This window comes from Topomyia yanbarensis, chromosome 3 (assembly GCF_030247195.1).
Source record: "Topomyia yanbarensis strain Yona2022 chromosome 3, ASM3024719v1, whole genome shotgun sequence".
NCBI lineage: Eukaryota > Metazoa > Arthropoda > Insecta > Diptera > Culicidae > Topomyia > Topomyia yanbarensis.
Window position 1 is genome coordinate 338613171 of NC_080672.1, and position 121360 is coordinate 338734530.

A 121360-nucleotide genomic window follows, 5' to 3' on the forward strand; every position below is an offset into this window, starting at 1 on the left:
TACAGCCATGGGGTTCATTGCAAGGGTATTTCGACTATCAACGTACAAAACAGAAAACCAGAAAAAGCTAACGGTACGAGAATACTTGCGCAATAACAATTATCCCAGCACCCTGGTAAATGGACTGATCAATCGATTTGTCAACCAAAATCCCAGCACAGTAAATGATCGCCCTCCCGAGAGCGAACAAAAGGTATATCGATCGCTCCACCACCTAGATGCTCTCACACCCGCCCTTGCCAGGATCGTTCAGAGGAATCACAAAAATGTAAGGTTAGGTTTCAAATGTACGAAAACCAATGCAATTTTGTTTTCCAAGCTGAAAGATCCCACTCCTCTTCTTTCAAAACGCAATATAATCTACCGTATACCCTGTACAGAATGTGACAGTTCCTACATAGGTTTAACTACACAACAACTCAAACAGCGCCTGCCTGGCCACCGATCGCTCATAAAACGGTACAATGAATTCAAATCGTCAAGCAGCGAGCGAGAGACAAGCAATGTAGACGAGTTTAAAAAAGATGGGTGGGTAATGTCTGCGACATAACCGGAGAGATGTAGAATACATAAGGAACACGTTCTTCAAATATGTTGATACTCATTGGAATTTTCGGACAAAAGGTGATTTGGGCGAGGAATATTTCAAATTATTCTTTACAAAAATGATGGTGGTCCTGAAAAGGACCGGTTTTGTTGGCGTTGTTGGCCTTGGTGAGGGAGATGGCTAACGATGAAATTAATTGTTAGCATGAGGAAGTCGCGTAGTACTGGCCAATGGAAGAACAGATAATAATTGATTCCTGAAAATCAATTTTTCTTTATTCATGTAAATTATACATACTTACAAATCTAACAGAAGATTCCTGATCATATTTCTGAATCATTAGTGCGAACATTGTGTAATTTGGTTAAGTAGGGTGAAGTGCCTATTTTCGCCATACTAAGCAAGGTGCCTCACTAATTCGTTAATGTCTCGCCCTACAATCAATGGAATACGTAAAAATTGACATCAACAGCTTTGCTTCGTTGTTAAGAACCAATATAATAACACAAATGCACTGAAAACAGTGAAATTCTCGTGTTTGAGCGCAACGAAAACTCGAATCGAGTGCCCCTATTGTTGCGCTACCATTTGACTCAATGCGTTGAACAAAGATGGCAGACACTTCTCTAACCAACGGCTTCAAATGGGTAGGGTGATAATAGAAACATGGCGCAAATGGGCTCATCACCCTACAATGAAAGTTACAAACTTTCCAAACTCGACCTTCTGTTCATTCAGAAATATTGAAATGGGGTGTCGTGGTCACAATAAAAAAAGATGGGTGGGTAATGTCTGTCACATAACCGGAGCGTCGTGATTTCAATTCGAGACGTTAATTTAAATCTAATAATATTCAACAGAATCACGTTTGAATGGGAAATTTTCAAATAATTCTCTATGGTAATAATGGTGGTTCTGAAAAGAACCTTTGGTATCGGCGTTGGTGTTGATGGTGATGCGCTGGATCGTTGGATATTTTTGGCATGATAGTTACGTGCCTGGCGAACTGTTTTGTAGCCTCGAACAAAACGACAAGACTGGCTTCTTCGGGTACCATTACGGCTGAACTTTATAAGCTTAGCTCGACTTTGAAATCCTGCACAATCTCACGAATCAGACACTGGTAGGGCCATTTTGTTTGCTACTAGCACGGAGCTGCACAAAAAATCATTTAATGCAGTTAGTTCACGGGGGCTGCCAAAAAGCTTGAATAGAAGCATGCGACTTCAACGTTTCTCTTAAACACATAAACACATAAACACATTCGTTTTGGTAATACTGATAATAACAGTAGAAAGGAATGGAAAAGCAGTGCACGAAACGAGCGAGAGGATAATTTAAATTTTTGTTCCGTGTGCAAGCTACTTCTTTCCACCCAACGTATTATGTTGCTTGTTGAAAATTTGCTACACACCTTAAAATAAAAGTTTCAGTTTAACTCTCACTAGAACACAATTGATTGGTCCTGAAAAGAACCGTTGCTTTTATTGTAATTTACGCCCACTCCCACAAACCGACCAAGTAGGCATCAGTGGCTTCATTACGGCTGAGTTTTGTAAGCGTAGCTCGACTTTGAAGTAATACACAACCTTACGAACCAGACGCTGGAATGTTAGCCAGCGGATTAATTGCTCCGTTGCCCTTTAGTTGGGGCGAAATACTAGCATGGCGACAGTTCCTGATCGGTAGTTGGTTGCGATGGGCCACCAGTAGCTGGGGCACTTTTGCGGACCGTCATCATCGCCAACTGCTTTCCTCCGGTGGACTGGCTGCTTGCTAGTGCTTGAACGAATACGAATGATGAGAAAAACCGACCGACCAATATTCATATATGAAAACACGAGAAAGCACTACTATCGCTCTCCCGCTCGTTTTCGTGCCATTCCTGTGCCTTTCCTTTCCGTTCGGCTACCAATACTAGCATAACCAAAACGAATATTCTGTCTTTCCATCGCCTTCAATCTAGTGGCCAGTGCTAGCAAACTTGCATGTTCAGTTTTTCAATAACAACATTCCAACAATATTTTCAAAGAATGTTGCAGATTTGAAAAGAAGGAAGGAGAAGATTTTCACAAATTTAAATTCTTTTGTTTTATTTGTTAGCGCTGATAAAGGCTATTTAGTTTGCTACTAGCAAGGAGCTGCACAAACAAATCGATTTATGCAGTTAATCAACGGAGGCTGCCAAAAAGTTCGAATAAAAGCATGCGACTAGTGTACTTTGCATGTTCTATATTTTATCAATACTAGAGAGGATCAATAAAATAATTCAAATTGTTATAGCGACATGCAATTGTGGCAACACTGGCCATGAGATGGTGGGGGAACACGCACATTCGTTTTAGTTATGATGGTAGTAGCAGCAGAAAGGAATGGAAAAGCAGTGCACGAAAACGAGCGAGAGAAGATAATTTAAATTCTCTTTCTTTCTTTCCACACATCGTATTTCTTATATTGCTTTCTGAAAATTATTTGTTATACACCATAAAATGTAAATTTCAGTTTAACTCTTATTAGAACACAATTAATTGGTCCTGTAAAGAACCGTTTATTGTTTTATTGCGGGAGCATAATTCAGACGCACTCCCCGCGGACACGGTGAGCTAGAAAGCACTATTTTGCATTCTCGAACAAACCGACCAAGTAGGCATCGTTGGCTTCTCGGGGCATCATTACGACTGAGCTTTGTAAGCGTAGCTCGACTTTGCAGTCCTGCACAATCTCACGACCCAGACGCTGGAACGATAGCCTACTCTGTTGCCCTTTAGTTGGGGCGAAATTCTTGCAGGGCGACAGTTCCGATGAGTCACCAGTAGCTGGGGCACTTTTTCCGTCCGTCGCTATTGCCAACTGCTTTCCTTCGGTGGACTGGCTGCTTGCTAGTGCTTGAACGAATACGAATGATGAGAAAAACCGAACGACCAATATTCATATACGAGAAAGCACTACTATCGCTCTCTCGCTCGTTTTCGTGCCATTCCTGCGCCTTTCCTTTCCGTTCGGCTACCAATACTAGCATAACCAAAACGAATATTCTGTCTTTCCATCGCCTTCAATCTAGTGGCCAATGCTAGCAAACTTGCATGTTCAGTTTTTCAATAACAACATTCAAACAATATTTTCAAAGAATGTTGCAGATTTGAAAAGAAGGAAGGAAAAGATTTTCACAAATTTAAATTCTTTCGTGTTATTTGTTAGCGCTGATAAAGGCTATTTAGTTTGCTACTAGCAAGGAGCTGCACAAACAAATCGATTTATGCAGTTAATCAACGGAGGCTGCCAAAAAGTTCGAATAAAAGCATGCGACTAGTGTACTTTGCACGTTCTATATTTTATCAATACTAGAGAGGATCAATAAAATAATTCAAATTGTAATAGCGACATGCAATTGTGGCAACACTGGTCATGAGATGGTGGGGGAACACGCACATTCGTTTTAGTTATGATGGTAGTAGCAGCAGAAAGGAATGGAAAAGCAGTGCACGAAAACGAGCGAGAGGATAATTTAAATTCTCTTTCTTTCTTTCCACACATCGTATTTCTTATATTGCTTTCTGAAAATTATTTGTTATACACCATAAAATGTAAATTTCAGTTTAACTCTTATTAGAACACAATTAATTGGTCCTGTAAAGAACCGTTTATTGTTTTATTGCGGGAGCATAATTCAGACGCACTCCCCGCGGACACGGTGAGCTAGAAAGCACTATTTTGCATTCTCGAACAAACCGACCAAGTAGGCATCGTTGGCTTCTCGGGGCATCATTACGACTGAGCTTTGTAAGCGTAGCTCGACTTTGCAGTCCTGCACAATCTCACGACCCAGACGCTGGAACGATAGCCTACTCTGTTGCCCTTTAGTTGGGGCGAAATTCTTGCAGGGCGACAGTTCCTGATCGGGTTGCGATGAGTCACCAGTAGCTGGGGCACTTTTTCCGCCGTCGTCATCGCCGACTGCTTTTCTTCGGTGGACTGGCTGCTTGCTAGTGCTTGAACGAATACGAATGATGAGAAAAACCGACCGACAGATATTTATATAATCGCGCTAATATGCACTACTATCGCTTTCTCGCTCGTTCTCGTGCCGTGCATGAGCCTTTCCTTTCCGTCCGGCTTCTAATGGCCTAACCAAAGGAATATGCCGTCTTTCCCCCACCAAGTGCTCTCGTCAAGCAACCCAATGCGAATAACCATACGAACAAACATGTAATGGACCTATATATAAACTTTTCATTATTTTATGTTCGGTTGGTCTACCATAACGACGGCTCTGTGCGGGATGGGCTGAAAATTTTCACTTTTCCGAGTCGTTTTCGAAAGATTTTTCAAAACACTTTTTTTTTTGTTATTAGTACATGTTATACATACTTCAAATTTTAATACAGCATAGAGGAACATATTTGCAACAAATTGGTCTAAAAATCAAATCATTCTGTTAAGTATGATAAAAGTTATTAACGTTCAAAATCTGACGCGGCGCCGCAGCCGATATTTTGAAACGGGACCCCTATATTGAAACCTTAAATGTATTCTACATTAAAAGACAGCGCTAATGGTTCATGCCATTGATAATGAGCACAGCTTTGATCTATCAAAAACAACAATTTTAGACCATGACAACCGATTACAAGCTTTACAGATTTTGGAAATGTGCCACATTTTTAGTGATGTTTCAACAATTAATTTCAGAACCGACACTAATAATTTGAATGCAGCATACTCTGGGGTGCTACACTCTCTCTCTCATTAAGCATAAACTTCGCTCACACTTTTCTGCCCGTTTCCTATACGTCAAATTATTGCTGTTTCCACTTCCATCTGTTCCATACCTCGATACTGTTTACAACACACACTTTTGCTTTTTAAAACGTTTCATTGCTCAGTCTGCTAGTGATGTGTGCGGGGACCGTCTGTGTAAGTTGCCACAATTAAAACGAATTTGCAATTCAAATCAAATTCAAACTTAATTTTGACATTACAGTGTAGATCAGTGCGTTGTTTTTTCCGTCTAAATGTTCAAACCAACTTGACTAAGATAATATTGTTCGTGTTGTAAGTAATCTGTGTGTTTGCAAATTGAATGTTGTATGTAATTATTGTTCAAATTGTAGTTTTGCCCAGAAGATGAAGACATTGACCTTCGAAACGTTGGTAATAGACGCAATAAAATATTATTGTAAGAAATCCGTGACCAAACGCCATCTCTCATTACTTTATACTACGTTCACACTACGAGTTAAAACGTGTTTTAACGCTATCTTGATGACGTTTTTCTTGTTGCCAATTATTAAAACATATTTTAGCTCTGTAGTGTGAACACAGTATTAAGGTCATTCGCCTCTTCGGGTTAGAAAAATCTCTTTTGGAAAATTTCTAACCCTATGTGCGGGGTCGGGATTTGAACCCAGGTGCGCAGCGTACAAGGCAATCGATTTACCAACTACGCTACGTCCACCCCCAATGCGATGATTTATACTATGTTCACACTACAGAGTTAAAACATGTTATAATAATTCGTACCGTAAACCGGGGTGACTTTGATCATCGGGGTGACTTTGATCACTCGAAACTTTTTTCGTAGATTGCTTATTAAACCAGAATAGTCTACCGAATCATTTTAGTTTGAAATGATTTTTACTCTAAACTTATGAAATACTGGTTTGTTATACTTTTTGAGTATTTTGTTCGGTTTTTGGGTACAATAACTACAAAAAACCGAAATTTGACTTTACCTTATTTTTACGAAGCTTCATAAAGTATCTATCTATCTATCTATCTATCTATCTATATATATATATATATATATATATATATATATATATATATATATATATATATATATATATATATATATATATATATATATATATATATATATATATATATATATATATATATATATATATATATATATATATATATATATATATATATATATATATATATATATATATATATATATATATATATATATATATATATATATATATATAACCGCTTAACCGATTACCGTAAGAATTTGTACATAGTAGGCGTTTGTTATGGAGCGTGTTTATGTGCTATTGGTTGGGGATTATCTGCCCGACAGATGGCGCTTCGGAACAAATTGTGTTTTACTCCTATTTCGTTAAAAGTCGCAGCAGCGCGCGACGGGTTGACACTAGTTTTTTATAAAAAAATAAATCTCAGATTTGAGCAAGAGTAATAAATTACAAGCGAGATTTTATTTTCCTTTAGAGTGGGATGTACCAAATTTAGTTTTAAGAGTTTGTTTATTTTAAATACATTTTTTGTGAAACTAGTTGGCAATTATTTTTAAAAAATTTAAACTAAAAATCGCAAATTTTTTTATTGTTCAATATTCCAACGTGTTAAAATGGATGAAACATTTTGTACATTGATAAAGCACTGAAATAAAATAATTTTAGCAGTTTTAAAGGTTTTCAGAATCTTTTATTCTAGTTGGACACAAATTATACGAATTTTGGTTACTCGAATTTTACAGTACATTGAATACTTTGTATAATACCAATTAACATCTATTTAACAATGAGTATCTATCCAGAATTAGTTTAGGCAAACATTTGAATGAAAAGCATTGACATCAATAACTTAATGTGGGTGAACATGCAGGTTATCAAAGTCACCTCGAAACACGAAAACGGACTTCAATTTGAAATAGTTTTTGAAAAAAATAGCTGTAAGCGGACAATTTTAGGTAAAACCATCCAATCTTGTTCTCCTTACATCAGTACATGGTTTAAAAATATTAAACTTGAAAAAAATGTGTTGCGTCTAAAAATACGCAATGATTACTTCGAAAAGTGATCAATGTCACCCCGGTTTACGGTAACAAGAAAAATGTCATCAAGATAGCGTTAAAACACGTTTTAACTCGTAATGTGTTCTAAATGTTGTTTATTTGATTTTGTTATTGTTTTTCACATATTGCTTTTTCTGTTGTCACACATACTAATGAAAAAAATTTAGAACAGTGTTCTATTGGTGTTTCAAATAGGGATCTTTAATTTGGAAAAATTGTGCCAGTTTTTCATATGTATTGGTAGCGGGTGTCCTTACGAGTACACTCATATCATTCTTAAACCTTAATTATTCTTTTATGATTTTTAAATTTAAAAAAACCAAATTAAACTCAAACAGCAAACTGACAGTTGTCCTACTAAATGACGTATCTGCAAATATCTCGTTCGCCTCATTGTTAACCGGGACAGCACCCCACACAGCATGATCTGGTACTTTGTCAATCCGCTAGCAACCTGCCATCCCAAGTTTCATCTGCAAACTATGGTAGATCTGATAAGGCAACCTATAGGGTCGTGCAAGTCGCATGGGTTTGGATGTGTTATTGTCCTAAAAGGAAACAAACTAAAAAATGTTTTTTTCAATAGTTTCGGGCCAAAAAATTGAAAAAGGACTGAGATATTAACTCACGGTACTAATCTGCATCAGAATATGCCTTAACCCGCACACCCCTAAAGATCCCTATTGTGGGAGATTTAAAACAGAATAGTCGAGCTGTTTTAAATCTGATCCAAAAAAGTGCTCGAAAAATAGTTAAGGGGTTACATACCTTTTTACTTTTCAAAAAACCGATTTTTTATTACTTCATCTGAAAGTACAACTCCTTGAAAATGTTTTCCCAAATTTTTATAGAGATCCGAGAAATAGATCGAAAGTTACAGCGCTTCCAAGCGCGCTCCGTCTACCAAGAGCGTGGTAACTTGAAATTTTAAGCTCAATTATCTTGAAATGTCCGTGATCACGATTGCCGTAAAACCACTCAACCGATTTACTTCAATTTACTTTTTTTTCGAATGATCGTGATTCATTTTTCTCATACCTTAACGATTTCTTTTTTTAAGCATAAATTTTTGTTTTATAGATGATAATTATTAAATACAATTTTTAGCACATATGACTGTGGCCCCAAATGGTTACTTGGGATGAGAACAAACTTACCCCCAGTGACCTTACACGCACACGCAGTTTCCCTTTTAAAACTTTCAATGTGAGAACTTCTCGCGAGGAATGGCTGTCTGGCTGGATGGAGTGACAACTTGAAGAATATGTAGTTTGTTATACTGACGGGTCTTTGTTGGAGGGCCGAGCCGGTGCTGGATTGTATTATCGTGAAATGAGATTAAACAAGTCTCGTTCGTTTGGTAGATACTGTACTGTTATCCAAGCAGAAATCTTCAAGATTATGTGAGGCGCACAATCGGCACGGTTGGTACGGTATATATCATTCCAACTACTCTCACCTACTTTTACTCATTTTTGACAAGGTACGGTTTTTGTTAGAAACGCGTCAAATCTACTCATTTGTAAAAAACCGTACCTTGTCAAAAATGAGTAAAAGTAGGTGAGGCTATTCGGAATGATGTAGTACCGATGTTGGATGGAGATGACCTACTTCGATCATACATCATATTGGACTATCAAACAAATTTGACTCATTTTTGAGTAAAAGCGTTTTAATTGCAATGAGTAGCTGAGGATAAGCGTGCAGGCCGGTCTTTGATTTGAGCGGTGACTCAGATGATTTTCTTAACATGATTAAAAGGAAAACTTTTATTTTGATTATTATTTTTGATTAATTTAAAAGTTTTACTTTTAATCTAATAGTAGGCGTTGGTTGTTTCTTGCTAAGAACGGAACACGCTTCACACTTAAATTTTTTGCCGAAGTCAGCAAAACAAAATGCCGAGAATCGAACAGCCGACTGTTCAGCAACAGTCTCGGTAAATGAAAACTCACTTATAAATAACTGAAATCTCGGTAATTTGATTTTACTCAGAACTGTCAAACTTTGCTGAAGGCTCAGTGCAATTTTAACTGATATTTACGGTAAATCTAAAAGGAAAATGTTTACCGAACATTCGGCTATTGATTGTTTTTCTATAAAATCTTTCGACTTTCGGAATTTAAACAATAACATCGTGCACTTTTTATTTCCACTGTTAATTATTTTTTATTAAAAACTTGCAAATATTTGAAATAGGCCTCTATCAAATCATCGCCAACATCGACGTTGAACTGAGACCACGATATGAAGCACTTTCCGCCACTCTCGGGTCTCTCTCCTCCTTTAATGACGGGGTTATGCTACCTTTGCAACCGTCAGTTTCCCGGGATGTCTAAAAATTAAGAAAGTATTGATATGTTTACTTACGCGATAACTGGAGTATGCGACTCTTTACCGACTCCCCCTCGATTTTCAAATACTGTATAACACAGTACATCTTTGAAACGTTGAAACGAAAAAAAAAATATGGCGGATCCTAATGATATTGATGTTCAGAATGACAACCAGTATTCCGTTTTACGGCAGTGAGGCATGCTGACCTCGGTTCTTGACAAAATTGCTGTTGCTCTCGGTAGTTTTAGTTTCCGAATTCTCGTTAAAACACTTTAGATAACGATCGTTCAGTAAAGTCAAATAACGATTTTCGGAAATGTTCAGAAAATTCTGAAATGTCAGCTATTTTTGGTATTACCGATATATTTGAGCAAAATTATTTGCCGAATTAGGAAGATGCAGTTTTAGTGTGTTCAGTAATTCAGCGTCTTTAAATAGAATGTAAACATTTACTTGGGGTCCAGAATTTATTTTCCTTTATTTATTTGCTGCTAATTTTCTGAATTTTGTTTTGTCTATTATGCCGTTTTTGTCTGAGTCGAAACTGAATCAACCCAGCTATCAAAGTGTATGAAATAGTGATGGGCTGGGCATTTCGAAAAATAAAATCGATTTTCCTACATCGATTTTTTAATTCGAAAAAGTCGATGTTGTCAAACATCGAGCCGGGAAAAATGAATTTTTCCAGATAAAAGCACAATAAAAGATCGATTTTTCGAGGTAAAAAGATCGATTGTGGAAAAAATCGTGTTTTTTTTCAATGGAAATTTTGAAAGAAAAATCGATTTTAATGAATCAATAAAATCGATGTTGCCAAACATCGAACTTCAAGCCGAAAAAATCGATTTTGAAAAAATCGCATCGATCATTCCTATAGCATGAAATGACAGCGGTTGAGTTTGCAACCTGACTCAGTTTTAGCATTTAGCAAAAACGACATTTATATAGCAACTATAATTAAAACCGATTTCATCCTTGTTATAATTGGTTGTGAAAACGTCAGTTCTGTTTTCTTTCTGTATCTGATTTATCAAGCCCCTCGACAACGCGTCGCGTCAAGCGCACGTCATTCATTTACGGTGTCGCTTTTATTTTCCCGCTCATACGTGATGTACTCTGAAAGGTGTCCACATTTATCTATGAGAAAGTGCGATGCCCTGCCCTGATTTGTTAATGTAAATATGGTTTTTGCGGACCCGACTGCAATATTTATTTTCACTGGTTTTATTTGTGTTCATTGGTTTATTGATAATATGTCCTGTGGGTAGGTCGTCTTGATCAACATTCATCAAGCAACGTCTAATATATTCAAAAACACCAAATATGTCTCCACCTTTCTATTACTACCGTCTTACCAAATGACAGCTTTCTCGCACACCACTTCTCACGATGCATGTTTTACATTATAGTGCAAAGTTTCCACTGCAGGTACGCATTTATCATTCATTCTGTGTAGTGGTGAAGGTCACAGGATTGAAATTTCAACAGGAAAACTGTCAAAAATGGCTTACATAGTATGAGTGAAGCAAACATTGAAACATACCCATTTACAGTGAAATATCTTGCACCTCTGTCGCCACTCGGGTGTCAAAGTAGTGTCCGTTTGAATGCGAGAAGTGTATGAAGGTTCTCGCATACAGTCGCAACGAACTGCGAAAAAAGAGGCAACCATTTTTCTCCATCGATATCGAGACGAGATTTTGTAGATTCCCCGTCGCGAGTGACACCTGGAAACGTTGTGTTCGATCGGAAAAAAGTGTCTGGGCGTGAAGTTTTTCCCGATCAGTTGGATATAACTAGGATTTTGAATAGGATTCGTGAATTCTTTCCGCGTTTGGGCCGGACGCGAATGGTGCGCGTTCCTCTGGCCAGCAGAAAGTAGCAATCGCACCATCAGGAGAAAACGAGCAGTGTAGTGTTTCTTTTTATCGCATTCCGAGTGGTCGTTTTTGAGTGATTACGCTGCTGGCTGTTTTTATTGGTTGAAGTAAGGATAAACAGTCGAGATCCAGGATTTTACTTCTTCCAATAGGCACCGTAACACGAAACGCTTGGCATTCGGATAAAATCGGGTTGCAAGGAAAATAACGTAAGGTTTGACAGGTTACTACCTCCACAATCTATTACGCTTCACATTCGAGGAACACAAGTCCGGAAGCAAAGGAATTTTTTCGCGGCTGCTGACTCGGCGAGCTGCTGGCCTTTGATTTTGACGTTTCGCTGCGGAAATGCCTTCTGGATCGAAACAGGCCTCGAATAAAAATTTACAACCAAGGAAACGGATATTGGTTGTGTGTCTGTGAAATCGAACCAACACGCCAAAACGAAAAAATCATCAAATTGAAGACTTCATTTCGTTTTGTTCTAATCGACTTCCGGATTAGAAAATCGCCACGGTGTTACGAACGGGAGAAATCAAAATCGCGCTTCTTCCATCCTAACGAGCTTTGAAGAAAACCTATTCCGGACAAATGGGTATTGGTTGCACGGGGAAGTGAAGTAGTAGTGCACCTCTAGGCTTTGGCTTTCTTGTGGAAAGAAGGCAGAGATCAGTGGATTGAAGGTGTAATTAAAAATCGAACTCAGGCAAGCGGAAGCGAGAGAGCAAGAAAATAATCTATGCTCACATACCCTTACAACAGAAGTAGCACGAGCAAAACGAAGATACCAGCAGCTCCCATGGAGCCAGCTAGCATGAAGGGATGGTCATAGAATTGGCGCTAATGTTTTTACTCGTGTTCGTAGATCAAATTTTACTTTCCTTTCAAGATTGTGTTGTGAATAAGATGTGGAGACGTTATGTGTCCGCAGAGCAATGTTGCCAGTGTTAATTCAAGTATTGTTACTCAATTTGAGGGCTGTATATAATTAAAATTCCTGACAGCTCATTCACAACAACAGATGCAAAGTTAAACCAAAGGAGTTTGGTTTGCTTTTTAAGTAGGAATTGAAAGGCTTATACTCGACAAACATAATATCATAATAACTTGGATTCCCAGTCAAAATGAATTTTGACATTCAATCTGTCACCATGCATGTTAAACAATCCTATCTCAGATTTTAATATTGTCATCAACATTCTGAGTTCAGTTGAAAATTATACTGCTAATATGAATTTGCTGGAAGTAAATTTAATGACAACTGCATTTTAAATTCAAATTTTTACTATTCCGTCAAGTCGCTATTCCCCTCACCACAACCAACACATTTTTGTGATTTTCAACATAATATCTTGGCAACATTGCTCCGCGGTTTGTTTTGTTCCGTCATGATGGAGTGAGCTCTAAAATAGGCAAGTTTGATGTGTTTGCAGTATCATCGCATATCCAACTTCTGCACCACCATTGTCAGCAGGAAGCTGGTCTTCGAGTACTCTGCACAACAGCGGGAAGCAGAATCATAACTCCGTTAGGAATCAAAGGGCATGTTTTCCACTTTCATTGGACTAATTGGTAAGTGGTTTAGTGTATTTTTTATATCATTCACTCAGACTGATCCTAAATTTTGACGACACTCTTGGTTTCTCTAACATTACGAATGCATGTAAATACATTTAATCAATCGACTAAACGGTGGATTTTCGTCCGTTTAAAAACTACCTCGTTATCCTTCTACCGAACATTGGGACAGTATTATGCTCATTTTATCCGATAGGCGAACTTTCGCAATTTAAGCAGTTTTCGTTTTGTTTGCGCGCTCTTTTCATCCCACTCTTGCCATAACACGTTTCTCTTTGTCACCCTCTACAACGATGGAAGTGACTAATACGGCTCACCGTTTTTTATCGCGATCCGTTTCGATGGAAGCGTTTTTAGAGGATGAAGGCATCATACGATTGTAGTATGTATTAGTATAGCAGAAAACTCCTCTTTAATTTATAATCTACGAACGATGCAAAATGTTTAAAATAAAATAAAAATTAGATGCCAATTAACCTAAATAAAAAGAAGTAATTACTAATATGTTACTAGATCAGTTATGCGTACTACTAATGCCGTGAGCTGCGATCAACACAACGCGGTTCTAATTCAATCTTCCCACAGAAATATTTTTGAATACTGATCAGAATATAGAATACTTCTCTGATTTTTGCAATCGAATTATTAATTCACTATCAATAGTAAATCCTCAAGACTGTCAATCCAATCCGCATCGTACAAGATGGTTATAAGTTATTTCCGTTCGCCTTGTTTGTAAAAAACAGCTTAATTTTTTATTATGTTTTTCATTATTTCCATTTGGTTCTTCCACTCCTGAACATCTATCGAAAATCCCGTAAGCAGGACAATCAGACCAATCATCCTCATCCGGACAAGAACGAAGCGACCTCCTCACAGACCCTTTCGGGATTGTATCAAGACTTGCTTCGGGGAATTGATTTTTGCTATCAAGACATCACCAACCGTTGACAGCTACAACCACCAGAACAACTCATTGATATCTACACTCTGTACCTGTACATTCTGAGTGCCGAGGAAGGAGGAACTGATCAGAGAACTTATTCATGAATTTTATAGATATCCAATCATGGTGGGAGGTGCCCTGCATTGCACACTTCTGTTCGCTGTTTAGTAGCTCCTTCCAGCTGCCGGATTTCGACATCGAGGTAAGTAAAATCTAGCAGATTTCAATATTTATTAGAACACCGCTACAGTACATTTCAAATAGACCTATCTAACAGTGAGACTCGATGTTTACTTTCTCCCTTTCTTCCGTTACTTATTCGGTCATCTTTACATTTATTCGTAAACTCATTTTATAGTATCTAGCATACCCAAAATTCATGCGATTTGTACTGAAAAATAATAGTAAAAGTTTTGAAATGACGCTGTGATAATGAGAAGAGAAAATACACAACGATGTCTCATTGTTAGATACGTCTATTTAAAAAAATGCTTAATGTTTAGTGGAGTGGAGAACGAAAATATGAAGATTTTTTTGCATAAATTACAACTTAAGAACGATACACTCGATAAATCAAGCTTCCGTCACCAGTACGGAACGTCAAGATTAGTTGCATGCAGTTAAATGGAAGCGTTCACACACAATATCAACGGCACGGAACGTTTTGGCGCATTAAACATATCCTGACGGAGCGGTAACGTTCCGTTGAAGTTGACGGAAGCTGATGTATCGTCTGAATCGTCCTTTATTGGTCCATTTAAGCTATTGTATCTCTACGTTTGAGAACATTTGACTGATCAGAACCATTCATATTTAAGAAAATCCAACGCCATTCAACAGTACTTGACTTCTCCAAAATCTGCCCAATTCGAAAAACCACGAATTGGTTAATCTTCGATGATTGAAATTGATCCATCTTGTTTTCAAATTGAATGATCCGTCCTGTTTTCAAATCGGTCCGCTTGATTCTCTTTACAAGAGATACAGTGTGAGTTGAGAGACCTGCTACGCTCCTAATTTTGCAGCCTTGAGCAGTCACGAACACCATTGCGAGAGGTGCAGTCTTCGCCTTACCGATCTTTAAAGCGCATTGAATTTGTTCAGCTACCAAGGCGCGTAAATATGCCACAAACACAAATACGGCCAAGCTGACATCTATACTGCGCAAAATTGCAAGACAGTCCCATGTGGATCAAAGTATATCAGCTCAATTGACACGTTCCACATGTGGATAGGGAATCCCATAGAAGGTGAGACAAATATGGGATTATAGACAGTATACGAATATATGAAACAGTATATACTTGACTTCAGTTGACGACTGTTTCGGAAACCAACACTCGTATTGCTGCCATGTAAGCATTAGAATCGTTGATTTACTCCAGTCAGCATGTTTTTATTTCGCGTAAAACTACTGCCTGAAATATCCTGGAAGATTTTTCCAGTGATCTTTGAGGCACTTTCCGTAGATTTTGAGTCTAACTTACGAGAATCTGCAATTTTGGAAGAATGTGAATTTAAAATTCTATACTTAGTTACGTTTCGGATTCGCCTCATCAGAAACCGACACTAATTTATTGTCGAAATAGATTGGCGCCGGCTTGACGCAAATCCCTTAAAACTAAAACACACTTTGTGTTTCAATCGAACGACTGATCAAACGTGATGTCCCGTTCGAGCAGAAGCTCTGTTTATGCCGATGAGACACAGTGAAACCGAAACTTGTCTTGGCTTAGCAGGCCTATGCGAAAGCACTATGCTATATTTCACCCTAAGGAGGAAAATTTGGTAAAAACCAAAATTTCTCACTAGGGTGAAAATTTGTTGGTAAAAACCAGTCTTTGTACAGGAGGGCACAAATCCTTATTTCATACTTAGTGGCGTTTCGGCTTCGCCTCATCAGAAACCGACACCAACTTATTGTCGGAATAGATTAGCGCCGGCTTGACGCAAATCCCTTAAAACTAAAACGCACTTTGTGTTTCAATCGAACTACCAAATTTTCCTCCTTAGGGTGAAATATAGCATAGTGTTAAAATTCTAGCCAAACATGTCAAATGGTCCTAACCGAAAATGACAGTTTCTCTTTGTTTACTTTCTATTTCGCTAATAACTTGGCCGTTTCGAAATCAGAGTTTTTCGATATATCCTGAAACAATATTGAAAAGTTTTATGATGACCCCGTAATAATCGAAAACTTGAGCTTGTGCGACCACCCCTTGCTGCTACTCCGTTATCGATCTGGACTAGCTGAAGTTGCAAGGGAATCACTAGATAATTATGCTTGGGAGTAGCGAAACATCTTTCAATGTGTAACGCCTGGTAATCCTGAAGTGTTTATTGTTCAATACCGGCGGCGGCCATGCCCGAACATAGATCGCGTAAGGAAAGGGAAGGAATTGTTAGTCCGATACTTGCTTTTGCTAGAGGCCGTATATACTCCACAAGGATCACAAGGAGGGGGGTATATTTGTAAGTAAGTATAGAAGTTGGATTCTACTTCTTCTTTACCGACGCCAGAGAGGTGACTCCTGATATCGATCCATCAAAACTCATGGCCTGGGGACCAACGGCTTTGCTTCCCTTCCAAAGGAAGACGTGACCACAGATTTTAACCTCAGAAAAATCTCAACGACCTCGGCAGGAATTGAACCCAGGCCAACTGGAATGAGTGGCGGTCACGCTTACCACTCAACCAACGGCGCCGTCGATGACCCCGTAATAATCGAGAGAGAAAGTAAACAAAGAGAGGCTCTCATTCGCACTTAGGACCATTTGACATGTTTGTCGAAAGTTGTAATTTTTTATTCTAATTGCTATAGCGTTTCTCTATCATGGAATTTTTAACTTTCTCGTGTTAATAATGAACAAAGAGCTGAATTGGTGCTTTGGGGCGTTTTCCAACAACTTCATTTAATGCTTTTCGGTTTAGGAAACAGTTATTTTGTCTTTGGAACATGAATCAATTTTTTTCCCTGCTTAGTAAGGGGAATGGGCGCGTTGTGTCAGGTTGGTCGAGGCACAATTCGATTGTGAGTCAGTGAATGCATGACGCACAAAAGAGCCTGAGCCGATTGCAATTACTGTCAGGGATCAATCGAAGACTTAGAAATGGAAACATGTACGTCATTAAAATCGGTTTAGTTTGTATAGCTATATTTCGCCAACTGCTTTGGGTCACTAAACTATAATATAATATAATTAAACGCAGTGTATGTATCACAAAATATGACTAACCATGTTCCTGTTTCATGTCCGTTGAACCATTCTGAGTGGCCAAAATAAACTTATTTATTCATAACACTCACCTTTTTCCTTTCTGTATCGTTTTAGTTGTTTAATGATGTGCAAAAACTCATGCATGGGACTTTTTTTTCTCAATTTGTTTATTTGATAAGGCACGTATGCGTTAGCTTAAAGGTGCCATTTTTTCATTGTTTTACATTTTGAATTTCTTAAAACTAGGGGGATACACATTTCAATATTATTTTGTTTTATATAATAAAACTAAAAAAAAAACTACAGCTAACTTATACATATAAAAGAGGGTATAATATAATATTCGTAAGATTTGGGGGACGGGTCATTTGTGTGTTCTTTGTATAGTAATTCACTTTATGATTTTTAGAAGGGAGATTGTAGAAAAAATAATTATTAACTAAGCGGAACATTTTACAAGCTTATTAACTAGAGATAACTAGAAAGAGTGGTTCAAGATTAAGGGGAATTAATTAGGACTATTTTAAAGTAGTGGTACTGTTGCGCATTTCCTAACGAGATTAAATATTGTTCAACTAAAACTAGAAGATAGGGGGGCACATAAATTTTGGGAAGATATTCAAGGGGAGAAGGGGGTGAAGTCATACATCTGTGTATCAGAGACATGGGAGGGTGGGTGGACAAGGCTGAAGGGGGGGGGGGGGTTGAGATATAAACTTTCAGCTTCCGGCATCAGGAATTAACGGCCAGGATTACAGATTCGAATGGATTGATCAACTAACACTAGAAGATAGGGGGGCACATAAGTTTTGGGAAGATATTCAAGGGGAGAAGGGGGTGAAGACATACATCTGTGTATCAGAGACATGGGAGAGAGGGTGGACAAGACTGAACGGGGGGGGGATATAAACTTCAGTTTCCGGCATCAGGAATCAACGGCCAGGATTACAGATTCGAACTGATGTATCAAGTATTGGGACGCCGGGCGGTTTTCCTCGAGCCGGCAGGGGTTCCTCCAGACGATTTCGTAGTACGGCTCAGATACGGATCGGGAACACACTTCTGGGAATGATAAGAGAAAAGATAGGGGCATTTAAATTTGGATATTGATGGTTTTGAGGAACGTGTATATAAGGGACATGTAGAGAATATCGCGGCTTGCTAGTACATCTCGAACCGGGACATTGGGTGATCTTCCTCGGGCCCGAAGGGAATCGAATAGTTGAGATCTGGCAGAACAGTACTCGGCGCATGCCCAGACAACATGTTCGATTTCGTGATAACCGTTGCCACAAGCGCAGATACCGCTATCCACGAGCCCAATACGCCGGAGATGTGCGTCCAGCGTATAGTGATTGGACATGAGCCGAGACATCACGCGAATGAAATCCCGACCCACATCCATCCCCCTGAACCAAGGTTTCGTCGATACCTTAGGGATTATCGAATGTAGCCACCTTCCCAGTTCACCATTGCTCCATGATGTTTGCCAACTTTCGAGGGTTCTCTGATGAGTAATACTGAAAAATTCGCTGAAGCTAATTGGTCTTTCATATATGTCACCTTGCAAAGCGCCCGCCTTAGCTAAAGAGTCCGCTTCTTCATTACCTGGAATGGAGCAATGCGAGGGAACCCAAACTAAGGTAATCTTGTACGATCTTGCAGACAAAGCACGCAGGCGCTCCCAGATTTTCCCCAGAAAATATGGAATGTGCTTTCTAGGTTTCATTGAACGGAGAGCCTCGATTGAGCTGAGGCTATCCGAGACAATAAAGTAATGATCGGTGGGCAAAGTATCAATGATCCCAAGGGTATACTGAATAGCAGCAAGTTCTGCGACGTAAACTGAAGCAGGATCATTGAGTTTGAATGAGGCGGTGAGGTTTTGATTGAATATACCGAAGCCAGTAGAGCCGTCGAGGCTTGACCCGTCGGTGTAAAACATCTTGTTGCAGTCGACTTCTCGAAATTTACTATGAAAGATGCTTGGGATCACTTGCGGGCGTATGTGATCCGGGATTCCACGAATCTCGTCTTTCATGGATGTGTCAAAGAAAACAGTTGAATCAGAAGCATGAAAGAGATTGACACGGTTGGGATAGTAGGAAGAAGGATTGATATTTTGTGCCATGTAATCGAAGTACAAGGACATAAATCGGGTTTGAGAATTGAGCTCGATAAGCCTTTCGAAATTTGCAATTACTAACGGGTTCAAGATATCGCATCGAATGAGCAATCGATAGGAGAGTTCCCAAAATCGATTTTTCAGCGGAAGGACGCCCGCCAGCACTTCTAAACTCATCGTATGTGTCGAGTGCATACAACCCAAAGCAATACGCAAACAACAATATTGGATTCGCTCTAGTTTGATGAAATGTATGTTCGCAGCGGAGCGGAAACAAAAACTCCCGTACTCCATCACCGACAATATTGTTGTTTGGTACAGCCTGATCAGGTCTCCTGGGTGGGCACCCCACCATGTTCCGGTTATTGTACGGAGAAAGTTGATCCTTTGCTGGCACTTCTGTTTCAGATACCTAATGTGACATCCCCAGGTTCCTTTAGAGTCGAACCAGACCCCGAGATATTTGAAAGTTGAAACCTGAGCAATAGTTTGATCCATTAATTGAAGCTGTAGTTGCGCTGGTTCACGCTTCCTTGAAAATACGACTAGCTCAGTTTTCTCCGTGGAGAACTCGATACCTAGCTGGAGGGCCCAAGCAGACAAATTGTCCAAGGTATCTTGCAATGGTCCTTGCAGATCGACGGCTTTGGGACCTGTAATAGAGACCACACCGTCATCTGCAAGCTGCCTTAGCGTGCAGGAATTGACAAGACATTCGTCAATGTCATTCACGTAAAAGTTATAGAGAAGGGGGCTTAGACATGAGCCCTGGGGAAGACCCATGTAGCTAATTCGTGATGTCGATAAATCACCATGCGAAAAATGCATATGTTTTTCAGACAGCAAGTTTAGCAAAAAGTTGTTTAGAGTCGGTGAAAGACCATGCTGGTGCAGCTTCTCAGAAAGAATTTTGATAGAAACTGAGTCAAAAGCCCCCTGTATATCTAGGAAAACTGATGCCATCTGCTCTTTGCTAGCATAAGCCATTTGAATTTCTGTTGAGAGCAACGCAAGACAATCGTTCGTCCCTTTGCCTTTGCGGAAACCAAATTGTGTATCTGACAGTAAGCCATTTGCTTCAACCCAATTATCGAGGCGAAACAAGATCATTTTCTCGAACAACTTTCGGATACAGGACAGCATCGCAATCGGTCGATACGAGTTGTGGTCGGAGGCTGGTTTTCCTGGTTTTTGAATGGCAATGACCTTCACTTGCCTCCAGTCATGAGGGACAATATTACCCTCAAGAAACTTATTAAATAAATTCAACAAGCGTCTCTTGGCAGAGTCTGGCAGATTCTTTAACAAGTTAAATTTGATTCTGTCTGGCCCTGGGGCTTTATTGTTACATGATAAGAGAGCAAGTGAGAACTCCACCATCGAAAACGGTGTTTCGTTCGCGTTATTGTGAGGGGACGCGGCGCGGTAGATCTTCTGTGCCGGGGCGGAATCCGGACAAACCTTCTTGGCAAAATCGAATATCCAACGGTTTGAATATTCCACGCTCTCATTGGTACTGTTTCGGTTTCGTAAGCGCCGGGCCGTACTCCAAAGAGTGCTCATCGATGTTTCTCTCGTTAGTCCGTCGACGAACCGGCGCCAGTAGCTACGTTTTTTGGCTTTTATCAAACTCTTCATGCGCGTTTCCGCCATCGCGTACTGTCGGTAGCTAGCTGGCAGCCCGTCGTCCCGGAAGGTCTTATACGCAGCGGCCTTCTCCGCGTACACGTCTGAGCACTCTTTGTCCCACCATGGATTGGGAGGACGCCCGCGTGAATTCGCGTCTGGTACGCGTTTAGTCTGAGCTTGAATCGCGGTATCGAGAATCAAGCCAGCCAGGAACCCGTACTCTTCCTCCGGAGGAAGCTCTTGAGTGCACTCGATTTTGTCGGATATCGCGGACGCGTAGCTCTTCCAATCAATATTTCGTGTGAGGTCATACGAAACATTGATTGTATTCGGTGGCCCTGAACCGTTAGCAATATTAATTACGATTGGCAGATGGTCGCTGCCGTGGGGATCAGAGACTACCTTCCACATGCAATCTAACCGCAGCGATGTCGAGCAGAGGGACAGATCTAAGGCGCTCGGTCGCGCTGGAGGGGCAGGAATCCGTGTCATTTCACCCGTATTCAAAATAGTCATATTGAAGTTGTCGCAAAGCTCATGGAGTAGGGTAGATCGATTATCGTCATGAAGGCAACCCCATGCCGTGCCGTGGGAGTTGAAGTCACCTAAAACTAGCCTCGGTGCGGGGAGGAGTTCCGCAATATCGCAAAGCCGTCGGTGGCTAACTGAGGCTCTAGGGGGGATGTAGGTGGAAGCAATGCAAAGTTCTTTGCCTTTAAGTTCTGGTTTGGCAAGCGACAACTTCAATGCCTGGTGTCGAGGGGAGGTCGATCCGATTGAAAGAATAGCACTTTTTGATCCCCAAAAGTACTCCTCCGTAAGAGTCTTCTCGATCCAAGCGAATAATATTAAAATCGTGGAAGTGTAGGGTTATTTCTGAAGTGAGCCATGTCTCGCATAGGGCAAATGCATCGCATTTCAAATTATTTAGTAAGATTTTAAACGAATCGATTTTCGGGATAATGCTTCTGCAATTCCACTGTAGAACAGTGATTAAATCCTTGACCTCGTTCGATGAATTAGCCATCGAAGGATACAATCGCTGAAAGGAGGGGCCATTTCGCAGTGAACTGCATCAAGAATGTTTTTACTGCGGGGAGAAAGCTTATCAAGATACTTTTAAGGGGGTCAGAAATGTTTAACGCTGTAAGAATACGGTCCACAATGTCAGAGAAATTTATTAAGCCAGCACTGTTTTCTTTCTCTGGCTGAGATATGGGAACACTTGGGGTTTTTGATGTTCCTGGAAGTGCTGGGAACTCCTTTTCTGAGCTCAGGTTACTGAGACCGGGAGCGACTTGCTTCGGTTTTGCACCAGTACTTCCTTGAGTGGTTATTTTAGGGGGACCATGAAGAGACACCTTCTGGCCTTTACGACGAAGCTTGGAAGAGGAAATGTTCTTCCTTTTTCTACTACTTCTAGGCACAGCAGAAGATGTTCCCTCCTGGGGTTCATCACAGTCGCCTTCGTCAGTAGACAAGTTGGTAAAGATGTTCGTAGAGACAGGTGGCGTAGCTATCTTAAGCATTTCTGCAAAAGATCGCTTAGAGCGTCCCTGAAGGGAACGCTTAAGATTTTCCTCGCGCTGTTTGTACGCGGGGCATGAAGGGAGATCATGTGGGTTTCCCCCACAGTAGAGGCACTTTTCGACATCTCTACCACAGGAATCATCCGCATGATTCCCACCGCATTTCCCACAGCGGGCTTTATTGCTACAATGGGAGGCTGTGTGTCCCAATTGTTTGCAATTAGTACAGTTCATGACCCGCGGCACAAAGAGGCGAACAGGTAGACGAACCTTGTCAAAAAGGAGGTAATTAGGCAGGGCAGAGCCGGCGAAGGTCACCCGATAAGAGTCTGAGTTGACGTATGTTTTCTTCCCGTCAGCTGCGACTGATGCTGAATGCAAACGTTTGCATTCCAGTATCTTCACTGGCTTAAGCATGGGGTCTTTGAAACAGCCAGTCCCATATTTTAGCAGGTCCTCGCAATTCAGACTCGAATCGGAAACGACCCCACTGACTTCAACCCTGCTAGCTGGAATATACACCCTGTATTCCCTCGTAAAGGGCTCGTATCCAGCAATATCGTTTGCCTGAGTTGAACTGTTAACCACCACCCGAAGCTTATCAGGCCGAATTTTCGATATTTCTGTCACGGCCGAATACCGATCCGTCAGAACTCGAGAAATCTGCAACAGATTCAAACACTTTTTTTCTTTGGTCCGAAAGAAGATCACAAATGGCCCGGTGGCCGAGCTCGGATATACCTTGAGCCGGGGAGCCGATTTTATTTCGACGTCCATCTCACCTTGAGATGAACCGCCGTCAGGGGAAGTCATTTTTGCACGGGCCTATTGCCCAGTGCACGTTATTAAGACAACCAAGAAGGGGAAACGAAAACTAATACTTAGCTTGTGTATGTAACGGTATCCAGACGGCTTACTAGAAGAACACTGTTTCACTTCACTGACCGGCTAACGGTACTCAGAAACAGAAACACAAAAGAAGGGAAAAAATACTGAAACCTCAACTAGGCGCAGAGTGTGTAAATAACCTTGAACGCGGATTAACACTATTTGTCGCTATAGAGTGTACGGACCGATGACAAAAGACTTCTATCTCGACTGAGTGCTCGATAACGAATGACATGCATAGGACTATCAAGAGTGAACAAAAAGATGATAGCTCTCAGTATATCGCTGATCGAGAATCTATAACCATATGCACACATAGCACTGGCACCTCAAGCAACATTCGATTCCACAATGCTGAGAAATAAGTTCTCAAAATATTTAATATTTACTGCTTGCTAATGTCGCACAATTCAACGCACCCACCGGAAGGATAAGTATGAAAGATCTGCTGATATCTCTTTTATCCTGGGAGATTCGGAAACAATGAATGAAACTAAGAAATACATATATGCACACATGAATATAAGTAAAAACAAAGGAAAAGAAATATACAACTGCACTAACGCCGGAGACTCCTGAAGGCACTGAAATAAACAAAAAGGGTACAAAGGATAAGAACACGGAATAACCCATGAAATCGTGGACACATAATGAGCTCACTAACAGAATGGAAAAAAGTACTAAGAAAGAAGAAAGAGCGAAGGAAAAGTACCAACTGACCCATGACAGGCAGAGAACGCCGACATAACCGGGGATTAAGGTAATACCAAATGTCCTAATCCACTCGTACCTTACAAAGAAAGAAGGTGAAATCTAAAATAGCATCTATACTCTCAAAAGAACAACGAATGATGAAAAATAGGCTAAATATTAGCGCAAAGGTAAATTATGGAAACGGAAAGGTAAGAATGCATAACAACAAATGATAATAATAATGATATCAAGTAATACCAAATGACATTCTTTATATTGAAAAAAGTGTTTAAATGGCGCCCATGCTCTAATTCGTCCTAGTTTAAAATTTAGGTTGAGGGGATCCCGGCTGACCAAGATATCAAGAATATGGACACTTGGTCGGTTAGCTCTGACTCCTAAGAAATCTTCTGACCAAGCAACATGCTCGATATCCTGGTAACCTTTGCCATACACGCATAATTCACTGTCAGTGATCTCAATATGAAAGAGATGTCCATAGTACAGGATCCGGCACTCGAAGTGTAACCAGTTGACCAATTTTTACCTCAAAGTGCACAATGTGTAAAAATAGTCAAATATGCAGAAATAATTCACATCAGCTCAATATGACCTACCTTTTACCTTAACTTTGGCCTTAAGACGGTCAAAAAATGAATCGCAAGCTACCCGAACTTGACTTGCCGGCATTTTGGTCCACTCACTGACAATGGTTTTCTTCAGCGTCTCGAGACTGATGTATTTTTTTACTTCGAACCTTGCTCTCCAAAATGGCCTAGAGAGAATAATGCGTTGGATTCGCATCAGGCAAATTTCAGAGCCATTATGTGGTCGAAATAAAGCTCGGAACGTTGGTTTTTAGCCATTCCTGGTTCACTCGTGCTTTGTGAGACGGTACCTAGTCTTGTTGAAACGTCCATGGTTTGCGACCGAAATGTTTGTCGGCCCACGGTTTCAAAGCAGCCTCCAAAACACTTTCCCGATAATATGTCGCATTTACTTCGACGCCAGGCTAGATGAAAGCGATTGGAGAGTGCTCATCTGCGGATACAGCTACTCAAACCATTATTTGTGACGAGTGCTGCCTCCTGGTGGCCAGCCAAATACTAAAATTCTCAAGTCAAGTAAAGCGTTTTGAAAGTTTAAGAATTGTTCAATTTGAAAAATGTTTTCGTCATAAAACACGATGTTCGGAATTTGATTGCTATCAACCAAGCAAAGCAACTTCTTCGCTCAACTCTAACTTGTTTGCTTATTCGATGTGGATCATGGGTCTTTTGGAACTTGTAAGGTTTGACCATGAGTGCGTCGGATGCCATGGTCGGTTATTTTGAATTCGTTAGCCATTTGATTGGCACCTCGTGAATTTCGCTCATTTCACTTGGCTAACGTGCTCTGAAGGGATATCCCAATTATACTGTATTCTTTCCACGTTGATAATATGAATGTTTGCGGCAGAACTGAAACAGTGGCTCCCATGCTGCCTATAGTCACAAGTAAGTCCCTATTTAGATAGTGAATCCCATAGAATATAAGGCTGACTTGCGATTTAGGGTAGCATACTCAGTTACGGAGAATATAGTTATTTGAAACAAATTTTGTATCTCTGGTAAACACCCTACTAAAATCAAATTTATGTGCGAATAAAACTAATTCCTTGTTGGCATTTAGTCTATGTGTTCACGTCAAATGCATTTAGAGTCGAACTACCCTTCAGGTACTTAAATGCGAAACTTCAGCGATCATTCTAACCACAATTTTCCCTTTTGGGAATTAATGTTGCATCGTGCCACGCGTTTGGTTCCCTAGCCAAAAGACAAGAGTTCGTTGTCGCTTCCTCGTTAGCAAATAAGAGCTTCTGTATTTGCTTCCCGGGACATCATTCGGGACAAGCCAGTTGCTTCAGGCATTCACATGTGTCGTGTGGACTGTTTGGATTTATTTGTGTGTAACTAGTTCTTATTTGGGTACCAGTTTAGGCACATAGTCCAACTAGACACCCAGTTAATGCTAGTTACTGGCGAGATGAATTCGAAACACAAATATCAAAAACTTAATCACTATTAGAAGCTGAAGCTCAACTTCAGCAGACTACGCTTTATTGAAAACCAACTCAATTTTCTTCTCGGGTCAGTCAGGCAGTCAGACCGCAAAAATATTCAAAGATACCTTACATCGTGTTTTTTCAAATTTGTAGCTCTGTGGCAGAAAACACGCCATAATTCGCCATTTGTATTAGTGTACATGAGTTGGCAAGATATGAATCAATGCCATTCAGGTAGAAAGCTTGGAAGAAGCTTAAACAAGAGCTTTGTGGAAGCAACAAATTATACGAATTGTGATCGAAAGCTGGTTATCCCTGTTTATAAATAACAATCAATGTTACTTGTCTCCAGTCCCGTGGATCTATGCTCTTCTGTAGAAACCAGTAAATTCAATTATGCTGGATCAGCTAGATTCTTCAAAAAATTAAGATTGATTCTGTCTGACCCAAGGGTATTATTTTTCACTCTAGCGCACCTGGGAATTGGTCGTTGAATGTGAGTAAATTGTGTAGTGTTCTGGCGACACGTCACGCACAATGTTCTGCATAGAAACGGAATACTGGTAAACCTTTCTTGCAAAGCCCAATTTCGTTTGTTAGAAAAAAACAAGTTCGAAACCATCTGAACCAACGTCATACAGGTTCACAACTGAACAGAACTTTAGTTGTTGTCTTCTCCGGCAAACTAATTACATGTAAGCCTTGCGATATCAGCATGTTTGTATGCATCAACTAGTCGGTAATCTATTTCCTTCAATGACTATGCCTCATATCCGTACAGAGCAACAGGGAGTACCAGCGACATGCATGGAGAAAGTTTTGTGCGTATCCGTAGGCCACGGGTCTTCAGTTGAATACGCAAATTGTAGAAAATATCATTTACAGCCGCAATCTACTTTTTATTTCACGTCTATCTTCGTTATTACGTGTCGACAACTACCGCCTCCATTTCTATCTCGGAACCAACACCGTACTGGCAGCCTGGTTTTCTGTCAACTATAATTTACTTTATTTGTCAGAGTTTATGCTCAGCTCGATATTGGCTGCCTCTATTTTGAAGGTCACAAAAACCTCTTCCACTGCTCTACGATCCACTCCAATGGTGTTCAAGTCACTCGGAAGCCAAGAATCGTACGAGATCTTCTAATGATCGTACCGCTCCTTTGCACAGCAGTTCTTGACATCGCACTTTCAAGCACTCTCTTGAACAACAAATCAGGAAATGCATCAATCTTCTTCAATTCATCTATCAAACGAGTTGGATGTCCCTTTGGCTTCTGTAGCTTATTTTTAACCCAACCTATTCAGTTTGTCGGGGAGCCATGCATTACCTGGCACCACAACTCATTTTATAGCAGTGAATCGTGCACTGCCTTGAAATCCATAAACAGATGATGTGCTCTCACATTGTATTCCCAAAATACAGGATTGGCCTGTTAAAAAGCAATTATTGAAATCGAGAGCCATTACTTCGTTGTATTGGTTCATACTCGAGTAAAAAGTGCAATATTGAAATTCTGGAATGAAAATCGGAGTCTAATCAGCATAGATAATTCAATATAGATATTCCTACTCAAATGTATTAATCGATTCCGGTTCGGTTGTATTTGGGGTCCATTTAAGCAAAACATGCATAGTTGTCTATTTGATGTCAGAGTTAGGGAATACCATGAAAATTTTTGAATATTCTGTAGATTTTACGAGTTAATCCGTAGAAAGGAGAAATCCGTAGTTCTACGGGAAAGATTTGTCATATAACCTCATCACCGTCTGCAGCAGGTCTCTCTTAATAAGCCTCTCCCGTTACCGCAACAAATTTGTCGGCGTACGCTCCGAACAGTGGTCTCCATTGTAAATTCTCGCACGCAGCTTTTGCAAAATTTTCTCCTAATTTGACATCCAACCACGCATTGCAAATCTGCTTCTTTTGCTCTACTAATCGCTTGGTCACTGTCCCCGTCGTCCTCGTAATGTTTACGTATTATTGTATATAGGGTTCTGAATTGCAATCGACATACTAGCTAGTTTAGGATTTTTAACGAATTGTGCAAAAACGCTGAACTAGCGGACTCATTAAGTATTTGGCATATTTGTCTTCCATTCTCACGAGCATCTGGCAAAACATTTCTTTCGCGTTTGCAGTCATCTTTCCTTCTCGATGTCTATTTAGAACTGACTTCAGGGTTACAAGCTGGTCATTGGTACCTTAATCAGTATCGTGTTCTAGTTTACGCCATCAACTTTCGCTGCGGCGTTTAATTTGCTCTGGCTTTCTAGCGTTTTGTGTCCAACTAAAAAACACCATTAACAGGCCGACAAGTGTACCCAAGGGTACCCGTTCATGAAAGGCATTTTTCAAACGATTTGGACATTTTTGGATGATTGTATGCTATTCCCTCGAAAATCATTCCCCAGAAAGCCAATCCTCAGCATTGCACTCCCCAGTATATCGTCCACCAGAATATACTATTCCCCAGAAAGTAATTTCCCAGAATGTACCATTCCCCAGAATTCCATACTCTAGAATGCACCATTTCCCAGAAAGTCATTCCCCGGAAAAGTTTAACTTTTTTATTGATTTGATCTTTTCAATTGTACTACTCCTTCCCACTTCCATCGAACGATATTCTTCGCTTTCAATTCGGTCACGTTTGAAATGATTTGCATTGTGTTGAAACCGGAATTTAGGACATTATTCATTCCGAATTAAAATAAAGAATTTTATGACTTTCCCTAAAAATCATTCCACAGAAACTAATACACCGAAGTGTTTTCCCCAGAAAAAAACTATTCTCCAGAAAACCATATCCAAAATGAACCAATGCTCAGAAGTTCCACAGATGTAACCATATTCCAGACATTTTTTGAAGTGAAAAAAATCTTGATGAAAATCAAAAATATTTTTCAGAATGTTAGCCATATTGCTCCCCTCAAAGAGTGCACTGCTACCAGCATTAGACAACAGCAATATTTTTACATTTGTTTTTTAATAATATAAATATACATATAGGACAAATCGCGAAATTCGGTACAGGTGTGTTTTTGAGAGCCATTTGGCACCAACCATAGAAAGCGATTGCTCCCTTCCTAGGATCCAAAGAAAGCGGCCACTACTTGCAAACAAGCCAGGTATACACTCGCATAGCTGATTTACTCGAAGATAGGAAATGCTTCCTTCTTTCAAACATGAACAGTTCTTTAAATCTTTATGCCAAATAACTCTTGCACGCAAACTTTTGATCCTTTCGCCTGCCCGATAGTTTCAAACAGAGTTGTTGATTCCTTCTTTCGAGCTTTCTTTGAATCTATATTAAAATCGAAATGGATGCACATTTTCACAAACGGTTTGGTGTGTTTTTAGAGTATTCATCCTTCTTTTGAATTGGAATGTTTCGTACGTAAAAGTACGATCCACCCGAGTGCTCGGTTTACTCAAACCTATAATGTCTTATGTCAAACGATATTATGCCAAATGCCTTTGTGTAATCTTGTTCAGAAGCTTAACAATTTTTAAAGCGTTATGTTGCACTGTTAGTACTGATTATTTTTCATTTCAATACATTTTCTAAAAGAGTTTCTCTTCCCTTCCTTTGAGTTTCATTTTTTGGAACATTTGTTTTGATACACTTATGAAGTTACGCTATGTTTATTTAAAGTCTTTTGAGATAGTGACTACGATCGTAGTTTCTTATTTGATGCGTTTGATTGGTTGTATTCATATGACGGCTATATCAAAGATACTTTCCTGGTTGACGGTCCCGGCTACAAAGAAAATTCTGGCAGATAATTTATACAGAGCTCCATGACAGTAGACCCAACAGAAACGGTTGGTGTTCCGGTTGAAACCATTGGCCACTCTTTTTTGTTATCGTTTCGGCTTCCGGTTCTCGGCTTCTCCCCAATCCAGACCTTTTGCCTATAACCAACATTGCTGAAACACTTAGGCCCAAGAACATTTTTTTATCAGTCTATCCCCCTTATACTTGCGCATATATCAGTGGTGCCATAATCGCAAATGCGATAACAGTCCCAATTAAAAATATATTCAATTCAAAATGACCGCTAACGTTGGCGAGGAATTGTTGATTATGTCTGTTACTCTATGGTATAAGTATTGTACCAATGCCAAAGAGATCTTAAATGCTCTAAAAACCCACCAAACCTTTCATGTGCATTCATTTCGATTTTGATATAGATTTTAGGAAAGCTCGAAAAAAGAAATCAAGACCTATGTTTGAATAAACCGGGCAGACGAAAAGATCACTAGCTTGTTTGCAAAAGTTATTTGGCATACAATTTAAAAGAACTGCTCATGTTTGAAAGAAGGAATCAATTCCTATGTTCGAGTAAACCGATAATACAAGTGGTTAACGGCTTTGCTTGAGAGAGGTCACCGTTTTCGACGGTACATCCTCCGCAACTTTACACCTATGGCATCATCACAAAAAAATGAATAAAAACATGAACTTTTGTGGGGCATGAGGTATTCTGGGGAATGGGGCATTCTGGATAATGGCTTTCATAGGGAATGGTACAGTCCGGGAAATGTTTTTCTGGGGAATGATACATTCTGGGATATGGAATTCTGGGGAATGGCTTTCTGGAGAATGGCTTTCGGTGGAATGGTATACAACCTTTTTGGAGGTTTTGTATTGAGAAATTCATCCAGATTTTTTTTATAATCTGTAACAATCAACCGGATCTTGTTCCCGGTAAGCTGGATTTCCGGAGGGGTGTTCCAGTACTAGAATATGATTCGGATGTTTTAAAACTAGCACCATTAAAAGGCTTCAAAATTCTTGAAATTGTTTCAGACGATTGTTATTTATCGTTATAGGACTATATGGTCGGTGTTAAATCAGAACCAACTAAGCAGCAAAATCTCAAAAAGCGAGATAATGATGATAATGGATAAAGAATTTCTTCAGCTACATTCAACTTTTGCAAGATTTGGAAATTGTTACCATAAGCAAGAAACACATCATAAATTAATTTTAAATGATAACGCAAAAAATGCAGCCGTGTGTTAACTATGTGTTTCGTCTGCGAATAGAACTTTCTACGGTTTGCGCAATCAGTTGAAATGCCGTAACCACGCTCACGCACACAACTTGTTAACTGCATAACGCTGATACTCCCAGTTTCTTTCGGCCATGAGGCAACAGTGTGGGACAAATATGCGTATAACGGCCGTATAGGGAATCCCGTAAAACTTGGGACAGTTATGCGCATAGCGGCGGTAAAAATCAGATCTTTTAGAAATATTTGGTATCTCCGGTATCACCTTTCAAGATTCCAAATTTCGGGTTCCATTGACTCTAGATCAGTGGTTTTCGTTCTAAAATGACTTATGTATTGATTACCATTGACAGTTAGCACATGCCTTTGTTTTTCCGTTAAAATTTTCTTCATTTCAAATCGAGCATTTCAAGATTTTTTTCATTCGATTATTATACTTCTTGGATTAACATCACAACTCACCCATTTCAGGATCTCGAGGAAGCCCTGCTGACCGATGCCGACGTCGAGAGTGAGGTCGATTTGAAAATCTACAACGCACGTCTGCTATCGGACCTCATAGTTGCATTACTCAAGGGTTGCGACGCACTCAGCCAGATCGTAGAGCACATCAGTCCGAGTAACTATCAGATGTTCCTGAGACGATTGTTCCGTCAAAAATGTCAGGTAATATTGTCACCGATTTCTGTGTGGTATTTTATTTTAATCTTTTGTATAACTTTCTCACTAGGAATATAATATCGACAACCCATTCAACACCGACACCGACTTCGAGAAACTTCCTCTGCGTACCAAGATCTTAATTTTGAAATATCTGTGCGACTTTCGCTTGGATTCCGCTGACGTTTATAACAGTTTTGCAAATCTACAAGCGGACAGTTTGCGTGTCGAACCACTTGGGTATATTTAGACAACGATCAAAAGTTAGTTCATATTTAAATTAGATTCTATTCAACAGCTACGATAGCAAAGGATCTGCTTATTGGTACTTCTTCGGCACTCGGCTCTACCGGGAGGACTACGAAACCCCATCAGGCAAGGGTAACAAGTCGTCCAAGCGATCAGTTTGGCAAGTCATTTGCTTCACCGAGGAGGACTGGAGAAATCTAGCTGGCAAGTTCCAAAACTCTAAGAACGAGAACGTTATTGCCCTTCATCAACAGTTGGAGGAGAATTTTTTGCCAAACATTCCGAAAATCTTCCGCGATAAGGAGCGTGAACGCAGAAACAAGTACGTATTTAAACAGAGTCGGTTGTCGCATTTCTAACGCAATTTATTCCATTGCAGGCTTCTGGAGCGTCGAACATCCTCTCGCATAAAGCTCTGCGAGGAACGTCGTCTGGCTGATCTATATCGTCAGCAAGAGATCGAACAGCAACAAACACAAAAAGCTCTTCGCAAGAAAAAACGCGCGCCGGAGGTAGACGTTAGTGTTACCCAGACAAAACCAGCGAGCCTTCCCGAAGAAAGAGCCAAACGTGCCGAACGACGGTTAGCAGCCAGAGATATTAAGCTATTCTAAGCAAGCAAGCAAGCAAACAAGAAAAAAACGCAAGAGAAGAGCAAATAGACAACACAAAGTAGCAAAATATCAACCGGCAATCAATCGTACAACATCCAGCTCTCCGTAGATCTCTCTGTGTATCTTTCGTTAAGCACCAAAGCAATGCAAAATTTGACTTTCCAAAGCAAATACCAAGTCTAGTTTGTCGGAGAGCTACTATGTGATTGATAAGATGTTATTTTGTTTCTTCTTCTATTGTTAATTGCTGTATGTATGCATGATGTTTAAAATCATCATTTCATTATTATTCTTTTAATTCTAAAATTCTGTTTTATGTCCATAATCATTCATTTCATTCTCATTTCGCTTTTTATTGGTAGTTCACATGAGAATGGCTTTATCGTGAAAGTTTGTTGCACAGTACCTACTAACATCTGCTTTCTCTCTGTTTGTATATTTGTTGTACGACACATTTCAGGTCACGTTCGAACTCGGTCACAAGTATAGTATCAACCTACGCAAGCTCGCCAGAACCTCTCACCAGTGATCTTATTTTTCAGCCAAAAGAGAGAGAATCCCTAATCCCAAATACTACTTTTAGTAAGCATTCAAGCACCAAACATACAACCTTTCCAGCTTCCCCTTCCTCTGAGTTAGGTTCCGAACAGACTACAAGCGCGGACATTCTAGTGGTATCGGAAGACTCTAAACGTGACCCAGAAGATTACGACGATAACGACGGCGAAGACGAAACAAGTACATGTGTAGTCGTTGAATCGTTGAACAATAATAATTGTACCGAAGTTGGTTCGTGCATTAGTGTTGCTAGTAGTGATACATCCAGCAGTGGTGTGAGTAGCCGGAAGCGGGGTAAATCTCCATCGTCGCCTCTGAGGGAAGAATTACCATCATCCCCGCCAACACCGGTGCCGTTCGCTTCAACGAAGCAACAAAAACAGAAAGAAACATCCAAACGAGCAAACAAATCGCTGAGTGCCGAGATTGAACGACTTCTCCAGTACAATCGCAACATGGCTCCCACTACTACCAAGTTACCCGGACGACAGACAAACAATTCGCTTTCGTCGGTCACAGGACCGGTGATTCTGCCGTTCGCCGATACACCACCGAAAACATCTAGCAGCAGTTCGACCAGCAAGAGCGGTGATTCAAATGCCGGCGGGGCTGGTACAGTGAAAGGGGCTGGCCGAAAGAAGAAGAACAAAGCCTCGCAAGTGTGAGTTTTTATTGGCGTTATCCTTGAAGTAGTTTTTTTATTGTTTTTTTTTTTTTGCATCTACTGTATTTTACTAAAATATTACCCTCGAATCGAATGAATTGTTTCCGGTAATAAAACATAATTCTCCATTGTAAATGCTCATCGTCATTCGTGCAGTACACACCTCACACCTATGTAGTCGTTCTTAACCCGTTTATAATCTAGACTGATATTTCTTTTAAAACCAAAAAATACAACAGATTGCTTATCATGTAGATGAAGTTGGCATTAAGGTTCAAGTTACCTTTTTTAAGCATGTGTTAGAATTGAACGCTTGGTAGTGTGCGTAGGAAAAATTGTGTTCAGCTTTGCCACCGGATTATCCATTTAAACCTTTTTAAAACTCTAAAATAAGAATATCATTCGATTTATTAGATCGTCACGATTCAATTCATGCAAAATACCTGCTGGAAAAACCATCGGCTTAGCTAAATGGTGCTTTTGAAAAAGTGGCTGTGGTTTTTTCATTGCGCAGTTGTGTTGCGTGCCCCAGCTCGGTGTGGTAGTGTGATAAAAAATCACAGCCACTTTTTCAAAAGCACCATCCAGCTAAGCCGATGGTTTTTCCAGCAGGTATTTTGCATGAATTGAATCGTGATGATCTAATAAATCGACTGATATTCTTCTTTTAGAGTTTTGAAAAGGTTTAAATGGATAATCTGGTGGCAAAGCTGAACACAATTTTTCTTACGCACACTACCAAGCCTTGAGGTAACTTGAGCCTTAAATAACGCTCTAATTTCAATCGACTATTTGGAAAAAAGATTTAGCTTCAAACCTGTATCTACAAATTAAATTGGAAATCTGATTTAATCGATTTTATGAAATATGTATTTGGTATCTAGTTGTAACAATATCTGTCATGTTGTAAACGTTTCTTCCTATCGTATATGGCGCCCTATTCTCACAGTTACGTCACCTAGTGACTAGAAGAAAATGTTCTTCTAGTCACTAGGTGACGTCGCTGTGAGAATAGGGCCCATGAAGATCAGTACCATTTTTCACTCCATACTCGTAGTATAAAATGTAGCTTAAAAATTCGATAACTATTGTTCGACCATATCTGTGCAGACATAAGTTTGCTACGATTTATTCGAACGTATGGTCTATGTTGAGCCAAGGAGTACTGAGCGCCGTTTTAACATACATGATCAAAGACACTATCGTCTTCAATATAGTATTAGCAACACGCAAATCTTTTTAGTTTTGAGAGCTTTACTACTTATTGGAAGCAAGTAACATAACCTTCATTGTTCATAACTAATCCAAAAATTGAATTTAGTATGAAAAATATTATGGCGCTCAGATCAATATGGATCAACACAGCCCGAGCAAAGCCGAACATCAAAATTACAACAAGTAGAATTCATATTTTGATAAAAATAAATGAAATCTTATAGAGCTATCACTTTTAGATTTTTTAAATATAACATCAAATTTTGATCTCAATTTGCTATCCTTGTTTTTAAGAAGAATTTTCTATGTTTATATTTCTTTGGTAAAACATCACAGTGAATACATATTTCGTTATAAAAAAAAATTCAATTTCTCGATGAGCTATAAATTTACTCTCACTGATAGCAGAATTAGTTTTCTGTTTGAAGTTATAGGACAATTTTTCTGCTCTCCATTTTGATCTTTTAACCGTCAAAACGACAACAACCTGAGTAGTCATTTGCCGAACATCACAACATCAAGTTTAGTTTTCAATTTGTTGTCAGACTCTGCTCGGTAGATCATATATAAGATAGAATAATAGTGTCTTTTCCCCCAACCTAACCTCAAATTCATGGCTTAATCATCTGGTCACATCTAAACCTGTAGTTGATATATATAGTACTCATTAGTCCGTTTTTCTTTTTCCCGCTGCCTCAATAAACACACTTTTGTACGTATTGTACTCGCGTGTGGGAACGCACATGTGTTGTGCACCTTAACACCAATCTGCACGGTTGTTTGTGTACATTAACCAACCCAACTACCTGTTAAAAAACCACCTCGGACCTGTCAACCTATGGATATCATTAATCCCAACTTGCACACCCATACTGTATAAAAAATCATCGCACCACACCTCCTTCATCGGTTCACCGGACGATCATACCGAATCGAAAACATATGGGACAACGGTGTTTCGGTATTTTCCAAACCAATACGCCACAGTTTCACCACATATTCCTCCACTCTGATTTCGTCGTTTAGTTTTACCGAAACCGAGGAGGTTCTCCAGATCGGTATGCATAAAGTGCTCGAGTACATCAAGAACCACGACGATGCGTGGCCGTTCATGGATCCGGTGGAAGAGGACATTGCCCCGCGGTATTACTCCATTATCAGGCGGTAGGTTATGATCGGTTGATGCCATAAAATATGTGATTTATTGGTTTCGTTACAGACCGATGGATTTGCAGAAGATGGAGGAGAAACTGGACAATGGGGAGTATTTGTCGTTTGCTGACTTTCGCAACGACTTCAGACTGATCGTGAACAACTGTCGACTGTACAATGGACAGGCGAATGGTAAGTACAGCGTCGGAATGAATGGAGAGCAGTAGTATTTGTGTGATAAATGTGTATGTATTTCTAATTAGGTGATAGAGTTATTCAGCGGGTTGCCACATTGATTATTTGGCATACTGTCTAACAAATTGAAATACTGATATTTAAACAACACGAAAGTTTGGATTGCGTGTCCCAGTTGATTGATTTAGTTAACGAAATTGATCAAATTAAAAATCGCAACTGTAACAGCAGTACCAAAACTAACGAAACTATAATGACGAAACTGCATTTATACACTGTTGATGTGTCAATTGCTTCTTCGTTATGATTTCGAACGTACATTTTTCAATATTATTACCAAATAATGATACAAAAAATTGTTGGCACGTACATTCTAAAGCTCGGAATTCGATTATGTCAGTTTATTTTAGATACGTTGTTTTCAAAAATCTTGCCTGAATTGTTCACGCTTCTATTACTTGAGTTTAGAGATTTGAGGTTTTGGAAGCATTTGTTATGATCGACAAACTGCTTCTTTTGGCTGAAGCGGATGTAGGGTGATCCTAATTGTCCGCATGTGAAAACCAAAGTAATTAAAATTTTTGGTGCTCGCATTAGCAGCATAATTCAACAGCAGCCGTTCAATGTAGATTTATAACAATTCCAATATGATGCTAGAACACTAATGAAGCGATCCTAGACATAGATCATTGCTGGACATTTCAACGCAGGGCATCGTTTATGGCATTCAACAGAGCAAACGGGGTTGGTAATGTGCTGGCAGACCTGCTACAGTCATCGAACTTTTTTGTACACGCACCGGGCTCTGGTATACCTTCAGTTTTGATCTAGTATTGCGCATGTTGCATCCCGTAGCTCATCAAGAGCTCTCATCGTAACATTTTTTAATCACGTTTTAACTTGAATTCGTGGCGAATATCGATATGCAAAACACAGACATCTATTGCTATGATAAACACGAAATCGACTTGAAACTGGGTCCACCATGGGAGTTGACAAACGACACTAAAGCAGAGAAACCGTTGACGCCGGAATAAACAAAATAACATAAGTGCTACTTGAAGCGGAAGACAGGTCAGTCAGTCAGTTATTATATTATACCCGCATTATAAACAATAGCAAAAAAAAAACGATTTTTCGAAACCGGCGGCACTATTTTTTTTTTTGCGCGGTCATTTTTCAACCGATTTAAAAATTTTGGATGTTTTGGAAGGAAGAAGAAATGACCTTTCCAACGATATGCTATGTTATGTTCTTGTGTTAAAAGTACTATGCAGTTTTGGGACAACAATCCGAAAATTACCATTATTTTGCAATTTTGTCATCAAAAATATGAAAATTGCTTAACATTTTTTCTAGAAAGCCTCTTTGTTTAAATAAAAATTTGAGGAGAGCATTTAATTCCTTATCCAACGATCTATTTATGATCAAAATCGGTTGAAAATGGCAGAATTGCTATTTTTTCCAAATTAGATACTTGCTCGCATTAACTTTTAAGGGGACGGTCTCATATGAAATTTTCAAAAAAAACGATTTTTTTGCTCGAATACGTATACATTCAACATTATGTGTATGAACTTTGAACATGAAATTGGATAATATAACGGAAGATATAATTATAGCATCTTATAGTGCGAGACAATACCTCACTAACCCCTTAAGAGTTCATGCGAGCAGGTTTCTAATTTGGAAAAAATTAAGAACTCAGATATTTTTCGACCGATTTTGATCAAAAATAAATTACTGGATGCGGAATTAAATGCTCTCCAGAAATTTCTATTAACACAAAGACTTTTCCTAGTAAAAATGTTAACCAATTTATATATTTTTAATTAAAATATAACAAAATATTGGTTACTTTCATATTGTGGTCAAAAAACAGCATAATACTTTTAACAAAAGAACATAACATAGCATACCGTTGGAAAGGAAATTTCTTCTTCTTTCCTAAACTCCCAAAAACCAGGACCTATAAATCTTCAGAAGATATATTTAAAACGATAGGACCTACAACTTTCTGGAAGGCACCATATTTCTATCTAGCTGTATTATAAAAACAGAGCTGCACTAGCAACTGAATTCCGTCCTAGTATGATACAACCAAATAAAGCGCTAGCTACCATACAGCAACTTTTTCGATGACACCACAACTCTGTAACGAAAGATAATAATTAATACTACGTTTTTGGCTTTCTCAATAGAAAGGTATTGCAATTGCTCTGAAAACCGACTTTTCAACGGAGGGTCGAGTGACATATACCATTTGATTCAGTTCGTCGAGTTCGGCAAATATCTGTGCATGTGTATGTATGTGTTTTTTTAGAGGGCGGTAAAAAAATTTCAGGAAAACCCTGAGACCTGAGGGAAAATGTACAAAAACCCCAATGTCTCAGGGAACGGGTTTGGGCTGCCATCACCCGACCCGCTAAAAACCACTGCTCTTGCCCAGAACCTGATTCCTCCCCGGCACTACCTTACGGCATTACTTCGGGGAGGGGTTTTTATGTGCATAGCACACACTCTAATTCAACTACTTACTAGTTCGTTTCTTCCGCAGGGTTACAGTCCCACTCCTCGACACACCACCAATTCTCCACCATCCACACAGACTCGCAATTTCTGCATGGCAGTCGAAAAGCTGGCTGTGAGTCGAGACTTATTGCTCCTCCCCTACGAAGACAATCTGGGCGGCAAACTTCAGACTTTCTAATTCACCGAGCCCTTCGGCTCCCTTGTGCCAGTTAGCACCGCAACTCCCTTCTCGCACCATTCAGCGCCGCTTACTCGTTGAGCACCAGATTTGTTCGCGAACTACTCGGTCTAGTCCCCGACGATGGACCTAGCCTACTCCTACAGAGAATTCCCCGGCGAGAGAAGTTCTCCCGAAACCGAGCCAACCAACCAGGTGTCGAGGTCAGTTCGGCGATTCCGGTGGAGCAGGGCGTCCGGTTCGCTGATGCCCCAACGACCTGCGACTGGTGGTATCTCGTCGCGGTGTACTCAGTCTAGTCCCCGGCGGTGAATCTAGCTTACGCCGACGAAGAGTTCCCCGGCGAAGGAAGCTCCCCCGATACCGATTCTTCTTTTGTTTTAGCACCACAATTTCTTGAGCCCTTTGGCTTCCTCTCGTTCTGTTTCGCTCTACTTTCCCGATGAGCCATTCAGCTCCCGCCCTCACTTGTTTGCAAACTACTCAGTCTAGTCCCCAACAATGGATCTAGCCTATTCTCCTGCAACCGAGCGGTAGATTTCTCCTGATTCCGATGTTCGTTTTTGTGAGCCATTTAGCTCACCGCGTCGTCCCGATTTACTCGATCGAGTCCCCGGCGGTGGATCTAGCCTACTCAACGGGCCATACAGTAGGTGCTGAGGTCTGTCCGGCGATTCCGGTTGGAGCGTAACTTCCAGTTCACCAGCGCCCCAACGACCCACTGCTAGCTCTGCGACGCGGTCTACTCGGTCTAATCCCCGGCGGTGGATCTAGCCTACTCACGAGCTACCCGGTAGGATGTCGAGATCGGTTCAACGATTCCGGTGAAGCTTGACGTCCGGTTCACAGGCGCCCCGACAACCCAACTCGGTGCTATGTCACGTGCTACTCAACTGGTCCCCGGCGGTGGACCTAGTCTACACAGTTGGAGAGTTCCCCAGCGGCGGAATTTCTCTCGAAACCCGATTTGTGGCTTCTAGTTGGTCTCTTCGCCACTTCCTCTGCAGCTCGGAGAGTATGCTCGAGACCACTCTGTTGAAAGCGTCCCAGGTATGTTCGTCACGGCACATCTCTTCGACGATATACCAGGTATACCCCTACGGACTTCTTCGAACATAGAGCATTCGAAGACCACGTGTTCCGGTGTCTCCTGCACAGTCGCATACTTCGGGCAAAGGGGTGACGAAGCATGCCCGGACAAAAACTGCGTCAAATGGAAGTGCACCTCTCCATGCTTCCTATGTACCCAGGTCGACACATTTGGGATGAGTCGGTGGGTCCACTTTCCTTTCTCCGCGTTGTCCCACTCCTGATGCCATTTAGCCAACGAGTCCGCTCGGACCAGTCTCCTAGCGTTACGTGCATTTCTCCGCTGATAGCATTCCACGTCCTCCGCCAGGGTAATGCAGATAGGGATCATCCCGGCGATAACGAATACTGCCTCCGACGATATTGTTCTGTAGGCACTCGCGACTCGTACGGCCATCAGCCGGAATGTCCTGTTTAGCTTTTCACGGTTGGTTTCCAGGCAGGAACCCCATATCGGAGTATCGATGACGAAAAAGTAGATAGCAGACGTCTCGTGCTGCTTCTCGGGCCGCCGACGTTTGGCATGATTCTCACTATTACGTTCGTTGCTTTCGCCGACTTCTCACAGGCGTAATCAACGTGGTTGTTGAAGCTTAACCGGTCGTCAATTATAACTCCCAATTGCTTCAATGCACGCTTCGATGCAATCACGTGCCCTCCGACGTCGATCTGCATCCGTTGAACCGATTTGCAGTTACTGACCAACAACTCCTTCGTCTTGTGGTGAGCTATTTGCAGCTTGACCCCGTTCATCCAGCTCTCAATCGCATCTATTGTCTCCGTCACCAACACCTCCACTTCTTCAAGTGTCTCACTCATCACCGTTAGTGAAACGTCGTCCGCGAAACCCACGATTTTCACTTTCCTAGGCAGCTGCAGCGTTAAGGCCCCATCGTACATCCCGTTCCAAAGGGTTGGACCGAGAATGGAGCCCTGAAGAACGCCCGCTGTGACACGCAATGACTTCTGCCCTTCGCTCGTCTCGTACAGCAGCACTCTGCTCTGAAAGTAGCTCTTCAGGATCTGGCATAGATAGTCGGGAACCCTCATTCTATGCAGCGATGGCTTCCCAGCTGGCACTGTTGAACGCGTTCTTCACATCCATCGTGACCACAGCGCAGTATCGATCTCCTCTTCGCCTCTGTTTAGATGACTTCTCAGCACTCTCGAGCACTATCCGAATTGCATCCACTGTTGATGCTGCTTTGCGGAAACCGAACTGCATCTTGGACAGTCCGCGCTCACCTTCCGTGAATTTCGTCAACCTTTTAAGAATGATCCTTTCCAGGAGTTTTCCTAGTGTATCCAGCAGGCATATGGGCCTGTACGAGGTCGGATCGCCAGGTGGCTTCCCTGGATTTGGCAGCAACACCAGCTTCTGGACCTTCCACATTTCGGGGAAGTTGCCTTCATATAGGCACTTCTGCAGCACTATCCTGAACATGTCCGGATATGCCAGCATCGCAGCTTTCAGTACCACGTTTGGTATTCCATCCGGACCAGGGGCTTTCTTTGATATGAGGCGCTTCGATGCTTCTGCTAACTCGTCGTTAGTTACTTGCCGATCCGTGTTTGTTCCTTCTTCTTCGCCGTACGGTGTCGGTGGCCATATAGTTCGATCGTGCTTCGGGTAAAGACCTCGACGATTATCTTCAACTTGCTCGGACACATTTCGGCTGGCGTCGTCGGACCCTTCGTTTTCGCCATCACGACTCGGTATGCGTCACCCCAGGGATTGGCGTCTACTTCTCGGAATAGCTTCTTGTGGCACTCTGACTTGCTAAGTCTGATCTCCCGTTTTAAAGCGGCCCTATCTTCCCGAAACGTTGCCTTACGCTCTTCTCTATCTGGTTCCGACCTTGCTCTTTGAGCCCGTCTTCTGGCTCTGAGACAAGCAGCGCGTAACGTACTAAGCGTCTCGTTCCACCAGTAAGCTGGACGTTTTCGCGGCATTGTGGCGTCACAAGCCGCCACATCCTTCTTGTTAGGTCAGCTGCATCCACGTTCTCGGTCCCGCCGTTCGGCCGAAGTGCCTCAACAAAGAGGTCTTTGTTGAAGGCTTTCATCTTCCACTTTCGTTCGCCGGTCACCCTTCTCTGTACTGCCGCGGGGTTCCGTTGACCGATACGGTAGCGAATCGCCTATGCGTATACGTTTCGCATACTCTTCAATCCATGTTCGCCGTCAATGAGGGACTACAGAATGTGACGTCGATGATAGACTCCCTCACGTCTCTCTGAAATGTGCTAACAGAACCTTCATTGCACAATCGTACGTCTAACTTCGCTAAAGCTTCCTGCAGGATACACCCTCTTGTGTTGGTTACCCTACTGCCCCAGTCCACAACCCAGGCGTTGAAGTCACCACCAATGACTACCGGCTTCCGATCGATCAACTGCTCGGTTAACTGCTCCAGCATTATGCTGAACTGCTCTACTGTCCACCATGGAGGAGCGTAGCAGCTACATACGAAGATGCCGTTGATTTTGGCTATCACGAAATCCTCATATGAACGTTGTACCACTTCTTCGTTGGGGAATCTACCCATCACTTGTATCACAGCGGTTCCTGATCTATCCGCAACTCAGTTACCGTTATTAGGGGGGACTTGATAAGGCTCTGCGATCAAAGCGCCATCGCACATAGTTTCTGTCGTAGACTGCCACAACAGTTGCTGTGCGGTATCACAGTGATTCAGGTTTAGCTGGGTCATCTCCATCAGTCGCCTTCTTGTAGGCTGGGCATTTAAAGCCACCCGTCTGATGGTCGTTTCCGGCTCTCAGTAGGCATCTCGATCATCCAACTGTAACTTTACCTACCTCCAGTGCCTTGTCTGCAGCGGTTACCGGTAAACGAATCATCGCTGTCTGCGTTCCTCCGTATCCCTTTCTTAACTGGATCATTGTGTGCACCTCGCCCAGTTTGCACTGCTGCTTTATTGCTCCTCTCAGCTCGTCTTCCGTCGTTATTTCATCAAGGTCCTGGCACACAATTACCATCTCCGAGCTTAAGGCTTTAACTTCTGCCTTTCCACCCATTGATTTAGTTATAGTCTCCTGCAAGGCAGAGCTACTAGTCGTAGTATTCTTCTTCAGCTCGAGGAGCATCTCATTTTTTTGAGTACGCTTGACTCTTAACACGTTTTCCCCCAAATCTTTCAGCTCCGCGTCCTCTCTGACCTTTTTGAGCAGTGCTGCGTACGTAGTTTCGTCATTTGCTTTGACGAGCACGGATTCTCCTTTAGGCGCCTTCTGACGAGCCGAGGGTTCTGATTTCCTCTTCTGCTCCCCTTTTCGCTCCTCCTTCTTCTTTTTCTGTTTCCCGTGTTTCTCGAGCGTCTGCCTCTTTGACTCGCCTGGTCTTTCGTCTCCTGGCGAGGATCTTGTCCTCTTTGGAGTTATGGGAACTGACGTGTTCTCAACTCCAATCTGCCTCTCCTTACCCTGTTTCGGAGGGGCTAGGGGGATAGTGGCCTTAGCCGACGCCAATGCTCGCTCAGCTGAATCCGCCCTCTGCGTTGCCGTATCATACTCTTTCACGGCAGACAGTAGCGCATTCCGGATTTTAATGACCATCTCCTTAATGTCTTTATCGACATTGTTTCTCGTGTCCACGAACTTGTGGAGCTCCTCCACCAAGTGCTTCGCTGCCACTACTTTTGGCGTTTGTGGGGTGTAGCTCATTCCGCTCTGCTCTGGCTGTTTTTGCTGCTGCTGTTGCTGTTGCTTCGGCTTCCCCTCCTCCTGCTCTTGCTGAATGACTTCAGCTTCCATTGGTGGTGGTGACCATACCAACCCACCTCTGGCAAATGGATTCACCGTGCCTGCTCCGTTTATATTGCTTGCTTGTTGTTTCTCCATTTTATTGGGTCCCAACTCAGGGCCGCTATCTCCACTCGCTGCACATAGTCGCCTCTCGCGATCCCATGATTATCTATGCTGGCAAAAAGCAGCAGTGAGGTCATGCAAGGGTTGACACTATGCTTAATGGGGAGTAGTGTTCAGAGGCGGATCAGCGTAAATCGGGAATGCTTCAACCGAACCTAGTACCACCAACTAAATGATGCCGAGTTTCGAATGTGCCCGGAGACCTGCCAGGGTTTTGTTGGGACGGAGGCAGCCATGCTGTTAGCTCACTCGCCATTTCAAGTCGGTGTCATCCTTCCTTACTCAGGGAGTAGAACAGCACGCCTGTCAGCTCAAAGTCGCCATCCTATTCGTGATCCGTGTCCTGTCCGTTGACGTTCGCCATGGCCAGTATGCCATAATCAGGATGTTACTGGCGTCGATCCTGATGTGCCGATTGGCACTCCGGTTGGGCTAGAGCGCATTTATTGCTAAGATCTTAGATTATTGGAATCTTAGGATCTTAGCAGAAGCGGCACAGACTCGCTTCGTCGGAGCTGCTTTCGGAGTTATGGCTTTTTTTAGAGGTTTAGAAGAGCCCAATCCTAGCCCCACCATATCCTAGCAAAACTCCCCAACTCGCAGTAGGGCCGTAGGGAGGGGGTTCGTTAGGCCCCTACACTCCTGTCCTTCCTGTCCCTGGTGCCCCCCCCCGTGTATGTATGTGTGTGTATGTATGTGCGTCTGTGTGTGTATGTAACCAAAAATGTTACTCTTTTTTCTCAGAGATGGCTAAACCGATTTTGACAAACTTAGTCTCAAATGAAAGGTACAACGTTCCCATAGAATGCTGTTGAATTTCTAACGGATCAGACTTCCGGTTCCGGAATTACAGGGTGATGAGTACGATCACGCTGAAAATGTTGATTTCAATAAATTCTGCAATGAATGTAGAAAGGTGAAAATTTTTCCAAAATGTGACCACAACTACTTCGATTTGTAGTATTAGGCCACTAACAGATATTCAAAGTCTTTTTGGCCACCGACGGCCAACCAAACTTTTGTTGACTACATTGAACACTATTGACGGTTCCAGAAGTGCCCGGGAAAAGCGGTTATCTTTCAAAATTAACGAGCTCACATCAGTTTTCCAGAAATGGTTGGGCCAATTTTCACACTTAGTCCCAAATGATAGCTATAATATCCCCACAGATGGCTATAAAATTTCGTACGGATCGCTTACATGGTTCCGGAAATATAGACTAAACCGTCCGGTCACATATGAAATTCCCATAAAGGCCGGAACTCAAATTTTTTTTTCGAATGGGGGACCCCATGAAATTTCAGAAATCGAATTCTTATTTTTGATGCCAAACATCTTTGAAATGCATGAAACGTCTCGAAATTTTTTTTTTATAAATATCGACTTTTTGGGACTTGGCCGATTTCGCTACTTTTTTCAATTCAATATTACCGTGGCTATTTTTTCTTTTGCAAAATTTTAGAACTCGAAGGATTTATTTTCTTGTATATAGTTGTCAAGACGTGTATAACAAAATTATAATGTATACATTTGAAAGCTTTTAATAAATTTAAGCAACTGAAAAATTCTCATGTTCATGATTGAGAAAGGCACAATTGCACCGCTAGGTGGATTAAAACAGGTTTTTTTTCATTTTCCGACCACAATGAACCGTTTTTTTCTTGATCCAATTATCTCGGTCAACTTCCTATGTAGAAACATGACACTTTCACTAGAATTATCGAAACAATGCGCTCAACAATATATGTACATTCGTGCACGAAAAATAATAAATAGAAAATAGTCATACATAGCAAGTATGCGAGCGACACTCACCTTCAGGAACGACTGTTTGGGCCGAAACGCCAACGTACAACGCAATCCAACTAATATTATTATAATATTGAGTTCAACTATAAGTGATCTACAACATAACCTTTACAGATGGCGAATCGATAGACTACTTTTTCTTAAGTCCTCGGAAAATTAACAAGAAAACTCTAATTTCGATAAGACACACCGCGGGGTTATCCTCTTTTGAACGCCAGCTAGTACTGGGTTTACTACCATGGTCAACTTTAACTGCTCATAGGAAAAAAAATCTAAACATTTTTTTTTAAATTTCTCATATGACAGTACACGTGGATTAGTTAGAACTGTTAAAAATGCTAAAAGGTAATTTGGGAAAAAAAATTGGCTGTCCCCTTTTGGACGCCAGCCACTCAATTCATACACATACTTAGTGACTAGACCGGACCACATAAAAATAAAAACGCTATGAGATGTACGTTTTATATGGGCCATGACATAATCATTGGTATTCCAACATGGAAAGTTATATGATAATTTGGTCCCTCGCCTTTCAACCAAGTTTCGCATCTTAAAAGCACAATAGTTTGTAACCCTCTAACTCTTCAGTAAATTGAATCAGCTCATTTATGAAGTCCTGTTGGTTCTAGAAATACGACTAATCCATACGAAAAGATCTTCTTAACAAATTATGTCTCTCACTTTTCACAGAATACACCGAAATGGTCAACAACCTGCAGTTGGCGTTCGAGAAGGCAACTAAAAAGTACTTCGACTCAAACTCGTCCGATGAGGAGCTAACGTTGGAGTATCCCATCTTCAAGGAGAAACCGTTTGCCAGCGGCGGCATTGGCACTGGAAAAAGCTGCAATGAATCAACCAGTAGCAGTGCCGGTGCGAGTAATATCAATAACAACAACAACAATAACAGCCACAACAAATCCTCGAAGGAAAACAAAAGTGGCAATAGTAAGAAGAGTGGCAGTAGTAGTAAGACCGGTAGCAGTGGTAGTGGCACTGTAAAGGACAGTAAAAGTGGTACGGCGGAGCAGACAAAGAATGCCGCTAGCGGCAGTAGCAAGATAGAAGGGAAGCATAAGGATACCAAGAAAATGAAAACTGAGGTCAGTGAAGATAGTTTTAAGAAAAAGCAGAGTGGTGGGGACGGGAGCAGTGCAAAGAAGGGGAAAGTCGATGTACAGTCAGAGTCAAAACTCTATCCAGAAGATTCGAATTCAAAAGGATTGAAACGAAAGCGCAAGGAGAAAGATAAAGTGTTCAAAGGAAAAGCAAAAAGAATCAAAACATTTGAAAATGATAATAAGTGTGAAGACGAAAGTGAATACGATGAAGATGAAGAGGACAAAATAGATGTGAAAAGTGTGAAAGAAAATCGGGAACGGTATCGGACTCCGGATCGGAATGAAGAGAATAAAAAATCTACCACTAAATTAAAGCGCAAGGAAGAAAAGGCGAAGGATAAATGTAGGACAAAAAAGTCTAAAAAAATTGAAAAGAAAGATAATAGAGGGGAAACAGAAAAAAGAGGTAGAAAGAAGTCGCGGTCTCGTTCGCGATCGTCGACGAGATCAAGAACTTTGTCTCCGGTTTCTAGACCACTAAGTTTGTCTCCTAAACCGCTGGTGAAACCTAAGAACGAAGATAAACGGGAAGATATGGTGTCAGTGAAACCAAAACATGGCAAAAAAGCACGAAAGAAAGAACACTTTTCGGAACGGGATGCTGGGAAAACTAGCAAAAAACCTGCGAAGTATCCAGACACATCGTTCAGCTCTGTTTCGCCTTCTCCTGTGAAAAGAAAAGGAAGAAGTAAAGCACAGGAACTAAAGCAAGAGATTTTAAGCGATTGTGTCGATGTGGAGAATGAAAAAGACGAAGATAAAGCACCAGATTTAAGGAAGTTGACAGATATTGACGATACCAGAATACCAGAGAAAAAAAGCGGCTACGCTTCGGAGGATACTGCAAACGAGCACCTAACTGAAGAAGATATTAAAAAAGAAAAACGAAGCAAGAAAAACATACAAAAAACTGAAAAATTAAAAGATAAAATCAAGAGTGAAGAGAAACCGAAAAAGAATAAACTGAAGGGAAAAAATAAAAAATCCAAAACCAACAAAGTTGAAACACCCATGTTGGTTACCTCCTGTAACGAAGACGAAGTAAAACAGCCAGTGATAGAAGTTAAGAACAAGAAGTCAACAGAGAAGGAAATCATAAGTGCCTCTAAGAAACAACCGAAAGATTTTTCCAAGTACACAACACTTCCCAGGGATAGAAGTTCGTCTAGGAGTTTCTCACGATCTCCCAGTCCACTGCCTTCAATTAGGGATGACTACTCTTCATTCTCAGACCATTCTATGGACTTTGACGATGTCAACGATACCTCTATGCAAACAAAGCAGCTTCTCGCTCGACCGATTACGCCCGATATCAAGGACAAATATGATCTCATTAAACAACGACGTCGAAATCAAGCGCTGGTAACCCTGCCAGTCCCAACAACTCCGCCAGTTGTCGAAAAACCAGTAAAACAAAAACATAGAGTTCACGAAACCAACCGAAAGAAACCAAAATCGATTCAACTTCATGATACTAGTCCAAGTGCCTCACCGGTTGCTCTCAAAGAAACGGTAAAGCCAGATGATGAAGAAATCACCTATTCTAAAGAGACAGCCAAGAGCAACAGAAAACGAGATCGCTCTAGTGAATTCCGCACAGAATCTCCAGTTTCGGAACCACCTCCCAAATGGGTTACACCAGAGCAGCCATCTCCTGTTGATAAGCAGCGTCCTTCGTATAAAGTTGAGAAAACGGAGAAGCAGAAAGAAGTCGAAAAGAAGGTGGACCCCAGTGACGAGTACGATTTTGTGGATGACTCTCCTCCGCCGGAAGTTACGACGCCAAAAGTAACCACACCCATTGCTTCGCCTGTCGAAAAGGGATCCAAACCTTTGAAGAACAAATGCGATAACAGCAAAAAAACTAATCAAAAATCAAACAAGGCAAATCCTGTCACCTCGTCGCGACCTAGTGCTGGAGTGGCGAACAAACAACCGAAAGCGTCCGGAGCCAACATGGAAGCACTGGAGTTGGAAACCGAGCAAACATTGAAAGATATCAACAAATGGCTGGAAAATACTCCACGATTCTCGGAATATAGTTCGGCCAGCAATTCTCCATCTCGGTATATAATGGATGAACTAGATGCAGTAACGGCTAAAATTGATGCTGCCGATTTCCGAAAACCAATTACATTGTCGCAACTTCCCGAAGAAGCCGATAAGCCAATTATTCCTTCTCCCCAGTCGGTAGCTCCGCCACCTCTAACTGTGCTTCCTACACCAGCGGCTTCAATGGTTATGTCCCCAAAGCGTGTCACTCCGCCTATTCTTCCTGTTGCGAAGGATTCGATAAAACCCAGACAACCGAAGGAAAACTTAACTGATGTCAATCCATTGAAGGAAGCTACCAACAACATGAGTGCCCCTTCAATTAGACCACTACAACCGCAACCTACACCGTTGTCAACGTTACCCCAATTTCATCCGCCAATTCCGCCGCCTGTAGAGAGACCTCCACTGGGTCCTCCTCCGATTATTCCCCCGCACTCCCAGAAGAAAGAACCCAAAGAAACAAAACGAAAAAGTTTAAAAGAAAAGTTGAGCCAGTTGGGATCACGTAAGCGAGAAACGGTCCAACATCGGACAACCATCGATCGTCTGCAGCCGGGAAAATCCAAAGGCAATCTAATCAGCTCAATTCAGAATCTCAATAAACCGGAGGAGCTGTTCCCATTAGGCGGAGGTGGTGTCGCTGGTAGTGTGAGTAGTGGCCTTGGAGGGTCTAAACTAAAAGAGGTTAAAAATTCTTTGATTGTAAAAACGGACGAATCCAAGCCGAAGCTTAGTTTGGGTACAGTACTGAACACAGCTGAAGGTTTCGGTCTGGGGCAGCAGCATGAGTTTGCCGATGAAAAGAAGGAGAATGTTAGCGAAAGTGACGGAAAAGGAGATGAAAAGGTACTTGAATCATTGAATGTTTCGAATGATGATATTGGTCCGGTAGACAAACTGTTGATTCACGAGGACTTGAAGGCGGCTAAGGCGGAATTAACTAAAACGGAACCAGGAAAGGTGGTAGAATCTCCAGAAAAGGTAATTAAAGCGGCGACTAAATCGGATAAACCGTCGGCGACACCAAATTTGAGTGCTTGGTTCAAAGCCTTTGGTGGGGCTCCGAAGAAACCTAAAAAGGCGGAAGAAGGCGAGGAATCTGCAAACAAAAGTTCGTCTAATGATGGTGTCAAGGGAGTCGATAATACATCCCCCTCGGATGTCCCGATTGTACCTAGTCTGGAAAGCCCTTGCTATCCTTCACTGTCTGCTCCGAGACAAAGGAAAGCTAGTACTGGGAGTACTGTCTCAGAGAGATCTTCGTACAGTCAGGATCCTGATAGTCCTCGAATAGGAATCGATGAGAGGATAGGCGTTTATCCGGCTCCTTATCCGAGCCCGATGGGAGCGTCACCCGTCATGACATCTCCGAAATTGGACGAAACACAGAAGAGTCCGTACCCAATGAACGGAGCGATCAAGGTAGGCTTCTATCAGGACACTACGACCAAAAGCAGCCCGGAGAAAAGCTGTAGTCCAAGAGATTTACCGTCACCATATCCACAATACTCTCAACATTTGTACACTGCTAATTCCGGCATAAGTGGTAATAATTTGTACGGAAATTATTCGTATGGGACGAACAGTGCTGCTACTAACAACCCTGCAGACAGCTTCAAAAACTATGACCAATACAAACAGCCAGCTTCTCAAGAATCGGACTATAATTCATCGATGAGCCCTAGTACAAATCCCAACTCACCGTACCACAATCAACAATCTTCGCCCTACCAACAGCAACCCAACTCGCCCTATCAGCAACAACAAAATCAAAACTACAATCAACCCATTCCATCACCGGCCTCTTCGGGACCACTATCTCCGTACAGTAACACTTCACTAGCACCTCAATCGTCAGTACAACAAAGCCCGGCCCAATCCGTTAGTGGCCATTCGCCTTTCAACCCATCGCCGACGTCGCCTTATCAAACACCTCAACATCAATCTCAAAATCAACAGCCACAGTCGCAGAAACCAACCCAAACGCAGCAGCAACCATCGCAACATTCATCGAAGCCAAATACTCCGATTCACCAAAGCCCCAACTCACCGTTCTCTCAATCGAATCACAGTTCACCATACTCACAGCAGGATCCAAACTCACCATACTCTCAGGGCCAACTGTCACCGTTTCAACCTATGTCGCCGAAACCTCCACAATCAGCCGTTACGCAAGGAACAACAAACAACAGTTTACAGCTGGCGCCACCAATCATCACTCCTCAGCAGGCGGCAGCTGCTGCAGGAGTCACCTTGCCAGAGTCACCGGTGAATAATCTATCGCAGCCACAACAAACCTCTCCACAGCAACAGCCACAGCAAGTTCAACCCAGTGGATCTCAGCTGTCTCATCAGCAACCTCAGCTTCATAACCAGCTCAATACTCAGCCAAGCTGGAATCAGCAGCAGGCGTACAACCAATATCCTGCAGCTGGCACCGTTGCCACTGACAGCTCAGCTATTGGTATGGGTTCAAGCCTTCCGGCTCCCGCCCACATGCATCATCTTCAGCAGCAACCCCAGTCACAACCTCAACAACAGCAACAGCCCCAACCAGCTCATCACAATACCCAGCAGATGCATTTAATACCCCCACAACCACCACAGCAGCAGCAGCAACAACAACAACAACAACCACAACAGCAGCAGCAGCAGTCTCAACAACAAATACACCAACAACAATCGTCCTTGTGTGCCCAGCAGAATCTTCAACAGCAACATCTGAACAATCTAACACCAGCTCACAGTCAACCGAGCGTCCAACAGCAGCACAGTCATTTGAGCAACCTGCTGAGCAACAATCCCTACACATCCAACTACGGCCGACAGGCATATGAACCGACAGGAGCCACTTCGCAGAGTCATTCACAAGAAGGTGCCAGCGGCAATAAGAATCAACAAACCAAAGTACCTGAGCTTATCAATTTGGGCTACAACAGCAGCGGTAGCAACGAAAGCAGTAACAACAGCAAGATTCAAACTTTGCAGCAACAGCAAGAGACTCCCATGAATATGGGAAGCAAGGCAACGGAAAGCGTCAAAGAGAAGGAACTTGCTAAGCAACAGCAAATGTTTGAACTTATGGGAGCAATGGGTTATGGTAACCCAATGGACATCTCGAAGAGCAAAGCATTTGATATGTTCAATCGAGCAGCTACAATGACATTCCCGAGAGCTTTTCCTCCATCGGCTGGTGGTGGTCCTGGACAAATTCAACAAGATGGTGGAAAAATTACTTATGGTGGAGCAAACTCGACGGGCTACGATCAGATGCAGACCAATACCAATAAAGCTCACGATATGAGTGGTACAAATGTCTATGGCATGACACAGCAACAGTCTCATCCACAGCAAACAAAGACGAATCAGAACGATTTGCTTTCTGCTGGCAACCTTCGAGGAAATTCAGCCGGGTATGACCAACGGCCTCCTACCAATGTTTCACAACAGCAGCAGCACAGTAACATTGATCTCAGCACCGGTTATAAGTCATTCAGCGGACAGTCGGCTCCCTCTCTAATGGACCCTGCATTACGTAATTTGGCCTCTCTATCCTCGTTGTACCAAGCTGACGAAAGATTGCTGGGTTCTGCCCCCGGATCAGCTGGATACTACGATAAGAACATACCTCCAGCAGCCCATATGTTCGGTAAGAATCTACCCGCGGATCCGTCTTCCACAGGTGGATCGGTTGCATCCACATCAGCGCTGCAGCAGATGTTCAACACTTCTATGGCTACGACGATGGCCTACAATGCAGCTGCTCGCGATCAACCATCTGCCTATGGATCAAACTACCTCCAGCGAAATGATTTGCTTAGCCAAGCACAGAAGGTTCCATTGAATATACCGTCAGTACCAAATCCTACACCTATTCCGACAGAACCAGTTAAACCGAAACGTGGTAGAAAGAAGAAGGAAACCCAAGACATGCTGCAACAGCAGCAACAACAAATGCAGCATCAGCAACAAACTCATCAACATCACCAACAGCAGCAGCAGCAGCAACCCAACGTCGCCCATCAAGGTTTCCAGTCATATTCTGGACTCAAAACGTCACACCCACCCAGTTCTTCCAGCAATCATTCAGTAGCAACCTCGAGTACCCCCGGCAACGTTGCATCCAATCCAAACTCAGAACCATCTGCTATATCCCTGAAAACAGCGAACGTGGTCCCAGGCAGCGCTTTCAACTTCGGGCCAGGACCCACTGGTCTCAGTCTTCCATCGAGCCTTTACAACGAAAATTCTCCGTATCTGGATGAATTTCGCAGTAATCCCAACCCGTACCCGTACCTTACATCTAGTCATCCCCGAGGACCATCTGCGTCTTCCAGTGGACCATCGGACGGATCGGACAAAGTTGTTAATCCCACAGCTTCTACCGCATCAGCTGCGGTAGCAGCGGCAGCGGCTGCAGCTGCTGCTGTTCATCAACCTCCCCCAGCTGCTTCCCCTTACCACCAGTTCCTTTCACACCCATCATCCCGCCCATCGCCATATCAATTCATGAACCAGTTGGACCCACTCCACCAGCAGTACATTCGGCAGGAGGAACTACGCGCTCAGATGATGCTAAACCAAAGTCTCGGTTTGGGTGCTCCGGGTGCCCATGGGCCACCGCCGGGAGCATACGGACAACCGGGTGCCTACCATCCAGCGTTAGGTATTCATAAACCGTACGATGCCATGAATTCGATGAACCGACCACCCTGGCTATAACAGCAACAGGAAGTCACCAACGTGACACCGGTGATGGAGGAACCCCCCAACCGGTCAAAAATTGTTGGTGACATAACGGCGGCTAATGCCGAACGCGAATCCGCTATCGTCAGTTGTGGCGGTGGTGGTGCCGGCAGTAGTGCTTCCACAGGAACACGTAGTGAATCCGTGGCGTGGGATGCCCGTAGGAATCAAAATCACAACTTCTAGGTCGTAATGTGAACATCGTTATCTCGTAAATGTTGATTTTAGTAGTGATTTTATTTTTTAATTAAAGTTTGTTTTTAAACTGGGATACAAGTTTTCTAGAATAATGGATAAAAAGGATGTTATCCAAAAACAAAAAAAAAGAGTTTTTAAAACCATAGATTACTGGTTAATGGTCGAGAAGCAGAAGAGATTGTACTACTTTTAGCATAAACCATTAGAACTAGACCAGTTTATATAACTTGAAAACGTTTTTCGTTCTGGAAAAATAATTTCGTTTTCTGGTTGAATCTGTCTGCCACTTGGCAATCGGACATTAAATCACCGACAAGTTGACCCGTGGTTGTTTATGTGTATAAACTCCTTTGGAAACTGCGCACATGCAAACAAGGTGTTTTGTTATCTACCAATTTACATTTAAGGAAGTGCTTGTCACAGACCCACACATAAACTGGTTTGTTTGTTTAGTTTGCTTGTGTTTATGAAACATTCAGATCATATTTACTTGCTGAAAGCGCGGGTAGCTGTTTTGTCTTTTCACTCATTCTATATTTCTTCCGCACTAGTTTCTTTGTGGCAATTTTTTTATTGAAATATTGAACGGATAAATTGGAATAACGCACTATTTGTACGCTAACTTCTATCACACAAAAAATCGAAGTAGATATAGCGAATGAAACCAAAAATAATTAAATACCTATCACGCTATCGAATCAACATTTTGTTATAAAACGGGACTTTTACATTGTTTGGTGATTTCGTGTTGGACTGCCGAGTATCGTAGGTATTCGTAATATAAGTGTGCAATATCCAGCTGTTAGCTGCGCAGAGGTATTTTGTTCACTCTGAATAATATCTCATGCACAAATCACATTGGATTTATTTTTTTTTTTTTTTTTGTAAGAATAAGCATTGCAGTATATAAGTACCTTAGATCACGTTTTATTGTATGAATACCGGCATATTGCGCGCCTGAAAAAAATCCATCGTCGATCCATGTTTAACATTTGTTATCCCACTTGCTTAGCCTTGATTCCACAAAGTGGTAATTGAAGCGAAGAGGCATATTAAAAGTAAAAGTAATGTATTATTTTCATAGTGGCGAGTATAGATTAAGCAGGGCAGCCTACCCACACCTCTCCCAGCTTTTCACTGTTTGTTAAATGTTGTATTTTTGTATTGTTTTATTTCTCTTATTATCGAGTCTACCAAGATCTTAGAATTGATAAACTTAATTTAATGTATATTGTGGAAATTGTACATTGTGTTTCGATAGATTAGCCTCTTGTGTCTTAGTACACGCGAACCAAATGAGATTAAACCAAGGGAAATGGCAAAATTTACGGTTTCAAAACAAATGTCTATCTAGAATGAACCACCTTGCTATTCTTACTTGATTGATGTTTTTCTCAGTTTATGTGGATCTGATCCCTTTCTAGCTCCAGAACAGAACGATCGTGTCAGGTAAACGACTCACACAAACTAATAAACCAAAAAAAACGGTCTTTTCGCGTAGGATCTCCTTCTAATGCCTTAATGTGAACCAATAAAAACATCGTAGACACCACGACAACAGGAAATGTATATCATTCACAAATGGTAGGTTAACACGAATGAAAAATTTTGTTTAGACGCAACACAAATATCTCTGCAACTTAGTTGCGGACTATTCATCCAACCGTTCTATTATTCCTTCAAAATTTTGAACGTACTAGACGTTCCACTCGAGACGGATCAGACATTAATTTTTTTCTTATTGTGTAAATATAAATAGTAATAAGATAATCGTTTTCGAACAGAATCAAAATATCGTAAGCGTGTAAATATTGACATTAAGTTGCATAAGTTACACGGTACGGTACGTGAGAAATACACCCTTCAAACCAGAAACCCAAGATTTATTTTTGGTCTTTTCAAGAAAAAGGTAGATCGTAGAAATTCTGTAAGATTATTTGTGTTGAAGGAAAAAAACGGAACAAAAACATACAAAAATGTTCACTGCGTGTAATAGAAGGTAAGATTAGAAATAATAAGGTAAACATTAGAAAGCAGAATTTATGTTTACAAAATTTGGGTAATAAAATCATGTTGATTAATAATATGTTTAGCGGAGTAAAAAAATTAAACGATATATACAATAATCGATTTAGTTTTTTACATACTATAAACCATTTACTGCAAAAGTAAAGCAAAAATATATTATTATTGAGAAGGATAGTGTTAAAATAAAATAGTGTGGAAGTAGTAGAAAAAATATACAAAGTAAACTGTGAATAAGACATGTGTAAAATTGCAAACAATATGGAGTAAATATATTTAAAAAATAAACTGATTGATATTCAGTACTTTATTCGATGACTCCACTTTCTAAACAGTGCCCATAATGCAAATTAATAAATTATTTTAATATAATACGCTGATTACAGTTCTAGTTATGTGAGGTATGCAAAACAGGCTCGATGGAACTACCCAAGTCAGTCTTGGGTCACATACATTTAGAGCAGCATCAGCTGTTGCTTCAAGTTGTTCTCAACCTCTATTCGGCAGTGTTCACGGCACCACCCGCGTTACGGCTTGTTAAAGCCAAACTGGTGGGTGACAGCCTTTGTTGATTTTATGTTCAGGTAGAGTAGAATGGGATCAAATAGGTATGGGGGTACAATAGGTATAGGACATTAGCTTTGCTATATTATTGCAGAGGTTGCTCATCTTGTGTGAATTGGATACACGGTAGAGAACATCGTTGACGACTGTCATTTCCGTTGTTACCGTGGATCAACTGCATTAGTTACGGCGTCATTTAGGTTTTCGCGTGATGTTCTGCAAAAATGCATTGTCTTTCGTCATCTGTACAGTACATTTAATCGGTGCTGGGTCATTAGGCCGAAAGCCGGTAGGCCGAATGTCGTTCGGCCGAATGCCGTTAGGCCGACTGCCATTAGGCCGAAAGGGTCATTAGGCCGAAGGCCATTTGGCCGAACGGGTCATTAGGCCGAATGGGTCATTAGGCCGAATGGGTCATTAGGCCGAATGGGTCATTAGGCCGAATGGGTCATTAGGCCGAATGGGTCATTAGGCCGAATGGGTCATTAGGCCGAATGGGTCATTAGGCCGAATGGGTCATTAAGCCGAATGGGTCAGTGGGCCGAATGGGTCATTAGGCCGAATGAGTCATTAGGACGAATGAGTCATTAGGCCGAATGGGTCATTAGGCCGAATAAACAATGATAAATATGTATTGCGGTTGTAACTGAAAACTTTCAATGAAGGGGGACTTTTTACGATTTTTTAAAACTTACAATAATAATGTTTAGAATATTTACAACACCTTTCTCGTTGCTGTAATGGAACAAATAAGTGAAAGCGACGCCTAATGTGGCTACGCCACATCGCTTTATGTCAAGTGCTGTCCGACATCGCTCCGCTCCGTCGGACTTAAACTAAAAAAAAAGCCCCTATGTTTGAGTAATCCGGGCAAACGAGTGGATCACAGGTTTTCTTGCGAGAGGCCGCCGCTTCCGACGGCGGGTCGGCGGCCACCTCGTCCGGCGGATCCTCAGCGGCTTTACGCCGCTTCGGATCCTTGTCCTCGGTTATGCGGCTAGGCCGCATGCGCTAGAGCAGTGTAACAACCGAAAAATAGTTATAGCTAGTGGTTATATTAAGTTAAACTGATTTTTTTTTATTTTAATTTTCTTTTATTGCCAATGCTTTTTATAAATGGGATTTTATTTTGAAATATCAATCATTGGCAATATACTTTGGAGTTGATTTTCTGATGAACGGTACATTCTGAGAAATTTTTTCCGGATATTGATATTATAATCAGAATGGTTTTGTTTGGTAATTTCTAGGGAAAACTCTTCGACATTATATTTTCTAGGGAATGTTTAGCTAAAACTTATAGAACCACGTTGGACTCTATCTGATTGCAGTTAACATCGTATATTTTATTTCGGAAATGATTCCTACAAAAGCAATAATATATTCATTAATTGCATAGGTATTAAATTTTTAACGACTTTAAGGAGTCGTTCATTCTTCTGAGCGTATTCATTCCTCTATGCGGTTCTTCCTCCAACAAGGAACACATTCGCCCACACACTACCAGCTATCTGTCCAAACGAAGTTCGTCAATCGTCTTCCATGTTCTCACATGCGGTGCTCCAACAAGTTTCGACTGGTTATGCCACGTTTCGACCTGGTTTGTTGATAATTCAATACATTGGAATATACAGATCAAAAAGACGGAGGGTATATAGGAAGACAGCGCAGCGGGGACTAACTAGCTAACGATCAGAGGTTAATCGAGACTACCAGCTCACAAAGAAGTATTCCAAATTCCATGGTACATCGTATACTAGATCTTTTGAAGTAAAGAAGAAAGAACGGTCCCTTCAGTTTTTGCGGCCTTGACAACCAAATTTGATGATCGAATTTTCAATCAGGCTCGTAAAGCAGGTAGCAATTGTTTATTGTTCGTTGCTAAGCTCGTTTCTAGGATCGTTGCTATATGCATCTGTTATTTTTTACGAGCAAAAATGCGTAAAGATATTTAAATCATGCAACTCCACCGAGATTGGGAGAAAGTAGCTCGTTAAATGGACTAGGAAAATCGTCAATAGAATGGTGAAGCGTGAGGGAATTAAGTACTCAAAGGGAGGTTCCACTTGTACTCGTAAAGAAATTTTATGACGAGATGTTTTGAGGCGCCTGCTAATATTAAAACTGATAGCGAATATGCGTCATTGTGCCAGAGAGACCTTATGACGCACTAGGGGTACGTTGTAAACATCGGAAACAATTTGGGTTGAAACTTTAATTTTTCGGACGTTATGACATACACTCAATTTTTGATCTCATGACATACGGCTTGTGTATCTTAGTGTTCCGGACGATACATGCAATGCTAATGAATAACGTATTGGTATCCGCAATCAGCAAATTAAAAAAAAAGTTTCTAAATAAAATACATATAAATAAACCCATCACAACCGATGTTAAGGAATATACAGCACTCTCCAGAGAAAAGCCAAGCACCTTCGATTATCAACGCGTCATCTCAATAAGTCTCTGAAACGATGCTTTTAATCAAATGACATTCAGCGCAATGGTACATACGTCCTAATGAGCCATTTGGCCCTACTGCCTCATTCGGCCTAACGACCCATTCAGCCTAATGACCAATTCGACCTAATGACCCATTCGGCCTAATGACCCATTCGGCCTAATGACCCATTCGGCCTAATGACCCATTCGGCTTAATGGCCCATTCGGCCGAATGGCCCATTCGGCCGAATGGCGTTCGGCCTAATGACCCATTCGGCCTAATGACATTCGGCTTTATGACCCATTCGGCCTAATGGCGTTCGGCCTTGCAGCATTCGGCCTAACGGCTTTCGGCCTAATGGCCCGACACCATTTAATCAATGTAAAAAAAAGAGTTTTTTCTTACGTAAAAATTAATGCTGAACACGAGTTTTCTGTTGGTTTTTCGATATCTTTGTTTTTGACATCAACATAAAGCATACGCTTGGGGGTACGATAGGTCAGCCGTTTGGGGCTACTGATTGTCTCACAGCTAGTCAACCACGTGAGATGGAATGAACAACTTCAATCCCACACTCATGCGACGACGAGGGCACATGCTTTTTTCGCGGTTTCATGATTTTTCACATAACTTGCCACTTCTCTTTTTCTTACCTGAATGACGTCAATTTTATTTTCGAATAATCTACAGTATTAATATCTTCAAATAAAACTTGAACCGGTGAATTTCTAGGCGTGTACATTGTTTAATTTAACTTCGAATATAGCGACCTATCGTACCCCCAGATTTTAAACACATCGGAAAAAGTACCTTCGCCTTATTGGATTTAACTTGAAAAATATTTAGCCAGGCATAAAAACATTATCGCCAAAACGTTGCCAGATGTATAACCTTTCCAACGAGTGCTTGTTTGTCAAAATCAGTGACCTACTTGACCCCACTCTACTCTATATTAAGAAAATGATAAATTGTAATTCAATAGAGCTCCTCGCTAAGGAAATGGCGGATTCGACGACAGAGATTTTGATTCTATGAGACGATCGATCAATGGTGTCGAAACGCCCAAAGAGATTAGCCGCGGTAAGCTGCAATTTTGTAGCTATCGCGCGAGTTTTAAGAGGGAATGAGACACTCAAATGAAATATGTAAGTAGCACTAACACATATATCTTATATGTACAATTTTACTGTACTGGGATGGCGCAAGATCTGTGGCCGTCGACTGGCATGGTCCATTCTCGGTTTCGGATCAAAGTTGCCAATTTTCAACTGGTTTGTTTGAACTTAAAAGAGGGACAAATCTTAAATCTTACCCTACTATTTTCAAACGGCTGTTGTTCGTTGCACCATTCATTCAAACATCCCAGTCACTCAATCATTTTCAATTTCATTGACCTCTACCCTGATTAGGTTTTTAAACAAAACTATCCAGAATATACTTCACTTTGTTCAAGTATGCATTAAAATGCTAAATATGCAGGGTTACAACCCCTGGTGAGGCATCCATCCGGAGATTTTTACTAACATGAGATAGGCTTCAAGAAAAAATTGAATACACGCTGAAACCAGTCAGAAATTTGAATCAAACCGATCTCTCGGCATTTTAGAGCATTTTAATCGATTTTTATAACCTACTCAGTTGAACAGAACAAGTTTATTTCTTTGAATCCCTATGTATCAGGAATCAGTAGCGACTGGCTCAAATGGCACGTTCCCATACTGATCTGCGATTTGCGCCTCGCCATGATTTGGCCTTTCGTCATTTCTCTGATAGGCAGGATTGGGGAAGTGGTAAGGTGATTGTGGTGAAGGTGGTGGTAAGGGATAAGAAAAATAACGACACAGAGACAATACGGAATTATTCTTCACTCCCAAGGGAATAAAGACACTTCTCGATGAGGGGATATATCAGCACCCTCGAGGGGATATTGAGATAACAGAACGAATACACCCCCGAAGAGATACTGTCAATCGAATTCGGCTTAAACCGATTTATGTTTATAAACATTCGCCGTGACTTTTTGGAACCCAAAGTTAAGTTTATAACCCTTTTTCGCAAGAAATTCCAGAAAACGGTCGTCGATACTGCAAAAATACTGCTGTATTTTCTCTGTAAGCGAGTTGATTCTCAGAACTTCCCAGCAAACTGCCCACGAACCAGAATTGTGGAACTCAAGAGAACCAAACAATACCATACCTAGCCAAACTCACTGAAACTGGGGATGAATGAGTTAGTAGGGATTGAAAGGAGACACCCGCGAAGATCTTTTTACAGATCATCCTTCAGAGCAATCGAAAAGTGACCTTTCTCCAACCTTGCTTGCACTCGATAAGTATTGAGACTCGAAGACTCTATACAATGAGCCGAAGCATTGTTGAAGAGAGTACCTCTGCGGTTGTGCTTCTTTTCTTTGTTGTTGATCAATTTGTTCCCCATTTTTAAGGATTTAGAAGGAGCAACTACCAGTATTCACACCTGATGTTGTGTGAAGTGACTCAAATTCCCCGAAAATCCAAAAAGGATGTAAACGCATCAACGGTTTCATCAAAACGAGTGGAAATTTACAATCTAGCAAAGTCCACACAATTAAATTCAAGTTTTTCTACCATTTATTCAAAATTGAATTATCACACAGTAGCACCGCAAGAGGTTGCTACATCTAGGCGTCCAAATGATCAAAGACGATGTACTTATGATCAGATAGCAACGGTTCGAGCTCGTTGGGTACGAGCCAGTTTGCAAACTCATGCGTAATACAGTCAGAGCAAAGAGTTACATCTAACACCTCTTCTCTGCCAGATCGTGCGAATGATGGATGATTTGCTACATTAAGTATATGCAAATTTGAGCTGCTTAAACAGTCCATCAATTCGGAGCCTCTCAAATTGATATCTGAGCTGTCTCAAATTATGTGGTGGTTATTTGGAATCATAAGAAGGTGATGATTCATTCTGCGGCGAATATGCCGAACAATAGAAGTTTTTCCTGTTTATGTTATCAACATTGACTGTAACAGCACAAATATCACTAGTTTGAGGTCGGTTAAAAGATAGGCGTAGATCGCACTTAACATGCACGAGGCATTCAGCATGGATTTGTCATGCCATTTTCTTGTAAGCTACGAAGACGGGGTTAAGTAGCCTTACAACATAGAAGGTTCCTTCATGGAAATACGGTTCTTGAACCTATGAAAGGTTTTGCTTCCTGCACAAGGTGGGATAGATTCATAATGGCTGTACGTCTATGATGAAGATTTATTTGGACTACTCGAACCATGGTCGATCAGAGCTTTGCACATTTCATCACCGGCACTTATTGTACAGCTACTAGAAGATACCAAACACGTTGGCTTATAATCGCCTGTAGCGAACCCCGAAGTGGGCATTAGTGACATGACCATCATTTGAATCTCACGATATGCGAAGAAACAAACGTTCACTGTGTAAGAGATTCGCTTAACACAGCTAAAACAATACCCACGACACTCCGTGCGCGACTGGCATATTTTAATCATACCAGTCATTCAGTCCTCGGCATGGAGAAACACTTAGATTCGAGGAGTCTTCTTTTCAGACGCCTCTTACGATATGGGATCTGGAGCCCAGTGGATCAATTCTTGACTGAGATACTTCAACACGGCCCCCAAGCTGGTTTAGTCAGGAGAAAGATAATAGACTGTTATCAACCTCCTAGTGGACCACAGCCACATCTGTTGTTAGTCGCTTCTTACGACATAGGAACAGAAATAAGTGGGTCAATTCTCGGCTGAAAGACTTCGAGAGATTTGAGCTCGCCGGATACCACACGGCCATGGATTTATTACCTACTCAGTTGAACAGAAACAAGTTTATTTCTTTGAATCCCTTTGTAACTCTTCAGGTTATCAATTTAGCACTGCATGTAAAATTACCAATTTGTTTTGGCAAAGCATAACGCGCACCACTTGTCTGTACTGTATCGTTCCCATTAAGCTATAAATTGTTCGCATTTGCAAACCATTTTTCGGTTTAGATAGATGAACAATTTATCTTCCACGACTAACCACAAAGAATCCAAAAGCACCAGCCACTCTCGCTGTGGAGGATAAACCAAACGAGCATAGCTCTTCTCCAGAGCAGTGTGGGAAGCACACTGCGGTGTCTTCCTGTAATCTTAGCGGATCCCAAAGAATTTGGTTATTCGTCACCACAGTCGCTAGAGAATTTCCAATAAAGGAGTACATCTTCCCTTTTCGGAAAACAGACGCTGCAGGAGCAGTCAGCGAGAACACGGGAAGAACTCGTTAGAAGCTCAGTACTATAAAAGTAAAAATGATCCTTTTTCTCATCAGACTCTGGAGGTCCGGAAATCGCATTCGAAAACCGGAGTCCTCGCGTCAAACTCGGAAGGGTTACAATCCCAAAAAATATGTCAACATTTAATCTAAACTGGTCACTACGATAAATTCCCCGATTCGTTTGATGTTGGATCCAATCGGGGAATTTATCGGAGTTGCGCCCACCGGAGTAACGTCAGAAGAAATAAACAAGAAATAATCCACTGATCAAGGACATCTCATGGATTGGTTAATTGACCCACTGGGTTTCTGTTCCTCATGTCGTAACAGGCGACTAACAATACCCGTGTCTTGAAATAGTGAGATAACACAGTACAAGGTATGACGCGACCAATGCCGAGGGATGAATATCGGAGAGACCATCAACATTTCGAATCTCAACCCTACGCAAAACTAGGACTGGGATCCGAATAATTATTGATGACAAATACGAAGCCACGTACGGAGTCTGTAGGGAACCAGAGCGTACCCCACATCACTTTTGCCCTTACCGTGTCAGGCGATGCTCTGACAGGGTTGACTTTCTTTCCCTGGCCATTCGTGTGAACAACACGGAAAACACTAAGAATACTGCAAACATGAGTTTGGAAGAGATTGTGGAGATGAAGATGGAAGAGTAAAAATAGTGCGCGGGAAGTAAGCTTGAAGAGCTGTTGAATAGTGGTTCGTTGGAAGATATTCTGTCCTGCACTTCGTCTATTCTCAACTCTCCAGATAGAGACGAGGATCGGGCAGTGACGAAGGAGGACACAGGTCAGTTCGGCGGTGCAACTGGTGAGTCGAAGGGCTCCGAGAATAAAACAAGAGGAACACGAAGAACTCGTCACTTAAGTGGAGCGGCGAAGAAACGTTATGGGTGGCTGCTGAAAAACGGCTACAAACCTGCTGAAGCACCAGAGTTGGAAAAAGTTCCAATAGGGCATGCACCATCCAAGCGACAGCGTTCGACAGTCGGCGTACGGACTCGCCGAACATTAGTGGGTCCAGGAAAGAACCGCAACCGTAAAAGCTGAATGCTATTCGATGTGCGCTGATTGATACGTCATAGAGCAGAGCTCAAGCAATACGAGACCCAAATTTAGGAAGTGCATCTACAAACAAGGGTATCTAGAAATCGCCTGTGTAGACAAAGATACGGCTAAGCGGCTGTAGGATGCCACATCTGCGATCAAGCTCTGCGCTTCATTGGAAAACACAGGCGCCGCAGATTCTAAAACAAGCGCTTTACATCGGGTATTTCCCCGACAGCTCCGATGGGAACATCCTCCGCCTGGTGTAGAATCAGAACGACAATTTCCCAGCACAGAGCACCTCACGACGGACTTCTAATCATAGCAAGCCTGCAGCAAGGGTAACGAGTGAATCGGTGGTAGCCCGTCTCACAAACAATACACAAAAGCACCCTACCGTATACGGCTTACGAACTGAAACGCAAGGAGAGGATCGAAAACCTCCTGTAGGCGAAGGAGCGCAAATGGCAAGAGCCGAAACAAATACTGGGTCAAAAAAGGTTACTGGAACGTCGGACTGCACACAGGCTGCCGCTAGCCGTCGGTACAATAAAGGGGACGAAGCGTTGACCCCAAAATTCGACGGCAAAGAAACATCGAAAAAAAGAGCATTCGCTGCATTCAGATGAACCTTCACCATGCAAAATGTGCCACAAGCGTCCTTGCCCGGAGGTCTACCAAAGAGTGCCTAGACATCGCTTTTCTACAGAAGCCGTATGCCAACAAAAAAAAAATTGTTTAAATTATTTAGCTTACAAGTTATACCAGCGACAATCATTTTTTCTCTTGTTTAGTGCTAATCCGTGATGTCGGAAGTAGTGCGCTGTACAGTGAAGACCCGTTTTTATCAGCCCCTTGGAGAATTTTAAGCTGATAAAACAGGGCCATTGATAAAATAGGGACGTATATTTTTCTGCATTTGTAATACACCGAAGCTTTTAAAATATTCTTCTTTGGTCCTTAGAAATAGCCCTGAAACCTTTTCTGATTATTTACTTTAAGTTCCCCTTAAGGGGGTCTGACAGTACAAAATTTAAAAAAAGATCAATATTTTATTTTTGCATTTTTCGGATCTCTAAGATAAGAAATATATGCCCAAGAAAAGATTTTCTCGAATTCAACTTAATTCGTCTGCTAGAGCCCATCAAACTACCAACTATCAATTTTCATATGAAACTGATAAAATCGGGTCAAAAAGCTGATAAAATCGAGGGCAGATAAAATCTGGTGCTGATAAAATCGGGTCTCCACTGTATAGCGTAACATTGCACGAATACAGCGCACTACTTGCTACGTGATTCCATTGTTTAGAACCAGAGAAAATACGATTGTCAATGGTTGGATTTTTCAGTTTTTAACTACAACCAGAATATGATAATTGACATCTTCAATCGCGTTTTCCCAGTTGTGTTTTGGAACAAGGGACAATTGGCGCAGAACGGTACTTGCCATGCTCACAACACTCAGAAAAACACGGTATTAGGCGCTGCGCAGAATTAGAGCCGGTCACGGTAGACATTTACGGAGCTTGCTTAAAATTTTAGACATTGCAAAGCTTGTATAGAGCCTCTAAACACTGGAAAGCTGTTATATATATATAGCGCAGCGGTTCTCAACCTTTTTCGAATCACGGACCCCTTAGAAATCACCCTGGGTTGCTGCGGACACTTACGGATAAACATCAATTTTGTATGCTATCAACATGATATTTTCAGTTTGTTAGGAGACAAAATTTGAAATTTCAATATGCCCTCGGAAAAATGTATTTTTCTTCGTGGACCACCAGCTACGACTTCACGTCCCCCCAGGAGTCCGCGGACCACAGGTTGAGAATCACTGATATAGTGAATATAATGCTTACTTCAGTGCCATGGTTTTCTGTGTATGGGCATCGCTGAAGGTCACACAGACACCGACGAAAAAGCACTTATACGAGTTCAATAAGTCACAACATATGAACCAGCCTTATAACAATTCCAGTGGAATCTTGAGAATGGAACAGGGCACGATGACCCCAACCAAGCAAAGTAAAGTAAACCGGAGTAAAGTATTTTTTGTGCATTTTTTCTACACTATAATGAGTATGAACTCAGGATACGAAAGCATTGGGAATATGTGATAATTCATGCGTCTGCGAAAGAATATTTTTGAAATTAAAGGTTTCTATTCAAACTGCTAACTTAAAAAACAATATTAACTAGTGATACGATCACTGTAACTTATGTAATCTTTGTCAAATAGTAAAACAAATGGAATGCATATGCAAGAACACTCAACCCCCAAACGAGTTATGCTATCAACTTGCTCGGCTTGAACTCTGCCCCTTAAAATTTGCACTACCACGGTCACTATCAGTGCCACTGTCTTGAACATTATCGTTGTCACTAGACATATGTTCAGTCCTTCCCCGGGATCGTCCAGGACGACAGACAGATTTACGAAGCCGCGGATTCAGTGCGCGCGCTTTCGCGTGTCGAAACAGGCGAGTTTTGCAGAATGATTCCAGCTTGTGAACATTGTAGGAGGGATCGCCAATGCGAATGATGTTCAGAAGCAGTTGCTTAACGTTTCCGAATTCTCTAAAACCTCGTTTTGACTTCTTGCCTCGGTTGATTCCAGTCCAGGTGAATTGATTCCAGAACTCCCGGGTGAACAAACAATCGACAATGGTGTAACAAGCATTATCACCCTTGCCCAAGTGTGAGTTTGGTGTAATGATTTTTGCAAAATATTTTAGCTTTAAGAGAGAAGAAAATCAATTAAATGGAGCTGCTAATTCTATAACAAGGTACTTACATATTGCTGACACAATTCATCGTCAGCTAGTTCAATGTTCCATCTACAGATTTGCTCTTCACTGTTGATCGGTTTGTGATTTTCGACAGTACTCTTACCGTCTTGTACCAATTTTGGAATTTCAGCTGGCCTTTTCAATTCTGGCGCCAATGGAATCGTTCTTGTTTGCAAGCAGCTCTCAACAGCTGCTTGAACAGTCGTTTGAATAATACTAGTCAAATCTTTTCTCAAACTGTCCAGTTCTTTTTTTAGTACCGCATGTGTGAGAATAACAGAATCATCTGAAAAAAATAAGCGTTCAGTGTTCGGATTATTTAGATAACTATTAATCATGATATTAATACGTTCATTGGGTAAGGTTGATGATTCAATGTGAGAATACGTTGGTTCATCTATTTCCAGTTTCAAGGGGGAGATTTGTTGACATGAACGCGATTGATTTAGGCAATTCACCGCATCTGGATAAAAATGTAATATAGAATGGTCACAACGAAATCCTCACATTATTAATGATAACTGACTTTCAAATAATTCATCCCTGAGATCTTGCACTGCAACACGTTTAATATCATTCGCTGCCATAATCGTTGCCGCGAATCTTTCAGCTTCGTCGAAATGGTTGAACTGTCCTTCTAAAATCATCGGAATTGCTCTGGTAGGACCGCCGTAAGGTTGTCCTCGGACGCGAATATTTTCAATAACATCGTGTGTCGATTCTGGCCACATTAGCATGTCACCTTCCACCCATGTAAGCGGAACGGTGAGAACGTTGAGTTTCTGTTTTTCGATGAATTGCACCACGGCATACATCTGTGTAGCAATTGTTTAATATATTATTCGAATTAAAAGTATTTTACAATAGACTTACTGCTAAGATTGATGTGTTTCATTGATAAGCTAATTCCATTCGCTCAGATGTAAAAAATCGCAAAAATACAATAAGTTGAACAGGTGATTGTCGCAATGTCGTATTTGTGACGATGAGATATCGTATATCCACAGACAAACGAACATCATATTTTCTGGTTGAATTTCACTTGTCTTCGAGACGCATATGTGCGTTGCCGTGGTGCAGAAGAGCAAAACAATATTATTTAGGGCGCTCAAATTGAACAAAACATTTTTTTCGTTTTTTCCCAAAGCTATACATTTTTCATGTATAATTTATGTTGTTTTCGCTTGAGGCTGAAACTAATGGCGATTTCGCTTGAACCTGAAACTGAGTCGGGTTCTAACCCCAACCGCTGTCAGTTCATACATTTTGACAGCAGTTGGGGTTAGGAACTGACTCAGTTTCGCCTCAAACGAAAACCACATAAGTCAGTTTCGGACCTAACTGAAACCATTTGTTTGAAGCTAGTTTCGAACCTAGGTTATGCGCCACTGAACTGAAAACCGAGTTGGGTTCTAACCTGAAATACATTTCAGGTTCGCTCACACAACCGCTGTTTGGCGAGAACCCAACTCAGTTCCAATAAAAAATGTTCGTTTGAAGCAACTTGGGTTAGTTTCTAGGTTCTCAATCGAAAATCGAAAAATTCATAAGACGGCATTGTAGTTCAAGGGATAATTCTATACTGTTTGTTCAAAACGTAATATCTAACAAATGTAAACAAACTGAGTTTATTATGCCAAATAAAAGCTAAGCATTGACTCTTTATCGTCCACAAATAATTGAGAAAAATGATAACGCTTTATATGTTAATTTAATCTTAAGTCAAAATGTCACATATAGTATACCAAAGCTTTGCTAATATTTTGTAGATGATCTGATGTTTGGCGTTGTGATGTTTCTCCAAGTCGACTGTAGTTAGTATGTTTTTCCAATGCCAAACCTCATATCTACACTCTCGGTCAGCCCCCTGGCAACCCTATATCTACATATGGAGTTTGACAGCGATCTACATATATGGGGCGTTATAGCTATAAAGCCCTAAACAAAGAATTTTGTTCGGCGCTATGCACAATATTGAAGCATTCCACACGACGTTTCGCGTTTTGCGGGATGACTAGATACTAGGGGCAGATCACTTGTGATGCATTTTTAAAAATCAGCGAAATTAAATGCATTTATTTCCATCAAAATAGAAATTCGTAATGTATTTTGCGTTGCGTGCAATGTTTTTGCGTTGCGTGCAATGTTATTTGCGTTGCGTGTAAGACGTCAAAACCCTACAGAAAAAACTAGCCCTACATTTAACAAAACGTCGAATAAAGTGGATCAGCGTAGGACGTTTGTTAAACAAACTTTTCTGCGGGGCAGTGCAAAGCTGATGCAAAAATGGAAATTAAATACATTTTTTTCAATTTGATGCAAATTTGTTATACATTCTTAGAGTGATCTGCCCCTAGATTAGATACCATATCATTCAGAAAATCGGCACTTAGTAACCAAATACAGCTTTTAATGATTCGATCCAAAATTATTATTTTGCTTTTCATGATGCTGGCTGTACAGAGACGCCATTCTTGACAGGGGGCTGCTCTCGGTTGCAATACAGCACATGAAATATATCACAACTACAATCCCGTCTCTCTATATGTCACGGTAAAATGTGCCATCTACAAACGGTGTTCCCAAGACCACATATGTAAAAGAGCATTATAGCAATGATCGGCAAAATGTAATAAAATAATAGTTATCAATTATCTCCCTATTATCTTCGCGAAAAACATGTAATATGCTTATACGATCCTGCAATGAGTAAATGCAGAGGTGATAGTAGAATTAATAGCCTTCTGTATGCTTTAATTGTTAAATAAATAAATTTGAAAGTTGCAAGGAAATTTTTGCACGCGATTTTCTCCGTTTGACATTTCTGTTAGATATGATGTAAAGCGGCCCTTACACGTTCAATATTTTTGTCAATACTAGAGAGTATTGACAAAAGTATTGTACGCAATGGAAAAAAGTTGTATTGACGATGTTGATTTGTAAGGGCCGCTTAATGAAAAAAGGCTCTAGAATTGAGTTCTACAAGATGACGACACGAATGAACTCATGATGAATGAAGTTCATGTTTAACAATTAGGTTTTACACCAACCGACATAACCCCACAAAATGACTCGGATGAACTTCGCTTGACAATTCTCGGTGATTTGTTTACATGGGCGTTACGTGAGTTCGAATAAAACAGCTGAGCACCCGTTGCACTCGAACTCACGCAACTGACGAAGTAAACAAACCACCGAGAATTGTCAACCATGAGCTTCATTCATCATGAGTTCATTCGTGTCGTCATCTTGTAGAGCTCAATAGGGATCTTTAGGGGTATGCGGGTTAAGGCATATCCTGATGCAGAATAGTACCGTGAGTTAATGTCTCAGTCCTTTTTCAATTTTTAGGCCCGAAGCTATTCAAAAAAACATTTTTTAGTTTGTTTCCTTTTAGGACAATAACACATCAAAACCCATACGACTTGCACGACTCTATAGGTTGCCTTATCAGATCTACCATAGTTTGCATATGAAACTTGGGATGGCAGGCTGCTAGCGGATTGTAAAAGTACCAGATCATGCTGTGTGGGGTGTTGTTCCGGTTAACAATGAAGCGAATGAGATATTTGCAGATACGTCATTTAGCAGGACAACTGTCAGTTTGTTGGTTGAATTTAATTAGGTTTTTTTTTTTTTTTTTTTTTGTAACCTTCTAGTTTTAAAATATACAAAATGTAAAAACAAAAGAATTTGGCACCGCCAAGCTAACGCATTTGTGCCTATCAAATAAACGAAATGAATAAAAAAAAAAATTTGGTTTTTTTTAAATTTAAAAATCAGAAAAGGATAATTGAGGTTTAAGAATGATATGAGTGTACTCGTAAGGACACCCGCTATCAATACATATGAAAAACCGACACAATTTTTCAAATTAAAGATCCCTATTCTCGGTGGTTTGTTTATTTTAGCTACTAGTACACTGTCATAACGTCAATAATATTTGACATCCTTCGTGAAATAAATTTGAAATACTGTGTACTGGTTCTTCAAATATTTGCCAAACTTTCTATTTGTGTTTGTCAAAGCGATTATTCGTCTACTTGTCAAACAGTGTACTAATCAGTTTGTCAAAACTTAAAACAGTGTAACGCTGCGGTTTGTCAAACTTGTTGCTATAAAATATTTAATATGCTTTGTGCATCCAGGATAGTAAAAAACGCCGTACGCGAAACTGATTCGGTTTCACAGAATTTATTGTCAAAAACGAAAAAAAGTTAAGGTTTAAAACTCGACGCTATTTTTATACCGTTGGTATTTGTTATAAGTGGTAGAACTTTTCGTTTTCCCCTGGTCAAATTCCGTCAAACATGAAGTTCATTCATCATGAGTTCATTTATGTCGGTCATCTTGTAGAACTCAATTCTGGTATCACTCACACCACTCATGTAAGATTCAGCTTACGAATTGAATACTTTATGGTGAAGTCACAAATGAACTGAGTGTTCATTTTTGACAGTTAGCTTGTACTGTTTACATGGACTTAATTTTTTTTTACGATTTGCTTCAAGCGAATCTATTCGTCTACAAATTTTTCTAAGTGCATGTAAACAGTACAAGCGATCTGTCAAGAAAGTGAGGTTAACTGTTTCTGTAAAGAACCTAATACCAAAGTAAAGTAAGATTCCGTTTTTGGCACGTTCCGCTTTTGGCATGCTTCATTTTTGGCAACAAAAAAGTTCCGTTTTTGGCAACAAATGGGTTCCGTTTTTGGCAACTTTCAAACGTCCGCCCGAGGCACATGTGTGACAAAATTCAACTGCTAGTTTTGATCCCAAGTTTCCAGTCGGTAATTATTTTTCAAGTGGATAGTATTGAATCGGATAACAAATACTATTTAGACTCACTGGAAGTTAAACTCACTCCATAGTTAAAAGCCAGTAGAGGGCATTTGCTCTTGGAATGTCAGCATTAGAGAGTTAAGGCGAATGTCCTATAAAAATAATATATTCAAACCAGAACCAACCAGGTTTCTTTGCAATAACACTGCAACTTTCACGATGATAATAACCAACAACAAATGTAGTACCAAGACAATCTGGTTCTGTGGATCGTTATAAAACTGTGTTTATAAAACGTAAAACGTTTTCCCAGTTTGCCCCAAGTATCAAACCATCAGCAGAAACTTATATCAGTATTCAACAAACCAACAAAATAATCTCCTTCAAATCGTCTATCGCACCCACACTACCGCTTCCTAGAAGAAAACTAATAAAAAAACACCGCAAAAAGCTCATATTTGACAAATGGTATGTGAAACCAATTACCGTTTGATTTAACAGTGTTTCGAAAAAAGTCAAAGTTGTTGCCGGTCTAATATACACCCTCCGCAGTGCACTCTATAACGCGCGCCGTGGTGAATTTATCTGAGAACGCCACACATAATTGAAAGAGAAAGAGCGCGGTGTCTCGCACCCAACCACCCCATCGCCAGCGAACACTTGAAATTCTTTTATTCAGCTCCGAAAGAAAGAGCGTTCTATTTTTTTCTGTGGTCTGTGATGTTTGTATGCATAAAACTGGCGCGCCTGTACATCATTGAAATGATTTCTGGCAACAGTCATGGAATATATTGATTCGAGCTGACGGAACGTAGCAACTACTACGAAGTTAGAAAGCAAACCGACGATTTTTTTTCTTTTGTGCTGCTTTTATACGTGTGTCGCGCAGGGATGCCACATTGAAATCTGTGTTTCGGTCAAAAAAATCTTTTTACCATCTGTGATGACTAAAAAAGGAAAAAATCTGTGAAAACCTGTGATAAATTTCCGAAAAATCTGTGAAAAACCACAATATTTCCAAAAATCTGTGGAATTTTCATCAAAATGCCAAAAATCTGTCATCTGTAAAAAAGAATCTGTGAGCAAAAATCATGAAAAAACTGTGACATTACAGAAAATCTGTGAATATGGTAATCCTGGTGTCGCGTTCGTTGGATAACAAAGAGGCAGTCCTAGCAACGCTTGCTGCTTGATTGAAGTGTATGGACCAATCAGCGCTGATAATTACCACCACAGATAACAGACGTTTAGGCTAGAACAAAATTTCTTTAAAAACCTGTGTAAACTTTCAAATTGATAAACGTCGGAAATCCGTGTTTCACTATTGCCATCTGCGCAACTGTTTGTTACACGTGTTTGACAGCTGCACTCTAACTGCATTGTATCGATCACTGTGCCATCTACAAACGTTTGCCAATCGTGTTTTAGACGTCTGATTTATTCGGAATTTCAGAAGCGGATATTTACACACGATTCAAATAGAGCCTAAACGTCTGTTATCTGTGTTACCACTTTCACAAAATACATTATTTTCGTTATTCATAGTAATCATGCATTTTAAGGAATCAAATACAATATACGTGCACTTATTTCCGATCAGATGGTGCAAAAATATAGCGATTTCGATCAGTACAACAGAAGTTATTCGCATTTGAAGACTGGGAAAATATCTCAGCAGAAACTTTGAAACGGGACCCCTATATTGAAACGTTAGAAGTATTCTACTTTAAAAATATTGTTGCCAAAAACGGAATCCTGCTGCATCATCTTAGCCCCACCTGTATATACGGCATTGAGCAAGCACGCCACATGCATGGAATGAAGGATGAACTTGCTGAGTGTCATGTGTGATACGACTACGCCGAGAGTGTGAGAGAGAGTGTCGGTTTCATTTGTTTGTTGCATAATAATCTTCAGCCGCAAGAGTGTAGTAATTGAAGTCGCATTAGTAGTACGAAAGATGCCGTCGTGGGTGCATTCTTGTTGGTTTGTTTTGTAGATTATTGCAATGCGCATACCGGGTCCACGCGTTCTTGTATTAGGAGCAGTGTTTAATTCATTGCAGTTATTAGCTGTCCTTAAGATAGAGCCACACGTTTCCTTTACAACAAGCTTGTAGTATAGATTATAATAGGATCAGTGTCAAGTGCACCTTGTGTAAATCATCAAGATTCAATGAATCCTAGATTCTAGTCAAACTTCCACCATTCATGCCTTACAAGTGATGAGAAATTAGTGTGTGGTTGATTTGGTGATAGAAATAGTTAATTCGAAGCAAACGCCGGTAAGAGTAGAGGCAAAAACACCTGAAACAAGATGGGTAACGTTGAGATTAACAAGAAACTACTGCCGATGAAGGCACACTACTTCCTCTTCAATGCAGGTAACTATTAGTTTAATACATTTAATTGTGGTCCGCATGATCCAAAATTAATAAGAACTTACTTCAAAGGTAATAAAACCTGTATTTCTGTACAGACGTAAGAATGTATTAAGAAGGTTGTTGCAACGAAGAAGACAATAACATGAAATATGTTACCTCGTATTCTGCCCATCTGACTGTCAACACATCGAAAATATGATGCGTAGTGCAACGTGGGGCCGAGTAGCAACTTGAGATGTCATCATATTGAATCGCATGCTTCTTAACGTTCTACGCATTCCATTGAATCAACCATGGATATTTTTAGAATATCATATATACAACTAAACGATCTGGATGTCTTTAGTCAGTGGTACAGTATTGGCAGCAGTTTTTATGGAGACATTCACGCGCGACACGTGTGAACTGTTGGTCAAAAAATGAAACTGAATTTTGGGTGATTCGATTTTGTCATGGGACGACGTCGAGCAAGAATGATATCTTTGTATTTTGTATGTTTATTTGCAACAACAACCTGTTAGCGTAAGCTTCATATCAGGTTAAGGAAATGAACCTGTTATATGAATGTGTAAAAATGTATGAGTATTCAATATAATGATCCGTGGACTAAACAAGAGTATTGTTGGCTATGATCACGTAAATGTATTACGACGGATCGGCATTGTTGAACATCGTATACTCTCCCTTTAGACCCTAAACATCTATCTCTTTTGACGTACATAATACGTGAATGCGAAAAACGTAGATTGTGGAACGGTGACGTGATGTTAACACTCGCCCCGTTGAAGGAAGCTGATGTATCGCTTGAATCGTAGTTTATGCAAGAAAACGTAACAAGTGTGCTTATGGTAAACCAAAACAGACTATTCTAATCTGTAGAAGACGCTGAGCTTGTTGGGTAATATTAGTTCAGATCGCTCGAGGACCTTTTCAGGTAGATAAAGTCAGTACTTTAACTACCCAAGATACACGAATTGATTATTTTCTATAACAAACGTGCACACAGTAACAGCGAAAAAAATCAGAAGCAACTATCTTAAGCCTAAGTATTACTACAGCAATATCAGGACGATTGCGCTCCATCATCCTCTATATAAAAAATTTCAGTCTCACAACGTTCCGATGTCTGGTTGTAATCTTTTGCTTTATCTGCTTTCCCATCGGACTGCTTACCGTGACTGGCATCAAATACAAACTGAATATGCGATAAGATACGCCTCAATTGATTCATTTACTCTGAGTTAGATGTTTTTGTACTCAGATAGAAACTAGTATGATAGGTTATTTAAACAAAAGAGAAACAAATTATGCCCCCATAAAGCTGAATCAAACATTTTCGGGTAGACTTGATGCTACTTCACCCTCAGATCCGATCATTCCACTATATATGATACAGGTCACACGACAAAATGACAACGCTCCAGTATATAGCAACAAAGGCGAATGGAGTGCAATATGATAAGCTAGACTGAAGCGAACATGTGTCTATTGAACTTTAGAAGCTACCCATTCCTGTTCAGCGAAATTCTTCTGTATTCAATCCCCTTTCAGCTTATCAGTCAATAGTAAAAACGAATTGGTTTGAGAGCAGCGGTTACCATTCTACGTATAATTGTCTCACGTTAATTTGTGATGATTGCCACTTTTATTGTTGAATTAACAAAGGATAGGCCGATTTGAATATTGACGAAAGTGGAAAACTAAACATAATCTAATCGGATCATCTTAAAGTTTCGATTTCCAAGGAAGAGCCTACCAAAAATCATCTTTAAAAAAAACCTGGATATTGCAAATATTAATACTCGCCCTCTCAACTATGTTTTGCTGCTGGGGAACTTGTGGAATGGCTTGTGCCCGAATGGCTCCCAGTCTAAGCATGGTAGCACGTAGACCAAAATTTGATAATTTGCAGACGAGACAGGCAACGTCACCCACTAAAACACTGCTTAAAGCCAATTCAGCGGCCGAGATTCTGTTTGTGATATTCATTTTACGGTTCAGATATGAGACTTCACGATCACGTGTATCATCGCGAAGAGCTCGAGCATTTGTACGTTAACGAGTTCAATCGCGTGTGCATTTGTATGTCGCGTGTGCTACTGCGTACGTAGCTTCGCGTGTATGAATTCTATTTCATAAGCGTATGCCTTTCGCCTATTCTCGTATGTTTTTGGATGATCGGGCGCGGACCGTGAATCTAATACTTAATTTTCAGTGTAAGTTTCAGATGCTAGAAGAAAGTTAGATATTCCATATCACTAGTGTTCCCTGTCATGTCGCCATGGAACGTGTTGTTTAGTGGATATGGGCCTTTTTTCCAACTGAATGTATGCAAGTTAGGGTAATGATTTCCGGACGTGACCGATTTATGATCACGCGAACACGAACGTTTGTAGGTTCGCGTTTGAGACCGCGTTTGAAAGTTAGTAAGTGCTAAAATGTACACCTTATTACCGTGATGTTATTAAGTTTGCGTGATCGCGGGCGTTCGTATGTTAACGTGTTTGTCGCGTTTGCTCGCATGCATGTGACTCAAATGATTGGGCTAAATACAGGAGCTAAGATGAGTTGGGGCACAGTTAACCTATGATACAGAAATGAGGAAAAATCGATTTTCACTGCACAAACACAAGCTAGCCCAAACGTTGTTCAAGACCTTTCGAGCAATGTTAAGAAGAAAATACGTGCATTTTTGTGATGCAATTTGATTTCGTACATCCTATATTTGTAGTTAAAATTTGGCAGAGAATATATAGGTGAAGATATTTTTCTAAAGATTTTCTGGCAAGTCGGCTCCTAAATAGCAAGTCTGACTACGTGAAAACGACATCTAATACTTTTCGCTATGATTCCTAATCATAAAAAAAGAAAACCTGTTTGAACGTCATGTAGCATTCACATTTCAAATCCACTGAATTTATGAATAAATCGAAAGTTTGAAATAACAGAAATTCAGAGTTCTCGATTTATATGTATATTTTGATACTCTCGATGATTTTTATAACATTCGATACATCGAAAAAATCCCCATGAAAAGTAATGTTGTAAAAGTTCTACTTATTTCGATTCAAAATGCAAAACATGTATTGCTAGAAAGTATTGTTTTATGTACATGCCCGTGGATGCTCGTGGTGACTAGTATTTTTGCTTTTAGTAGTTATCACTATCTTTCTCATAAAATCGAAATGTCTTCCAGATATTTTCACATCTCTTAGTAATTGACGCTCATATAATATTTTAATCCACTTTATTTAATAACTCCTAAATTTTGAAATAAAAAATGTTGACGTTTTCGACAAATATCTGTAATTTCTTAATTCCAATAACTTCATAGAACATTGGAAGAGTTTCAAAAATCTAAAAAAAAGTTATAACGAAAAAAATATTTTTTGGATGCCGCCCACAAACAACGCGCTTTGTCTCGACACCATAACCAGGTTCAGCAAGTTTTCTCGCAAAAGAATTTGCTATAAATTTGTCATTGACATTTGACACATTTCGAAAGTTAGTGTAAATACATTTTCTATCGCACTTTTTGGTGGATTAATCACAATTCAGTATACATAAAAAGAAGAGGGCTTCCATTCTGAAAAAGTATTCCTAATACACCACATCGCTAAAATCGACTCCTAGAGCACCATTAATTAAACGCACGTTTTGTTTGGTACCATTGCGACCACTGGGCACAGTCGTATGTGATTAGTTGCCCGATATTTTAGGTTATTGCCCCAGAGCCCAGTAACCTTAAGGTGGTGTGCACAAAAAGAGTGTCTTGTTTCAGAAACACATGTAGTGGTTTTATGTTCAAGAGTGCCTCTAGAGCCACATTTCGAAAACCTAATTAAGTTTTCTCAACAAGCCATCGGTGACAAGGTTCCATAGAAGAGGTGACAGCACACCATCTTGAGGACATCCACAGACATTCAGTTTCCTTATCTCTACTTGTCTTTACGACGGGCACAGATATCGATTCCTAAGCATTGTGTGTATCCCATGACCTCGTGCTGCTTGCAAAATATATTCGAAAGACACGTTGTCCAAAGCACCTTTAATATCAAGAAAAAATATTAAACTTGTCATTGTCATTTCTCAGCCCACACCCTGGCAGACGTTCATCCGCCCATCTAGACTCTGTCAAGATGAGGACCTACAAAGCCTAACTGTTCGTATGTGCTAGTCCGTATAGCACACCAGTTTCTTCCACAAGCAGGCGCCGGCTGTTAACCAGTCCCACAAGTTTCAGATACATTACATAGAGGATAGTTGGGGACAGAAAATGAAGAGATAGTAAAGAGATTTTGGTTTGCTGAAACGAGACAAGAAAAGCAAAATAATTGTGATCAGCTTTTTTTTTTTTGAGCAGATGGGACTGCAGCTTAACGTAACGTCAAGTTCTCTATTTTGTCTGGTCCAATGTATCCTGCTCCTAACAACGCGTGCTAAGTCGTCAGTGATGCAATTAAAACTTCGCATTGATTCCGCTTCTATTTTCTTCCTGATCTCCTCATGGGTCCCCTAGATCAGAAGCGGATCAATCGACTGTTAAGTAAATTAGAGATCGCAGTCAGCCGTGATGTCTGCGAATTTCATACATACATACAAACTATTTGGCGCAAGTTCAGAACGTGTAACGTCGTTTTGCATTGAATCCGCTTCTGTCTCTTCCTAATCTCTTTTTTGTCTGCTAGTTCCGAAGCAGATCAATCGACTATCAATTGAAACGGTAAACATACTAGCAGTATTAGTCCTTACTCGCGAATACTTTTCCTTCAACTGTGCTGTTTCTTCTCTATCTTATAACATAACTCGATTATCCCTGTTCTAGTCAATATACATATTCATTACATTATGGACCAGGCAAACCCTTAATTTTTCTATTATTATTTTCCTGAGTAGCTATACCAGTGAAGGTATTTTAGGATTTCGCAAAAAGAATCTCTGCCAATAAAGGCGTAAGAAATATTTATCCACTATTAACCATAAAGTTTGCTCGAACCGAATGTCCGCTTGGTTCGACTCGAATAGACCACACCGACCCGAAAGGGTTGCTTATCATTTCTGAGAGCCGGTGTGCTTGGTCGAGTTTAGTAATCATAAGAACAAGTCCTGAATAATTAACTATCTCTTAGGTGCCAGTCCTGCATTCCTTTCCTGAACTAGCCTCATACTCACGATCAAAAGAGTCGACCACTAGTAGGATCCACATGTCCCCCACCCAAGCGAATTGATCAACTTGCAAGTAGGAGCACATATCTACCAACCAGCCAAGAAGACTTCCGAATCAATGAGAATGGACCATGCCAGTCGAAGGCCACAGGCCCAGCGCCATCTCGTACAGTGTCATTGTCATTTCTCAAGATGAGAACCTACAAAGCCTAACTGTTCGTATGTGCTAGTCCGTATAGATTTTGGTTTGCTGAAACGAAACAAGAAAAGCAAAACAATTGTGATTAGTATCGTAGCTATAATAAATAAATAAACGATTTCTCCTCTGTTGTCGGTTTCTTTGTTCGCAGTCCTCCCTCCTATTCCTGATCTGTTTGGGCCACTGGCTTTCCGTTTCCTTGGCCGTCCCGCTCTCCCGCACACATCGTAGCAGGAGAAACAAATGAAAAGACAAAACAAAATGAAAATAAATGGACGTCTGCTATCTGTGCCTGAATTGATGTTGCTTCTCAGTTTTGCACGACCCAGGGGGGACTTGGCTTTGATCCCAATGCTCTGTCACCGATGTTACGTGATATTCGTTATGGAATATTCTTTGTTTGGGGGCCCTTCATAAACAATGTTGTAGGTTTTTTTTATCCCTGATCCGCTGATACGTTTAAAATTCATTTTTAGTTTTTTTTTATCTCGTTACGTGACGCTCTTCCCTATTGTCAATATCCAACATCATTTATGAATGGTCCCCTGGCGATATATTTAGAGCAGACAATCCAATGAGAAATAGGATTGACAGGATTTTAGTGCGCTCTTGGCACCTTGTGTCACATCTTCATGTTTGTTATACATACTAAGTATACCAAAGCATGCGATGTGATGACCGGAAGATTAGAGAAGCAACTCCTCCCCTTCCCCCCCAATGTCAAGAAAAAATATTAAACTTGATTATTTTTGCGGAAAAGCATTTTCAATGTTGCACACAACATTGTATAACAAGGTGGTTGTAGACTTCCCCCGCTGATATGTATGTTGTATTGTATGCAGCGAGTGCTCGCCTATGCATCCGGAATATAGTGGTCGATTAAACGTTTCACTGATTTGAGAAGGAAGGAGGTCAGACTGATCATCGGTCTAAAATGGCCTCCTCATAAGTAACATAACTTTAGGCATAAATTTTCTAGTTGTCTCCCGCCACGCTAATGGAATGCATCCTGTTACAACTTTTTTCGAGGTATGCTTGAAGTGTTCATATTCTCTTTGAAGTAGAACTAAAATGAGTCCATCTTTTCTCTAAGATTTATATTGCGCACTTCCCACTAACCTGGACTCTGCACTTTCAAAGTGCGAGTGATTTTAGAACTGCGAACTGTCAAAACACATGCATTTCAAGTGATAGAGATGGCACTTCACATAGACAAACAGTACGGAACAAAACCAATCGCCCATTTGCTTGAGTCCGTTGTCACTAGTCTCCGAGATATTGCCCAAGAGTTAGAACTACCTGAAAAGAACACAGGGACAGTCGTCGGTTTTGGCTCCGAACAACCCGGAAAGCCTGTGTCAAAAAGTACTACATCGAACTGACATGAAAGTTTTTCGATTCCAAAAGTAACTTATTTAATCAACTAGTCTCGTTGAGATTTGAAACATTTGTGCAGAGGCTGTTCCGACCACTTCACTCAGAGGATCGAAAGGCATTTTTGTCTGCTTTGTAAGCCAGCTTAAAACAAGCTGTTATCATCCCTTTTTCAGTCGACCAAGTTCGGTATTCCATGAAGGGAGTGTGGAATTTGGTCCCTCGGTCTGCGGGAATCGCCTATCGCAGGAGCCACGCACTGCACAACCTACACCGACAACAGTTGACTTACGAAAGAGGCAGAGTCTTGCGGTTGCCCGAGTTCGTTGAGTGAATGATGTATGTCGAGAGCGTGAGAGTATTTGTTCGTTCGTTTGCAGGAGATGAGAGTATGCAATGCGTTAGGGTGTACCCCACATTCCCCTTCTTCTTTAAAAAGGGCAAATCTCCGGGATTCAACAAAAGTCGAAAGTGTTCTCTTTGCATTTTTGGTTTAAGCTTTATTAGTTTGACAGTCTTTCTAAATTCTAATGGTAGGTGCAGCAAGTAAATTGTGTATTTACATTTCTAGATCCCACAAAATACGTTTCCGCTCTGGATTATGCTTTATTTGATTGCTCCAGTGCCTCAGTGAAGTCTGTCAGCTTCCTCTGCCTCAACCTACCGCACGTAGTTTTCCAAATAAGCAGGGATTTTCTTTTCTCTGGATGGTCGCTGTTGAATTTCTTTTAGGTCGTCGTACGCATCTCGATTCGGCGTTCTCCATTCGTGAACTTTTTTTGTTTGGGACACGTGTCGTTTGAGCTGTTGCCCGTCGTTTCCTGTAAGTACGAGGTTTCCCTTCCTTTCCTCCATAACGGTATATCGCTTCGGATCGAACCTGCTGTCTCCTTTCGTACGTGCTTGACGCTCAACAATCACAGTATCTCCTGGTAGTATTTTGCAGATCCGAGCGCCACGTCGTCGATCTTCGCTCAGTTTTCCACTTAACTTAGCCTTTTGGTCTCTTGCGTTGATAATATCATCGTTATGGTGTGTCTTTCCCGGGTTTATTAGAGGTAGTTCCCGTCTTATTTTTCGTCCATACATCATTTCCTCTGGGGGGACTTTAGTGATTGAATGGCAGGCTGAATTATGAGATCTAATCGCTGATTGCAGTTCATCTTCATAGCTTTTACCAAGTGATGCGGCTATAGACATTGCTTTATTGATCAATTTCATGCAGTTTTCTACCAGACCATTTTGTTGCGGGAACAGGGGGTAGAGAAAATGGTCTTTATTCCACGCTCGTAGCAATATCTACTGAATTCTTCGCCATTGAAAGGTGGGCCATTGTCCGTTTTAATAGTTGCTGGAAACCCCTCCTTATGGAAGATATCTTCTAATATTTTGCGAGTGCTATCGAAGTTGGTTGTCTTCACAGGGCGAGCGATAACGAACCTTAAGCGATAATCCACTACAACTAGCACATGGATTCCCCCGAATCTAGCATATGGTCCATTGAAATCCAAAGCTATCGTTTCCCAGATTGTTCTGGGAGCCATAATGCGTTCCATTGGTGGGACTCTCTCTGGTCTTCCATTCGTAGCGCAAACCTCGCAGGATTTTACCCAGTCTTCTGCATCCTTGGGTAATCCTGGCCACCAAACCCGCTCTCGAAGGATGCTCTTAAGTTTCGCTGACATCGGGTGCCCTTATGAGCTATTTCCAAGGTTTCTCGTTGCAGTGCTTTTGGAATTACAGCACACCCTTGTTTGACGAGGATACCATTCTTTACGTAAAGTTGATCTGCGACCATCTCGAATCGACGCAACTACGTGGGCCAATCTCCAGATTCTATTGCTGTCATAACTTGGGATAGTGTAGCGTCCTCTGAAGTCGCCTGTTTTATATGTTCTTCAGTCAAGAACCCAGCTTTATTAGCTTCTATTTTTGCAATCTCCCAGGGGCTTTCCGCTTCGTCGAATGCTTCGTCTTTGCCAGCGTAAAGTCGAGATGAGGGATCAGCTATATTGAATTTACCTTCTACATACTCTACCGTGTAGCTGTATGGGCTGAGCCTCAGAGCCCAACCGTCAGCTCGAGTGAGAGCTCTTTTCGAAGTTTCTCGGGAGCGATTCAATATGAATGCAACCCCTTTCGCGTCTGTTCGGAGCGTGAAGTGCCGCCCAAGTAGATAGTAAGAAAAATATTCTACCGCCCAAACGGCGCCTAATGCCTCTCGTTGATTTTGGGGATATCTTTTCTCTGTAGCTGTTAACGCTTTAGAGGCGAAGCTTATAACGCGAGGTGTCCTGTGAATATTTTCTTGGATAAGAACAGCTCCTAGGGCGTTTGGAGATGCGTCCGTATAAACGATTGTATTGTCTGTTTTTGAGAAATACCCCAAAGCGGTTGTGCTTTTGATTATCTTTTGCTTAGTAGCCTCAAAAGCGGTGGACTGGCGTGCACCCCATCTCCATGTTTTTGTTGTGGCGACCTCCCACAATGGACTCGTTACGTCTGCGAAATTGCTAATATATGGACTGACGAAGGAGGCTAATCCTAAAAAGCTTCGAAGCTAGGAGGAAGTTGAAGGTTCACGGAATTTCTGGATGTGTTTAACCTTAGCTTCGTCAATATGGAATCCACGCTGATCGAGCTCATGGCCCAAGAACTTTATGTGGTCCTTGTCGAATTCACACTTTTCAATGTTCAGGGTTAGATTATTGGCTCTTAAAACCTGTAGTACTTTAGCCACAGTTTTCCGTAGTTCTTCGATAGTTTTTCCGAAAATCAGGATATCGTCTATGTAGACGATGACGTTGTCTATGTCTTTTAGGATTCGGCTCATTTCTCTTTGAAAAAATTCACGGGCGCAATTGACCCCGAACATTAGCCTTGTAAAGCGAAACATGCCATTTTCTGTAAGAAAAGTGGTTAGATCTCTAGATTCTTTCGCTAATTCCAAATGGTAGAACGCGCTTGTTAGGTCTAGCTTCGAAAAGTATTTCGCTCCGTGGAGTTTGGTTTTCATCTCTTGGATTAGAGGTAACCGATAGTATTCTCGCTTTATTAGGAGCGCGCATGTTTACAACGAGGCGAAAATCATCTTTTCCCTTAGAAACAGCAGACATGCCGCTTATCCATTCAGGTGCGGAGGTAACCTTTTCTATAATGCCTCTTTTCTCCATTTCTTGCAGTCTTTGCTTTGCTCCTTCCCTGTATGTGGCGGGTACATTATAATAGGCATTTTTCTCGGGTTGGACGGTTTCATCGATGCTGAATCTAACCCTTACGCCAGGCATTTTTGGGAAAACGGCGAGCTCCTCGGTTCTCGTAAAGCTATTGATCAATAACCCGACTTTTAAAAGTCTCATGTCACTAGCTGTCCCTCGACCAAGCAGGGATCGACGACCTCGTGGGACTACCAAGAATTCTGCAAGAATAGGAGGCTTACTAGCTCCCACTACCTCTATCTTTACTTTGAATACGCACTCAATCTTCATAGGCTGGTCAGTTGCGTATGCCCGCAAGATTGAAGAGTCTGGCAGCTTGACTTCCCTAATCATTACCAGGCCTTCCCTAGCGTCTTGTTGTAACTGGTCTCAATCTTGGCCTCCGATTACATTGGCATCGGCTCCGGAGTCGATTAGAAATTCTATTGGGGTGAATGAGTCAAGTTTGCATTTTATTAGCACGTCCTTTATTGAGAGTGTGTTTATTTGCTGTGGATGAATTTGCAATATAGAATGTCATTTGTATATATCTTCAAATTTAATAAGGCGCTAAAGTGTTTGGTATTGTATTGAGAGTTTTCCTAAGTGTTTCTTCATTAAAACCCCTATTTATGTCTAGATTTAATAGTCATTCAGTTGGGTGCATTCTGATTCTCTGGTTTTATTTAAAAGGTGTTATTTTCGTCATAATGATTTTTTGACTGATCGACCGTTCCATGAGATGATTTCTAGGATTATGAGGAAGTTATGTTATTTTGGCTAGATGGGTACTATTACAGCAATCATTTACAAACATTTCACGTTTAGTGACTTCTTTTACGAACCAAGATAAGGAAACAATAAAAACAAGCCGAGGAGTGGGTGGGGAGCGGTCATTGTCACATCCATGCATGAGGCATAAAATACCCGTCGCAGGTTCAGCTAGGCTCAATTTTTATTGAGGATTATTGGGGCTTATTGGTGCTAGACAATAGCTCACATGTTAGCACAATTAAAAAATACACAACCATTTTGGGATGAAGTTGTTCACAACAATAATACGGATATTTGTACGGATTACAAGATTTATTTTGTAATTTAGGCAATGAATTATGTATTTTTGGTTTCATTAATTTTTTTCCCAACGTATAACATTCGATTAGAAATAAAAACGAGATAAGCTGCTTGTTAGAGTTCATAGAGGAATTTTTATCCAATTCCGAAAACAAAATACTAAGAATATTTTAAAAGAAAATCATACCTGGCTGTTATAATAATCGGTTTTCGATTCGCGGTTTTCCTCAGCCAAGTTGGTCTCTTTCATTCGACACGTGGCGACGAAATGACCGCGGGCACCGCATCGATGGGAATTTCGACTCTTTGCTGGGCATTCCTCTCCTTTATGTGCTGGTCGGTCGCACCTGGAACAGCGTCCCCGCTTTCCGAGTTTATACCGGGGCTGTACGTGACTGCGGGATGGTTGAGGGTTATTGTTATAGTTACTGTTCCAGTTAGGTCTGTGGTTTGATGGTCTAGGTCGCCGTTGAATTTGTGGAGTGTTTCGTGTTCTTGCTACTGCTTGTATATTTATGTCAGAGTTAACGACAGGAATCGATTCTGCTTCGAACGCCTCGCTTCTTGTTGCGGATTGCACAACGAACGCCACATCATGGCCAAACGTACGCGCAGCCTTTGCGAGCTCGCGGTTAGTCATGCCCTTGAGCAGTTGAGACCGCACAAAACGTAATTGATCACTTGCGCTGTATCGGCAGAGTTGAACTTTCGCCATGAGGCGTGCATAGAAAGACATCGTTGATTCCCCGTTATCCTGCTTCATTTGGGAAAACGCCTCGTGTTCGGCGGCTGTGTCTGTCATGCTGTGGAAGTATTCGCTGATGTTAGAGACCATTTTCCGGTAGCAATCGGGTTCATCGAGACTTGGTCGCAATCCGGCCGCTCGAACGATGGTTTGTAGATCGTCACCCATTGCCAGATACAGCAGTTTTGCCTGACGAACGGGATTCGTGATGTTGTTCAGAGAGATGGCAATCTGGAATTTTTCGATGAACTGACTGAATGCTTCCCACATGCCGGTCGCAACGATGTCCTTAGGGAAAACTGTGATACCTTCTAAGCGCACTGCTGATTGTCCTTCAGAAGTAGTGACAGTATCACTGATCCGGCCCCAAGAATCGCCCGCTGAGTTCGAAGTAGCACCACTATCACCCGATCTGGACGTAGTTCAGGCTTGCTCCCACGGCTTTTCGAGGATTACTTGGGCCAGATCCACGATTGCTTTCTGCAGCCCTGCAAACATTTCAACGGTGACGAAGGAAGGTTGTTCAACGGTCACGTTCGGTGCTCCTTTCGTGTTCCTTTCACCCTCTGGATCCGTCTCATCATCCAAAAGTGTTTCGACGTCGCTTACTAATTCCTCCGCCTCCTCGGTCGACGCAAGCATCCCCTCTGGGATTATTCGAACGTACCTTCCGGCTTCGTTGTCCATTACCCCTGACGAAGTCATATGGAAGTACACATTATCATTTATTTAAAGGATTCGATGGATCTAGTAGTACTCGTTGTTTTATAATTCGCATATAATACAAGGTACTAAAACCTGTTAGTACATATCCCGGTATGCCCACCAAGAATGAAAAAAAACTCGAGTGAAACTAGATGACAGCAAAAGATCTGTGACCAAAACAATATGGCTGTCCCAGCTCATTCAACGAGAGAAAGAAATAAGAAAAAAAAACCCAATCCGGGCCGAGACCTCTCATTCAGCGTTCGTCCCGAAACGCTTTCTGTATAGAGAAAGAATCTAGTCATTGGTCGTTTGCGTCTCTTTCTAATTACAAGCACAATGCGTCCCACACTTGCCATTTTTAGCATACATCCCGTCATGCTGTTAGCTTGCACACGCCCCGATATGCAACTCAAGTAGTCAGAACTATTAGCATACGTCCCGTCATGCTGCTAGTTTGCACACGTCCCGATATGCAACTCGAGTAGCCAGAACTCTTAGCATACGTCCCGATACGCCGATATATACATATTTTTTTCTTTGCACCCGTCCCGATGTGCAACACAAGCAAGGCCAGTACAAAGGAATCGAGATGGTCTCTCGCCACTGCATATCCAAATGCATTCATTCATGCCGCTCCGTCCCGAAACGCTTAGGCTCAACTTAGAAGGAACTAGAAAAATGATGCGAACATTTCTCTAGAACGAAATAAAATGGCCGTCCCAGCTCATTTTCCCTTCGTTCCTAAAAAAAAAAAAAAAATGGCCGTCCCGGCTCATTTTTCTTTCTTCTCTGAAAGGAAACGAAGATGGCCGCACTATTTCCATGCTTTATTTTGCTTTTTTAATTTTTTTTTCACTGAAAATCAACTTTTTCTGAGCGTCCCGCATCATTGTGATTTTCTTTTGAGGCGTCCGTCCCGGAAACGCTTTAAGAGTGGGTAAAAGAATCTATGTGCTAGCAAAAATGCCGCATAAGAGCTTACCTTTGCTCGTGCCTCTCCAGCAAATTAGCACTGATATTCTCACTAGTTTGTTTTATTCTTTTTTTTATTTTTCACTATTATACTATTTTCCTGCGGTAGACGATTCCCACATGAAGCCAATAGTTCTTTTGAGCCTCTAAAATAAGGCATAAAAGAACGCTGGCAGGATCGCCATTGTGGAATTTGGTCCCTCGGTCTGCGGGAATCGCCTATCGCAGGAGCCACGCACTGCACAACCTACACCGACAACAGTTGACTTACGAAAGAGGCAGAGTCTTGCGGTTGCCCGAGTTCGTTGAGTGAATGATGTATGTCGAGAGCGTGAGAGTATTTGTTCGTTCGTTTGCAGGAGATGAGAGTATGCAATGCGTTAGGGTGTACCCCACAGGGAGAAGCACGGATAACTCGAAGCCAACAAGCATTTTGGTATGCTGCTACTATGAGTAAGTTTGTGTTATCTATGACCTCATCCGAGTCACTTGGAGATTCAATCGTTGGGATCGTAAAGGTTCGAAGAGTTGGAATTACGATATGTGACGATATCTAGTGAAGGTCTAAATGATCAAAGATTTATGATCAGATCAGATCAGATAACGACGAATCGAGCTCGTTGGGTACGAATCAGTTTGTCAACTAAATCATAATACTGTTAGAGCAGAGAGTTACATCTAACACTTCTTTCCTGCCAGAACGTGCAAATTGGTGTGGCGATTTCCCTCATTAAGTATATGCAGATTTGTACTACTTAAGTATTCCATCAATCAAATTGATATATTAGATGCTGACTATGAGTGGAAACACATTTCTCCACAGTATGATAAAACTTTTTTGAAATCATCAGCAGTGTTGTAGCGTGGCATTCTGGCGCTCTTAGCGAAGTCTCAGTTGGGCGCCCCTTTTGTGTTAACTTTGTCAATCTAACCAATCTAACCAGAAAGTAATGCCATCAATATAAAGCGCCAAAAATACTAAAGTTATGTGAAATTTTAAAAATGAGCTCGATGAAGATTTGTCTCTAATATCATTCAAAGTCAGATGTTCGAAGGTTACGGAAGGAGCATTTTTTCGGAAGACTTTGGGAAATACTTGAAGGCGACGGATCGTTCCGCAAGACTGGATATGTAGATCAGTTTATTGAGCTGACGATTTATTAGGGAATTTAACTCGTCCCATCCATGTACCGGAATATACCGGATTACCGAGTCTTCGAATTGTTGTCTGATAGAACAACAATTCGAAGACTCGGTAATCCGGTATATTCAGCCTTATTCTGCATTACGACGGAATTTTTCGGACGAATGTGGTTCGATCGAATCTGACTCCCGTTTACCTTTGCAGTCATTATTTAGAGTACAAATCACATTCGTACAAAAAAGCGATCCGTCGTAATGCTGAATAAGGCTGATTTGCTTACGATGCTTGGAAATTGCTAAAATTCATAAAAAACCCGATTTGCAAAAGATTCGACCGACGTTTTTTTGTGTTTGACTGTCGCTCATTTCATATAAATTCCAGCCACAAATCTGTATATTCATGAAATCAGTTGACGCTTGGTGTTTGAAGGCAATGGAGGGAGCATCTCTTCAAGAGACTGTGCATGTATTAGCATGCCAATAGAGTGCATGGAAGGAAAATAACCATCGAATTTTATAACTAAGCACAATCATTAGCACCTTGAAAAAAATACTATGTAAACTTTTAGCTCAATGAGACATAATTATAAACATACATTTTTTTAATTCTATGGAGTTTGATGTACATTTCTAGAGTGATCTTCCCCTAGTATCGCACTGACTTCCCGTATAGATCATACACATTGAGCTCTAATCCTTTTGGATCATATACAATCCGTTAAATATTCTAAAGGTTTCGAAAGAGCTGACGCAGAAGTATCCATCGTGACAGTTTTCTCGAAAGTGTGCCCAGATAAGTTCAGAGTTGTGTTATTCTGACTGAAGCAAGCAAATTACGTTACTGGCGACAAGCCTTTATGAAGGACTACAGTGCGTACATGCCCGCTCACAATGTTGAGATCGACGGTGCAGTTACCGATTCGAGTTTGTCATGCGTGGGTCGATTGAAGCACGTAGTTGGCTATTTCAAGGACCTCTTACTCTAACGAGCAAAAATTTTGAATGGCTATCGCACTGGACGGGACATAATGGTGTATCCTTTCAAACTCGTGTCAACTGACCTTTGCCTGGAGATTCAATATAACCATGCCACGTGGCGTGTATAAACAGCGTTCGAGGAATCTCAAGCATTCCCTTAAAAAGCGCTCTGAGTACTCATTTGCAGAAATATTAAAAAGAGCTACCCACTCAGCACGACAAATCAATATGCTTTCTTGGTTGAGGAGTGATTCTGATGATCCTTACGTGGGGACATCTTTTACTGCTCCCAAAAATTATAGGAAGATAAAATTCCTTACAAAAGCTTAAATTCTCTTGAGAGTCCATCAAATATGCCAGCTCGAGCAAGCTCTGTCACAAAATCGAGGAAAACAGTTCTTGATCTTAGAAATTTGAGATAAGTCAAGGAGTTTTCGACGCTTCCAGGATCACCAAAAATCTCATGTAACATTGCAACCAAAGATTCAACTTAGTGCAGAGCTGGTTGATGACCGACAACTTGTGATATTGCGAAACTCTTCTTGGCTTCGAGTAGACTTCAATTATCGCGGAGTGCCGTAGGGTTGTCTTCTCGATTACAATTGCTCTAGCTTACTCCACGATCTTTGCTTTAAGGAGAGGAGATGCTTCATTTCCCATGACCACAAATCTATCCCATTGTATTTCTATGGAGCTGAGTAAACATGCGATAAAGTTTGTAATATTTTCGCTATTTTTTTAATTTGAAGTCTTTTCTGTTGAAATTTTCGTGTTGTGCAACTCGAGCACGTTGGTTGTTTACCCTTTTATCCACTTTTCTTTTACGAACAACACCCTATATTATGAATAAATCTGGATTAGACTGACAGGGCCGTAGGGTAATCTTTTGGCACCTGTGGTGGAGTCTCAGTTGTACGCTTCTTTGATGTCTACATTGGCTTTCTTTTCGAGCTCGATTTTCGAACAAAAATTTTGTTTTTTTTTTTTCATTTTAACAATAATCCTCTCTTATATTTTAATGTCTTATTGAAGAATCCAAGCGGGAGGTCAACCGCACGCCACGACTCTGATCATCAGTAGGTGATGGTTCATTATGCGGCTACCTTCGTTGTGTGAATAGCACCATTGCCGAACAATACACGTATTTTTTGTTTATGTTACCAGCAGTCATATTGACTGGGACGGCACAAATATCGTAAGTTGTGGGGTGGGATATAAGACATGCGTCAGTGTCACTATTCGCAAGTATACATGAATGAGGCATTTCACGTGAATTTATCATGCCATTTTTGTTGAAGGCTACGCAGATGGAGTTAAGTAGCTTTCCAACATGGAGGTCTCCTTTATGGATAGATTTATAGTTGCTGTACGTTTAGGCTGAAGAATTTGTGCTACTCCAACCATACTCGATCACAGCACTGCAATCTTCATCATTAGCACTTATTGTTCAGCATCTAGAAAAATCCAAGCAACATCATGACCATCATTTGAGTCTCACGATTTGCGAAGAAACAAACGTCCACTGTGTCAGAGATTTGCTTAACATAAAAAGGGTAAACTCCATGACACTCCGTGCGCAACTGGCATATTTTGACTTGAGGACTCCTGTTTGTAGTTGCCGTTTACGACGTGGAAGCGAAAAAACAATGGATCAAGTCTTGACTGAAATATTTAAACCGCCGTATGCCCCACGGCTTCTACGGTGGTTTTGTCCCGAGAAAGATAACCGACTGATATGAACCTCCTAGTGGACTAGAACCACATATGTTGTTAGTTGCCTCCTACGACATGGGAACAAAAACCGAGTGAGTCTTTGCCCGCCGGTTACCACACAGCTAAGAGCAAGTTTGGTGTGGCTAGTCATTTTAAACGGAAGCTTTTAAAATTCGCTTCAAAGTGCAGGACATATGCACTTGTGGCAAACTTAGTGAACCAATCGTGAACCATGGCATTATGAATGGTGAGATTTACATAACTGAGTGCCTTCATAAACGACTTTTGCCGTTAGGAGGGCGTCAATCGTAGATGTCGAGCATTTGACTCAAACTCGTTTTAGAGTTTAACCGACGTATGTAAACTGAAATAAATAGATGTATTGAACTACTATAAAACATTGGTACCATTTCGATGACTATAGCCGGTTTACCAATAGATCTAAAGTGTCGTAATAATGAACGTCTCACCCTTCACCCGATTAATTCGACTAAAATATTTCATTCATTCAAATGACGTCATGAACATTATCATTACTGTCGATTATGAGTAGAAGCTTATTTCGGCTTTACTATAAGCAAATGTTTTTAAAGTCATCATTCATTATGCGCCAAACATGTCGAAGAATAAACTGATTCCGTATCAATGTAACCATATTGACTGCTACAGCAAATCTATAGCGAGTTGTATACCACCTGAAAGTCTATTTTACATGATATTCGATAATATTCACACTGATGTTTTTGTTTGATCTTAATTTTACAGGAACAGCCCCGGTGGTACCTTTCATGCCAACATTGGTAAGACAGCTGGGATTTTCAACTGTGATCGTAGGGACTATCTACACGGTGCTACCGATCGTTGGCATGTTAGTCAAGCCTCTGTTTGGAATCATCGCTGATCGGTTTCGGCGCCAGAAGCTGTTGTTTCTGTTATTCCAAGTTAGTATTTAAATTTAACCATGCTCAGCCCTCAACCCCACTTACACAAAACATTTTCCATATCTTTCAGATCCTCACTGCAGTTCCTTTCTTTTTAATTATGTTCATCCCAGCAATACCTCAAGAATCTACCGTCTCGTTTCATTGTCACGAGGGTGCCTCGGATCTTCGGTACTGCCCCCCAAGTGGTTCCCAGTTGGATAAATGTCTCATCGATCGGTTGGTGGATGATCAAACCGGTAATGCTACTCTTCGCTGTCAGCTGGAGTGTCAAACGGAATCGTGGATGTGGGAAACCGTTTGTAAGTACTGGAAGGTGGACAAATATTGCGACGAGAGCAACATTCCATCCGACAAGCTACTACGACTAACCGGTCTGGTTCCAATGAATCATATCAATCTTCTGGACGATTGCCTATTTTTCATACTCAAAGGAGCCGAACTGAACGGAGATCACGTACCACTGTACTGTCCCGCAAATTCAACAGACTTCAAAACAAGCTGTCAGGTTAAATGCGACAATACGGAAATCAACGAGGCAATCACCCAGTCTAAGATTGCGGACAGAGAGGCCAAGGGATTGTATCAATTCTGGCTGTTGTTCCTGTTTCTAATTCTCAGCTGGGCAGGTATGGCTGTCGTCGTCAGTGTCGGCGATGCCATCTGTTTCGACATGCTCGGCGACCGTCCGCATCTGTACGGAAATCAACGGCTGTGGGGTTCGGTCGGTTGGGGAATATTTTCGCTACTGGCCGGCTTTCTAGTAGATCAATTTTCCAACGGTAAAAGTACCAAGGACTACACCGTCGTTTTCTACATGACGATTATTATTATTGGTTTCGATATTCTAGTCTCATCTAAACTTAAGGTAATGACTTGCGATTCTTCGCTAAATTTATTTCTACAAGTTTGATCTCATTACAGCATTCTCAAACAAGACTGTCTACTAATATTATCAAGGATATCGGCCAAATATTTGTCTCATATAGGGTAGTGATATTTTTCTGTTGGTGCATATTAGTTGGATTCGGAACGGCGATGATTTGGAATTTCCTATTCTGGCATCTGGAAGATTTGGCTAGTTTACAGCAGGGGTGAGTACGGTTAGCAAAACACTTCAAATCTGATGACTATTTTGTAGGTGTGACCACACTGCCTGGATCAAAACGCTCGAAGGGATTGTAATGTCAATTCAGTGCTTTGGTGGAGAACTTCCATTTTTCTTCCTGTCCGGATGGATTCTTAAGAAAATTGGCCATGTTCACGCTATGAGTGTGGTACTGCTAGGCTTCGGTGTACGATTCCTGCTTTACTCTTCTCTTGTTAATCCCTGGTGGGTTATACCGATCGAATTTATGAATGGAATTACGTTCGGGCTGTTTTACGCCACAATGGCGTCATATGCCAGTATAGTAGCACCTGCTGGAACCGAAGCAACTATGCAGGTTCATGCATTTTTTAACCATGGTAAAGCAGTCAATTAATCACTCATTCATTTTCAGGGTCTGGTCGGAGCCATTTTTGAAGGTGTTGGTGTGTCACTAGGTAGTTTGCTGGCAGGAAATCTATTCTACAACGTTGGAGGCAGTCAAACTTTCCGCTGGTTTGGAATCGTAGCGTTGGTTCTGTGTGTTGTTCACGTAGCCATCCAACGGTTGGTGGATCGTTTCGATTCGAGGGGTAAGCAAGCTGATGAGAAAATCGCAAGTAATTATATACTGAATCAGGCGCCCCACGGCGAGGGCAATGGTGTTGAGAAGGGTCGCGTCGTAACAAAAACCGATTCAGTTTTGTCCACTACGACCGTTCAGGAAGTGCTAGACGACGAAGAACAAAATCGACAGCTAAAGAGTGCTTCCGATAATAAGGTCAACCGAACGGATCACGAAAGCACTACCAAACAGAATGAAGAATTTCAAGATGTTAGCTTAACGATAAGCTAGGAATAAGTGTTGATAGTATATTGGTTTGTGCTGGACAATAACTCCACTGGATTGTGATCGAGCAATACTAAGAATCTTTGACGAGTAGTTTATAGGTTGAATACCAATAGTTCAAAGACATATAGCATAACAAAAAGATTATTTGCATCAACAAACATTTTAATCCTTGATGGACACTCATGTATATCAATACAGTTTTTTTTTGCAAATATTTTCTGGGTGTCATATATAATATATAAATGAACCGAAATTGCGCTTGCAGGAAGGTGTAATGTGCAAAAATGTTCTAATTTTTTCATAGGATAGACAAGGTATTTATATAAGAGACAAGTTTCTAGAACATAATTAGACGAACAAGCGAACTTTGGAATAAACGGAATCAATCGTAAAATGTACTCGTGTATCCGGAAAATGGATTCATGGATCACCGACTACGTATTTCGGAAAACTTCAAACGCTATTGCAATTGTCATAGATAACCACGCTGATACAATTTGATACATTGTAGACAGAAATATTCACCACAAATTGTATGCTGAAGAAACGGAATCTGGAATGTACGGAACAAGTCGATGTTTCCGAAAATATCCAGGAATATTAGTCATGGGTGCGTTTCGACTTCGTCTTATAAGAAACCGACCCTGGTGAGAAATTTTTTGGTGTTTACACAATTTTTCTTCTTAGGATGAAATATAACATAATCCAGGAATAGTTTATGAGTACTTCATTTGCGTCCTTCTATTTTCTCCAAGCAAAATAGTAATGCTTGAAACACCGTTCAGTATGGATGGCCCATTTCTCACTTATCAGGTTCCGCATGATGATCGAAAATTGCCAATATAGCCATCTAAAATTTTCAAATTTTCAAATTAGTTATTATTATTAGTTATAATAAGTTCATTAGTTATTCATGTTATAATAAAATCAGACCTTAAGCTAAGCATTGGAAGATTGATGAAAGTGGACAGAAATTTTGGAAAAGTAAGCTATCAGAGCATCGCACAACTCAAAAGCTGGAAACTAGTTTCATATTACTGGACAGGATGCGTCATCGCGTGACCAAAAAAGTTTTCTTAAATTACTTTAATAATCAATGAGTATTGGCCACATAAGTTCGTTATCGGCGACATATCTGTACACCGTTACGAATGGCAATGTTCGAGGAGTCCGAAGCACATTCTACCTAATCCAAGAAAAAAAAACACCGTGCAATCAACGCAAAATTTTTCTCCGACATCACAGATGATCGTACCTCGCTGCACAGCGCATAGATTCTAACCTCCACCCGGTAGTTGATTACATGCGCTCAAAATCATCGACTTTGTACAACTGATGTCGAGATTTAATATTAAACAGCTACAATACGATCAGACTGCTGAGAAATACGCGGAACAGTTGTTGACAGTGCTATCAATCGAAGAGCAGTTTGCACAGCCAGAATATGTTTTTTCCAAAAAGTTGCCGATTAACTCAAATATTCTTTCTGCGCTCTCCAGCTAAAAGCCATATTACGAGCAAAATTGTGAAAATATTGCAGTTCGTTGATATTTACATATATCAACATTTGGTATCCATACTTTGGTCATTTAGCACTTTTCAAGCTAGGAATTCTTCCATATTATGCATTGCAATTTTGTGAAGATTTTGAAGTCCCCTAAATTTGAAACTTTCAGCGATGTTCTAAATACCAGATCTCTCACATGAATGTGATCATTTTGGTATCATGACATAAATTAAACTAATATATTCGTTGTGTAAAATTCAAATTAGAGACGGAAATAAAGAAGTGTTCGGTATTATGATAGTGTGGGAAATGAAAATGAATAGGCGTTGCTAGATAGCAAAAATATCGGAGGCAGAAATTAAGTAATGACTGACATATACGGATGTATTTCCTTTAATTACAATCAGAAGAACAACATTTGGTAACGAGGCAAGGATTATATCTTCATCTGAGGTAGATATTAATTAAGTTAAAATGAAACATTTAAATAAGATAATTCAGTAACTTCCGGATCGGAAGCACATTTATTAATAGCTCATAAGCAGGGCGACACACAGTGGCTCAATATCTCGCGAATGTTGTAGACTAGTGATGTTTTTGGGAAAGTGTCTTCGGTTCTTTGACAAATATTATCACAGCTTTGCTGAAGAGTATCTTTTTCTTAAACTGATTGAAATATCAATCGTTTTTCACGGACCATGTCTAAACAACAGGTTGTACCTACACTAGTAACGAGCGAACAAGGACGACATACAACGCCTTCAAGCAATGGATGTTTTTGAATGATTTAGTCATCCGGAATATAAAGCCGAGCTGTTTGGGTGCCTTGGACACGGTGTATGATATGTGATCATAGAAGAACAATTTACTACCTAGCATGACCCCGAGATATTTGATGCAGTTCTCCTGTTTCAAGTTGGATCCTTACAGCGAATAATGATATACGATAGGGTTGCGTTTATGAGTGAAGGTGATAGTAGAGCACTTTGATGCGTTCAGCATCATTTTGTTCAATTGGCACCAATTGGCGAAGATATCGATGCAGAAACTGGGTATCATTCAGATTACAAATTCTTAGGTATAATTTAAAATCATCGGCGTAGGAAAGTTTTAAGCATTTCAAAATGAGATTGACGTCATTGATGTAAATTAGAAATAGGAGAGGTCCATGGTGGCTTCCTTGTGGTACACCAGAGGTAACAGTAATTGTTTCAGAGATACTATCTCCTATTGTCACTGACATTTCGCGACCAACAAGATACGAGTTTAGCCAGTCGAGGAACATTCCGTGGATACCGAGACGCTTGAGTTTCGCTATGGCGGTTTCGTGATTAATTTTATCAAATGCAGCGGACAGATCGGTGTAAATTGCATCCGTTTGATGTCCTTTCTCCATTTCTTAGATTATGTAGGAAGTATAGCAAACTAGGAGCCCGTGTTGATCAGCGGATATGTAGTGTGAGCAGCAGTGTGACATGAAATCTACTATTATCAACCGAACAGCTTAGACGATGCACATAAAGCTGCAATGCCGCGATAGTTCTAGATAATGCGCTTGTCTTCTTTTTTGTGCACTGGGAAAAGAAACAACTTTTTCCAGGTTTCTGAGAATGTTCCTGTAGATAGTGAGCGGTTGAATATAGCTGCCAATGGAGACGCGACGTTAATTGAAAACTATCGATGGAATTCCATCAAGGCCGGGTTTGAATGAGCATTTTAGGAGTGGGCGCGCTTCTAGAACCAACGGATGGAAAGCACGGAACATTATTTTCCGCGTTTGAGATGGAATTGTTGTCAAGGTCTTCATTGCTTAATACACTACTAAGAATACGTCATCATCTACATTATCCATGGTACTTGGAAGCCCGCTTTCTTTCCTCTACTCATTGAAGTATTTCCAGAAGCTTCTAGGATCGGTTTTTAGTTTGTCCTGGAGTCGTTGAAAAACACTACTGTCAAACTGAAAACGAGGCATTCGCATTGGTTTGGTCAGTTGAAAAGTTTGCTGTGTATCTAATCGATAAGTTCACAGTAAAATATCGAAAAGGGCCACGAAAAGTAGTAGACTCTCTATCACGTTAGGTGCCTCCGGAAATGGCAAGAGGGAATATATTAGTAGTTCCAAAAGTTCTGCGAATCAGGATAAGACAGGTGATACATAAAGGATGTCCTGGTGGGACTCATGAAAAAACGGTTGATGGATCGTGCATGGTGGCCTCTGAAGGATCCAGAAGCGCCGGAATTCGTAATTAAAGCATGCCAACTGGTCAAAATTCCCAGCAAACCGGTTCCAATAAGTCGTCGGGAATTGCCATCGAAACCGTGGGTCAATGTGGTGATAGATTTTCCTTTCCATCAGAAGAATATTTGCTGGTACTATTCGACAATGCAAATACAATTTCGAGAAACAGTGGACAGACTAAATAAAATATTCATCAGATTCAGAAATTCCAGAATAATTACGTTGGACAATGCGAAGCGGTTCATAGGAAGAGACTTTGATGAAAATTGTAAAGTACATGGAATAAGCCTGAATCATTCAGAGCTCCATACGGGAGCACGTCATTTGGCATAAGTTAATTTGGTATAAACTCATTTGGTATAATGTTCATTTGGCATAATGGTCGTTTGGCGTAATTTGAAGTATACATTAAAATCTATTACATTAAACGATGACGCCGATGGCCACCTCGCCCGGCGGATCCTCACAGGCTTTGTACGGCTTCGGATACTTGGTCACGGTTATCCGATAAATCTAAGGGCTATTTGGTATATAGATTCAAAGATCTGCTCATGTTTGAAAGAAGGAATCAACCTCTAAGTTTGAGTAAGCCGGGCAAACGAGTGGATCACCAGTTTACTTGCGAGCACTATTTGGTATACTAATTCAAAGAACTGCATATGTGTATATTTGCCAGAAACGTAAGGGTTGATTCCTTCTTTCACTCATGAGCTGTTCTTTACATTTGTATACCAAATAAGCTTCGCAAGTAAACTGGTGATCCACTCGTTTGCCCGGTTTACCAAACCTTAGGGGTCAACTCCTTCTTTCAAACATGAGCAGTTCTTTGAATCTGCATGTCAAATAAGTTTAAACATAAGGGTATTCTTTCAAATATGAACAGTTCTTTGAATAGTCTTTGGTTTTGTCGCATAACCGATACCAAGGATCTGAAGTCGCGCAAGGCCACTGAGGATCTGCCGGGCGAGGTGGACATCGACCCGCCGCCGGAGGCGTCCCCCACAAACAAACCTGTGATCCACTCGTTTGCCCGGATTACTCAAACATACGGGCAATCAACTAGTTTAAGTCCGACGAAGCGGAGCTATGTTGGACAGCACCAAATTTAAAGCGATGTGGCGTAGCCACATTAGGCGTCAACGCCTAATAATAGAAAATTCAATATATTTTTCAAATTATGCCAAATGAAGATTATGCCAAACGACAGTATGTGTCACCTACTGTTATGCCAAATGAACTTATGCCAAATGAATTTATGCCAAACGACGTGCTCCCGCCCCATACGGAACACGGGTTTGTAGAACGCCAGGACCGTTCACTTTTGAAGAGTCTACAGATAAATCATGAATTGGAAGAAAGACTTAAACGAGTGTTTTATCATGTATTATACGACGCCTCATTCATCTTCAGGGAAAACACAAACTGAACTGTGATACGGACGAACCATGCGCTCTGTGCTTCCGTGTATTGACGACATTGAGACTGCTCGCGAGGATACCAGGGAGACGCGCAATGGAATCCAGACGGGTGACACTATTTTAATGTAATATTTGACGCAATCCAACAAAATACAAACAACAAAAACAGATATGTGGTTGTTAGAAGAATAAGTCCAAAGATAATAGAGACGCAGAATTAATGAAATAATACGCGAGGAATGTTGCACACGTAAAGAAAATTCGGAAATCGGTAACAATCTCTTCAACTCAACACACTGAACCAACAACTTCAAGAACACTAGATGAGAAAGTAGAATTGCCTACCATAAACGCGTCTAAATCTTCAAAAAATCAGGACTTTATAATGAAGATATATTTCCTTTACTTCCAATTCGAAGCATCACATGTAGCGTATGTAATTTTGTGCAGAGTTTGTAGATCGTTGAATTGAAAACAATGTTTTCTGCATATTTTGAAATTTTCTGTATTGCATGCAATTTTGTGAACATATTGGAGTTCCTTCCATAGGAAATAATCAACAGTCTTTCAGTTGTTGTCTTGTCCAAATAAATGCAAACAATTTCACATTGTAATATGTATCGAGGTAGATTTTTAATTCTTCAGACATTACCACATTCTTCATTTTTGCGGTACTTGCTTCAATTTTTTTACTCGTAAAAGGTTCAAATTTAGTCTAACTCTAAGCCTAATAATTCTGTAGTAATATAGATAGTTAAAAAATCCGAACTGCGAGTTGACAAAATTGAACGACTGGTAAGATATGGCGATTCGAGATACGACTGTTCTAGACTCAATGTGGTTCACACAAATAAAACTGGCATAGTTGGAGGAGTGTTATGTTTCTCCTGATGAAAATACACCCCTTAGGCCAGATCACTTGTGCAAAAGAAAATACATTACCATTCATCAAAACAGAATGTATTTTGCGTTGCGTGTATCACATCCCTGTTCTGTAAGAAACTAGCTCTATATCGTTCTAAAAGTCTAACAAAGTGGACTAACGAAGCCCGTTTGTGGGACGAACTTCTCTTCAAAGGAGTGCAAAGTTGATGAAAAAATGGAAATAAAAAGCATTATTTCAAATTAAATGTAAATGCCTTATACATTCGTAGAAGTATCTGCCTCTAGATACACTATCGGTGTAACATTTATTAACGATACTCTACTTGGTCACATTGGCTGCCGTAAACAAAATACGAAAACGAACTTTCCGGGTTTGATAAACAGCAGACGGATGCGCAGGCATTTTGAATGGAATAGTTGCGTTTAATTTTGAGTTGGTTTACGGCGATCTTCACATAGGTGTAATAAAAGTAATAACACTTTCAAAAGCGTTTCATAGTTTTTCGGAGAACATATATTGATACCTTCAGGTTTTTGGCAACATTCTGAAGCGTGAGTTTACCCAGCGCCACTTCTTGTCCATATTAGGGTCTACTCGATTCTTGATCATTTTTCTTCCCCGGTTTTCAGCCGCTTCTTCAAGTTTAGTCTAACATTTTAGATATGGTGATATAAGCGATATTAAGGTTTCATAGATGGAACTTAACATTTGCTGTTTCGTTTATATGACCCTGAGCAATGTACTTGATTCTATGCTATTGTTCTTTCGCTCGATTTCTGTGAAGCACGTGGAGAACAGATATATGGAAAGTTTTTTATTACGTAATAAATTTACACAAATCGAGCGGAGAGCAATAGGATTGCCACACCTACGGGAACTGTGTCTAAGACGGGCACCTTAAGGATTGGAATTTTTTTTCCAAGTGTTACATGGCCGTGAGTACTTCATGGAATGTTATAAAACTTAACAGGCGAATGCTTTAAACTACCTTTACTCAAATCAAGCATTTTTCATTTACACAGATAACAAAAAAACAACAATATACATAACTGTGGCATTTTCTACAAAACTTTCAGGTGTCTACTCCTTATAACTCCTTTGTTATTTTCATTTAAAATTAGTTAAAACTCGCCAAAAATAGAGATCGGTTGAGATTAAGAGCATTTAAAAGGAAATCTGTATTTATAAATACCATATAATAAAACGAGTACACGAAACTGTAACAATCGTTATATTTATTATGAAAGGAAAATCAAACCTATCTTTCACGAATTTCGCTAAGCAACTGAACTTTGTGTTCTTTACTAACAAGTGATCCTCTACTTTATCATCGCAAGCGGTCAATTATTTTTATATCCCATTCCAAACGTTTATTTCTATTCTGTATTTGACAAGTTTACGCTCTGCTTATATATAAATTACAAATTACCATCTGAAGTGGATCTAGAAGACCTGAAGTAAAACAACGGCAAAGATAATCGAAAGAAAGTGCTCACTATCAGAAATGTAAGCAAACCTGTTTGATAAAATGTAGAATGATGATTTGTGTAAGCATAGGACCTCGATAACGCATGAGTGCACGATTATACTTGCTTAACTGATAAACGAACAAATTGTTGTAACTGAAAATGAATAGTTCTTAGAGAATGAAATGCTACAATTGCAAATTATTTTACACATCTAGCATGGCTTGGTTTAGTTAGACGTTTTGATAGATCTGGCCAATTTTTTAACACTCTTATCCATTCCAGTATCCACCGGAGGCTACACTTCACCCGATGAGGCACTGAACCAAATGGAAGACGACCAACCAATTGTTCGAAGTGACGGACGGTGATTGGCAGTCATCATAGATGAAACAGTCGGTGGTTTCATGCAACTGTGTTATACAAGATCGAAATTTATTGATATGAGATGAAGCACTATTTTAAAATATCTTAAAATTACTACCACTAAGGCAAATAAAATATCATGTTTGGACTTGATCCATTCTTCTCTCTAATTCCTAAAATATATTAAATGCTTTTGTCCTAATTTGGCAGAAATCTTGTTAAGAAAGCCTCGAGTAAAGTATGATATGAGTGCAACGCTGCGTAACGGTTCTAATTAATGTGAAAGAAATACTAAGATGTTTCAAATTATATTAACAAACAAACTTAATCATTTCAAGAGAATGATTATTGTAATCTTCAAAAAAAATCATGCGACTCATGTTTAGCAAATATTTCATTCCCATTCATTTCTGTTTCATATATTTAACTTCAACTATTACTTGAACTTTCCTCTTTCGCTTGATTGCGTCTGTGTTTGATGTAACCTATTTTCTTCGACTTGCCTGGTTCCAAAATTTTAACCGGCTCGAAATCTTCAACATAAAAATATGTTTCGATTGCCTGTACAGGCTGACGAATTAGCTTACTAGTGATTTTGTTTTTGGATCAGAATAGCCTTAGCAATTCGGGTGTTCTAATTCAAAAACGAAATTAGCATAAAAGTTCCGCTTAAAATGACTTACTGTGAGCTGTTTATGAACAATGTCGTTAAACTTTAAAGAAATATTTATAAACACGGCCCAAAGTAAGTCAGTTTATATCAAATGGTCAGTCAATTCGACAACGTGCACAGCTATTATATTGACTTCTGCTCAAGAAAAAAAGCAATAGTCCACCATTCCTTATCTATTCTTTTGAACTTTCGTTAAAATGTTGTTGGTGTACATTGCTACCAATCCTAAATTATAGTTTGAGACAACCGAATAACTAATTTGCACTCAAGTTTAAAATGGGATAGGCTCTTCTTGTTGCTACTGGTCGTGGGTTTGAAACTCTTCTCGACAATGATCTTTCCTAGATTGAATCATTCGACAGTAAAAGATTCAGGGTTGATAGCCACAAAAGAATAGTCCCAGCTCCCAGAAAACTTTCAGATTTGATAGTTTCTTGCCAATTTTTTAGATCTTAGTTGACCAGTAACCCTCAAAAGAGAATTCAATAAAACCTTAAAACAATTATATTAAAAATCTTCATAGTACCAAAGACACCCCTAATATTTCTGAACGGAGGAGCACTTCGAAAAATTCAGATTTTTCAAACGAATTCTGATATCCCTGTGATAAATGAAATTATGATGTCCCAGGCGAGTAGACTAAACTAGAAACGTAGCTTAACAGATAATCAGCCTTATTCTTGTTTACGACGAATACGAGATTCGTTCGAAAACGATTCGAACGAATAGTAAGCCCATTTGATTTTGCTGTCGTAAACAGGAATACACTTTCGTCGTAGACAAGAATAAGGGTGAATACCTATACATTTGATTGTTATTGTTACTCAGTAAATATTTGAGATAAGGTGGTATATATTGCATTAAAGGCTTACTGGGTGGCATCTGCTAAGACTAGGACTTTTTGTTGGGAGTACGTTTACTAGTTGCCACCAAAGATTCCTCGTAATGCAGCTGTTGCAGTTTTGACGCACACTGGTTTACTTTCAGTTCCTGCATGTCCAGTGCTTTGGCCTTAAATCAGCGATAAATTAATACTACGCGGAAAACGGTAACTAGTGACATTGTACTCACCCGTAAACTTTTCGCTCGCTGATGCACTTGGTGCATTTGAGTTTTGATTCTAACGGCCTTTTCTTTGTAAAACTTTGCTTTGCTGATCTAAGAGTTTAACAATGAACCATTAGTAAACATAATTGAAAGTGGAATTATTCCTTACCATTTCATTGATTTGTTGTACTTCCTCGCTAGAAAAAACCCGTTTCTCGGTTTCAATCGCTTTCTGCATTTCTGTTTGTTTATCTCTAGATATTAGAAAAAAATACTCTTGTAATGTTAGAACGTAAACATATTACAATGATAAAATCTTGAACTTACAGCAACTCGCTTAAATTTGCCTTAACTTCATTCAACGTTGGCTCGTAAATTTGCATCAGACCGGATGAGAGTGCCTTCACTGTTTCGCTGTATGCACTAGTGTCGTCTCCCTCGGCATCACTTTGTTGATGTTGGCAAAATCCGGCCGAGCAACAAAGGTTATTAGCTTCTTTCAATACAGATTAGTAACAGATAAGCCTACTTACATATCAAGTGACATTATTGGTGTGTTGTTTGTTTAAAATAGATGGTTCCTTGTGGGAAAAATATAAAAATTTGCAATAAATAGACAATATTCGATGTGAGTAAAACTTTGCACTAATCTTGTTTACATTTGCATGATTAATGAATTTCGAGTGCCTGTACTGGCGGTAGTTCACCCGCGCTGAATGAATAAATGGATCGCGTTCTGAAGTGGCATGAAGAGTGAAATCCAGGGCCGCTTGATGTGTGGTCTTATCTGTTGCATGATTTTTTTATGTAAATATATAGGGCGCTTGCAGAGCGCATATGTTTGGTGAGCCGTTGGGCAGGCAAAAATGGCATCATGTAATATATAAGGATCGTCGAGATCATTTTGTTTTGAATAATTAATTCATATTATTTTGAGCAAATAAGGAAATATGTAATGCTATATACGATGCACCAATATACATTCATTGCGCAACATAATATTTTCAAGCGTTTGAACCAATTATGCGGATTAAATAAATAACATATTGCCAAAGTTATGCTTCATACCCATGGAAACAACGAATATTCCAAAAGTTTCTTAACAAGTAATGCATCTTGTTTTAAAATTGTGAAATATCTTGTACATCGATAAAATTCGTGCATACAAGAAAGATTCAAGAATGGCTTTAATCTATATACCACCTGATTTTAGGTTGTAGAAGTATTGAATTTGGATTTCTTACCATAGATAGAAGAGTAAAATATGTAAAATTGTAATTGGTAAAAATGTAATTTGTAAAAATGTAATTTTTATTTTACGGGTGAACACATTATATTCAAAGCACAGACTAACAGACATAACACTTGAAAGCAATGCTTCGCTCGCTTTAACGGTCATTTTTAATATATCTGTAGTTGGGACTATCGCCACATTTGCAATTATGACGCCACTGACATATGAACAGACTTGCCACTATTTTTCAAAGAGTATCTGGCAGTTAAAATAAAGATGTCTGGCAGTCATCGAAATTTGGCACACATTTTGGTCTTCATAGAACATTAATCGATTTGTGTTGGGGAAAATATGACCCAAATTTCCAAAATTTGTATGTAACAAACTCTATAATTTGAAAAGTTGGTAGAATGAGAGGTTTGTCGTTTTGCTAGAAGCTTAAAGGGAGCGTCTGGTGTAAAGTGCTCAAAAGGAGTTATTTTGGTTTACGATTTTGAAGGAAAGGCAACAATGGATCTTTTGTATAATGTTAGGATCGCTTTATAGAATCATTGTAGACAAAAAAAAACTATTTCCAGTCTTCAGTCTTTTGTAAAGCTCAGACTTGCAGTTAGTCGATTAACCACAAAAAATAAAAAAAAATTCGAGTTTCGGAAAATCGCTCATGAAAACCGAAAAATCTCATATTTTACTGTAAAATTCGCTCATTTTTCTTCAAAATAATAGAAGAAAAAAATTTTATTCTGTTTTCTGTGCTTCATCGACAGGCTATATGCATATTGGGAATTCTCATAAAGTTAGAATCAATTTTTTTGATTAGTTTTTGAGTTATCGTGTTCGCCAATTTGAAAAACACGGTTTCGAGAAAAACGCTAATAAAGGGTATCCCACATCAAATTGCATCACGGAAAAAATGCTGTAGAAAATGACCCATTGGGTACTTTCTCTTGAAAATTTGGAAAGGAGTAGTTTAGAGTGTATAGTTTACACCGTATTTTTATCGCTGTCAGTTTTTCGAAAATAGTTGCCGATAGATTGAAATCTGCGCGTGTTATAGAAAAAACGCTCGTGAAATGAATGACTGTTTAAAACAAAAGAAGTTCAGTGTGGCCACCGAGATTGCGGGGGACCTTTCCAACAATTAAGCGGATAAAAAATAAGTCGATTGTTTTTGCCCTCTACACCTGACGCCCCCTTAAAAAAATTCATTTTTGTGACAGATAAATCTGGCATAATGGTATTCCCTCTAGGAAGTAACGTAGAATTCAGAATATCTGGAAAAACCTGGCAAAATTTAGAAAACCTGGCAAAATGTCTGGAAGTCCGTTTTAGTAAACATATACATTCACAACCGTATGTCAATTGAAGTACGAGATATAAACGAAACACAATAAGGTGTTCTTCCCTTGTAATTATTGTGGCTTGTGTAATAAGTATCTTCAATTCAAATGCTGTTTTTTACCTTATATATCAGTGCTTTCCTGTGCTATTTTCTCCGTTTTTCGTTAATCTGTCGTACTATGTATCCAAATCTATCAAATAATTTACATTTTGCTAGATTTACATCATAACTCCATCGGGAACCAAATACATAGTTCTGATATTTTTATTCTAAAACAAAAACATCGATCTGAAAACCTAATAATTGCATAACCTAAGGCGATTTAATGCTATACTTTTGTGAAATCCCAGCAGAAAACAAACTTAAATGCTTGTCCAACGAGCATTGTACCCCGTTGCTGCGGTGCATTCTGCCCCATTGTTGTAGTAATTTATGCGCTCTTGTGGTGGAGCATTTTACCCTCGCACAAGCGCATATTCTTCAAAGATTTTTTGATTTTGAAACAAACACCTGCCGAAGGCAAAGGGTAAACATTTGATATTAAAACTTTGTTTATAGAAACCTTGTAATCAATAACAAGTCTATTTTGGTTTATCTTTCTTTATTTTTTCTAATTGGTTTGAATAAATTAAAACTTTGTTCTATGATTTAAAAAATAGGTACCTCACTCAAGCATGGGAAAAATCGCATCGTGAACCGATCGTTCGCGCTTCGCAAGCAAGCTTTCTTCAGTTGTGATGCATTCTGTTAGCTTCGAAAATGATACCTAGCAACCTGTCGTTACAGTGTAACAACCAACTAAGAAGCACATCAGTTGTGTTTTAATTCTTTCCTTCCCCAACGCGGATGGCTTCGTTCGCGAAGCTCTTCTCGAGCGGTTCGCGGTTTGCATAGGATTTTCATTATACAGTTTTATTTCATTTTCATATTCGCACAATATAATTAATACTTGGAAAACCATATACCATTTTAAAACTAACTGATAATCAATTGTTTTAAAAATTTGCAACAATGCACTGCTAACAAATAGGCCGCAAGGAACTTCAGTAGATCAAATTGCTAGTAGTGTATCACAAAACTACCCATAACGCGATCTCTCAACAAAAAATCCAGTGCAAAAATAGGTACTATGTTTTAATCATGCATGAAGAAACCTTTGTGAGCTTCGCGAAGCTACGTGACAAACATTCACGAGCGAAGAATTGACGCTGCTCTTAATTTTTTTAAGCTTCACTTTTGATTCGCAGTTTGCCCATCTAGTGATCTGCTCTGAAGTTATTAGACTTCTCCCTTCGTGCGTTGATTATGGTTAATTAATGAGCACAAAATTTTGACTACTTTGTGATCCACAGTTAGCAAAAGTCGCGCGAGTGAACGAATTTTCCCATGCCTGACCTCACTTAACACAATTAAATCGGCATCAAATCAATGGATGGGCGTCGAAAAATCTTTCCTAAATACGTGTAAAAATTTACTTTCAATTTCTTCTATATAATTATCACTACAGTTGTGATTCGCTGGTTGGGCCACAGCCTCTGTCCAACTAACGAATTTGATTCGCTAGTTGGACCGACTGACAAATGTCAAAAACTCTCCAAAGAAGATATTAGTAGTGTAAAAGATTGTTAGATAGATTGTCAAAGTCAATTTGACATGAGATTGTGGCGTTCAGATGCTCTTTAGTTTGACAATGGTCCAACTAGCTGAGGTCCAACTAAAAAGCGGTCCAGTTAAAAAGTGTCCAACCAGCGAATCACGACTGTATTTGGCGTAATCAAGTTATTTACTTTCTCAGTTATCAACCTTTCATTTATAAAATGTCCAACCAATTTCTACCCAATAATGCCAGAAAACTGCATCCAGTGTACAAAATCAAAATTATCGAAACTTGTTCATAACCATTCAGTTGCACTAAAACATTTGTTTCACCCATTATTTTTAATTTGAATCCGTTCAGTACCAAAAGTTGCTTGTCACATTTGCGAAGTGCTTGAACCAAATCAAGTTCAGTTTTGTTACTATGTTTTAATTGCCGCAAGGTTCTACTGTATCGATTTTGTTGGCTATTTTCGGCAAATTTGAGACTAAGAGAAACAAGCAATGAAATTGAAAGACGGATGATTCGCTCTAGAATACCTATCCGTCTTTCAATTTCATTGCTTTCGTTTCTCTTAGTCTCAAATTTGCCGAAAATAGCCAACAAAATCGATACAGCAAGTTCGGTTTTGTCTAATTTAATTTAAACTTTTCGATAAATGCATAGTAAGTCGCCGCAACGAGAGCGTCTTTGGTGTATAAATGTGGATGCCAAGCTCATTTATGTTAAAATTTCCAAGGAAAGAATAAGAGTAAAATGACTTACCAGATTGGATTCCGGCCTTTGCCAGCAGACAAAAGATTTCAGATGAAACTAAACGTCCATTTCCACGTGGTTAAAATCAAGTTTAAGACGGTTTTTGGTGGTATCTTCAAACTCTCAAATTGTTTTTCAGTCGTTAAAAATCGAAATTCTCCGGTGAATCTTACCTAGATAATTGAAGAAAAATATATGCTTATTTTTATTTATCAAGCTTAAATAATCGTTTTCTACTCTTATTGTATTCTCTGTTCCAGTTAGAACAGTATCCTTTGTTCGTACAGCACCCCCAAATTATTGAATGCGAACAACGAATTCGCATGCAGCAAAAAAAAATACAAAATAGCACCTTACCTTTCCAGCCTTTGATTAATCGTCAATGCGGTGAATTGTTACAATACTAGTTTCCGTACCAAGGCGTGCCCCTTTTGGATTTTTTGTCTCTGGAGACCGAACCACCCTTTATCTCGAAAATTTGCTACTCGGGGGGTGAAAAAAATATTTTCGTTGCACTTATCGTGTGCATTTTATAAGGTTGGCTTTCCTCGACGCCACTGTGAGAGATGTTTGACTACGGAATCGGGGGAAACTCCGGTAGAACTGCTACTGTTACTGGTTGTAAAACGAATGAAATATATTCCATCGATCACCTCTCTATCAGATATCATTTCACTTTCTCGTTCTTCTGTCGGATTCGGTGGAATGAATTAGTAGTTTTTCTAAAGTGATTAGTTTTATATGAATAGATTTAGAATAGTTCAAAAGATTTATCGAATAGTGTTTGTTTACACTGGAATGATCGAAATACCGTGAAGTCTCGAGAAGAATACAAAATTGAATTGACAATAAATAGTTCACAGATATACGTTACTAACTTACGTAGCATGCGAACCATTTCCAGGAGTTTCTCAGAATAGAGTTTGTGAAACATACGGCCGCATTTTAAATTCAACTTTTTAATGTCACTTACTTTTCGTCGTTCCATCTAGTCATACATATGACTGAAATGGTCTTGATACACCTGAATATACGTTTCTTTCTCCTGTGGAGTCATTTCCGCTATCAGCGTGTCATTGATCTCATCCAGTGGGTGTGGTCGTCCCGCCACCGTTACCATTGGCATATCGTCATCCGAATCGGTGTCCATAATTTCAACAGTGGGAATCTCTGTATTGTCAATATCCTTCTCATCGTCACTACTGTCACTGCTTGGCTCGTTGTTGAGACCTAGCCCTTTGATGGCATCATTCGTTGCATTGTGAGAGCTTTGCTTCTCGTGCTGTAGCAATACCGACATGATATCGTCGGCATCTTTACGGTTCCGTGCGGAAGAAATAACACTAGTGCTGTTAGTGACCACGGGGGGTTGTGTGGAGGTGAATGCAGCTTTCTCTAGAATTGACTCGACTGAATTTTCATCCACATCGTTGGTAATAACAGTTGATTCCGTCATCCACACCGGACGATCTTTCCGATGTGTTGTGGTTTCCACTGCGTCTGAATCACCAATGGTAACATCGACACGGGTTTCTTCCACAGCGAATCCACTGGTTCGCGTTGCTTCGCCGGACCATTGCTCATTTGAAATCCTGTTGGTTGGTTTGGCAATACTAAAACACAAAAAAATGTTAAGAAAATACTAAACAAAAAGAATAATATATCCATACCCTCTAATAGTGTCAATATCGACCGGTTCAGGCTCGAGAATTTCCGGAGCAAGCTTGATATCTTCAACTTGTCTCAACAGATCGTACAGCGGCTGTAATTGCTCGTTGAACTTGGCCAACAGTAAGCGTGAATCTTTTTTCGGTAGTGCCGAACTGTCTTCCTCCACAGTACTGCCACAATATGTGCAGCGAAATTCGCCGGATGCAAAATCGAACAACTGGTCTGCCTCCAGATCGGTAAAAGTCTTATCACAGGAAGGACACTTGAAACTTGCACGACTAGTGGCATCGCGTTCCTCGGTTTCCATACGCTTCCGCATATGATCGAGCTTGTACTTGACGACGTTCACAAAGGTTTTATAATTGATGAAATAGTAATTCACCTTTTGTGCTTTACCGTCTGGACCAGTTTCCATTTTTAATCGAACCTGCAGAAATTTGTCATTTTTCAGAATAGAAATTCTAGCCCGTAACATTTTTCGCTCGAATTTGAGCAGTTCGCAGATATCATCCTCCTTCATGCAGGGATTTCGCACCAGCATATCCACTACGAGCGCATCCTCAATGGTATAGAAACCACGCACTACGAAACGTGCGAGTTGTTTTAAACTACTAGGTATTTCCGTTACGTAACGTTGATCACTCATTCTGAATTGTGTGGTGCACTGTTCATATAAACCGAAACTCCGTTCAATGGAGATATTAATGAATGCTCTGAAATAGGGAAAAAGAATTTTATAGTTGCTATTAGTCCTGCTTTTCATCTTATAAAATAAAAGTATAGAAATCGCTAAAACTGACTTTCTCCGAGGTCTGAAGGGCCAAGTCTTAAACACCAATAAATAAAATGTAAGGGTGTATAACAAAAAATTCAGTTTCTAGATAATTTGCATGGTTCAATTCTGATCGTAGTGACAATGCTGCATAAACCTGTCAAAGGGTGTTAAATCATAGTAAATTATCTAGTCCTTGACCCATCTTTTTCCAACAAATCAAATTATAAGCACAATGTTTCTTTTTTAGCGGGCTGATAAAACTGCAGCTTATAGCCTAAGGGATCTCGGTTCATCCCGCGAGATAAAATTTGCAAAATCGGACGAAGTAGCAACTGTCTACCAAGTAAGCACCGATCCTAAATTTTGGCCCTCGAAGTGTCTATTTTGTCTAGTCCAAGGTATCCTGCTTCTAACAAAGCATGCTAAGTCGTCAGTAATGCAATTCACATTAATTTAGCTTCTGTCTTCTTCCTGATCTCCCCTTTGGGTCCCCTAGGTCTGAAGCGGATCAATCGACTATTAAGTAAATCAGAGAGCACTGTCAACCGTAGTGTCCACGAATACTAAATTCCATCCAACTATTCTATCAGTTATTCTTTCTGTTCTAGTGCGTACTATGATTGTTTAAATGGTTGTTACATTAGATTGAATTATCATGTTTTAACACCACTATGCTTGTTTAATATAGTGGAAGAACAACTGTGCTGTTTCAGCTCAATCTTACAACAGAATTCGGTTATCCCTGTTTTAGTTAATATACGTATTCATTACATTATGGACCAGGAAAATCCTTAATTTTTCTATTATCATTATGCTGACTAACTAGACGAGTGAAGGTATTTTAGGGTTTCACAAAGAGAATCTGTGTCCATAAAGGACCGAAGAAATATTTATCCACTATTCCCCATAAAGTTTGCTCGAACCGAATGTTCACCTGGTTCGACTCAAACAGACCACACCGACCCGAAAGAGCTGCTTATTATTTCTGAAAGCCGGTGTGGTTGATGGATATAAATAATAAGAACAAGTCCTAAATAATTAATTATTAGGTGCCGGTCCTGCACTCCTTTCCTGAACTAGCCTCATGCCCAAAGTCAAAACAGTCGACAACTAGCAGGATCCACATGTCCCCCACCCAAGCGAATTGATCAACTTGGAAGTAGGAGCACATATCTACCAACCAGCCAAGAAGGCTTCTGAACTAATAAGAATGGACCATGCCAGTGAAAGGCCTCAGGCCCAGCGCCATCTCGTACCATTCCTGAAATTCGATGTTTGTTAGTGCTATTTACAGATTTCCTTTCAATGCCAGTAAGTAAGTGCCTCATTCCCTCTTGTAAAACTCGCTTAACGCTGCTCATCTGTTCCGTCATTTCGACGCCGTCAGATCTCTTTCATCGAATTCTGAATTTCCGTCGGCGCTCGTGAATGAGACGATCAAGGGGATCTACAAGCTCGAATATCAACTATCTGAAGCAAAAAAGGCGTTATATATAATTTTATAATTATTCCCTAATCCTATAATCAACTAAGGCTGTCTGTCGATTCTAATGCAGAAACGCTAATTGTTTGACCATCAAGAATACGTCATACAACCTTTGACCCTTTGACACCAGTTTGGCCTTACCAAGGCGTAACGCGGGTGGCGGCGTGAAAACTGCCGAATAGGGGTTGAGAACAACTTGAACCAACATCTGATGTTGCTCCAAATGTATGTGATATCCAAGACTAACTTGGATAGTTCTATCGAGCCTAGTTTGCATACCTTACATAACTAGAGTTCTCCATTCACCCTTAACATGGTATTCAAAAATTCTCATCCACAAAACAAAGATTTATGCATAAAAAAGTAAACGTTATGGTAAAAGGAAAAATAATTAAGATCAATTGAAAATATAATTAAAGAAATTCGCTTGAGTGGTTTTTCGACAATCGTGATCACAGAAAATCCTTTTTTGGATAATCGACATTTCGAAATAATCGAGTTTGAAATTTTGAGTTGCTCTTGGTCGATGAAGCACGCTCGGAAGAGCTGTAACTTTCGATCTATCTCTAAAAAAAAAATTGGGAAAATATTCTCAAGGAGTTGTACTTTCAGATAAAGTAATAAAAAATTTCGGTATGTAACCCCTTAACGCATCCTTTATAAGTGCAATATGCAGTTCAATATAACCACAAATAACAGACGTTTAGGCAACACCAATCTGTGAGCTTTCGAATAGATTTATTGTAAATCAATGGCTCTACTCGTATTTGGTTATTACGCTTCAGCTATATTCTATATCGATTGCTTAATGTTTTTAGTCGCACAATTCATTCGGAATTGCGGATATTTATAAAAATTTAAAATACGAAACTTATAGATGTTCTTTGATACAGTGGAGACCCGATTTTATCAGCTTCATACGAAAATTGATAGTTGGTAGTTTGATGGGCTCTAGCAGACGACCAAAGTTGGATTCAATTAAATCCTTTCTTGGGCACATATTTCTTATCTTAGAGATCCGAAAAATGCAAAAACTATTTTTTTTAAATTTTGCGCTGTCAGACCCCCTTAAGGGGAACTTAAAGTAAATAATCAGAAAAGGTTGCGACGCTGTATCTAAGGACCAAAAAAAGAATAGTTTAGGAGCTTCGGTTTATTAAAAAGACAGAAAAGTATATGTTCCGATTTTATCAATGTCCCTGTTTTATCAGCTTAAAATTCGCCAAGAGGCTGATAAAAACGGGTCTTCACTCTGTATTAGCTATACAGGGCATTTCAGAATCGGTGTCACTAAAACAAAAGCAGTTAGTAACAAAGCTAATCAAAACAATTCAACCAATTATTTTCCATTCAAAAAGTAACATATTATAGAAACAAATCACAATCCAGTAAAAAATCTTTTGCACCGTAACTTTACGCAATCTATGTTTTAAACCATCGTACCCGACACCAACTTTCGACTGTCTACCACTCTCGGTTAATCGCCATCTTTGCCCTTACTGTCCGTTTAGTACACAATAATTGGACAATCATTTTGTAAAATTTCTACTCTTGCACTATCGTAAAATCGTTTCAGGGCGCCGAATATAATTCGTTTAAGATTGGACAGAGAATAGGCAAACCTCGAAAGCGAAAAAAGCAGTTTTTTTCCACACCGCTTGTTAGATCTTCATAAAAATCAATCAGCTTATGTAGAATGTTGTTACAGTACTGCTGATTGATTTTTATGAAGTTCAACCTTAATAACTCCCTGGAACGGGACTCACGGATACGAAAATACTTATAACCGTTAGAACGGTTAGAACTGATAATTGAGATGTCTAAAATATGTGAAACAGAACGAGAGGCAATGTGAACGACATAATGAGATAAAATAAACAAAAAATGAAAAAGTCTATTCTTGAGTCCCAGCCTCCCTGCTTTAAAACTCATTTAAAGTTATGACAAGGTACGAGGGTAATATCTTAAAATACGTTTCACTATTTTGTCAATAAATGCTGATGAATAAATATAATTGTAATCGAGAATTATTTTCATCAATCAGCTACTAAACACACTCAAAGTATTTTTTTTTAAATTCTACCCTAATAAAGATCATATTATTTAAGAGCCTTACGGCCTGTTTAGTGTATCATCCAAACAATATGTGGAATCGTTGCACTATATGGGTTGAAGTTCGTGTAGGGTGATTGGCACCATTAGAGAGAGGGTCGCACTATTTTTTGAACAATTTTAAAAGAAGCCATATTATCTATAACCTTTCTCAGCATAAAGTATCAGTGTACTGTTTCTTAAACATCTATATAATGCTTATTTAGCAGAATTGCCTCAATTTTCAGCATAAATGAAAATAAATGTTCCATTCTGTGCATCTATTCCCACCTCAACGATCCAATTATCGCCTCATGGGTGTGCCAATTTCCACCTCATCGAAAAACAATCTAGTTGAAACGCAATGCCTCATATTCCATTTGCGTCGATTCTAACTAGGTATCCAGATCATGGACGCCAACGTGTGATTTGTAAAACGAATCATTCTGCTTTTTTCAGCCGATCAAAACAAACGTAAACATCACGCACATCAATGAAACTCATCAGCTGCCAATAATAGGAACCCCCGTATTTAGTTTTATCCTATTATAACACTAGGCCTATTCTAGTGTTTGACGAGTGATTTTAAAGTGAAATTATCGTTAAAAGATTCTCCAGCTAAAATAAAGGTATGTATCAGTGCAATGTTTAGTATATTTGTGCTGGAATAACGAGATATGAGGCGGTAAATGCTGGCTCGTAAGTGTTTATTTTGCTAAGCGCCGTTGTATCCAGTTGCGGTTCACTACGTGAGTGAGGCGGATTAGTAGATATTTCTATAAGGTGATTTTGTTTTAATTAAAAGTTGGATTTAGAGGATAGTTCTAAATACATATGTGCACAACAAATAAAGAATATAACTTGAGCTTATTTTTTCTCACCTGCTTTAGCCAAATCGATAGTGTCATTATCTCATATGCTTGATTCGAAACCAAGGGGTACGAAATAGGGTCACAATAGGCTCTACTGCCATAATAGGCACATCACCCTATATTTTTTTTATTAACGTTGGCTTTATTTTTATTGAAAAATTGTGACACATCTTCTGAGACCCCCTGTAAAGCATATTCACTTACCCCTTATCGATGCACGTGGTGATGCGCGTTCTCAGAAGACACCAAATACAAAAAGTTCACCCGAACCGATGGTTCATGAATTTGGAGTGTCATTCACCCGACTCTCAGTTTTTTCTCTCTCATCAGATCTCTGCTCTCAAAGCACCGGCCACGCGTGAACACCAACAAACCGACTTCGGTAACGAGAGCAAGTTTGACAGCCGCACAGTTGATAACCACCGATGGATCTGTTGAGGAATGAACCACTGCGTTCGACGCTGTCTCCTGCTCTCACAAACTTCCTCCTTCAAAACGACGTTGCTTGCTCGAAGCAGTATTGTTTTTCTTCCTCTGGAGCTAGGTGGAAGTCAATCACTGATTTATTTCGCTATTTATGGCCGCAATCGACAAAGTTCGCGTCCTGGTTGTAGGCGATTCCGGTAACGATTAACATTATTCAGTGGGTAAAACACTTAATAAATCCGAATGGGAGCGATAACCGGTGAAAAAAAACAATTTTTATTTGCTACGATTCAACGTCGGACACCACAGCGGATCGCCATGTTGAAATTTGTAGCCGTCCCACGGTTGGCTAGTGTTGCCAGTTTGCGGACTGTTTTTGATATTTTGCGTAAAAAAATTGGGCCCGTAAATTTTCTTAGGGTGGTTCCAAAAACTGAAATACTTACCTGAGTTTAAAATATTTCTTAGCATCTTTAACGGAAGAAACACTTTTCGTCTAGCTCTAGAAGCTGGTAATATTGCAAGGGTAATAGGCGATAATGGCCAATTATGCTTTACGTAATTTTTGATGAACTATAGGAATTATTGAACGAAAGAAATGCTTAGACATTAAGCTTACAGTTCATTAGAACAATTATCAAAGTTGAACCTTTTCTGTTTTTAGGTGTCGGCAAAACATCTTTGACACATCTAATAGCAAATAATGAGCCACTTACTTCACCAGGGTGGACCGTTGGCTGTGCCGTCGAGGTAAAACTTCATGAATACAAGGAAGGCACGCCTTCGCAGAACACATTCTTTATAGAACTTTGGGACGTGGGTGGATCAATCAGTCATAAAAACACCCGAGGAGTATTTTACAACCCAACCCATGGAATTATTCTTGTGCATGACCTAACGAACAAAAAAAGCCAAGAAAATTTGCAGCGGTGGCTAATTGAAATCCTAAACAAGGACGGGAAAGACGTTCTGAAAGGAGGTGATAATGTCGATATTGATCCAGAACAGTTTCTTGGATCTACTCAGGTAAAGCTGTAGAGCTCTTTTAATGGTATAACAAAATGCAAAAATAATTTTTAGTTCAAAAATTCTCAGATACCCATTCTGGTGATTGGGACTAAATTGGATCTGCTAGATGAAAATCACAAAAATAAAATACACAACAAGACGTCCGCAGGAAGTATAGCAGAGCAATGTGGAGCCGACGAAATATGTTTGAATTGTCACGAGGCAAGGGGTCTAGCCGCAGGGACAACTGATGCAGTAAAACTATCCCGCTTCTACGATAAAGTAATAGAGAGAAAATACTACAGTCGTGAAGCCGGTAGAAAATATACCTATAACGCAGCGCCTTTCAACACATTTGGAGTACCTCCTACTAATACGGCGACCTTTTACAGTCAATCGAACTCGGAATCGGTGCCCTAATTAATAATTAATAAACTTTGACCTCAGAACCATTTTTATTTAACAAATTGCTGATTTAAACAAATTCCGATTTTAGCCCGGTGGCCATTTCATTTGACGTCCACCGAGAAAATGTAAGTGCAAATGATAAACTGATTGAGCTCCGTTTTTTCCATCGTTAATAACGACGCGGAACCCATCAGCAAGACCTTGCTCCACCGCAACCTTCTTTCCGACCAACATCAAATGACCCAAAAGGGCTTCATCATCCTCGGATGCCTTCGAAAGTTGTGAAATCGGTTTCCTTGGAATCACAAGGAAATGGATCGGTGCCTGCGGGCAAACATCGTGAAAAGCAACGCACTGTAAACAAAGGCATAAGGTTAAATAATGTCAAATCTAACTAGATAAATTTTGTACCTTATCGTCTTCGTAAATAAAAGTGCAGGGGATCTCCTTGCGTAGGATTTTACCAAATATTGTGTCTTCTGCGGTTGCATCGGCCACTTGGGCCTTGGACACTTCGTCCGACATCACAATAGGTACAATTTTACTGAAAAACTTCCCTGATTTTAATTTTCTTAATTCGAAACTAATCCAAATTATAAAGAGGACAATGCGGTGACCGGAGAATGTAAGTCAGTGTGTGCGTGAACCGCGTGAACATTGAAGAAACGTCAAAAAGCCGAGCTGATGAGAACCCAAATGAACAAGAGAGTTATTGGCGATATTGCAACAGTTTTATGTATCAACGTTGCACGGTGCTCGATGGGCCCATATTATTGGCTCGAATCAAAACTCGTCGAAATGTCAATTGACGATAGGTTCATCCGGAGTGTTCATTTGTGTTTACATTTTACTAGCGTTGCCAATTTTATTTTGTGTCCAGCACCCAATGTGGCTACGCCACATCGCTTTTGTGCGTGCTGTCCGACTTCGCTACCGCTCAGTCGGACTTAAACTAGGGATAGCCCCTATGTTTGAGTAAGCCGGGCAAACGAGTGGGTCACAGGTTCGCTTGCTTCCGACGGCGGGTCGGTGGCCACCTCGCCCTCTAGGCCTCGGTTATGCGGCTAAGCCGCATCGAAATGGTACCCCTTAAACATTCTAACTTGAATCGGTTGTGTCACCCGAGCCGGAATACGAATTAGAACCAGCCAGCATTTCGGCTGAGTTAAACTGGGAAGTTTAGTACAATTTGATCTGGAAATAAAATTTTTCTGGCAACGCTCCAGCACTCCGTTGATTTCACCACCTGGGCGCCAGGTTGACGATATGAAATGAACTTTGTTTACTTTCGACAAGTTTTGATTCGAGCCAACAACATCCAGCCGTGCTCGATTACAAGATCTTGTCACACGGTACACTGATGCAAAAACCTTAAGATTTAGTCCTAATTAGAACAACTCTAGAAAGAGAACTGCGGAGAGAAAAATAGCATTTTTGACAACGTATGCCCCGGCATTGTATGGCAACACGTCCAATGTTATAAAGATAGGCAATGTTCGATTGGATTCGTTTTTTGACAGCTAAACCCGAATCCAATCGACACAAAATCGAGTCTCCACAATTCTCTTTCTAGAGTTTTTCTAGTCCCAATGAACCCGCAATATTTTAAATTTCCATTCGATTGGACTCTTACACTCAAAAAAAAAGTAAACGTTATGCCTATTGATTTTACACATAGATTTTTGCAATTAACGGAGGCATATAGACACTATTTGCTGGCACATAAACCTAATGTGTGTATTCACAAGAAATATTAATCTTACATTCACATTTCATAACTATTAGGCACATAAAACCCCATTCTATAATAATATGCACATATAACTTATGTGTGTGCATACATAGTTTATACAGTTGACACATAGAAGGTATGTGTGCGCGTGATAACAATAGCATTTCTTCTTCATATGAATTTTAAGCGGTTTGAAGCAAATAGAATTAACGTTTGGATTTCTTTCAGTGTATGTATTAAATATACCGTATATGAATTTCATAAGTTTGACGATAAAATCAAAATATGTTTCACTAATACTTGAACGGGAAAAAATAGAGAATATGCATAATATTTTTATACATTAAACGTATGTAAATCATTGCGTTAAAATATGCATTTCATATGCGAATTATAATCTGATTTTTAACTTTTCTGTTTCCATCTGGTAGCATTCAGTTAACTGGATTGAGGTTAGTTTATAGTTCGGGGAACATATCACGAGATTCCAGCTTATTGGGTTTAAAATTCGGTGCTATTTTAATACTTTTGATATGTTAGAAGCAACAGAACTCTTGTTTTGACAGTTTGTAGAGATTTCGGCGGAAAATTTGGTTTTGCAGTTCGGAAAATGAATCACGGAATTTCGTATAGGTTTTGTGCCGGAATTTGTTCGGGGAAAATATTTCGCCGTATTCTCTCCAAACTGTCAAAATAAAAGTTCTGCTGCTTCTAAAACATCAAAAGTACTGAAATAGTACCGAATTTTAGACAAAATAGAAAATCCGTTTTCCCCGTTTAATTGCTCCTGGCCGGATTTTTTGTGTGGAGAGGGGGACAAATTCCGTGACACGTTTCGCGGACTGTAAACCATCAGGGATACCAGGTACATTTTTCAAATGTCTTAACATTTCCTAAAAAATGTCTATTTGTCTTCACCGACCAAGATTCTAAATCGATTTTTGATTATGAGCCGGAATTCTACCAGAAATCAGTCAAGACATCTGAAAAATTGCATTAAAAATGAAAAACTCGTCTTCACAACCTTTCAAATGTCTTCAAAATGAAAACAAGGCTGCACATATGGCAATGCTGCTGTAAACAGTTTACTGCACTCAAAAAATGTAAACGTTATGCCTATACCCATAGATTTTTGCAATTAACGGAGGCAGATAGACACTATTTGCTGGTACATAAACCTAATATGTGTATTTACAAGAAATATTAATCTTACATTCACATTTCATAACTATAAGGCACATAAAACAAAAGAGATTATAACTACTAGAGGTTGCATGTCGCTGTTAACACTGAAAGTTTATCATCTCGCTCTTACATATGCTAGGCCCATTAGTCTGACACATATTGCCCGGGTTTACAACTGTCAAAGTAATGGGATACAATATGCTAGAGCGAGACCCCATGTTTCAGTCCGTGAATACATGGAGACAGTAGCGCTTTGCTCCCTCTTGTAGTTATAATCTCTTTTCATAAAACCCGATTCTACAATACGCACATATAACTCATGTGTGTGCATACATAGTTTATACAGTGATAACATTAGCATTTCTTCTTCATATGGATTTTAAGTGGTTTGAAGCAAATAGAATTAACGTTTGTATTTTTCCCAGTCACCAAATTTTCTGGCAGATGCTGCTCTGCTAGATTTCCGTAAGTCTTTGTTTGGCAGCACTGTCAGATTTCTGCGCGCA

The 121360-nt window shown here is 40.3% G+C and overlaps 7 protein-coding genes across 14 annotated transcripts; 3 read left to right on the forward strand and 4 right to left on the reverse strand.

Annotated features, from left to right (window-relative positions):
* Nucleotides 1-11314: 11314 nt before the first annotated feature.
* LOC131689249 (protein split ends-like) lies at nt 11315-56493 on the forward strand. 5 transcript variants are annotated; one of them, XM_058974209.1, is made up of 11 exons: nt 11315-12444; nt 13021-13159; nt 14225-14313; nt 31729-31923; nt 31988-32157; nt 32216-32488; nt 32546-32749; nt 33241-33999; nt 36205-36381; nt 36437-36561; nt 46751-56493. In XM_058974209.1, exons 2-11 carry the CDS (start codon nt 13132-13134, stop codon nt 53956-53958), a joined length of 9228 nt encoding a protein of 3075 aa, XP_058830192.1. In that variant the 5' UTR covers nt 11315-12444; nt 13021-13131; the 3' UTR covers nt 53959-56493. The 5 variants fall into 5 exon arrangements, with proteins under 5 accessions (XP_058830192.1, XP_058830190.1, XP_058830195.1 ...); XM_058974207.1 differs by having other exon boundaries at nt 11315-11796; XM_058974212.1 differs by having other exon boundaries at nt 11315-11796; nt 36244-36381.
* A 10232-nt stretch (nt 56494-66725) lies between these two features.
* Nucleotides 66726-68389, reverse strand: LOC131689252 (uncharacterized). Of its 2 annotated transcripts, XM_058974217.1 has the most exons (5): nt 68226-68386; nt 67879-68167; nt 67702-67815; nt 67358-67638; nt 66726-67298 (listed from the first exon to the last, which is right to left on the reverse strand). In XM_058974217.1, the coding sequence occupies exons 2-5, from the start codon at nt 68165-68167 to the stop codon at nt 66858-66860; spliced, it is 1125 nt and encodes a 374-aa protein (XP_058830200.1). In that variant the 5' UTR covers nt 68226-68386; the 3' UTR covers nt 66726-66857. The 2 variants fall into 2 exon arrangements, with proteins under 2 accessions (XP_058830200.1, XP_058830199.1); XM_058974216.1 differs by having other exon boundaries at nt 67358-67815; nt 68226-68389.
* A 5682-nt stretch (nt 68390-74071) lies between these two features.
* LOC131689250 (major facilitator superfamily domain-containing protein 6) lies at nt 74072-102753 on the forward strand. 2 transcript variants are annotated; one of them, XM_058974214.1, is made up of 7 exons: nt 74072-74516; nt 92551-92726; nt 92797-93594; nt 93651-93820; nt 93868-94171; nt 94229-94406; nt 102471-102753. In XM_058974214.1, exons 1-7 carry the CDS (start codon nt 74450-74452, stop codon nt 102554-102556), a joined length of 1779 nt encoding a protein of 592 aa, XP_058830197.1. In that variant the 5' UTR covers nt 74072-74449; the 3' UTR covers nt 102557-102753. The 2 variants fall into 2 exon arrangements, with proteins under 2 accessions (XP_058830197.1, XP_058830196.1); XM_058974213.1 differs by lacking the exon at nt 102471-102753 and having other exon boundaries at nt 94229-102455.
* A 43-nt stretch (nt 102754-102796) lies between these two features.
* LOC131689259 (uncharacterized) lies at nt 102797-104956 on the reverse strand. The gene is made up of 5 exons (XM_058974224.1): nt 104805-104956; nt 104599-104718; nt 104441-104525; nt 104296-104382; nt 102797-104235 (listed from the first exon to the last, which is right to left on the reverse strand). Exons 1-5 carry the CDS (start codon nt 104816-104818, stop codon nt 104116-104118), a joined length of 426 nt encoding a protein of 141 aa, XP_058830207.1. The 5' UTR covers nt 104819-104956; the 3' UTR covers nt 102797-104115.
* Nucleotides 104957-110143: 5187 nt separating this feature from the next.
* Nucleotides 110144-116532, reverse strand: LOC131689251 (general transcription factor IIE subunit 1). Its single transcript, XM_058974215.1, has 3 exons — nt 116300-116532; nt 110871-111584; nt 110144-110813 (listed from the first exon to the last, which is right to left on the reverse strand). Exons 2-3 carry the CDS (start codon nt 111515-111517, stop codon nt 110189-110191), a joined length of 1272 nt encoding a protein of 423 aa, XP_058830198.1. The 5' UTR covers nt 111518-111584; nt 116300-116532; the 3' UTR covers nt 110144-110188.
* A 59-nt stretch (nt 116533-116591) lies between these two features.
* LOC131689255 (rab-like protein 3) lies at nt 116592-117977 on the forward strand. Of its 2 annotated transcripts, none has more exons than XM_058974219.1 (3): nt 116592-116718; nt 117186-117547; nt 117602-117977. In XM_058974219.1, the coding sequence occupies exons 1-3, from the start codon at nt 116673-116675 to the stop codon at nt 117947-117949; spliced, it is 756 nt and encodes a 251-aa protein (XP_058830202.1). In that variant the 5' UTR covers nt 116592-116672; the 3' UTR covers nt 117950-117977. The 2 variants fall into 2 exon arrangements, with proteins under 2 accessions (XP_058830202.1, XP_058830203.1); XM_058974220.1 differs by having other exon boundaries at nt 117617-117977.
* Nucleotides 117966-118596, reverse strand: LOC131689260 (adenosine 5'-monophosphoramidase HINT1). The gene is made up of 2 exons (XM_058974225.1): nt 118349-118596; nt 117966-118291 (listed from the first exon to the last, which is right to left on the reverse strand). The coding sequence occupies exons 1-2, from the start codon at nt 118460-118462 to the stop codon at nt 118022-118024; spliced, it is 384 nt and encodes a 127-aa protein (XP_058830208.1). The 5' UTR covers nt 118463-118596; the 3' UTR covers nt 117966-118021.
* Nucleotides 118597-121360: the final 2764 nt, after the last annotated feature.

Bases quoted from the DNA above. Each gene is read 5' to 3' on its own strand.
- LOC131689255 (XM_058974219.1), top strand. From the start codon at position 116,673: ATGGCCGCAATCGACAAAGTTCGCGTCCTGGTTGTAGGCGATTCCG. The intron at 116,719-117,185 runs GTAACGATTAAC...TTCTGTTTTTAG, and splicing joins CCTGGTTGTAGGCGATTCCG to GTGTCGGCAAAACATCTTTG. The intron at 117,548-117,601 runs GTAAAGCTGTAG...AATAATTTTTAG, and splicing joins AGTTTCTTGGATCTACTCAG to TTCAAAAATTCTCAGATACC.
- LOC131689252 (XM_058974216.1), bottom strand. From the start codon at position 68,167: ATGTATGCCGTGGTGCAATTCATCGAAAAACAGAAACTCAACGTTCTC. The intron at 67,816-67,878 runs GTCAGTTATCAT...ATTTTTATCCAG, and splicing joins CAGGGATGAATTATTTGAAA to ATGCGGTGAATTGCCTAAAT. The intron at 67,299-67,357 runs GTAAGTACCTTG...TCTCTCTTAAAG, and splicing joins ATGAATTGTGTCAGCAATAT to CTAAAATATTTTGCAAAAAT.
- LOC131689260 (XM_058974225.1), bottom strand. From the start codon at position 118,462: ATGTCGGACGAAGTGTCCAAGGCCCAAGTGGCCGATGCAACCGCAGAA. The intron at 118,292-118,348 runs GTACAAAATTTA...CTTTGTTTACAG, and splicing joins TTATTTACGAAGACGATAAG to TGCGTTGCTTTTCACGATGT.
- LOC131689249 (XM_058974209.1), top strand. From the start codon at position 13,132: ATGTTTTCCACTTTCATTGGACTAATTG. The intron at 34,000-36,204 runs GTGAGTTTTTAT...AATACGCCACAG, and splicing joins AAGAACAAAGCCTCGCAAGT to TTTCACCACATATTCCTCCA. The intron at 36,382-36,436 runs GTAGGTTATGAT...GTTTCGTTACAG, and splicing joins TATTACTCCATTATCAGGCG to ACCGATGGATTTGCAGAAGA.
- LOC131689250 (XM_058974213.1), top strand. From the start codon at position 74,450: ATGGGTAACGTTGAGATTAACAAGAAACTACTGCCGATGAAGGCACAC. The intron at 74,517-92,550 runs GTAACTATTAGT...TTAATTTTACAG, and splicing joins CTACTTCCTCTTCAATGCAG to GAACAGCCCCGGTGGTACCT. The intron at 93,821-93,867 runs GTGAGTACGGTT...ACTATTTTGTAG, and splicing joins TTGGCTAGTTTACAGCAGGG to GTGTGACCACACTGCCTGGA.
- LOC131689259 (XM_058974224.1), bottom strand. The intron at 104,526-104,598 runs GTAAGTTCAAGA...TCTAATATCTAG, and splicing joins GCAAATTTAAGCGAGTTGCT to AGATAAACAAACAGAAATGC. The intron at 104,383-104,440 runs GTAAGGAATAAT...TTAAACTCTTAG, and splicing joins TACAACAAATCAATGAAATG to ATCAGCAAAGCAAAGTTTTA.
- LOC131689251 (XM_058974215.1), bottom strand. From the start codon at position 111,517: ATGAGTGATCAACGTTACGTAACGGAAATACCTAGTAGTTTAAAACAA. The intron at 110,814-110,870 runs GTATGGATATAT...TTTGTGTTTTAG, and splicing joins GATATTGACACTATTAGAGG to TATTGCCAAACCAACCAACA.